Source organism: Hibiscus syriacus, unplaced genomic scaffold (assembly GCF_006381635.1).
Source record: "Hibiscus syriacus cultivar Baekdansim isolate YM2019G1 unplaced genomic scaffold, ASM638163v2 tig00000778_pilon, whole genome shotgun sequence".
Taxonomy (NCBI): Eukaryota; Viridiplantae; Streptophyta; class Magnoliopsida; order Malvales; family Malvaceae; genus Hibiscus; species Hibiscus syriacus.
In genome coordinates this window covers 201857-323752 of record NW_024061825.1, presented here as the reverse complement: position 1 = coordinate 323752, position 121896 = coordinate 201857, and the positions used below count along the sequence as shown (strand labels likewise).

The 121896-nt window shown below is 35.4% G+C and overlaps 10 protein-coding genes, 1 long non-coding RNA gene and 7 pseudogenes across 17 annotated transcripts; 11 read left to right on the top strand and 7 right to left on the bottom strand.

Moving 5' to 3' along the window:
* The first annotated feature begins 1770 nt into the window (after positions 1 to 1770).
* LOC120113746 (prosaposin-like) lies at positions 1771 to 4783 on the top strand. Of its 2 annotated transcripts, none has more exons than XM_039134804.1 (6): positions 1771 to 1849; positions 2908 to 3018; positions 3535 to 3722; positions 3827 to 4024; positions 4256 to 4315; positions 4554 to 4783. In XM_039134804.1, exons 2-6 carry the CDS (start codon positions 2913 to 2915, stop codon positions 4683 to 4685), a joined length of 684 nt encoding a protein of 227 aa, XP_038990735.1. In that variant the 5' UTR covers positions 1771 to 1849; positions 2908 to 2912; the 3' UTR covers positions 4686 to 4783. The 2 variants fall into 2 exon arrangements, with proteins under 2 accessions (XP_038990735.1, XP_038990729.1); XM_039134798.1 differs by having other exon boundaries at positions 1788 to 1853; positions 2906 to 3018.
* Positions 4784 to 6058: 1275 nt separating this feature from the next.
* LOC120113762 lies at positions 6059 to 11080 on the top strand. 5 transcript variants are annotated; one of them, XR_005515337.1, is made up of 12 exons: positions 6059 to 6134; positions 6745 to 6808; positions 6888 to 6947; positions 7030 to 7381; positions 7489 to 7543; positions 8126 to 8184; positions 9801 to 9864; positions 9937 to 9996; positions 10241 to 10266; positions 10397 to 10470; positions 10599 to 10683; positions 10774 to 11080. XR_005515337.1 is itself a non-coding variant. In XM_039134819.1 (10 exons), exons 3-10 carry the CDS (start codon positions 7124 to 7126, stop codon positions 10781 to 10783), a joined length of 606 nt encoding a protein of 201 aa, XP_038990750.1. In that variant the 5' UTR covers positions 6592 to 6808; positions 6888 to 6947; positions 7030 to 7123; the 3' UTR covers positions 10784 to 11080. The 5 variants fall into 5 exon arrangements, 2 of the variants coding, with proteins under 2 accessions (XP_038990750.1, XP_038990742.1); XM_039134819.1 differs by lacking the exons at positions 6059 to 6134; positions 10599 to 10683 and having other exon boundaries at positions 6592 to 6808; XM_039134811.1 differs by lacking the exon at positions 6059 to 6134 and having other exon boundaries at positions 6592 to 6808; positions 10599 to 11080.
* Positions 11081 to 15021: 3941 nt separating this feature from the next.
* Positions 15022 to 17171, top strand: LOC120113708 (U-box domain-containing protein 16-like). The gene has a single exon (XM_039134770.1). It carries the CDS (start codon positions 15086 to 15088, stop codon positions 17141 to 17143), a length of 2058 nt encoding a protein of 685 aa, XP_038990701.1. The 5' UTR covers positions 15022 to 15085; the 3' UTR covers positions 17144 to 17171.
* Positions 17172 to 19979: 2808 nt separating this feature from the next.
* LOC120113719 (transcription repressor OFP1-like) lies at positions 19980 to 21113 on the top strand. The gene has a single exon (XM_039134776.1). It carries the CDS (start codon positions 20142 to 20144, stop codon positions 21048 to 21050), a length of 909 nt encoding a protein of 302 aa, XP_038990707.1. The 5' UTR covers positions 19980 to 20141; the 3' UTR covers positions 21051 to 21113.
* A 5298-nt stretch (positions 21114 to 26411) lies between these two features.
* Positions 26412 to 28769, bottom strand: LOC120113651 (annotated as a pseudogene).
* A 2493-nt stretch (positions 28770 to 31262) lies between these two features.
* LOC120113701 lies at positions 31263 to 32576 on the bottom strand. The gene is made up of 3 exons (XR_005515333.1): positions 32052 to 32576; positions 31456 to 31860; positions 31263 to 31366 (listed from the first exon to the last, which is right to left on the bottom strand). It is a non-coding gene; the product is annotated as an uncharacterized LOC120113701 (long non-coding RNA).
* A 6041-nt stretch (positions 32577 to 38617) lies between these two features.
* Positions 38618 to 41633, top strand: LOC120113680 (annotated as a pseudogene).
* Positions 41634 to 43878: 2245 nt separating this feature from the next.
* LOC120113662 (MACPF domain-containing protein CAD1-like) lies at positions 43879 to 52474 on the top strand. Of its 2 annotated transcripts, none has more exons than XM_039134745.1 (8): positions 43879 to 44522; positions 44804 to 45042; positions 45117 to 45312; positions 45395 to 45472; positions 45950 to 46133; positions 46246 to 46409; positions 46856 to 47630; positions 52464 to 52474. In XM_039134745.1, exons 1-7 carry the CDS (start codon positions 44259 to 44261, stop codon positions 47486 to 47488), a joined length of 1758 nt encoding a protein of 585 aa, XP_038990676.1. In that variant the 5' UTR covers positions 43879 to 44258; the 3' UTR covers positions 47489 to 47630; positions 52464 to 52474. The 2 variants fall into 2 exon arrangements, with proteins under 2 accessions (XP_038990676.1, XP_038990671.1); XM_039134740.1 differs by having other exon boundaries at positions 45117 to 45315.
* LOC120218492 (RING-H2 finger protein ATL74-like) lies at positions 49212 to 49786 on the top strand. Its single transcript, XM_039215407.1, has one exon. It carries the CDS (start codon positions 49271 to 49273, stop codon positions 49784 to 49786), a length of 516 nt encoding a protein of 171 aa, XP_039071338.1. The 5' UTR covers positions 49212 to 49270.
* On the top strand, positions 50438 to 51227 carry LOC120113690. Its single transcript, XM_039134761.1, has 2 exons — positions 50438 to 50778; positions 50856 to 51227. The coding sequence occupies exons 1-2, from the start codon at positions 50452 to 50454 to the stop codon at positions 51198 to 51200; spliced, it is 672 nt and encodes a 223-aa protein (XP_038990692.1). The 5' UTR covers positions 50438 to 50451; the 3' UTR covers positions 51201 to 51227.
* LOC120113641 lies at positions 51991 to 56988 on the bottom strand (annotated as a pseudogene).
* A 4830-nt stretch (positions 56989 to 61818) lies between these two features.
* LOC120219291 lies at positions 61819 to 66065 on the bottom strand (annotated as a pseudogene).
* A 1037-nt stretch (positions 66066 to 67102) lies between these two features.
* LOC120113630 lies at positions 67103 to 70486 on the top strand. The gene is made up of 4 exons (XM_039134719.1): positions 67103 to 67338; positions 67464 to 67956; positions 69426 to 69550; positions 69775 to 70486. Exons 1-4 carry the CDS (start codon positions 67195 to 67197, stop codon positions 70219 to 70221), a joined length of 1209 nt encoding a protein of 402 aa, XP_038990650.1. The 5' UTR covers positions 67103 to 67194; the 3' UTR covers positions 70222 to 70486.
* An 833-nt stretch (positions 70487 to 71319) lies between these two features.
* On the top strand, positions 71320 to 73510 carry LOC120113619 (protein FATTY ACID EXPORT 3, chloroplastic-like). Its single transcript, XM_039134714.1, has 7 exons — positions 71320 to 71604; positions 71747 to 72137; positions 72238 to 72405; positions 72506 to 72552; positions 72656 to 72693; positions 72952 to 73044; positions 73433 to 73510. The coding sequence occupies exons 1-6, from the start codon at positions 71359 to 71361 to the stop codon at positions 73028 to 73030; spliced, it is 969 nt and encodes a 322-aa protein (XP_038990645.1). The 5' UTR covers positions 71320 to 71358; the 3' UTR covers positions 73031 to 73044; positions 73433 to 73510.
* A 15817-nt stretch (positions 73511 to 89327) lies between these two features.
* On the bottom strand, positions 89328 to 95178 carry LOC120113609 (annotated as a pseudogene).
* A 14022-nt stretch (positions 95179 to 109200) lies between these two features.
* LOC120218482 lies at positions 109201 to 110268 on the top strand (annotated as a pseudogene).
* A 307-nt stretch (positions 110269 to 110575) lies between these two features.
* LOC120219280 (high mobility group B protein 6-like) lies at positions 110576 to 111247 on the bottom strand. Its single transcript, XM_039216110.1, has 2 exons — positions 110815 to 111247; positions 110576 to 110740 (listed from the first exon to the last, which is right to left on the bottom strand). Exons 1-2 carry the CDS (start codon positions 111202 to 111204, stop codon positions 110675 to 110677), a joined length of 456 nt encoding a protein of 151 aa, XP_039072041.1. The 5' UTR covers positions 111205 to 111247; the 3' UTR covers positions 110576 to 110674.
* A 6727-nt stretch (positions 111248 to 117974) lies between these two features.
* On the bottom strand, positions 117975 to 119296 carry LOC120113599 (annotated as a pseudogene).
* Positions 119297 to 121896: the final 2600 nt, after the last annotated feature.

Genomic DNA, 121896 nt, shown 5'->3' with positions numbered 1-121896 from the left:
AATTTTATTTATTATTATTTCCAATCTTACAATTAGATTCTTACTTTTATATTTCTCTTAAACTTTATATTATTTTATTATAAATCTAATATTTTTAATAAATTATCAATTTTATTTAAATTAATTTTCAATAAAATTGATAATTTAAATACTAAACGTGTATTTTATCCAAATTATTTGATAAATTATTCATATAAAAAAATATTGTCACGATATTGTTACAAGATATACTATTTGTATGAATATCTTAATTATCTATATCTTTCAAAAATTATTTAAAAATAAAATCCAATAATTCAAATAAATTATTGAACTTAATTAATATTTTAAAATAATATTTTAAAGATAATAATGATAAACATGAAATAGTATACTAAAAAATACGAGAGAAAAAAACAATATATCCACAACCACAAGTTTTAACTAACACTAATCCAAATGTGATAAATCAATGATTGATTGTTTGATTGGTGTTATTCATTTTGTTATTATATTTAATTTAATAAAAAATTAAAAGTTAAAAATTAAAAGAATCATAATAATAAAATATCTAAATTAATATAATTGAGGGAAAAAAATAATCCTGCCAATTATTCTCAAATTTGTGTCCTGTATCAATTCAATGTTTTAGGGTAAATTAGCGTTTAGTACGTAAATTATTAGTTTTATTCCGTTTTAGTATCTAAACTTTTGAATTTTTTCAAATTCATACCCAACGTTTAGTTTTGTTTCATTTTAGTACTCTGCCGTTAAAATCTTAACTCGTTTAGTAACTAAACTATCAGTTTTGGCATATTTTAGTTCCTAAACTTCAAAAAAAATTCAAAACTTAATATTAAATTTTGAACATAGACACTACTAAAATGAAACATAAATTATACTTTAGCTATGATTTTTAAAAAAATAAAAGTTTAGATACTAAAACAGACCAAAATTTATAGTTTAAGTACTAAATGCATAATTTACCCAAGTTTTTTGTAGTTTGTTTCGTTATCAAAAATTTTAAGGTTATATTATATCATTTCTCATTGAACTTTCGAATTGTTTCTGTTTTAGTTGCTTTGAATTATTTTTTTATTATTTTGGTATGACATGGAATTTTTATTATTATTTAATATACAAATAATTTAAAATAAATAATAAAATAATAATAATAAATGTCATGTCATATCAAAATAATAATAAAATAATTCAAAGTGATTAACACAAGAATAATTTGGAAAGTTCAATAAGGAAATTGGACAAACTTAGCTATCAATTTTGGTAAATTAGCGTATATCAATTTTGGTCCGTTTTAGTGTCAAAATTTTTAATTTTTTTTAAAATCATACCTAACGTTTAATTTTGTTTCATTTTAGTATCTGTCGTTAAAAACTTAATGTGTTTAATACCTATAAGAACTAAACTTTCAATTTTTTTTGAAATTTAACGTTAAATTTTAAACAGAGGTACTAAAATAAAACAAAAACTAAAGTTTATGTATTATTTAAAAAAAATAAAAGTTTAAGTACTAAAATAAAATAAAACTGATAGTATAGGTATGAAACACGTAATTTACCTATGTTTTATGTAGTTTGTTACGTTATCCGAATTTTTTAAACAATAAAAATGATCGAAGCCGGACATAAATCTAACAATCATAAAATTCTAAACTGATGAATTTTAATCCAACGGTAAGGAGACAGTCGTGACAAAGGATTTCAACAACAGAAGACTGTTATCGACCGCAGAGTAACGAAACCTAGAGCACGGATATGTTTTAAGAAAGGCCAACGACCAATTCCAAGGGGAATAAACATCCGTATCTCTTCTCCATCTCCGTCTCCGCTTTGACCTTCCTCCCCCCCAGGTAACGAAACCCCCCCTTGCTTCCATTAATTCTCTGTTTTTCTATCCATTTCTCATATATTTTACGCTATGTTAATCTGGGTTTGTTTCATAATTGGTTTCTCTTGATTCTTTTTTTGTTAATTTTGTGCTGAAATCTTTGATGGGTTTTCTTCTTTTTCTTTGTTTCTGTTCGTCATGTTTCTGGTTTTGTTTATTCATCTGAAGGCTCTCGGAATATGGATTTATTATAAGCTTTTATGTATTGGCGTAGAAATATTCTGCTTTTCAACTAGTTTCATTTTGATATTAGTGTCGATAATATGAATCTGGAACTATAAAATTCAATTCTTGATTTCGGAACATAGACCTATTAAGGATTTAAACCCAAAATTTGAAGGGGGACAAGGCATCGTTTTATCAATACTCAAAGCAATAGGGACCTAAATTGCTATTTGACCAAAATTGTTTGAAGCTTACAGCTAGTAATTGAAGGTAGGGCTGTAAACGAGCCGAGTCGAGCTCGAGTATTGCTGACCGACTCGAAAGCTCTGAAATGGAGCTCAACTCGAACTTGAAATCATGAACTGAAATAAAGAAAAATCTTAAACTTAACTTAATTGAAGCCTCAAACTCGAACAAGAACCTTAAATACATCGAAAACATTCTACTGCAATTTTTTTTTTAAAAATGTAACACATTATTAATAATTTATTTTTTAAAAAATAAAATTTCAATATATTATATTTTCGAGTTGCACACGAGCTTTTCGAGTCGAATATCAAGTAACTCTCTCAGCTCGTTAAGAACTCGAGTCGAGTATTTATCGAGTTTTGACCGAGTTGATATCAAGTAGCTTGCAGTCTGTCTCGTCTTATTTACAGCCCTAATTGAAGGTCAAATTAGTTTGTGTATTTGGATATATCTCCTTTTCAATTATGGACACGCCTGTTGAGTGATTTGGGTGTTAGTTTAAGGACTCATCTCTTTGGTTATGTTGATACGAAAGGTTTTGACTTTGCTTTTAACATGCTTCCTTTTGGTTATGGGATTCTCAAGCTATTTAATGAATAATTCCAGGCATTATGGATGCGAGATTCGGGCTCTTGCTCCTCTTTGTGTTGGGTGCTAGCTGGGCATGTAATGCTAGACATCTAGAAGTTGTCGAGGTAGTAATCTCCGATGCATCAGGTAATTCACTTGGACTTTTCTTTTCCATATATTTGCTGCAGAGGGGGAGGGGAGGGGAGGGGGAGGTGATACGAGAAATACTCTGTTTATAGGGTAATAATTGCCGAAGCTGAACTAAAGTCTGCTGATGAATATGTTCTAAGGTCCTTAAGTTGGTTGCAAATGTGTTTAATGAAATGAATGATTAATAATTCGAAGTTGAATTCCAAACTTGGTATGGGAATTAAGATGGAGCCTGCTATTGGATAGCTATTGGGATTCATTCGGGTTAGGTTTTAGGAGGGTTCCACGGTCCTTTTGGTTTTGTAAAGACGGTGCTCACACACAGTGTCCAAGTCATCAGGGTTGGCTCGGGTTTTGCACCTTAAATTTGAAATAACTATTGAATGCTGAATGCGGTGCCTGATTCCTTTCTCCATTGAAATTAGTTTGCAAATTATTCAACTTTTTGAATTAAGATTGTTCAATGAAAGTGAGAAAATAATCAAAGTGCAATGCCTCGGAACTCTGGTTCAGTTGTGCAGATAAACCAGGGACCAGATGAGGAAGTAATAGAAAAGGTTGCTCGGAACGACAAGGTGTGCACCTTGTGTGAGGAATTTACTGTCGAGGCAGTTGAATACCTTTCGCAGAACAAGACCCAGACCGAGATATTTGAAATGCTTCACACGAGTTGCTCACGTATACCAACTTTTAAGAAGCAGGTAAAAGCATGAAATATTTTGAATTTCTTTTTCAACCGATATTCATTATTCCCCCCCCCCCACCCAAGTTCAAAAATAATAAATATCTGGTTTATATTACACAGTGCATTACGCTCGTGGACTACTATTCTTCTCTCTTCTTCTTGGAAATATCTTCTATTCAACCTCAAGATTTCTGCACAAAATTCAACCTTTGTCAAAAAGTCGCACTTATATCTTCACGAATCCGCGAAAATAGCTGTGGCATGTGCCACCATACTGTTTCTGAAGTACTAAATAAGCTGCAAGATCCCGAGACAAAGGTTTGCTTTACTCCCGTATTTCTTAAAACTACATGTGTGTCTACAAGGTTTGATCTTTACAAATAAGTTTATATGGACATACTTGGGACTAATTCACACACAGGTGCATGCATAATTTTTATCGACAAAGTTTGCATTTAAAGTTTTGTACAGAAAATATACGCTTCGAATAGAAACTTTAGCTTGGTTGAATGATAATTTTAATCTCCTCCTTTGGTTCAATGGTTCCAGTTGGATATAATTCAGCTCCTTTTGAAGGGATGCAACTCGATGCAGAACTACGTGCAAAAGGTGAGTGAAATTAAAGAATTTACTGGCAACTTTTTAAGCTCGAGTTTTTATGCATTTTTATATTCATTTTATCAAAGGATACACACTTCTCTCAATTATAGATTTATTTACAGTATAAATCTCTCAACGTTCAGAATTCGACTTATCGTGTTTTTGCTTGTTAACCGGTTTGGTTCCTCTTTTCCCATGGACATGTTGAACTCCTAACCAAGGATCATGTGTTTTTGTTTGTTGCCAGTGTAAGCGGATGGTTTTCGAGTACGGGCCTCTGATCCTTGTGAATGCAGAGCACTTTCTGCAAACAACTGATGTTTGCACCATAGTTCATGCCTGTGATGGAGGAAAGCAAGCATTAACGGCAGATTCTTAGTAGTTGAATCATCTGTAATTCCAGGAGGATCTGCTCTTGTAATATATATATATATATATATATATTTGCAATTGTGTGTATAAGAATTACAATATTGAGAATGTTTTTAAGATGTTTAGTTGGTGGAATTTGATTGATTACAGTTCCATGGTTCACTGATGCTGTTGGATCATTCTTGGCTTAGGACTGCAAGAAACAAAGATGATAACTTTTACTATTTATAAGGAGATGCTGTAAATTACACAATCAAATTTACCAATAACAAAAAAATGAAGATACAATAAATTAAAGGGTAAAATACATAAATGATTCCCCAACTATAAATTGTTGCTTTTGATAAATCTAAGGTTAATATAAGATAATATTTGTTTAAAGACTCTTAATCATATAATAATGAACGTTCATATTTTTAATATTTACGGTACTTAAACTCGCGACCTTAAAAGTTAACTATTAAGATCGTTGAGTTCGTACTAATAAAGTATATATATATATATATATATATATATATATATAATAGGGGGTAAATATAAGATTATACTTATGTAAAGATAACTACTATCATACATTCGTAACATTCTTGATGTTTGAACCATAATCACATAGCAATAATTCCTTTAACACTAATATAGCTCGGTTCGTGTAAAAAAATATATTGCTTGACGTTAGTGGTGACGTTATGTCAATGAACTAAAAGTTAATGATACACCAAACGTTCTTAAAACGACAACTTGTTTTCGACTTTGAAAGACCAGTAAGAGAAGTCTGGGACAAACGACAGACAAAAAAAAAAATCCTTTACCACGTGGCATAATTCAATTATTTATTGACACGTGTACGTTCACGAGTGGTCTTTGACGCTTGCCTAGCACGATAAGTGACAGCTCGTCCCTTTGCAACTTGCAACAGTTTCCCGAGGAAGGTGGCACCTAGCAACGATAAATGACAGTTCGTCCCTTTGCTATTTGCAACAGTTTCCCGATGAAGGGTGAAGAATTGGTAATCCATGGCGAGGAGATGAAGGGTGAAGAATTGCTAAACAGGACGGTGAAATTAAGTATGACGCCTGTATTGTGGCCTGTTGGGATTTGTTCATGTTGGGTTGAACTTTTGGAGGCTTTTGGAAAGAAGAAGAAGAAGAACTAACGATAATTAAATGTCTAGTCAGAAAAAACTAAAAGGACGTAACGATAATGACTTTACGAAAAAGTCTAATAACTGTATTGTATTTTTTAAAAGTTGGGTGACTAAATTCAAGCGTTCTAAAATGTGGGTACTATTATTATACATTACCTTAAAAAAAAATAAAAATATTATATAATTTAATTTAAAATAGATTACTTTCCTTGCGACAAACTCTATATTGGGAACGAAACCTTTACCTGTTATATCTCTCTCCGATTTTGGTTGTTTTAGTCGTCGACCGTAGCCACTGTTGCCAGCCATCCGGTAAAGATTTGTCTGTCGTCTCTATCTTTGTTTTATTCAAAAACATTATTCCTTCGTTAACGGCGATGATCTCCTCTGAATTTCAACGAAATCGATAATGAAAATTTTCAAACCCTAGCATAACATTATTCCCCAAATCAAATTGTTGTTCTGTACATGCCTTCGAATCTGTGCAATCATCACTGCCCATCCCTCGTAACTTAGAACCCTAAATAACTTTCGAATAAAAAACCTTCGTTCAAGCCATCAGCGAAAATCAATGTTCTAAGCCTCTCAGTGTCAAAGCTCTGCTGTGAAGAAAACAAGTTTCAATGGAGAATAAAAAGGATTCGAGAACTAGGGTTTTCAAAACAACTATTAAGGTCCGAAGGGAGGTAAATTAAGATAGATATTAGGACTAAAACAGATCCGAGGGAGTAAAAGCAGTGAAATCGGTGGCGTTGAAATCCATTGATGAGAAAGAGTGGAGGCGTCTGTTAGCCTTTCAATATGTTTTTGTAGTTAGTATTTAGAAATTCATATGAATTGTATTGTCAACTATATTTCCTCTGTTTGTTGCCTGGTTTGCTCAATTTTGAATCATAAATTTTCGTTTGACATGTGAATTCAGATGAGTCACACAATAGGACATACTCAGAGTGAGGAAGATATGTCGGAAAATGCAGAGAAAATTAGTATTCAACGAGCTTCTCTCTTTTTTCCTTTTTCGCTTTTGAATGATAAGTAATGGATGTTTCTCACATATGACTGCAGCTGATTCAGACATGACTGCGAAACCTGAAGAAACTGTTATGGGGGGTGAAGAAAAGAAAGGTAATACTGTAATTCTATGTTTTTCTCTTTTTCCTAACATTTGTGCTCTCGTTGAGAGACTAAGCTATGGTGAATGATACAGAGGCCATTAAAAGTCTGCATGAGACTTTGCTCGTCACGAACATTTGCTGGGTTCTCTGCTAGTGCATGCCGAAGAGCAGAAACAAGTGTACGAAATGATCCACCGGACTCTTCAAGATGTGCAATGTCAACTAGCAGTTATATCATCACAGTTAGGATTGACGTCCAAAGCACAACCTGAAATCTATGAATCGGGGAAAGTGAAAATCAAGCTAGACGATTCAGGCACAAAGCTCCACCGGGTGTTTGACAAAATGTCAACATCAGTTAACACTAAAACTTCTGATCAACTGGTTCAGAAAAATGAGGGACTTGATTCTTCAGTTCGTCAACCCAATGATTACGGGCTCTCTATCCTTGGCGAGGAGATGAAGGGTGAAGAATTGGTAATCCTGGTGAGGAGATGAAGGGTGAAGAATTGGTAGTCCATGGCGAGGAGATGAAGGGTGAAGAATTGGTAATCCATGGCGAGGAGATGAAGGGTGAAGAATTGCTAAACAGGACGGTGAAATTAGGTATGACGACTGTATTTGATGATAGCTTTCACATTGAACAATGATCAAACACTTGCCAGACACATCACCAGGAACACGAAATCAGTTATTTAATGATTGAAAAAAATTATAAGGGTGCAATGGACAAGCCAAGTGATGTTTTATATGTTATATGTTTTAAGGATGAAATTGCTTCCGGAACTACAGATAAGTGTTATTTAGGAATTGTTCATGCTTGCACTAATCGGCATGGGAAATCAATGCTTATAAATTTAATGAGTTTATGGAAGTGGAAGACCCTCGTGGCCTTAGGGTTGTTGCTAATGGGCAAGATATTGCTCATTTCAAGGGGATTATGAGAGTTGTGGTGATAGATGCATCTCTAAATATGTTGATAAGAAAGAGCCAAAGACAGATGAATTTATGCATTGAGTTTATTGCTTTATAAGGAAAAGGAGCTGTAACAGAATGGACATTGCAAATTGTTAATTAAAATACTTCTCTTCTCCAACTCCTCTTGCTTCTCTATCTTTCTGTATTTTCTTCTTTCTTTGAAATTGCAGACCTGTTCCTAACAATATGTTTCTCACATATGACGTGCAGCTGATTCAGACATGACTGCGAAACCTGAAGAAACTGTTATGCGGGGGAAGAAAAGGAAGGTAATCTTGGAATTCTATTCTTTTCTATTTTCCTCTTCAATGCTTCTGAGTTTCACTTTCTCACTTAGCTATTTTGAATTTTATGGGAGTGTTCAATCTAGTTTTATTTATGGAAACCAGAAGAAACTGTCGATGGGAATTCAGTTGATTGGTATGCTGTTTTGTGGAAATAATTTATTCGAAATCTAAAACATTAACAATAATAGCTACAACAGTAAAGAGACAAACAACTAGCTCATGCCAAACCAGGATCAAATGGCAATGCAAATATCATTAGACAAAAATTAGACCGACAAGCTGATAAAGTAAATTATGTTTTAAGTTCAATACCTGATAAGATGGCCCAAAAGCTATCACGGTCATCTTAACCTGATCTTCCCTCAGCCGATTCTTCATAAGCTCATCCTGCTTCACCTCAACAATTTCTGTTGGTATCTCATTCCTCCCTCTCATTCCCTCAACTTCACCCCAAGTTCAGCCATCCCTGAGGGCTCCGGCATAGTTGTTGCTGACCCATCAACCCAATTATTCTCATATTGTACATTGTAATTCACATAACTCCCATAAGTAGTAGTAGCAACATCAGTGCTCCCACTATTCGGATCAACACCCAATTGGTAGTTGCTATAATCAGCATAATTTACATGATAGTTCCCAGGATTTGGATCAATATTCAACTCATCATTTGCATAATTACCATAATCCATAGGGTTTTCGGCATTTGCATCAGTACTCTTATCATTTTGAATATCTGGATGAATATTATCAACACTTGCCTCGCTTCTGTCTTCAAAATTGGATGTGGCTACTTGGGTGGTTTCAACAATGGTGTATTTTTTATTATTTTTCACTGATGATGTGGCATTACTTTATTGACACATCATACTTTCGTAATTGAAATGACAGTGGTTAACTGTTGAGTTATTGTTATGTTATAAAATAATAATATTAGTGTTTGTTTGTAATTTTTAAAAATTCAATTGCGAAAATAGAAACTAATTAAAACTTTAGTGACCTTTGACGTAACCTGCCCTAAATATATTGATCTCCCTTGTTAGTGCAACCGGTGCAGATTTTTTACGTTACCCAAGGATTCTCCCTCAGTAACGAAAACCTTTCCCTGTTATTATTATTCTCCTCTGTGTTTGGTTGTTTCAGTTGCCGACCGTAGCCACATTCTTTTGTGAATGGCGATCCGAAAATCCTAAATAATTCCAATTAAAGACTCCTTATTTGATTCGCTCAAGCAATTAAATCCTAAGCGAAAAATAATGTTCTAAGTCTCCTCGGATCATAAGCAAACAAGTTTAAGTGGAGAAAAGAAAGGATTCGAGAAGCTAGAGTTTTTAAAACAACTATTAAGGTCCGAAGAAGGGAGGTAAATTAAGATAGAGAGATTGGAGTAAACAGATCTGAGGGAGTAAAAGCAGTGAAAACGGTGGTGTTAATGAAATCTATTGATGAGAAAGAGTGGGAGGTGCCTGTTGGCCTTTCAATATGTTTTTGTAGTTGGTATTTAGAAATTCATATGGATTTTATTGTCCACTATTTTTCCTCTGTTTGTTGCCTGGTTGCTCAATTTTGAATCATAAATTTTCATTTGCATGTGAATTCAGATGAGTCACACAATCCAAAATACTCAGATTGACGAAGATATGTCAGAAAATGCAGAGAAAATTGGTATTCAATGACCCTCTTTATTTTTTTCCTTTTTTTCTTTTGAATGATATGTTTCTCACATATGACGTGCAGCTGATTCAGACATGACTGCGAAACCTGAAGAAACTGTTATGGGGAATGAAGAAAAGGAAGGTAATCGTGGATTCTATGATTTTTTTATTTTCCTCTTCAATGCTTGTGTTTCACTTTCTCACTTAGCTATTTATGGGAGTCTGTTCCATTTGTTTTGATTTTATGGAATTTGGGAATCCACATATACTATTATTTGGTTGTGGTGGATTTTATTCCGCAAAAGACTTAACAGGCATGCCTTAAAAGTGTGGTTGTCTTTGATTTTAACTTGTTTGCTACTCATTGAATACTTTATGTGTTGCAGGCGGCAAAGACGAGGGGGCAAGAAAGGTTGGTTTTACATTTACTCCTTTGGTTTGTGGTTGATGGTTTTCATATAATGAATTGCATGATTTTCGAAGAGGATTATAAATGGTTGACTTTACTATTTCTTATGTGGTGACTGAATGTGGAATTGCAGTGGTACGATGTAAAATTTTTTCCTGGTTTAAATTTTGACAAACAGTCGAGCTTGCTGATACGCGAACTTCCTGAGTAAGCATGGCTCTTCCACTTTCATTTGATTCGGTTTGATTAGTATATGTATGTTTAACTGGTACATTGAATTGGATTAGATTAAATATTGAAAATTGCTATTTTTTTCCCCATTTTTTCATCAACAGTAAAGAGCTATTTTTTATTTAAACGGTCGAAATCATCGTATAGTGTTAGTTTACATGACGGAGGAAGAAGCTGATAAAGTTGAAGGTCCGTTTACTAAATTTTAACTAATAAATATATGTGTTTATCTATGGTTCTTCTAGGAAATTAATGCATACGTTTATTTTATTTTTCCAGGGCTGTCTGAAGTTGAATATGTGGAGACAATGCGTTCGGAGCATGGTTTTATATGGTCGGACTCAGAGCCAGAAGATGAATATGGATATGGATATACTCCGTGTTAAACATCTTTGGAGCCCACCTGGTCCAGAAGCTGCTTCTACTTGTGGATTTGTTTTTTGAGTTTTTTTAATTTCAGCACAACTAAGAGATTTTGTTGTAGATAGTTAGACATAAGGGAATCAAACACCATTGAACGTTTAAACTCTTGACATTGTTTTGATCGGGTTTTTTTTTTTTGTATTATTGTTTGCACAAAGCTGAATTTGGAGTAGTTTTGTATGTGATATCTATTTCGATTCTAGGTATAACAACCCTAACTATGACGAACTCAATTACTGGTAAAGAAACAAGCACTTTTGCTCATAATTCTGGGTGTTAGCTATATGTTATTATTTTTATCCGATAAGGGTGGATAGAATATCTTCTACTTTTAAATTAAAAACTTTTGTGATAAATTCGATATAAAATCATTGTTCCATGACTTATTTGATATTTTAACAGTAGTTTAAGGGTAAAATTGAATATTAACCTTTTTACTAATATCGTCACATCATCAATTTGACGGAGATAACGGTGAAGTGATTGTTTTATTACAAATCGATAATATTAATGATTAATTTGTTATTTTTGAACTTTAATAAGAAAAATAAAAACGTACTCAAACATTAGTGATCATTGGTGTAGTTTACTCTTTCTTTTACGTATATCTAGATTTATATATGTTAGTGCCCATTGGGTATACAAGAGCCCAAATGAATATGCTTTGAATTTTTTTAGTGGAATATAGGTCATGTTTTTACCAAAAAATTTTTGTTGTCCTTCATTTCTAAGGCTTCACTTTGATTAATCTGGATCGACTCGGATCGTATATTCGATTTTGGTGGGTCAGTCTCCTAATGGAAATGTTCTACACGCATAAATACTCAAAACCTGAGATTTTGCTTAAGCGATATCAAGTTGTTTACCACTTGAATCAACCATGTTGCTTAAACGATATTTCTTCAAATATTCAGACTGAGTTATCAATTTTTGGAGTAGATTATAATATAATTATAATTATAATTATATTTAAATTTAAATTTGTATGTTTGGTAAGGAAGAGATTGAGGACATATAAATGAATTTTTTTATAAAATAAAAATAATATTTCCCTCCAATAACAATGGTGGTTGAGAACTTGTTGATACCATTCCCCTAAATAAGCAGTTGGGATGCCATTGTCACTATATGTTCCAATGCATTCCATCATTTATTCCAACACATACATCATTCCCCCACCCCCAACAAACACACACACTCGACCCTTAAAAGTCCAAAATTTTATTTTTTTTAAAAAATAATGAGTATTTAATCTTGTTTTCTTTTTTTACTTAATTCATTAAATCAAATTTAATTATTTTTCCAAAATAATGGGATACATTCGACCCTTATAAGAGCTTAATGCATCCGTCCCTAAACGTACAATACTTTTCGTACATATTTAATAAATTATAAATTTATAAATATATAAATATTTAACATCCATTCGAGTTTAACATGAGACTTAATTCATTTCCTAAGGTTTTAAATTTATATTTAAAAGACAACAAATCATAATAATTTTGGTAAATAACATGTGGTTTGACACAAGATTATTCATTACATGAATGGGTTTTTTGTAGTGAATAGAAACAAACACCTTAACACACTAACATTGAAGAAGTAAGTCTCGAGTTCGAGTTATTGTATATCGCTTAAATAAGTGGTAAGTAGTTTGATATCGTTTAAACAAATCTCGAATTCAAACTCTTGTATATATAGAAAATTCCACTGAAAGACTCACCTACTAAAGTCAAATATATTATATTATTTATTAAACTTTAATAATTTTGAGTTTTGACTGTTTTAATAAATTCCAATGACGGCGTGCTGTTGAACACCCCGCCGTAACTTGAATTAGTCATCGAATTTTAATATGGATATCGATTTTAATACTAAATTTTTAAATATTTTAATTTTAGTTATTTTACTATCTTATTAATCAAAATTAGGGTTTTATTCCCATATCTTGGTGAGTTTGGTGAGGGTGGGCACATTTCTATTCTAAAATCTAATTTTTTTTTCGATTAGTTACTTATTTTATTGATGGCGCTAATTCTGAAATTTTTTCGTGTCCATCCTGAAATATAAGTATTCTTGGATTAGTTACTTATTTTACGGAAAATGCCCACCCTAAAATTTTATCAGTACTCGTCTCATTCATAAATTTTATGTTGGTAACATATGTGTGTTCACCCTACAAAATATTTTTGGGTCCATCACTGGTTTTATTTATTTTTAGTTATCATCAAAAATAGTTTTTCTCTTATATGTTTTTAGTTACTTTAGACATTTTATGAATATGTCACACGGGTCATATAATATATTAGATCGATTTTTTTTTTAAATCATAAAATAATTTTAAAGAAATAAAAAATTCTCAATTTGTTAGATGAGAAAATATGAATTTTTCAAACTTGCTAGGACTGTTTTTGTAGTTTTTTTTATTAAAAAATTAGCAAATATTATGTCTTTTTTTATATAAGTATCATGTCGAACTTCTATAATAAGAAATGGGTTTGGATAATGTACACCGTTATTGAAAATTCAGAGATTAAAATGAACTAAAAAGTTCTTCAGATACTTGATTGATAATCATATATAACTTTAGGGGCCAATATATATTTTAACCTTTTTTATTGAAGTGACCGGCCGAATGGATAACTGATAAATCGAGTTGATGATCTGTAAAATCAGATGAGGGAGCCGGCAATGTGTTGGAAAAGTGGACCTCAACAATGTGATGAACTTTTCCTTCCTATGCAAATAATTCTGGTTTAATTCTAATTTTAGTCACTCTACTATATCAGTATTTGGGATTTAATCCTTATATAATTGAAATAATTTTATCATTTTACTTTTATAATATTATTACTTATTGGCATGTTCAAATTATATACCGTTAGTTTTTCTCTCTCTCATTAAAGTGAAATATATATATATATATTATATTGTTATTTGATCCCAAACGATGTTTGACTTTATTTGACCCGAGCTTATTACTATTGATTTATCGAATAATATTGATTTTGGGTAATATATTTTTTCGGACATTCTTTTCCCCTTTTTTAGAATTAGAATATTTTTTAACGAGGTTCATCTTTTTATTAAAAAAAATACCTTTTGTTTTTTTAAGAAAAATCGATGACACCACTTTAAAGAATTACATGTGATGTCAATGCACACATAATAATAAGAAATTATAAAAATAGAGGACTAAGTTATGTCAAACTAAAAAATTCTAAGAGTTCAACATATTAAAATAATTAAAGTAAAAAATTAAACAAAAATATTAATACTTAAGATAATTCTAAAAAATAATTTATAATATATTAATTCAAATCTATTATCTTCTAATTTGTAATAATTTATAAATCAGTTTAGTGTTTAAGATAATTCTAAAAACTCACGTTGTCACTATAATTTAGACCTGCTAATAACATTATAAAAGTTGAGGATCAAATTATATTGAAAGTAGAGGATTAAATATCAATTCTAATCACAATAAAGGGACTAAAACCATAATTAGACAAATAATATTATTGGTGAAATTCATACCTGGTAAACAGCCCGCCGAATCCGAACCATCATTATCTCTTTCTTTTTTTCATTTGGCCACCGCCTCAACGACGCACCAAAGGCTACAGCTAAGCCATCAACACATAAAAGTTTAGTCAAAAACCAACCCCTCCCCTCATCTAAAATACATTTTATTGTTTTTTCATTTTAAGATTTCGTCTTAATTAATTCGAATTGATTCATGTCGTACACTTGATTTTAGTAGTTAAGTCTCTTGACATGAGTTTTTTGCATACTTAATGATTCAAACTCGAGATTTTATTTAAACAATATCAAATTGTTTATTACTTGAACTAACCTTTATTGATCGATGGACTAAATCAGTATAGAGTCACATATTAGTTAATTACGCATTTTATAATCTTTCCATTAATATTAAATTTATTAATTAATTTATAAAAGTTTAATAATAATTAATAATATTTGATATAATGGTTATTTTAATTGCAATTGAAGATAGGCCAAACTCTATCTTGTTGGCAACCTTTTCTTTTCGTAATCAACTACTGCAATTCCTTCTTCAAAAAAACTATACAATTGAGTCTTTTCCTTTGTTGCAGAAATCATTCGAGAATTTGCTTTCCTTTTTGGGTATTGTTATTGTCCTTCCATGGCAGTTTCTCCTCAAGTTTTCCCGCCGAGAAAGCGGCGGCCGTCGGCGGGCTCCTTCATATCTCCGAAACTCGCGGATATGAACCTGGTACAATCTCTGCTTTCTTTGTCTCAAGAAATCTCTTCTCTTAAACCTCTTCAGTGTCTCCTAAAACGAAACTCCCTTTCAGTTATTAACAAAACCAAGCTTCTCTCCATCTTATTCGAGGAGCTGGTTCGAAACCCGGTTTCGAATTTCTTCTCCCCTTCGACCCTCTTGTGCTTCGAAGAAATGTATATAGTTTTGCAGAGGGTTAAAACCCTGATCGAGGATTGTTCAAATGGAAGCAAGATGTGGCTGCTGATGCAAATCCGAGTTTTGTCAAATAGTTTCCATGAACTCACCCTCGAATTATCCACTCTCCTCGATATTTTCCCTTTCAAAGAAGTTGAGCTGAGTCAAGACGTTGAAGAACTCGTGGGTTTGGTGAGAAAACAGTGTTCCCAATCGAAGCCGTTAGTAGATCCCAGAGACGAATTTCTCCTGCTGGAAGTTTTGGCCATGTTGGATCGGATCGAAAAAGAGATCGTCCCCGATCCTTTCCAGCTAAAAAAAGTCGTCGAGGATTTAGGATTGCGTGATAATTCCAGCTGCAGAGAAGAAATCGAGAGTCTACAAGAAGAAATCCAGAACCAAAACGACGAGAAATCCAAATCGGATATCGTTTCTTTGATCGGCCTCGTTCGTTACGCCAATTGCGTTCTGTTTGGATCTTCGACGGCACGTCAATCGGATCATCGCCGGCGAAAATCAATGTCGGATTTAACTATCCCGGCGGATTTCCGGTGTCCGATTAGCCTCGAGTTGATGCGGGACCCGGTGGTCGTGGCGACGGGACAGACGTACGATCGGGAATCGATTAATCAGTGGATTGATTCTGGACATTCCACGTGTCCTAAAACAGGTCAGAACCTGGCCCACAGTAACCTCATCTCTAACCGCTCTTTGAGAAATCTTATAGCTATGTGGTGCCGCGAACAAGGAATTCCGTTTGAAGCCGTAGGAAGTAACGAGAAAGTTAACGGCGTTAAAGCTACTAAAGCCGCCTTTGAAGCTACGAAAATGACGGTTTCCTTTTTAGTCAACAAGCTCTCGGGATCTCAGTCAATGGAGGCGGCCAACGGCGTTATTTACGAGCTTCGCGCTTTGTCTAAAACCGACTCCGATAGCCGGGCCTGCATCGCCGAAGCCGGAGCGATTCCGACCCTCGTCAGATATTTAGGTTCGGACGTTGGCTCTCACCACCCAAACCTCCAAGTCAACGCCGTCACTACAATCCTTAATATTTCCATCTTAGAAGCAAACAAGACGAGGATCATGGAGACTGACGGAGCTTTAAACGGCGTCATCGAGGTGCTACGTTCGGGTGCTACCTGGGAGGCCAAAGGCAACGCTGCGGCGACAATATTCAGCCTATCTGGCGTTCACGCGTACAAGAAAAGTTTAGGCAGGAAGACACGTGTCATCAAGGGATTGGTCAATTTAGCTAAAGATGGACCTACGAACTCCCAAAGGGATGCACTCGTGGCAATTTTGAATTTAGCGGGAGACAGGGAGACCGTTGGGAGGTTAGTCGAAGGAGGGGTGATCGAAATGGTGAGCGGAGTCATCGACGAGCTACCGGAGGAGGTGGTGACGATACTCGAAGCAGTGGTGAGGAGAGGCGGATTGGCGGCAATTGCGGCGGCCGTCTATGCCATTAAAAAACTAGCTGTTATACTCAGGGAAGGGTCAGATAATTCAAGGGAAAGCGCGGCTGCTGTTTTGGTTATGATTTGTCGAAAAGGGGGATCAGAGGTTGTGGCGGAGTTGGCGACGATTCCGGGGATCGAAAGGATTTTATGGGAAGTGATGGGGAACGGAACCATGAGAGGGAGACGGAAGGCGGCATCGCTGCTACGGATTCTTCGGAGATGGGCCGCCGGTTTGGACTTGGATACAAATAATGTTGTGGATAGTTCGAGCATGATGACCGTGACTGTTAATAATACTTCCATACCAGTATTGCCAGCATAATTGGATATAACTTCTTTTTTTCTTTCAAATTTACTGTCATTTTGTTAACGTGGAACTGAGATTTGTAAATCTTCCTTATATTTCTTCTGCAAGTTGTGTAACATCTCAATGAAAAAGATCATTCTTTTATAATTTATGAAACTCAAGTTTACAGATGAACTCGATTAAAGTACATAGTAATATTTGTTCAATCATTAGATATTGAACGTTCACATCTTTAATATTTATAGTGTTAAAACTCGAGCTTTCAAAAAATAAAAATATTTTTTTATTATTATCGAGATTTTGTGTATATCATTGAGATTCATTTTAATCACGGATAGTTAAGCGTAATATTTGGGTTTCAATAATCCCAAAAAACATGTGAAAACATTCTAGCAAAACTACAGGTAGCATTAAAGCGTTGTGAACTGACTAAAAGACAAGCACCACCATGAATGTATTCCTTGTCCTGTATCGAAGACTCCGACAAGGCAACATTAACTACAAAGTATTTCGGGGACGACGACAAATCAGCCGGTCCCCTACTCTTAATTGATAGGTGTTTGGACGCATTATTGATACGTTCCTTCGAGCGAGAACCCTTTTTCCCCCGAGAGACCATTTGACCAAAACCTCAACCTGCACAGAGTGAAACCCAGATAAGGCCATGAATGCTTGATAATGATCTGCGAGGCCGAGGCCAAACCCAATCACTACTTGGTAGAGAATTCATGTGCGTCCATCGGGTGCTTTTCTGTTTCGTTGTGACTCTGGGCGCTGTCCTTTTCTTAAGGAGTTAAGGTTGCCTTTGTCTTAAGGACAGTGAATTTACCTTAGTTTAAAGCTAAAACAGGCATTATTTAGGGTTTCTTTCCCTTGGTCTGAAGGTTTTAATATAATGATGATCTCAATCATTGAAGGCTTATAAACTTGATTTATTTAGGTAAAAAAATCATCAAAGGTCCTTGTATTTTTTTGAAATAACTAATGCGGCCCTTCAACTCAGAGAAAAAACCAATATGACCCTTTTGACCAATATTTTTGAGTTATCAATTCACGATATTGATGTGACGGTCTATCTATCATGTTTGAGTTTGAGGGCGACATTAAAAAAAATTCGATGATCATATTGGGTTTTTTAAAAAGTATAAAAACCTCATATGCTTTTTTGCTTTAATAATATAAAAGTAAAAATTAAATTAGGTTAAATTAAAGTATAAGGATTACATTTCGAATTTTAATTTTGATAAAAGACATTAATCGTAATTACATCTTTTCCCTGTCTTTTTTGTTGTTTCATTTTCCCTTTTAAAAGTCGATTGCTCGACGGCAAAAGGCCAAAGTTGTAGTGAATGACGGGCAAGAAAAAGAGAGGGGAAGTTTCGTGGGGTCAAATCTAAGGGCCAGTAAGTGAGCCACGTCGATAGAATTGAAAGAAAAATCACGCAAGACCACTCATTTTATCCTACTAAGGATTCTAAAGTATTGTCATTTCTTTGGTCTAATTCTGCTGCCGCTCCTTGTAAATTTAACCCCTTCACTTTTAGTTTCAAGAATTTAATCCTTGTAAATCACAAAATATTTAGCTAATTATATCAATTTCTACTATACTCGACAACAATTATACTCCAACTAATATCAACAAGAAGGCTTTATATCATAGTTTTGCCACTACATCCTTTCTTCAATCCACCCTATTTCTTATAAGGGTAAATTACACCAATCATTAGTTAACTTTATTCTCTCTCTTATTTATTCGTTGTACTTTAAATCCGTTCAATTTTCTCACTGAATTTAATACAATTAGATTTTTTTTTATTCACCCAGCCGTTAAATATTTAATGGCGTTAAAACGACTTCGTTTTAGAAAAACAAAATTTTCACCAAAACGACGTCGTTTTGCATTTATATAACAGCCCATTTATAACGTCGTTTAGTGAGAAAACGGTTGAGTGATCAAAAATGTTAATTGTGTCAAATTCAGTGAGGAAATTGAATGGATTTAAAGTACAATGAGTAAAATAAGAGAGAGTAAAGTTCAATGGTCTATTTTAAAATGAATGCAAACGCAAGAACCAAACGACTTTGGTAGTAAAAGAATTGTTTTTATTTTTTAAGGTCCCATAATCGAGCACTATAAATATCATGGGTGTGAGTGTAAACATATACTGCTTGATATTTATCCCAGATTAATAAACATGTATATATTACATTAAACATTATTCTCAAATCCAAAACATTAAAAAAATAACAATTTTTAACCTCAAATTTTCATAAAATTTAGGGAAAGTTACACCTTTATGTTAAAAAGTGAACAAAATAGTAAAGCAAAAGTCATTTACTCCAAGAGTATAATGATGAAGACCTAGCATTTCAATCTTAAACTCGTGATATAAACCATATTATTAGATCCAGTAGTAAAATAGATTACATCTTTATAAAGGAACTTAAAGTAAAATATTCTTTTAACAGCTATAACTAAATTTTATTAATAACCAAAAAAATTAAAATTATATCGCATCAAAATATTCATATAAAAGTCATTCAGGATGACGACCAACATCGAAATCCAACTATCTTCATAGAAATTCATTGTCTCTCAGATATTAAAAGTGAAGAATAATTCTTTTATTAATCTGAGATAAATACAAGATAAAATCTATTCAAAGATAATTTTTAACTTTTTAACATTAAACATTCGTATTTTTTAAATTCATGATGCCCGAACACAAAGTTTTAAATAATAACATTAGTTCTTATCGCTTTCGTAAAAGAATATTATAATAATAGCCAACTCTCACCTGGCCCATTGATATTATTCATTTTTCCTTTATGCCAACTTTTTTTTTGCTTCCATTTGTGGACCCAATCTTAATTTGTAGTCACACTTTTCTGTTTTTATACACCTTCCCTTCTCTTCTCTTCTTCTTCATCAGTCAGTCAATCCCATTTCTCAAGAACACACTGATCCAAGTGTGTTCATCCATTATCTTCAAAAGAAAACCCAGATTTCTGAATGGGGAATTACAGGTTCAAGTTATCAGATATGATCCCCAATACCTGGTTTTACAAGCTCAAAGACATGCGCAGACCCAGAAACACTCATCTTTCCGACGAAAGAACGCCGTCAAAATCGAAGCAGCACGATCTTAGTCCCAGAAAATCTTATTATTTCTCCAGGGAGCTTGCTCCCTTCGACGGATTTTACGTTTCGCCTGAGCCGCCGCCCAGAAAATCTTGCAAGAAACGATATCATTCCAGGAGAAGGAACTTCAGGTCGTCGTCGTCGCCGCAGCCTCCGTCCACGGTGATAACTTCCTCCGTTTCCACCGGTTGTAGCTGCCGTAAGACGGTGTGGAGTAAGGCTGATTCTCCGCCGGATTACTCGGCTTCTTCCTCGTCCTTGTCGTCTTCTGACGACAGCTCCCCGTTGGAATCATCCGACGCCGATGTTAAGAAAATCAACGAGATGCCCGGGATCGAGCTCCCTCCGATCGTAACGAAACCGGCTAAGTTCAACGACATGATAAAAGACATCAAGAAGAAACACAACACCGGTCCCGTAAAGAAATTCAGTGTCAATTCTTCCGGTGTCAGGCTTCGAACACACTCTCCGAGAATCGGGAACAGGAGGTTTAACCAGGGTCATGGTCGGAAAAGCATGTCGTCGACTAGTTCGGGCTCGAGCTCGAAGAGGAGTACCCTTTCGGAGAGTTTGGCGGTGGTGAAATCGTCGTTTGATCCCCAGAGGGATTTCAGGGAATCGATGGTGGAGATGATTCTGGAGAACAACATTAGGACATCAAAGGAGTTGGAGGATCTGCTTGCCTGTTATCTCTCTCTCAATTCTGATGAATACCATGAACTTATCATCATGGTCTTCAAGCAAATCTGGTTCGATTTGAATGATGTCCGGTTCAAGTAATTTTCATCTCAAAACACTAATCAAATCTTATTATGTTCATACATATATATCTTCTTTCCTTTCTTTGTTGCCATTACAACTTTCCGAGGATTCAAATTTCTAATAAAATTATTTAATCCGCAACTACCCTATTTCGTTTATAGCAGAGAATATATAGGCTGTTGGTGAGCATGATCCGGTTAAAATTTGATAAAAGTTTTGATTTGGGTTCACTCTTGAATCAATTAAAATTTAATTTGATTTGATAACTTTACGAACAACTCGGTAATTTTTTTATATATAACCTTTTGATAATTATCTTAAAAATTTATTCCATTAAAAAATTTATTAATACATTAATAGATAATAAAAAGATAATAATTGTTAATCTATTAATTTTTTAATAAACAAAAAAAATTAAATTATTAATATTTTACTATATTCAAAAATCAAACTTTATTTATTATTTTAATATATATATAGTATTATTTTGGATTTTAGACTTTGAAATATCTTTTGATATTTTTTGATTAAATTTATTAATTTAAGTTCATATTAAACTATATATAGTATTAGTAGATTTTACATATAGTTAAGAAGATAAGGTAAAAGTTTTGGTGAACTTTACAAGCAACGAGGTAAGCAACGGACATCGAGTTTAACAGGCAACAAGTATTTTTAGTTAGCACAAGTTAAATAAAATTTTAACGAGTTTAACAAACAACGAATCGAGTCGAGCAATAAAACCTTTTAACGAGCACAAGTCATGCACCACCCAACTCGCTATCGTAGGCACCCTTAAACGTAATTACAGAGTTATACACGATTAATTTTTAGAATAATATTAATTATAAAATTAAATAAAATCCATCAAACGGTTTTAATGATTTAAGAATATTAATTTTATTTAAGATGTTAGATTCAATAGTTATGTATATATGTTATACAAAACATATACTGAGATTTGAGTATGATTGGATCACAATGCGAAGGGGTCCCTACATGAATGTTGAATGGTACAGTTTGCTGACAGATTTGCCTCAATCAAAGTTTGGTCACCAAAAGAAGATGGTCTTTTAAAGGACAGGGGTTGTGCTTTAAATATTTGGTGCAGGCAAGGCATGGCAGCTTTCCCACACCCAGAGAGACATTTAGCAGTAAATGTTTCAAACATGTAAAATTCAAGATGTCTTAAATTCAAATTCATGTACTACTGTGCTAATGCTTCAAGGCTTTTGTTTCCGGTTGGTGGTTGGTCGGAGTTGGATGACATTGGGGCATACCACTTTACTTAAAGTTGAAATTTTGTTAAAGTTACTTCGATCGTCACAAAAGCAAACATTTTTCGTTGAAATTCGTGATTTTATTTTATATTTCTATGTATTATACGTAATTATTATTGTACAAATTATAATATACAAATAGACAAAGTACATGAATAGTTTCATGATTATAGAATATCGTTTTATTAAGTCCATCGACTATTAAAGTTATAAAACAATCTTTTGACTATAGAGTGTTAGCTTTGTTGAGTTACTCGACTATTAAAAGTTACAAAAATATCACCCGACTATTCATTATGTTCCAAACTCGTCAGAGAAAGTTGGCAGTTGTCTAAGTTGAACGTTAACATGATGACTGAGATGTGATATTTGTTTGAGATTATGAGATCATGTTTTATCATATCACAATCAACAAGTAATGTTCAACTTAGATTATTGTTAATTATTAACGGAAAATGATGAGTTTGGAATATAGTGAATAGTTGGGTGACCAATTTGTAACTTTTGATAGTCGAAGGACTCAACAAAGCAACACTCTATGGCTGAAGGATCATTTTGTAACTTTTAATAGTCGAGAGACTTAATAAAGTAGTACTCTATAGTCAAGGTACCATTCATGTACTTTTATCTTATTTAAATTAGGGCAAATTACACATTTAGTATCTAAACTATCAATTTTGATCAATTTTAATACCTAAACTTTCGATTATTCAAATTCATATCTAATGTTTAGTTTTTATTTTAGTACCTTGGTGTTTAAAACTTAACGAGTGATTGCATGTGATACCTTTTTTATGGGCAAATTACATCATGCACCACTCAACTATAATTTCACTCCAATTTTAGTCATTAAAGTTTAAATTTTTAAAATTTAATTACTAATTAAATTTCAACTTACTCCTAGTTTAAACACTCTAACTTTCAAAAAAAATTTATATTTTTAATTTTATATTAACAAAATAATAAAAAATTAAACATCACAAAGATTATTAATAAAATAAATTAGAGTGATTAAAATATAAGCAATTCAAAAGTTTAATAGTTAAATTAAAAAAATTTAAACTTTAGTACTAAAATAGGAGTGAGAAGATAGTTGAGTGATGAATGATGTAATTTACCCATAAAAAATGTAACGTTAAGTTCTTAACCATGAGAAACTAAAATAAAACAGAAACTAAATTATATATGATTTAAAAAAAATAAAAGTTTAGATACAAAAAAGACTAAAATTGATAGTTTAGATAATAAACGTGTAATTTACCCTTTAAATTATCTATAACATTTTAATTTTAAAATCAAAGATAACTGCTTAAGTACATTTAAACTAATGTTTTTTTATTTACAATAATAAACTATTCAAAAAAATATAACAATAATAATGATAACCGAGTTAATATTCGATAGGCTCCTTATTAAAAAAAGAAGAAGAAAAAATCAGTAGGCTCCAACAAATATAATTAAGAGAGAATTCAACGAGCTAATGATATCTCGAAGCTTGTTGTTTTACCTACCATATGATATAAAAATAAAATAATTTAGATTTTGATAATAAGATACCAATCGACCGACCTCAATGATAAAAAAAATTATTATTATTCTTTGAGATTTCGGATTTAAATATCGAAAATGTCAAAGATGTAAGCGTTTAATACTAAATAATTAAAAATTATTTTTAAATAAATATTGCATTATACTATCCTATTAATAATAAAAAAAAGATTTTTGTAATAGGATTTATTCCGTTCATCCTCCCTAATTTTGCGGTTCCTAATACTTTTTATCCTTTCCAGCTGTTGGTTTTTTTTTTTTTTTTTTTTTGCATTATAGGCTTTTTGACTTTAATCACTTTCTCAATCCATTATTATTAGGATAAAATACATAAATAATTTTTTGATTATAAAAAACTATTTTATTGAGTTACTTTACTATTAAAAATTATAAAATGATTATCTAATTATAGAAAAATATTTTGTTTTATACATCGACTATTAAAAGTTACGAAATGATCATCCAATTATTCATTATGTTTCAAATTCGTCATTTTTGTTAAAATTTTAACATTAATATGAGTTATACGCTAACTTGTTGACTGAGATATGATAAAATATGATCTCATAATCAGGGGCAGAATTACGAATTTATTACAGGGGCTAAAATATTTTTTATTTTCCATAAAAAAGTTTTTTAATTGAGGAGGCATGGTAATTTTTTTTTCTTTCAAAAATTATATATTTTCAATATTAATTAATACTTAAAAAATAATTGGCCAGACTAATCTCGAATGACTATCACCTCTCAGTCAATATATTAACGTTCAACTCATACGATCGTTAATTTTTTATAGAAAAAAATGAACTTGAAACATGATGAATAATCAAATGATTATTTTATATTTTTAATAGTCAAGGACTCAATTATATTAAAAAAGGATAAATTATATTGGAAAAGAATAAAAAAAAAGTGCACGAGTGGGGGACAAAAATCTTAGGGAATCCAAGCTGAGAGAGGTTTGTCTTTCCTCCATATTGGACACTGCATATCTTCCAACACAAACGACGATCCAATTAACAACAAAAAAACTACCAAATTTAGGACTCTACTTCCCTTTTCCACGCTTACATACAAGGGTACGTACGAGTTTGGTTAGGTCGGGTTTTCGATCGATTCAACCTAAATATTATATTTATTTATCTGTCTTTGGATTCAAAGTTATTTCAGATATTTTAGAAGTCCTGAGCGAAAATTCAAAAATATACCTTTACAAAATGAAAGTATACTCTGAGCAATTAATTTTATATTATATGAATAAATCATAGAAAATGATTATATTTTGTGAAAATATATTATTTTTATTAAGAAAACACCTTAAACTTAAATACAACTAAAAGAGAATAAATATTAAAAAATTAAATATATATATGATACATAGTTTGATTTTGAATAATAAATAAATAAAAAGAATTGTATATTATTTTATTATTAGATTGAGAATGAAGAAGACTAAAAATTAAAGAATATTCGATAAATTGAAGAGTAAAATTTGAAAAAAAGGAGAAAAATAAGATTAAATTTAATTTAAAACTGAATGAGTAAATAAGAGAAATGGAAAAAGAGAGTCAAAACTAAACATATAATGAAATTATAAAAATAAGGGGCCTAATAATAAATATAAAAAATAATTATATTTAATTCAAAACTGAATGAATTAATAAGATAAATGAAAAAGATGATCAAAAACTAAAAATTTTATAAAATTATAAAATAAAAGATCCTAATTATAAATATAAAAAATTAGGAACATTAATTATAAATACAAAAAAATTTGGGTGCCTGAGCGGTTGTTCAGGGTGTTCCTCTTAGAGCCGGCCTGCTTGGATTGATTCGAATTTTATTTAATATGAACTTGACCTATTTTTAAGATGGAAATTTGTAATTGCATCCGACTTAACACACACATAAAAACAACATTCTAGTTGGACGTGGTAACATGTTCAATGCCTCTAAAATAAGTTTTTAAATTTAAGGATAAATTACATATTTAATACTTAAATTATATGTTTTAATCCGTTTTAGTACTCAACTTTTAATGTTTTCAAATCATACATAAGGTTTAGTTTTTGTTTCATTTAAGTATACCCGTTCAAAAATTTAACGTTAAATTTTGAATTTTTTTTTGAAAGATTAGGTAATAAAATGAATCAAAATTGATAGTTTAGGTATTAAACGCATTAAGTTTTTACAGGTATTAATAATATTCGATCCAGATTAATCAATCGATTGAATTTTAATAATAAAACAGATTTTTGTTGTTGTTTATTTTCTCAAATCACGTTACTCGAATTTGAGACGTTACGTAGATACATCATGTTATTTACTGCTCGGCTACTTGTTACTACTTGAATACATTGGAAAACAAACACTCGATAATATTTAACACAGATCTATGGAAAAGAATCTTAACAAACTGAATCCTAGATTTAAATTGTGGTTGCGATCACTAGGTTTATCACGAGTACGGACATAGAGAGCATTATTATAGATATTGTAGTCATATAATAATGGTTGCGGAGGACATCTTTATAACAGACGCTGTCGTAGTCGTGAATCGCTATTTAAATTGCTATTTTCGTGATGATGTTGAAATCCTTGGATTCAGGCTGCTACTTGAACCCTCTGTGGGATCCTGGAATCCAATGTTCTCGACGTCTCCAACGGTCTTGAACAACCGCCTTTTATTTACCTCTGTCACTACGTAGCGGTGCAGCAACTGGCTACGTATGTCGACGAGTGAACGGATCCTTGTTAGCTTTCGCTGGTCATTTAAGTTTGAAGATCTCAGTGAATGAAGTTGCGGGTCGCATTGTTTGTAGTTGTAAGAACTTGTACTCTCTGATGGAAAAAATCTTGTTGATTTCAGGGTCTCCAGGATACCGGGATGCTTGCCTCGTCGGAGACTCGAATCAAACTCGTCTTCGTAGCTCATGCTAGAGTATTGGACCGAGTTCATGGAGCAACTTGAGCTTGCAACATCATTAATGCTGGATACACCGCAACCAGATGTTACGTTTTTCCCATGTCGAGTTCGTGTTTCGTATGACGAAAAGAATCCCGGGAGGGAGATCTGAGACGAAGAACAGGATGATGCAGCGTAGAACGGATGGCGGATTTCGTTACTATCATCATTGTGGTCGTCATCGTTATCCTCGTCTTTGTGTTTGAAGGTGTGCTGATGATGGACTTGAGAGGATCCCCAGTCCTTCCAAGTTGGGATAATGGAAGAGATCTCCTCATCTATCATATCAGCAATCTCCAGTGGCTCCCAGTCGTTGATCTACAATTCTTTCACCATCTCCAAGGCAACGTCGATTGCCGAGTCGTTTACAATGTCGAACGGAAAGTAGATGTTCCGAGCATGACCTATAACACCGGAAAATCCATTATATTCGCAGGCTGTTAACCGAAATCGAACCTAGTGAAAGGGATCTGGATTAGTCCAATTTATACCTTCCTTCACTGTAATCTGTACTTTGAGAAAAATTGTGTCACCTGCAGGGTCCATTGTGCCAGTTATCGACATATTTGTAGTCCTTATCGGGTGAGCCAGCATTGCAGGAACTAGCTCTGCAACCGATGGCATCAAATTCCCATTGCCAGAGGCTAAAAACGGATCTAGCAAGAGGTCGCAAGCAGACAATCTCTTCGAAACGTGGTCGAGACACTTCCCGATGAACCTCATAGCTTCCTCATCTTGGATACTGTATAATGCCTCTGGCAACTTTCCCTGGAGAGTTAAGAAAATGAAATAGATTAGTTTGATGGTTAGCGTTACCGAAATTAACGAACCGAAAGTAACTCACCGAAGTCACTTTCATGTAGATTTGAGCCGGATTCGAGCACTCGCTATACGGATACTCCGAAGTAATCATTTCTAATACGCACATGCCAAAGGAGTATACATCTACAAGCTCATTGTAATCCTCCTCGTACAGATCCGGTGCCATGAACTCCGGTGTACCTAGCATGGTATACAAATGTGCTGACATTTAGCATACAGAGAGGTATACATATATATATGGACAGAGTGGCCCTATTCTATGAAATTTGAGTGGATGCTGCAAATTGAGAGCATACCTATAACACTATGAGCATGTCGTGAGCCGCAAAGAATTGCGGCCAATCCGAGATCGCCGATCGTAACTTGTCCAAGGTGACCATTGACAAAGATGTTATCACATTTGAGATCTCTATGAATCACTGGAGGATCATGACCATGGAGATAAACCAGACCGCCTAGGATTTGGCGAGACCAGTTCTTAACTGCTTGAATATCGACACACTGGTGCCTCTGCCTGTACCTGTATGCATAGTTGCATATTAAAAATCGGCATTACAAATAACGCTTCGTAAATGTTTGATTGACGGTTAAAGCGGTTTACTCTCGAAGGGTGCCGGAGGTGAACATCTCGGTCACAAAGTTAAAAATTCTTCGGTCGATATCGATCCAGGACGTGTAGAATTGCATGATGGAACCGTGGTTGAGGTTCTTGAGGAGGTGGATCTCCGAATAGAGCCGCTGCAATTTGTCCGGCGAATGGAAGATATCGGCGAGCTTAACTTGATTCCATGCCACCTCCATTCCAAGGACCTCATCAAATGCTTTATACACTGTCTTCATTGTTCCTTTACCCAGAATCTCTCTGAACTGCGTACAGCAACAGATTCAGCCATTTTCTAGGGAAAATTAATGGAGCCAATACTTATACATACTACAGAAATCTGAGAGATTAACATAAAAAACTATTCTCTGCAAATTTTCTGGGGAAAATGAAAAGGAAACGTACACGTCCATATCGACCCGAAGGATCGGTCTCAACGTATCCAAGCTGAGATTGAACGCCAACAACACATCCCCCAATACGTGTTTTAAACGTTGTCATGAGCAAAAACAGCAGAGACCCTTAAAAGTTGTAGGGCTTTGTGTAATAACTATATCTTTCAAAACACTAAATTAACGATTTACCTACGAGTATATACTTAATTCAAAGATCAAGAATAGAAGGTCCAGGTGTTTATACGATCCGAGGCTTTCCATCGTGATTTTCATACGAAAAAACACCAAACAACAACCAAAAGAGTCTCGAGTAATCGACGCTGAGAATAATCCAAGCCATTTCCACAACTTCGCTCGAGAAATCGTAGTAATTCCTGGAAACCATTTAGCTTAGTTTCAGAAAAACAAAGATCTCTTTTTGCTAATCGAAACGAAATGAAATCTGGGTTGGTCTCTGTTTCCTGTGTGGAGCAGAATCAAGAGTCAATTTCCGGGTTGAGATCGGGAGCTTTGGCAAGAGAGTAGAGTTCTAGACTTGAAGAACCTATGGCTACGCTTCGACAGCACCATTTGCGGAGATATCGAAAGCAATCTCAATGGATAAACTTTGGATTCAGATGTTCTTTTTTATACTGTTGGAGATAGATTCAAAGAGGTTTGCTTTCTGGGGTTGTAAATCAACACATGAAACTGTGTCAATCTATGGAAAGATGGGATTTTGAAGGTGCCCTTTCCTGGCAATTAACACAAAGAATTGACAATCTCCAATAAACAATCAATCAGACCAAATGAATTGATTTGAGAGGATAGAATTAAATGTCAAAAATCAGGGTTCTATTAATTAACTATGGCTGGCAGCTGGGTGAGTGAGATAAGCAGTGTTATTCAATACGATAGAGATAATGGTAAATAAACAATACTACATAAATTTACATAATTTTTTTAAATTAAAAATAAATTAGGGACGTAAATATAAATCTAATATATTAACGGTGCACGAACTAAATTACCTTAGTAATTAAGAGGATTGTTGTTGTTCTTAGAGGTCGTACGTTCGAGCTTCAACGACTGCAAGCGTGATTAAACGTTCACCATCAAATGATTAAGAGTACTTAGAACATATATTATTTTGTAATCACCTTAACTTAATAAAAAAAATAATATATTGATGGTAAATTTAGAGGGTATAAACTCGATTCAATTCTATTTGAACACAAGTTTTTGGGTAAACTACGTATTTAGTACTTCAACTATATTTTTTGGTCAGTTTTAATACCTAAACTTTTATTTTTTTTTTCAAAATCATATCTAATGTTTACTTTTTATTTCATTTTAGTACACGTCGTTAAAAACTTAACGCATTTAGTACCTAAACTATCAGTTTTGGTTTGTTTTAGTACCTAAACTTTTAATTTTTTTCAAAACTTAACATTGAATTTTGAACGGGTACTAAAATGAAATAAAAATTAAACATTAGTTATGATTATGAAAAATGAAAGTATTAAAACAGATCAAAATTGATAGTTTAGATACTAAATGCATAATCTACCCTAATTATTTTCAAGAATATTTTTTTTCTTCATAATTTTACTTATAAGATTGATATTTTTTAATAATGTATCAAATGACCATAAATATAACATTTCCAATATAATACAATTAATTCTAATTTCTACTTATGATCGTATGTAAATCCCATAAAAAGAAATTGTGAAAACTAAGCGTTAATAGTGGGAGAGTGTAAGAAAAGATAACCTAATTTAAGACTAATGAAAGACACAATCGAAAATATTATAAAATTTATAACATTTTAGATTAGACGTAACATAAAATGTTAACTTTTTCTTAATATTTTTCGATTGAAAACCCTTTTTTGTAATATTTTCGATTAACAACTGAAAATATTATATTCTTTGTAACATTTTTAATTCAACTGAAAATGTTATAAAGATAACATTTTAGATTTCAATCAAATAAACCAAAGACGCCAAAAGAACTCAAAGCAAGCATTCAACTTGGAAATCTAAACTTAATTCCATAAAATTATTTAAAAATAATATTTAGTATATCCTATTGTGTATTTTGGATTATATAATAATAATTTGGAGGAATAAATGGGTGAATGAATCAAGCAACGTTTTTGAGTGAAGAGTTGACAAAGAGGAGAGGATGTGTTTGATTAAATAATAGTATTTGTAAGACTTTATGAAGCCCACCACCACCTTTTTCAAGGATTATTTAATTAACTAAAATCTAGTAAGTTCACGTGTAGGGGTTGACCAACACATATATATCAAATTATTCAATCGGCCCCCAGATTACCACCTGATCAGCCAGAGCTGAATTTAAAGGACAACCGGAGAAGAAACTACAAAAAGAGAGACCATTTTGCAGTAAGAGTTACATGAAGAATCAGCAGTTGACAATATCTGTGTGTCTATACTTTGTTTTCGCCAAAAAAACAAGTGGCTGAGATGTCAAAACCTGAGCAAAACAACAAGGGCATCATTCCATAATCCTATACATCAATAACTCACTGTAAAAAAAGTACATGAAATAGCTTTGGAATGGCTATCAAATAGCCACGTGCACACAAGCTGCCCCACTTTGTTACCATTTACTGTCTATAAATTAAGATCCATCCTTTTCTCTGTGCTGTTTTCAAATGGATAAAGGTGGGAAATCTTCTTCGTTTTTTATATTGGAATGACTGTAAAAGTATCCTGCTTGTGATAAGCGGAAAGAGAAAAATGTCAGAATACGGCATACCCTACTGCGTATAAATTTCCGATGAAATAATGAAGTCTCGAACCTGTCTTGATCCATGCTCGCAGTTGAGCTTAGTCTTTGATTTCCTAATTGTTGCCAACAAGAAGTCGAGTTTAGAGCATAAGGAGAACCTGGATTATGCTGCTGGCTACTTTCTGTAGAGGCTGGCACCAAGGGTAAGGCCCCAATTGACCCAAATTCTACAAGCCTATCTGGCTGATGCAATGAGTCGTTGGCTTTAGGGATAATACTTTTTCAGATCAAGACTGAGTTCAGAAGACCCGGATTTTCCAAAACCCTGATTCACAGTCTGTATTTGTGCCAGCTCAGGGCTCCATCTCTCTGGTGAATTTGGCTCTGGGGGTGTAACGGCGTGGCCATTGTTGTGAGATCTTGCTGGTGCTGGGTTCCTTCCCCATGGTGTCAAGGACCTATCCTTGTAAGACTTCTGCAAAATGATTTAAGCATGAAAAAACACATTGAGACAGCAAGGCTAAACCATAATTTAACAAGAAATAATGATAATAATAAAACCAACAACAAAATAACACCATGATGCTGCACGTTTGCCCCAGATTAAATATCATATTCTCATCACAAGTTTTAGAAATCCAATCCAAAGGATTAGAATGAGTATACCTGCTGGGATTGGGGAAGTATGTCCCTGTTCCTCGAGGCTTTGGCATATCTTCCATTCCAAAGCCAGAACCATGTAAAACTGGTGGGTTCATAGGGTAGTAGGCTTTTCGTGGGACAACACCGTTACCATTCATTGGGGAAATTCCATTTGGCCTAAATTGCACCGAATTGTGTACTACATGCCATGAGTTCTTGCTCTGAAACTGAGAAACCAAAGGTGAAGAAATTGGAGGAACAGATGCACTAAGGACACAATCATAGCAACACCGGCCATAACTCAAACTGCGCATGTTTGCAACAATATCCCCACAAAAATCAGACAATGAGCTCAAACCTTCCTGACTTCCAGCAATACTATAGGAAGCTAGATCACCAGAAAGTCCAGGATATAGATCCTCAGATGACCAAGCAGAATTTTTAGATCAATGGATGGTTTTTCCGTCCAACAGGGGACTGAACCCCTTGACTAGCAACCAAATGATTCATACTGTGATCACCAAGTACATTAGCACCCATATCCTCACTGCTTGCTGGAAGAATACCAGAACATTCATTCTTTACAATAAAAATGATATAGCTAATTAGCCACCCCCATAACCATGCCAGCTCTCCCAGTATAATAAAAATATAACTATAAACATAGAAAACTATAGAATAACAGACATCTTAAGTCCATATCATAGATTGGGCAACATTAGAAAATGAAATCGGGAAGGGGAAAGAAGTATTGTCATCTATTTAATGCACATGAAACACAGAGAGAGGGAGATGTCACTGCCAATAACTAGGGAAAGTAAACAGAAGCCTATTTATTGATGATGCTATATGGAATCCAGACATTAGGGAAATTATCAGGTAAGTTTTCCTACTTGACATGGTAAAGTTTCAAAGATCTTAGAAGAATATATTCAGCTCTAAAGTTTCTCAATCAATGCAAAGGATGCATCTTTTTGTCCTAAACACAAGAAAGGCACCAAAAGATCCAAATCCAAGAAACATAAGGACGTGTCTGCATCGGAACATTTCCAATACATACTGGCAGCCAAACAATGCAGATCCTCCTTCTTTCTATTTCCAGATGAACTAAGTTGTATGAAAGCAGCTTTCATTCACACCCAAATTTTAATGATGCAACCTACCTGCTCAAGAAAGCACAGGGTACATAGCCCTCCTAACTGATTGAATGAGATATCCACCACAATGTTCTGCACTAATCACTTTACAAGCTTAACCAGCCACCAGAGAGGCCAAATTTTAAGATGACCAACTACGTATGAGAAAAATGATTTCTGAATCCTAAATTGTTACAAAAAAATCATCTTAAATAACACTCATGAAGAGCGAGGATGTCATATAATGGAAGCATGCATAATATTCACTCACATCCACTATTCATTCTCATCAAATCTGGGAAGGCAAAAAACAAATGCAATAGAATACTTGCCATGTAAAAGAAGAAGACAACATATTTTCATAAGGCCAGTGATAATTTTTCGTACTCATTGCGAAGAAATTTCTTTACCAGAAAGAGGGATTAAGTTGATTGGATATTCTAGCTTACCCACACCTTGCTTCGTCAATATGTTGTTTGTGACTCCCAGAGTCAGGTCGTTAAAGTTCAGGGTTTTTTTTTGCTACTATTGTGGTCTGGTCACTGGTGCTTTCTATAATATTACAATGACCAAGGTTGGGCTGCTGATTGACTACACTCCCTTATACCTCTTTTATTTGTTTTTAAAGGAATATCTACTTTTCTAATTCTGTAGTAATTATTTTTGCCCTTTTGCAATACGAAAAAAGATTGAAATCCTTAATCCATCAAAACAGAAAAGCATAACAATCTCTCAATCCAATAGCAATATCGGAGAAAGTAAGGTTTAAACTGCATAAAAAACTGGCAAAGATGAGATCAAAAATTGTATAGTGCACTCAATTAGACCTTCCCTTTAGCTGTTCCATAACAGTTAAAAGTAAACCATGCTAGGGGGTGTATCTCCAATTAGTTAGTATAAAAAACAATAAAGAAAGAAAGAAAGGAGAAAAAGGAATGCAAGAACAACCCACAAAACAGTTGCTAACTTAGAGGCTTCAGCAAGATCAGTTAGCAAAGACAAAATTGTTTTTGTACCATAGTCCATATTTTGACGAATAAAACCAGCCCGATGAGCAGCAACAAAGAATCTTTTTTTGGAGGAAAATAATTACTTGAGGACAAAATCCACAAAATACAATAATTATAGTATAAATGGTTGTGAAAAATATCACAATGCACAAAAAAGACTGAACTCTAAGCTTAGAAACTAAAAATAGTATCAAAATATCAAAGACTAATGAACTTTATAAAAGTTTATGGTTGCACATGTCCATTATGTACTTACTATGGGAGCTGTTTTTCCTTTATTTACAGGATTTCACTATTAGGTGTGTAAAATCTTTGGTTAGAGAATGGAAATCACGAGTTATTTTGCTTTTCCTTAAATAACATCCATCAAAATGAAGAAGATAAAAATGTTAATGCATCAAAGACATTTCCTTCTCAGTTTTCGAGCAATAATGCAGCTAAAATAAATGCTCAAGACGTGGAAACACAATGTGATGCAGGGGGATCCGAGACAGATGATGCTGAGCTGTCAGATTGCACATTGATGGCGCTGAGATACCATAAGTTGGCAGATCAGCGCAAAGGCGAGAGTTGATTGTGATATGTTCCTCATTGGGGCCGTTTTGAGTGCGTTTCAGTCTTTTGGACATAACTTTGGCTACGGGTGTTGGAATCGCGCATAAGACCCCAATTCGGAAAGCCCCTTTCGACGCGCACGCTGTCCACATCGAGCATGGCTCCATGTGGCCTTTTTTCGACCACAAATTCTGCCGTTTTCCCCTCCGAATCACTAGTTTTATTTATTTTTACTATTTATGGTAATATTTCACTTGTCAGTTAGGAAGTCAATTTAAATCCGATTTGGGCCGGATTTTTTGCAGATTGTTTATTTTATTTCGAATTTCAATTTAGAGTGATTTTCGGGATTTTGCTATTTTTGGTAAAATTCGAATAAACATGATTTTTGGCTATAACAGTCCGGCTTGTGGACTGATTTTGACATTGTTTGATTTTATAATATTTCGTTAAACCCTAGAGACTTGTTTTCTCTGGTTTTGGGTGAATTTTCTCTTGTGAATCATCTGTTGGAACCAGCCTACAGGTTAATCGCTATCCTGTCCGGCGTCACAATGAAATTAGATGTAAATGTCAACAGAAGGAATAAAGAATAAAATGAACCTGAAGTTTACAGGTTAGTCCCTTACGCATCAGAAAAAACATAATTTTACCCCTCCTATTCTCGTATCACAAAGATCTATAAGAATATATCAGTTAAAGTCAAAAACCTCAGCCCGAATCAATTGGACGTCCTTCACCACAAACTTTATGTTCTTCTCTTTCAAGGACGGAACAGACGTCATTGGCTAGAAGTTTAGGCCACCAAAGACCGTTAAATCGATATCCCCATCAGGAAGATAGGTCTTCAAGGGAACAGACCCAAATGGAAATACCTGTAAATGTAATAAATACAAGATATTACACGAGACATATGTCACAACAGATATTATAGAAATAAAATGTATACATTACTGATATTTCTGAAATAAAACGTATACATTTCTCCGACATTAACAGCCAGCTCTACCTTATCTTGTTTCATTTTTTCTGGGACTTCATTTATTATGGGTGTACTACCAGAAATTGACTGCGTAATCTTAGAATTCAATGCGTATTCCCGAATAGTCTCATTTTCAATCATTCTACCATTTATTTTACCAAGTTCAACATTAGCCAGATCAGTAAACATTTGTATGTTTCAAAGAAACAACAGTATGTTATTGGTAACAGGTAGTTTTGTTGGTTGCTTGATTTAATAAATATCTTGTATCAGAATTTAGAAATTCTATGGCTCCAAACTTGAGTATTCTCTTATTTATTACCCATGTTTAACATTTAGGTAGTATACTGTCACCCATTATCCATATGGTCACAACTGAAATAAAATAGGTTCATTTCAGCTGCAAACATTAAATGAAAATTTTTGAAACTGATTTTAACAGTCACTGGTAATTGTTTTTGAAGTGCATTGCTAACTTGAAGTTTAAAACATCCATTGACCACCTGAGGTAAATGAACCGAGTTTGATCGATCACAGATGTCGAATACACAAAGCACCCCACGAATAGTGCCAAACTCATATATAACAACCAACAGACGAGACATTAACTACACATGGCATTCATAAAAGTATAATATTAATATGACAGAAGCCTCATCCATGTGATAGAGAGAGTATGCATTTCCACTGAGGTCTATTTCTACAACAACTACCAGTCGTTATCGAAAGTTTTCACTTGGGAATGAAAGAGGTTTAACCATAACAAACACCACAGCTTCTAAATTCTAAAGTAATGATACCAACGAAGCTTCAGTTTGCCAGAAACCACATTACCTTTAAACTGAACTAAGCGTTCTTGAAGGAAGAAAATCAACATCAAACAACAATCATTCTCAGTCATAATTTTATCAACAAATCCTAATCCTTTTTTCTCTTAGGTAGCTCAAAACTACACAATAATTAAGTTTAAGCTATACTCCATTCTAAAAATCGTGTACCGATAAATATATCAAACACGGTATTAATATCCAGTCTCCACCTAGATTACTAACTTTGCGAAGTTAACATTCTATGACAGAAATAATAATAATAATGATATTAGCATAATGTTAAGCTATTTAACAGCTTAATTAATGTTCAAATAACCACTTAAGAAGACAAAGATGGAACGATGCAACCGAGCTCCATGGAAGCGGCAAGTGGAGGTGTATTTCGGGATGAGAATGGTAAGTGGATCGTTGGATATAGCAGGAGAATCAGCAAATGCACTGCCCTCCAAAACGAATTATGGGTTGTTGCAGATGGTCTTGAACTTGCTTGGCAACATAGCTTCCGACATATTGTGATCAACACCGATAATATTCAAGTGGTCCGCAATCTCAACTCTCTTCCCCAGTCGTTTGAGCCTACGCTTCTTAGGAGAATCCATGCTTTTCTCAACCGGTCCTGGAGCGTTAGAATCAGTCACACTCCGAGGGAAGTTAATCGGCTTGCTGACTGCCTTGCTCGCATGCGATATTGCCGAAGCATGGAGATTTCCACGCTCACTCAACACCCTCAGGAAGCTCATCACGTTTTTAATTCAAACATGGATAATATGCTAGATAGATCTACCCACTAATTTGTTGGCTATCTTTGTTACCAAAAAAAAAAGACATAATAGACATTTACGAGCTCATTGTAGACTTGTTCGGAGAAATGCCGCTGCAATTTGCCCGACGAACGGAATATACAACGAGCTTAACTCAATTCCATGCCACCTCTGTTCCAAGGAACTCATCAAATGCATTGTACCCGTCTTCATTGCTCCTTTACCCATAATCTCTCTGAACTGCATACAGATTCACATACACAGATTTTGATGAAACCATTAGTTGAATATATACAACACAAATTGCATGATCTAAGATATTAACATCAAAAACCTCTCTCTAAATTTTCTCGGGAAAATGAAATAATCTTTCAACGTATCGACCTGAAGGATCGGTTTCAACGAATCCAGGCTGAGATTTAACAACATCAACACATCTTCCAATACGTGTCTTCAAAGAGAAACAGCAGACACCCTCAAAAGTTGTGGGACTTTGCGTAATAATTCCATCTTCAGAACGACAAGTATACGACTATATATATAAGATTTAAGAACAAGGCAGATGGAATAGAATGTGTTATATGATCCCAGATTTTCCTTTGAGAGGGTCTATTTTTGCGGTAAAAGCTACATCAACAATCAGTCAGCAATTGACAATATCTGTGTCTAAACTTTTGTTTTTTTGCCAAAAACCAGAGGCCAAGATATCAAAACCTGAGGGAAAAAACAAAGGGAAAAACCAAGCCATAATTCCATAAGAATACATGAATAACTCACTAAGACAATTAAGGGGGAAAATTAGTCGAAATGTACATATACATCTTCGAACCACACAAAACTAATCAAATTCCATACATGGCTTTGGAATAGCTATCAAACAGTCATATTCAAACAAGCCGAGGCACCAGGCCAACTTCGTTAGCATTTACTGTCACTCTATTCTTCCATGCTTTTCAACTGTATAAATTCAGATCGATCATTCTCTCTTCGCTGTTTTCAAATGGATAAAGGCGGGAAATCTTCTTTGTTTTTTAAACGGAATGATTGTACAAGTATCCTGCGTGTTAGAAGTGGAAAGAAAAAAAAGGTCAGAGTCGGAGTATAGCATACATCGAATTTACCCTGATACAAATAAATTTCAGATTAAACAAGGAATTCTTGAACCTGCCCTGATCCATGCTCGCTGCTGATTTTAGCCTTTGATTTCCTAATTGTTGCCAGCTAGCAGTCATGTTTTGAGCATCAGGAGAACCTTGTTTGATAATTCTCGGAACAGACACAAAAAAGGAAAAAAATTCTCGGAATACTATCTTCATCGGAATATTTGATTGATAATAGTTTTCTAGAGCGACAAACAAATCTCAGCTCAAATCTTTTGTTTTTCATTTTAATCGTTTATTCTTTCTTTGATGACTTGAAATTCTCTGTTTTATGTGAAAGCTTAAGCTTCACCGGAGAGATTTCGTTTTCGCGTGGGCTGTAAGCTGCTTTTGCATCACCTTGTTTTTCCTTTGTTAGTTGTTTTTGAATTTTCGGAGACGAGAATTGGAGCTGAAGCGAAATTCAAAGCAAATATATATAGAGAGAGATGGATACAAAATCGTTGCGGAATTTAAAATCGTTGCGAGATTCGGTGGTTTGAAAGGCGATGTTGGAAACTGAATTTTTAATTTGATTGGAACGAGGAAATCGGGAATGATTTAGAAATTTAAAATTGTAAAAGAGTTGCAACTATGAGTTGCATCGAAGAAGAAACGAGAAGCGTAGTCGTTTCAAATGGGTTGACAACGAGTGCTCAGGAGTTGACAATTAATCAAAATTTGCTAATTGACTCGAAATTGTTATTTATCGGCTCCAAAATCGGTGAAGGAGCTCATGGCAAAGTATACGAAGGAAGGTCAGTCTCAATCACTCTGTAAATTAATAATATTTTTTTTATTAATTTACTCAGAATTATTTTCTCAGACGCCAAAATAAACAGAGGAAAAAAATCATGATTGACGGTAGTTTAGTGGTAAATATTTTTATTGTAATCCGAACTTTTTTGTAGTTAATTATCCCCCCCCCAACCCACGAAAAATAATAATAATAATAACAAGCTTAATTTGTTGTTTTAGATAGAAAATGTATTTTATGTTCTTATGCGAATGTAACAGTAAAAAAATATAAGAACATTGCTTTCCTTTGTGATAATTATTATAGTTTCCGTCAGAAAATTTTGGAGGGAAGACAGAAATGCTGGAGATGGTATTTTAATTTGTAGAGTTTTCAAGTGAAACAATGTGATGGAATAAATTGTACCAGTTTTGGTTGTTCAATAAGGGTACTGTCCTAGTTTCATAAGGATGAGTGAGTCTAAATTTTTTTTTTCAGGTATGGTGATCGGATTGTCGCCATTAAAGTCCTTCACCGTGGGAGTACTGCTGAGGAAAGAGATGCCCTCGAGGGTCGTTTTACTCGGGAGGTTAACTTGATGTCTCGAGTGAAACATGAGAATCTTGTCAAGGTGATTATTCGGGAAAAAAGAGAGAAAAGAAATGCAATATGCAGACTTTCCATTGATGGAATCTGTTGTATATTTGTTTCTCAACTTGACAGTTCTTTGGAGCTTGTAAGGACCCGCTGATGGCTATGGTAACCGAGCTATTACCTGGAATGTCCCTCCGCAAGTATTTACTTAGCATCCATCCAAAAATTTTAGACCTTCCTGTGGCTTTGAATTTTGCACTGGACATTGCTCGTGCATGGATTGTCTACACGCCAACGGGATTATACACAGAGATCTTAAGCCTGGTATTTCTTGAATATTTTTTCTCAGTTATGTTAAATGCTCCTTTATTGAAAAGGTTGTTAGCTGGCCTGTATGATTCAAACCCGTTCAATGATTCCTTATGGAAGCATCTGGATCATCTCTTTCTCCCTCTCATGCATATGCATGTGTGCATGAATTCTTCACAGTTGTTAAATAATCTTCACACTGTGCATGAGTGGCTTAGATGATTTTCTTTTTGAACTATTTGCTGGTTCAGTGATCTCTTTTTTTAGTGTCTGTTTCCTGTGTTTTGTTTGAACAATATTATTCCTGATTTTATATAGGAAATAGTATGAAAATTTGAAAACCGGAGCACTTGAAGGTGCAATCACAGGCATTTCACTGGCTGATGCCTATCTGAGTGAATCACAGCCTCGAGCTGAGTGTGACTTGCAATTTACTCTTTGGTGTAATACATTGGTTCACGGTTCCGTATGTATTTATTGATTCCTTTTGCTAATTGCAAATGTATACGGAAATTTATCAATGCAGACAACTTGTTGCTTACAGCAAACCAGAAGAACGTGAAACTTGCAGATTTTGGTCTTGCTAGGGAAGAATCTGTGACTGAAATGATGACTGCAGAGACCGGGACTTATCGCTGGATGGCCTCCGAGGTTTGTACGATTGTGCCACTACTGTATTAACAAAAGAGAGATTTTTTTTCCTTAGTGAAGATTGAAACTTACACTTTTGTTTAATTATTTGAGTGACGTTAGTTATGGAAATCATCACGTTTTAATCAAAAAGAGAAGTTTTAATGCTGATATTCACACACATTTATTTATATGTTTATATTTTAATACTTCAATTGCGATTGCCTTTAACTACAGACAGAATGACCTACTCTTTATGCCCAAAAAATGACTATTATTGCCGTTTGCTTTAGAGATTACTTGGCAATCCCCCTTTTGGTAATTTGTTGATTAGCATGTACAAATGGTTTGTGATTTTGGTTGTAGTTGTATAGCACCGTGACATTGCGCCAGGGGGAGAAAAAGCATTACAATAACAAGGTTGATGTCTACAGCTTTGGAATTGTCTTGTGGGAATTATTGACCAATCGCATGCCATTTGAAGGCATGTCCAATTTGCAGGCTGCTTATGCCGCTGCTTTTAAGGTGCAAGTCTTTTAGTGAACATAATTACGCATCATAGATGTTTAAACTAACTGATAACTAACTAGGTTGGTGCTATATGACTGCAGCAAGAACGACCCATCCTTCCGAAGGATATAACCCCTGATTTGGCATTTATAATACAGTCATGTTGGGTTGAGGACCCTAATATGAGGTCCAGCTTCAGTCAGATAGTCCGTATGCTGAATGCTTTTCTCTCCACACTTACACCTCCTCCGTCATCAATACCCGAATCAGACACCAGCGAGAAAGCAGGAACAAGTAACGGAACCATAACCGAGTTATCCGTTCGTGCGAAAGGGAAATTTGCTTTCCTACACCAATTGTTCGCTGCGAAGAGGACAAGGAACTCATAACTGGTGGTAATTTTTTTGGCAAAAAGTTTCTTTTCATTCCAACTCAAGAAAGTTTTTAATTGGACCTCCTCGTAGTAAGGATTTTAGTGATGATTTTCTCGTGAAGGAATTGTAGGAAGTTGGCAAAATAAAAGAATAACGGAGCACCATTTACATTGTCTAGTCGACCTCGTTGGTTTCGAATTTTCCCACTTCATATTAAATGTTTCCCCTTCAGCAGGAAAATGGTTATTACAGTGCAACTTTAACAACTTGCTTTTAGCTTGGGTTGTAGTTCAAGTGACTGGCTAAGAGCTTGTTTCCTAAAGAGATGTTATGTATGCATTTCATGTGATACATTTATAGATTCCACCGATGCTCAGTTTCGTGCTTTAGGCATTGTTAACGAAGCCGGAGATGCAGTGAATGGATAGGTTTGTGCTTTTCATACCATGCAGTCGACTCCAATGATGATACATGAGGAGCAAAAGTAGCTTCCTTGGTATGATGCTAAATGTTTCTTTTTGTCCGCCTTTGCTCGTCCAACTTGCCATTGCAGCTTTGATCCTCGGCGTCTTGTACTTGGGAAGCGTTGTGGATTGATGTTGTTATGGGTTGCATTTTTGTGCGTTACCATCACCATTATCCATTTGAGTTGGAGCCGAAGGTGTTAAAGCTAGGAAGAACACCTCCTGGGAAAAAAACAAAGAGAACAGAAATGGAGTGGTAGAAAACAGAATGTAGGCTAAAGACTATGCTTAGCCCTTGGTCAAAAGACCTGTTAATATAGCCACGCCGATTGCCTCCTTCATGGATTAACACTGATAGTTTAACCCAACAAAGGACAGCTGGCTTAACCGCCTAACAAATTACCAGAAACAGTTAGCAAAACCAACAGCTAATGGCTCCAGCTGACAACCCTTCCACCTGGCAATGCTCAATTCTTAACTGAAGGCATTGACATGCATTTGGACGGTGAGATTCAAATACTAAATCCGCTTATGTATTTTAATTATTTTTTCAATTGTGTTTTATTTCATGTTATATATTATTCAATAATAATAACAACAACAATAAAAATAATAATTCATCCAAACAACAACAATAAAACCCTATTCCCATATACAATGGGGGTAAGGGGGAGGTAGGGTAGTAGGCTGCCCCAACACCAGGTTGAAAGCAGCTTCCGTGGAAGACTTCCGGCAGTCAGAAAATTAAAAATAAAGATAGAATGCAATGCATGTATAGTTAAATAAATAAATACATAGTTGAACAGTGTTAATAATGTAGTATTCAAAAATGCGCGTCTGTAAATGGGAAGTAATCCCTGCAAATAAATCCCTGCATAAGAATCCCTGCAATAGACAGAAACGTAAGAACCGACAAAATTTAAAGAGGAAACATGAAGAAAATGATACACAGAAGTCAACGATAGCAAGTTACGAGAAGGAATAAATAAAATGGGTTAAAACCTAAACAAAGGCAACACTACTCCGCTACCCTAGTTCTAAGCCTCCATAATTTCCATTGACAGAAACGTATAAAAAGTATAAGTCATGTAAATTACTACAAAGACATTAAAAGAAGACAGATATGATACACCTTACGGATGTGACCCGCACTACTCGGCTACCCTGGTCTTAAGTCTCCATAATTTCCTATTAGAGGTCATGTCTTCGGTAAAGTCTGAATCATTCAAATCAAATTTTAAATGAGTTTTGTGAAAAATCAATTTTATGTAAAGAGAGAAGTAAAATGCGAACATTTTGACATCTATCTTATAGTAAATGACGAATAGTGAGAGACAACGATTGACTACAAGCGACAATAAAAAAAATCTAATGTCGAAAGTGTAAATCTTTTAAAAGTTCAATATTAATCTATACACCTCTAAATTTCAAAAAGATTTATTCACATTATTACACTGTTACAATTTAACGACCCCTAAATATAAATGAAAACAGAATCAAAATTTAATGTTATTACTAGAACAATTAAAAGTTTAATAATATAAATAATTTAAAGATTAATGATAATGATGTAATTGTACTTTTTTTATTGGTTGAATAATTTTCGAAGAGAATATTTTATGTTAGGTTGAGTATAAAATTTAGTCTTCGAGAGTCTAGATCGTGTCATCTCCCACGCCCTAAATATGAAGGTTGTTGAAATAATAATTTCATTTCGAGACTGGGTCCAAAACTAAGTGGACGGTTGAGATTTTCTGCCACGATTTCCGTGTCGTGTATTTAAGCAAAATTAATTCTTTTCTGGACATGGAGAGTCAATGGCTTTTGAATTTTGAGCCAACATATTCCACAGTGAACCACACAGCCTCTTTTTCCAAGAGAAACCATCGGATTAAATCGTGATCTTTCAGATCTTCCTCCAGATTAAAAGTTGAACCCTTGATTCTCTCATCGCCGTATCTCTAATGAATCTTCTCCCTCGGGTCAACTCCAGATTTTCTCTCAAAGAACTACACGAAAATCTCCGTGCTTTGGTTTGCTGCGCCTTTTGATTATCTTCACAGCTCATTCGATCTCTTCGGATTTCAGTGGAATAGGGAAATTGGGTTTTCTTTTTTCAGCCGAGCTTATTCGGTGTTCTTGGCATGATTCTGATCGAGGAAAAAGTTGGTGTTTGAAGTGGGAACTCTGGTGATGAAAAAATGGGGGAAAATGGAAATGCAGCTGCTCAGCACACTGCAATCAACGCAGTTCAGGCATTAGGGAGAGGATTTGATGTCAACTTCGACACGAGGCTGTTATACTGTAAAGGTGTTGCGGGTTCTAGGATTGTCGAAATCGACGAGGAACACGTTAGGGATGTCTACTTGGACGATCAACTTGTTCTGCACAATATTTCCAGAGATATCAAGAACTCCCAGGAGCCTATTGGACGTCATAGTTCTGGGGTTTGTAATTTTCATGAGGTAAAATAATGTTGTGATTTTCTGGGTTTAGCTCAAAGTAAAAGTTTGGAGATTTCTTACGAGGTTGTAGTCTGTAAGAATTGATATTTGTCATTTGTGTTGATTGTTGGCCTAGAGTAGTTAAATAGTTTCTTACACGGTATGTCCTATGGAAGTATACATGTAATGTTTGATTGTTGGTGTTTGATTACAATGATTTGCTATGACTTGATTTCTTTCAAAATGATTTGTATTGAGTTTAACAATTTCTAATTTACTTTTTTCTTAACTACCAACTGCAGATGGTGGAGTATTTTAATAAAAAAACTAATGTGTCTGGTAGTTTTCCGCTTGGTAGTTTCAATTCTGCATTTAGCTTTACCGGTTCGATGAATATTGATTTCGCGGCCACGAAGATGCTCTCTGTAGATGGATTTTACATTCCACTTGCCAAGTTTGAGCTTACAATGTCCCAGTTGGTGTTGCAAGAAAAGGTTAAACAAGCCGTCCCAATATCTTGGGATCCATTATCCTCGGCAAGGTATGCACTATTTGTTGGTTAATGTAAAATTCTTATAATATAGGTTCAAGTCCTAATTTTGCTCTATTTTACAGTTTCATCGAAACTTTCGGGACACACGTCATCACTTCTGTAACTATTGGTGGTAAAGATGAGATATACGTCAAACAACATCACTCTTCACCCTTATCTACCATGGAGATTAAAAACTATGTGCAGGATATTGGAAACCAGAGATTCTCTGACAATGAAATTCATAGAAGTTCAGGTCAAATCAAATTGAAGGATAAGGCTAGTTCCACACTGTTTCTATCATATTTTTATCATCCTTCATCGTCCATTGCTGTCTTGATATAATTTCTAAACTTTACAGGGTGTTGATCCTGGATTATTCAACAGTCAAGGGATATACCCTCAACCTTCCAACGCGCCATATCTTAATGGAAAAGAGGTATTTAGATGGCTTGTCGGTTTTATTAGTGAAAACTGGAAATCAATTTGCTTATGAATATTTGATATCTTTGGGGTGCTATTCTGTTACAGTTTACTGTTTGATCAGATAATGCAGCCACCCCATGCAGTGGAATTAAGCTTTATTTTGGTGGTGGTTCTTGTGATTATTCCTACTGTTCCTCTTAGTTTTTTGTATGGCAATGATGTAAAGTAATGACATCATCGATCACGATTGAGTGTACAGGAGAGGCTAACATGCATAGTTTATTGCTTTTAGTTGCCAAAAGATATTCAAGTATATCTTGCTTTAGGATTAGGTTTGGTGGTTCAATTTTTGTATGGTTTGAAAGTGGATATGGCAGATTGCCTCTGGTTTCCAAAAGATGTTATTTACATGATTTACCTGGAACTCATTCTTTTTTGTATATCATTTACTCTTAGCCAATTCCAGATGTGTGACTAGATGTTTTTGCAGGATGTTACGGTCATTTTCCGGAGGAGGGGAGGAGATGATCTGGAACAAAATCACACTCAATGGGTAAAAACCGTCCGCTCCTCTCCTGATGTCATTGAAATGACTTTCTATCCTATTACTGCTCTGCTTGACGGAGTAGCTGGAAAGGAGCATCTGGCTCGTGCCATGAGTCTTTATCTTGAATGTAATACAACCAAATCTTTGTGGTTTATCAGATGCAATTTGTTCTTTCTCATTCGTTATGTTGCCAACGATTCTTTTTTACTAACCTAAATATTCGGTCTGATTCTCTGCAGACAAGCCTCCGATTGAAGAACTGAGATGTTTTTTGGAGTTCCAGATTCCTAGGATATGGGCTCCTGTAAAGGACAAGATTCCCGGCCACCAAAGGAAGGAACCCGTTTGCCCATCTTTGCAATTCAGCATGATGGGGCAAAAACTTTACGTCAGCCAAGAGCAGGTATATGTTTATCCAACATGTCTTAATTGTTAAATATCAAGCTCTTTCACTTGTTGGTGAGACTAGTTCGTAAGAATCACAACTGGCTTAAGATCACAATTAATTAAGGCTTCTTGATATTTTTGTGCTGTGTGTCTTTGCGTATATGTTATAGAATAGTGAGACTAGTTCTCAGTCCCCGCGTATGGCTCATTGTCACGTAACGTTTAATAATGAAAGGCACCTTCTTGATGTCTATCGCTACAAGAAACTTTACCAGCTTTAATAGCCGTTGTTTTTGCTCCCGAGTGTTGAGTTGAGCTTTATCTAGCTTGATAACAATCGCACATCTTCTACGTGCATTCTAAGAGCCATAACTATGGTATGTAATATAACTAAAATGCAAAATGGAAGTAAATTGTTATAAAAATATTTTGCGTTTAATCTAGGCTTATTGTAAATTGCAGGTCTCAGTTGGACGTAAACCCGTAACAGGCTTGCGATTACGACTAGAAGGAACCAAGCAAAACCGTCTTAGCATTCATCTTCAACACTTGGCTTCTCTTCCAAAGATCCTTCTTCCGCACTGGGAAACCCATGTTGCAATTGGTGCTCCCAAGTGGCAGGGACCGGAGGAGCAAGATAGCAGATGGTTTGAACCTGTGAAATGGAAGAATTTTTCTCATGTCAGTACTGCACCAATCGAAAACCCCGAGACCTTTATAGGTGATCTCTCTGGTGTCTACACTGTCACTGGGGCACAACTTGGGGTCTGGAATTTTGGGTCTAGAAACGTCTTGTACATGAGGCTCTTGTATTCTAGGCTTCCGGGTTGCACGATAAGAAGATCTTTGTGGGACCATTGTCCAAATGACAAATCAAAGAAAGTTGCTGCTAATATGAGTGCTACCAACTCCGGCGACTCAAGCTCCGGCTCACAAGAAAATGTGGTAAATAAGTTAGCAAAATTTGTTGATACGTCTGAGATGAGCAAGGGGCCACAAGATCCTCCGGGTCACTGGTTGGTCACCGGTGGAAAGCTTGGTGTCGAGAAAGGCAAAATTGTGTTGCGAGTGAAGTACTCCTTGCTGAATTATTGAATCTCTTGGCACCAGCTTCAATGTTTTTCCATTTTGCATGTTCGTATGTGTTAATTGTGCTTGTAAAGAATTGTGCTGTGATGAATCTGGTTTGAGTGGGTTAGGACATGTATGCAAAAGATGGAGTTTCTTCCTGTTGCAAGTGCTTTGAATTTTGTAGGGGGGAAAACCCTTTGAAGTTGTCTCATTTTATCTACATGAGGAAACGTTCTTGTACAAATCACCCCTTTTGCGGCTACTGATGTCAACAAATTTTGTCTAGAATGAAGCAGCTTTGAACGATTGTCCAATCTGCGAACCATGAGACACTGCATCGTAGTCGGCTGTAGTCCTACCGTTTCTGGCAGTGACTTCGAAGTAGAGGCTTTGGGTATATTCCTTATTGCTTGCAGAATCATACCTGAAAATGCTCAAAGTTATAAATTAGAGCAAGTTGGAATATATTTTATGTTTTCAGGGGTGAAGTATAGCATCCAAGTTGCAGGTTGTTTTAATGAAATTTCGCTTCCATTAACGAAAAGGATAAATATCAGTTCACTTTTATTTATTTATTATAAAGTTCAAAAGGGCAGGATATATTATTACAAGATGTGCCAATCAAAATAGTTTTCTTGTTATGTTGATGTCAAAAGTGGGATGTAAAACCGAATGAAAACATGGCAGCTACCTGCACCAAGCTTATCAAACAGCTGGTTTGCTACGTACCCATATTCTCTTTTAGGCTTTTCACACTGCATGCTCTGGTAGCCAAACTAAACCATCACTCAAGATCTTACCTTTTTAAAGATATTTCTTTTACACATTTAATATCTGATCATTGGGGAATTAATTAGGGCGAAATTAGAGGTGTTTAATGAGTTAGCACTATGTCAAAACTAGGTAAAAGCTCCACTTAAGTTGACTCGGCTCATGGCCTTAACGAGTTGGGTCGAGAAAAGTCCAACTCGACTTGGTAAGTTCGCGAGTAGCTCGTTAATTTTTTATATAATTATCTTAAAAATTTATTTCATTTAAAAAGTGTTAATTTATTAATAAATAATAAAAAAAATGATAAATTGTTAATCTATTAATTCTGTAATAAACAACAAAAATTACTAAATCATTAATTAATATTTTACAACACTAAAAAATAAATAAACGGCCTTCGTGGTAAAATAATTGTTATTATTTTTGAGGACTAGGGTTTGAGGGTTCAATGTTAAAAGATTGAAAGTTATTTTTGAACAAATATTATCTTATATTAATTCCGGATTAATTAAAATTTTAACTAGCAACTAATCAAATTGAGTAATAAAATTTTCTTAACGCTGCCCAGCTCGCTACCTCTAGGTGAAAACACTAGAAACAGGTTCATATAAATAAAGCATTCCATGTCCCCTTCTTTACTCACTGCACAACTAGGGTTTAGACTTAAGAGCTATGATGAGGGGGAGAATTTTGAGACTCTGGCAAGACTTGAGACATCTCCGTTTTAAAACCTCGGTAACACTTTTGCTTAAATAGTTGGTATTGGGACATAATTAGGAGAGAGAATCCCGCGGGTGAAAGCGGTCCCCGGTTCGGATACCAAGCCACCACCTATAGGCAGTCCTGTGTTTTTGCCTTATCCTATAGGCAAAGGAGATGCTTTTTCTATGTTCCTGTCTACTTGGAATCTTCAACCCAGAACAACTTCCAAACTCCTTTGTGTTGCAAAACATGAACACCAAACTATTCCCTTTAGGGTTTTGACAACACTTGTTCTTGTTTTTGTCTCAAAGTTTCAAGCGGTGAGCTTCAACTATGTTACCATCAACTGTGAATATGAATTACCGGCGGCTGCTTGAGACAGAACTGGGTCCGGCAAGTGGGAACAAAACCCACTACGATTCTCACACGCGCGACATGAATCTCGACAAAAACCAGGCGGTTATAATGGCAGCTCTTTTATGCACCGTGATGTGCGCCTTGGGGTTGAACGCCATAGTCCGATGCGTGCTACGTTGCATGCGCCGCGAGAGTCCGGAACAAGCCGCGACTCGCCTCGCGATGACCGGACTCGAAAAACGCGATCTGCAAGGAATCCCGGTGGCCGTTTACGGAACGGACGGGAGCTTTACGTCCACTGAATGCCCCATTTGCCTTGCAGAGTTCCTCGACGGGGAGAAGGTACGAAAACTGCCAAAATGTAAGCATGGGTTCCATGTGAGGTGCATAGACAAATGGCTGCTGTCACACTCGTCGTGCCCCAATTGTCGCCATTCCTTACTTCAACATAAGACACCAAATAAGGATGTACTTGTTCAAGAGGGATGCTGATGTATACAATGGGGGTTGTTGTTTGAGTTTGGAGAGCTTTAGGGACCAAATTGCAAATGCTGTATGCTCCCCTTTTTCTTTCTTCCTTCGTAAGTTTGAGGTTACTACATCAAAGTAAAAGTGTTCAAGCAATTTGCAATTTGCAAGTTTCAAGTTTCTTTTTCAATCTTTTGGTGTTAATCTCTTAGTAAAAGTGTGGTCCATCTTTCAACTTGCAGTCTTTAAAGGTCTTGGACTTAATAATTAATTTCTTTATGTATTTTTGCATTAATTTTAATTTGTCTCGTATTTTCTCATCAATTTATCCCTCGGAGTTGTTTAATTTTATCATCCAATACCTTACACCTAGCTTAAAACCCTAAACCCTTAAGTCTAAAACCCTAAACCCTTAAGTTCAAAACCCTAAACAATAGAAAGATATTTTAAACATTGATGAAATTAAATAATTTCGAGGACTAAATTGATGAAAAAATATTATAGAGACGAAAATGATAAATTAAATCTACTACTGATAATGATCCTTAGGCTTAAGAAATCAAAGTTGAATGATTAAATGTACAATTTACCTAAAAGTAAAAACGAGTAACAGATCCTGAACGGCTATTTTGTGATGATAGTTAAAAAACCACATACCAACAGCTCTTAGTTTTGTTTCACTGAGATGGATGCAGTCTCGAACTAAAAAAATGCAACATTCCTGGAAATTAAACATCCAAGCCAGAACCAAGATCTTCAATTTCAAGCTCAAAGCCACCCGAATCTTACCCGCCGGCGGCTTCCACCGCTTCTCCCTCCTCCTGAGGCTCCACAACTTCATCCTCAAACTCCGGCTGAAATCGGGCTCATCAGTTTCAATCTCCACACAACAAAAACGAACCTTCAAATCCACATTTCTCGGTCTCCTCGACAAACTCCGACTTCGCCGTGCAAACAGAGCGTTAACAATCCGAAACCCAGATCTTAAATCTCTTCTGAATCCCTTCGCTAACAAGGTATTGGGTAATTCGTACTTCTTTTTGTTTTTTCTTTTGCGTCGAAACAGCTTTGATCTTCGTTTATTTTGCCGTAGGATTCGAACGGCGGCGGTTCTTTTGTGATTGCGATTATTGCTTTGTTGCTGCAATCGAATCGTCATGGAATTATAACTCTCGCTTCGCTTGTTTTGTTGTACTGGATTCTGTATTTCGAGAAGCATTTAAGGGGGGAAACGAGAAGCTTTTGGATGGTCTTGATTGCCGGAGCAGCTGGTTCTTGGGTTGCTTTCAATTTAGGCAAAGGTTACGTTTCGAACTATGCGTGGAATTGGATTGAGTGGAGCTATGGATACACTGTTTTTTCTGGGTTTTTGTATGCAGCTTTGAAGGTGATCTTCGCTCTCGTCAAAACCATCTTCTATTTTTCAAAGCTCAAATGAAAATATTGGCCTTAGATTTGTAGAATTTTTTTTATGTAATTACTGATCTTGATTGATGTAACTCAACATTATTGTGTTCATTTAAAAATGTTTAAATTTATGGAGGATCAACAATGAATTATGTATTTTAGAGAGTAAACATCATTTAAAAATAGGATAAACTACACTTGTATAATTACACAATTGGTCTTTGTTACTTATATTTTCTTTTATTTTGATCCTAATTTTAATAAATTAAAATAAATTTAACTATCGAATCAATAGGTGTCATATATCTTTAGTGACAAGTGTCATCATTTGATTAGAGAATTAAATTTATTTTAATTTAATATATTTATTTTTTTCAATCAGAGGGTCACACGTGACAAATATTTGTACCTTTATACTCAATAAGAATCAGCTGCAATTTCTGGAAAACAGATATCAAGATCACCTAGTAACGGCTTAACGGGATGGTTACTCCGGCAAACAGGTTAAGTTTCTCACCATAATTGCCACCAAGAAACAAGCTATCAGTTTCTCCGGTGAGACCGCCTGCTTTGGCATTGACCCTTCCACCCCAAGTTTGTTCCTCCTCTCATTACAGGAACTTGAAATGCAACATGCTCAGCAGCAAGCCTTAGAAGGACTAGTCTGCAAGGATTTTGATTGTTTATAAAAATTATTCATTTATTCATATGTATGTAAAGAGTGCAAATATGATCTGAAAATGGATTTATTATTTTCTTCTAATCCAGATTGCTTATAGTAAATAATAGATATTTGGTTTCGGATTCGGGTTTTATGAATGGAAAAATAATGTCTGGAGAAATTATAGCACATAGGAACTGGAATGTCATTAAGGATCATTCTCATTTTCACCGTTTTCTTCATCCCCGGTATCATGTTCTTTTGTGGCAGAAGGGGAACATGTATCACCTTGTGGCTCACCTGCATTAACGATCTGTGGCGGAGCATGTGATGTTGAGATCGCTTGCTGATCAGATACCAAGCTTGTAAGACCATTCTCCTTGAGGTAAGCTTCCAACCGGAGGCCTGCAACTCTAAGAAGATTCGTCATGCTCATGCGGGTGGAACCTAATTGCCAATTGTCATCATGACCAGGGTCGCAGTTCAAGTCTATCTGTCCCTCGTTGGCTTCAACCGATTTCGGGACTAGGCTGTTGCTCCGGCTCTTGGATTCTAACTCACTAGCTGACCTTGCTTCTTTCTCAAAAGGATGGCGTAGTGATGGTACATGTTTAGAGCTCCTGTCGACTTCAGCTTCTTCTCTGGATCACATGCTTGCTGATTCCTTAGAGCAATCTCCGCTTCACGCTCCGACTGCCGCTTCTTCTTGCGCATCATGAGGGTTTTAAAACGACGTTTTACCGTCATGCACACAGTGCACGTGCACGTTGGCTTGTGTTTTCCCTTCCCACTTGGAGGCTGGATGCACACAATGCAAGAGCAACCGGGACGATGCCTCGGGTGTTTAGTTGTGGTCGCCACTGTCATAGTGCCGGAATCAGCTACATTATCTCCAAGGATTGCAGCATTGGCTAAAGTGTTCAAACCAGGTGATGACTGATTCTCCTGGGTTTGCCTATGAAATGCTACCATTCTCCTTTTTTTGAAATCTGTATATAAAATATAGCTTAAATGTAGCCTATGGAATAAGCATGTGATATCAAGATATAAATTTACATATATTTATAGTCTTGAAGAAATCAATATGCACAAGCACTGTGTTACATATATAGTCTTCAAGTTAAAATATTCTTAGAATGTACCTCTGTCCAATCTAAGAAGATTTTCTAGCTCCCTTGGGGTGAGTTCATCTGGTGCGGAACATGAAGACCTGGCAAAAAAATTGCAAAGAAAATAAAAAAAAAAACTTTCGGAACTCGTTAAAGATAACAAATAGGATTACAAGGGAACAACGGTTCCGAAAATGCCGACCTGCTTTGGTCCCATTTGTTGTCTGCACATTTCCACTTAGGTGGAAGAAGAGCATCAACAGGCAGCCTTCTCCATTTATAACAACTATCACACTGGGTCCATTGCTCTTGTCCCCTGAGGATCATTCTTACAATTCAAGACTAAGTAGATATACCCTAGTAACCCGACCATAAACTTGAGATATAAATCGATCCTTTCAAGTGCAGAAACAAAAATGTAGACAGAAATGCATATGCTCACCCTGTTGAACGGACGGCAAAGATGCTCCTCTTCCCGAAAACTGGAGGTTCCTGTGTTCATAAAATCCTACATAAGCATATTCCCACCTTATGTCTACCACATGGTTAATTAGAAAGATCAGTTAATGGTGCAATTGATGACTGCATTCTTCCAGGAAATGTACTCACATCATATTCTTCAAAATCATGATCCTCAATCGTCACAATACTTGGCTTGATACCTGGGGGAGGGTGGAGCAAATCCTGAGCCTCTTCCCAAGTAAGTTTCAGCTCCAAAGCATCCTGACCGTCAGTTAGCAACCTCTTGCTTTTGGACCCGATATTCCAACTTCTTTTTTCTCTCGGCAGTTAACATCGGTGATAGTAATAAGTCCTCCCTTGTCCTATCCTCATTACTTCCAACTGAACTCAAATGTTTGGACAGTCCATTAAGGCGGGTATCTGTGCTTCCCTTCAATGACTGAAGAAGGCCAGAGTAACCTCTAATCATGGGCAGATTCTTGAAAACACCCGAAAAGGAACTTTCATTTGATAGAGTTCCATTAGGAATGGCAGACGGTATGGTTTCCTGTATATTTGATGGTATATATATCAATATTATATGATCAAATTTGGTAAAATGGAAGGTGACTGTTACATTACCTGAGCTGCTGCAGTGTTTGTTGCTTTACGAAACCCCATAACAAGCTTTCCTTCTGGATCCTTACGGCTAAATGTGACTGTGCAAGAGAACCATAAGTGAAGTTACTCAATGAGAGCTAAAAACAAAATATTTGGATTGCTCCTTCCATGATAAGGTTCAGAGTGGTACCAGTATCTCCAGCTTGCAACTGCATGGACTGTATGCAAGGAGTCACACCCTCCAAAACATACATCCTGCTGTTATTATTAGGCCAGAATCTGAACTGAAACACCCATTCCTTTCCCTTCACATCTTGAATCCTGAGGGAAAGACCCTCTGGTTGAGATATGGGTGGAAAAAAAGCCTGCAAATTCATTCTTTGTTATAACATACACACAACAGGGCAATGTAACGGTTGTATCGTAAAGGTTTTCAAGGTCACAGTGGCACCGCAACAGTAATTTAAAAACATAGTTAGTTCTAGGAAGCAAATCATGATATAACGTCTGCAATATCAGTTGCAACTGTAGCATTATAGAATAGAAACTAACTTCAGCACATGCTTTTGGCAGTACCAAACGACCGATCCGTCCAGCATCACTTGCACTCAAAACCTTTTCAAACAGTGGAACAACGGTGGAATTTGAACTGGAAAATTACATGGTTAAGGATTGGGTCAACAGATAGAAATGGAAAAAAAATTGTAGTCTAGCATTTTAACTCATGGTCGGGCACATAACAATAATGACACAATGGAGGATACTCTCCAGAAATTTGTTGCAATTCTTGGTTGGTTATCCTAGGCCAATAGCGAGGAAGCAACTGATTTCGTCCACGTCCCTCTGCTGGGGGCCTAGCCACTCGTATCTGGGGTACCATTCCTGCATTCAACTCCAAACCAGTTGCAAGGACCGATGTCGGGGGCTTGGGAAGAAGATGGCCAGATTTGGATGCCTGTTGCAAGACTGAAGACATCTTGCCCCTTTCATCTACGACTAAACTAGGAAGGCATTTTGGTTCCCAATGAGCCACCCAAAAATACTCAAGTTCGTTTGGGGCAGTGACTCATAAATATTAACGTTACAAGTGGTAGGCTTCACAGCTTGAACCGATCCATCAGATCCTTGATCAATATTTGACAAGGATGTGCTTCCACTTTCTCTAGCAGGAGGCAAATTTTTCTCTTGTTTCATTTGCCCAAAAGACCGACTTGAGTCATCATTGTGAAGCTGAAGCAACCGTCTCAGCCCTCTGCTTTCTGCATTGTTGCTCAACTGCATAAACTGTAGGATTTCAGTACTTGCACCACTTAATTGGTTGTCTGCAGAGGTTGAGTGCAATTGACCAGCTTCACCCTTCACTATACCAAATTCATTAGGCTTTTCATCTTCAATCATCTGTATACACATGCTTCAAAAGCATTATAAATACTTCAACTTTTACATGCAAAGGCCTACAGATCAAGAATCAATTACCGATCATCAAACAGTAAGAGACTGAACCATAGAACTAATATAACAAAGACAATTTTAGAATATAACGGCAATTATAGTGATTGCACAATAAAAGAGACCAATATTTTACGTGGGAAACCCTTTCGGGAAAAACCACTGGCAGAAGAGGAGAAAATTCACTAATGTAGAAAGAAGAAAGAAGAAGAATACAAGAGGAATCTCCATGGATAACCTGTGAGAAGACCAATTCCAAACTCTAATTTGATCTTCGAAAGAATACATAGCCTGTTTCTTTAGGAGAGGAAGGAAAGAGAAACAAAACTTGAAAAAAATATTGTAACAAAAAAGGATTGCATCCCATGGCGATAACAACCAAATAGAATTGAGATGGGGTAATATGAGTATTTTAGGGGTATACATACCCCCATAAAAATGGTCCTCATTATCCTAAACCCTACAGCAGCATCTTTTTCACAGTATTTGGCATGAGATTATAATGCAGGGCTATAATTTGATATTCTAACATGGAATAGAATGAACAAGTTGATCTTACACGGTTAAATCCAGACTTTGTAGCACAGCTTACACAGTTGATACCTCCACTATCAAGAAGCTCAAACAACTCCTTGAAGCAATACATCCACAATGGAGACGCTGCCAACACCAAAAGCATTGAGATTAAGGCATTAAGCACCATAGTGTCTACAGGGACAAGGCAACAAACTAACAATTTGGGGTCACCCCACCTTGCCACATGAAGTGCACTCCCTCCACCCAGAATCCTTTGAGTGGAACACATCACAGAATATCGATTGTTCATATGAAGACCTACAGCGAGAGAAAAACATAGATGATTGTTTCGAACAATGGCAGTCTTAAAATAGCAACATCTGGCCAAAAACCTTGGCCTTGTTTGGATTCCTCTGTTGTATTTAGCTACTTTTAACCATTGAAGAAAACAAAATTCATCAAAATATCAGTAGTTTCAATAACTGTTCCATTACCCGCACTGATCGCAGAGATTAGCAAAATCTCCAGACCGCAGAGTCCAGCCTTTTCTCCACTCAATCGACGTGGACGCGCTGCAGAGTACATTCATGCAGCTCTTTGAAGCCATACTCCAAACTTAATTCCTACAAAAATTCCATAATACAATCTATGTTTATATATGTATCTCGAAAACAGCGAAAAATCCTCTAAAGAAAGCCAATCAGTGAGCTAAAAGCAAAACAGAACAGAGTCGAAATTGGTCAAACAAGGATACTCATTAATTTAAAAAGAAACTGAAATAAAAAATATAACTTCTTGAAGAAGATAAGAGAGATCTGCTACTTGGGCGGCGTTAAATATCGTCGCGAAAGGCAAACATGCTAAATTCGCTTTTGTTTTACTCTTGCGTCTCTAAGACTTGGAGATGACGATGCTGCCTTAAAAATATATCCGCCGACAGAATCGAGAAAACGAGGAGTTTCTTCCGGCGACGGTAGAGTTAAATCGGCGACGACAAGAGGTCAGATAACAGCAAACGAATCATGTGCATGCAAAAGCAAAAGAGAGAAGAAGAAAAGAAATAGAGAGAGAAGAGTTTGGTACTTTTCAAAGATAAAAATGCATGCACGATGATACTTCAAGACTCGGCCAACTCCCACTATTTTCATTTCTTTTATCTTCCGCGTTTAGTTTACGAAATATAAAATTATTGTAAGATTATTGAGAATATTATATTTTATGTTTAATTGATTTAATAGAAATGTAAGATTATCGTATTTGGTTAAAAAATAAAAAATTATTAAAATGTATATTTGACTAAATTGTCTTTATTATATATTTATTTTTTAACAAGTTAAAAAATATTTATATATTTTATTTAAAAAAATTAAATTCATAATATTTATATATTTTTTTATAAAATTAAAAATATAAAAAAGTTTAATGAAAAGGTAAAATTTTATTTTAACTTCTGAACTTCATATAAAATTTTAATTATATATATTTTTTTGTAAATGTAAAATAGTTTAAAGATAAATTTGTAATTTAACCTTCGTATAATTTTTATTATTCAATGATAGAAGAATGATATTTTTGAAGAAAAAAAATTTAAGTACATTTTAGTCTAAAACGCTGATAATCCAACAATACCTAAGAAAAGGGAGATAATGATATTTCTGGTAATATACCCAAAAAATTTACTATTGGTAATAAAATATTACCGAGAATGAGATTCTCGACCAACCAAATATGAGAATGTGGATTTCATTCCCATGAGAATATCACATTTATTGATCCAAACACCCCCTTATGGTTTAAATAAAATATTATATTAAACCATCGTTTTTACATTAATTTTAATTATGCACCTCTTTATCCTTAATTTTTGCAATATTATAATTTATAACATTGTTTATTCAATATATGATAACTACGACCACTGTTAATTATATTTAGAACTGAATAAAATCATTTTTTAATATTTATTATTTTAGAATATTCACTACCACTTATAATTTCTTATTTTTAAAATTTATTAAATAATTTACTTATGTAAATCTATGAATAAATTTAATTTCTTATTTTTATAATAATTTAATTCTTTTTTTTTAAGAAGCCGTTAATTTTATTAAAATATAAAATATTTAAATTACAATAAAGATTTACAATTACAAACCGTAAGAACACTTTCCAAAACACAAGAAAATTAACCACTTAAGATCGCAAAAAGATCATATCTGACTACATCAACAACAAACCACGAAAGATATTGAAGTTATTGAAAGAACATCGACAAATCGCAAATCAGAATTGAGCGACTTGAAAATACTATCCACAAACGTAAATCGTGAATCCAAATTTAATTCGAGAGTCCAAACCAGGGAAGATCAACATAATAACAAATAAGCGATATTTTAATCAATTGTGACGATATCAATTCAATTCTAAAAAAAATAAACAGAAACAACGGCCAAACGACCAAAAAATGTGCTGTAAAAAAAAACGTACCATGAAATAAGAAGAAGACGTGACATAAAAATATGATTATAAAATTAAAAAAAACAATAAAATAAAGATACATTAATAGAAAAAATGATGAATACTTACGAACGACAATCAACACTAAAATTGATATGCCATTAATTAATATGATATTATTCAATCAGTATCGGTATTGTGGTAAGGTATATTGCACTATTAAAGAGAGAATTAAATTCAAAATTTAAAAGTAATATTATTAAGAAACGATTATAAATTTTAATTATAAATCATAAAATAATCTTAAAATTAAAAAAAAAATTTAAAGTAACTCTTTTATTTTATAAAATATAAAACAAAATCGATTTATATTACGATCGAAGAACGTAATTTCCTTGTCCGCGAAGCGTATAAAAGTATACGGCGTGTGGACACCGCCGTCAAGTGCGCCACTTGTCATGCAATAGTATCGAATTCAAAATCCATGGCGTAGCCTTGCTTATACCCCTTTATTACTGGCAAACCACGAGTAATTATTGTTTCCGTTGGACAAAATAGTCTTTTCAATCGTCCACGCCGTCCAACGGGAATTTAGCGTGCGTAGACCTCAACTGTCAACGATCATTACACCGTTGAACCTCTTTTTCACGTTTTATTTATGACGTCATGTTATCGACGTGCTGATGTTAGGTGACCTTGGATGTCCGCTTAACTACCGCGCTGAAAGAGAAAGGCCAACGCACGCGCTGAAGAACCGGAAAGCTCTCCTGCACCATGAGTGACTGCACGCGTGGAGGTGCGCGTAGAATGGAAATGAAACAATGAACTGGTGGCTCGTGGCCTAAACACACGCCTGGAAATGTGGGGCTAATGAGTATCGATAATGATAGATTATTATGTGAATTATAAAAGGTAAATTACGCTAATGGTCACTAATATTTGGCTTAGTGTTAGTTTTCACTATTGATATTTGAAATGGAAATGAAACAGTGAACTGGTAGCTCATGGCCTAAACACAGTAAGGAAATGTCAGGCTAATGAGTATTGATAGTGATAGATTATTATGTGAATTATAAAGGGTAAACTACATCAATGGTCACTAATGTTTGGCTAAGTGTTAGTTCACCATTGATGTTTGAAATGGAAATGAAATATTGAACCAGTGGCTCGTGGCCTAAACACACGTCAGGGAATGTCGGGCTAATGAGTATCGATGATGATAAATTATTATGTGAATTATAACAGGTAAATTACACCAATGATCACAAATGTTTGGCTAAGGGTAAACTACGTCAATAGTCACGTTATCATTTGTTACAAAATGGTCACTAACATTATCGTTTGTTATAAAATGATCACTCCACGTTAACAGGCGCTAACAAATCATTACTACAATAACAAAATGCTGACGTGGCACGTTAAACCAGCTGACTCAACATGTTTGACCGACCACTTGACTCTTCTTCTTCTTTTTCTTCTTCTTCTTGTTGTTGTTGTTGTTGGAATTTTTCAATAAAAAGAACTTGTTCAAGTAGGCATTGTTCCATTCAATGGTTACAAATACAAATTATTTTAGGTTTCCATTTAGTTTGTTACTTAAATCTTCTGTTTATCTTATGTTATTATTCATTGCAGATGGACACTTTATTAGCGGTAGAACACTTGAGATGCATCGAATGGCTTAACACAAAGAAGCCCAACTTTGTCTTGTATATGAATTATGGGAGTGCAGCAGTGATGTCAAATCATCATCTAAAAGAAATTGCTTAGGGAATTACAAACAGTAAGTACCCATTTTTATGGATAGTTAGACCTGATGTCGCAATGGGTGAATTGACTGTTTTGCCAACAGAATTCATGGAGGAAATAAAGGGAAGAGGCTTCATCACATGTTGGTGTCCCAACAACAATTATCGATATGTATGCAAAACATGGGGCACTGCCATGGAAATCAACCTAGACGTAAAGCGTGACGATGTGGAGAGTCTTGTTAGAGAGATGATGGAAGAAGATGATGGGCAAAGGCAAAGGAAAAGGCAAAAGGCAAAAGGCCTTGAAATGGAAGAAGAAAGCTGAAGCTTCCATTAGTAATGGAGTATCTTCCCTTACCAACTTTGATAGAAAGAAGAAGAAGAAGAAGAAGAAGAAGAAGAAGAAGAAGAAGAAGAAGAAGAAGAAGAAGAAGAAGAAGAAGAAGAAGAAGAAGAAGAGAGTCAGTTAGTTTAATGTGTCACGTCAGCATTCTGTTACTGTAGTAACGATTTGTTAACGGTTGTTAATGTCGAGTAACCATTTTGTAACAAACGGTAACGTTAGTGATCATTTTGTAACAAACGATTACGTGAGTGATCATTTTGTAACAAACGATTACATGAGTGACCGATTTGTGCTTTTTCAAACATCAGTGGTGAAAACAACACTTACCCAAAAATTATTGACCATTGGCGTAGTTTACCCAATTATAAATTACATCACTAAACTTTATTATCAGTTTTATTTTGGTCCCAAATAGGGATGTAAAAAAGTCGAGTCAAGCTCAAGTATAGTTGAACTCGACTCAAAAACTCTGAAATGGAGCTTGATTTGACTAAAAAACTCACGGATTTAAAATTTTCAAGCTCGACTTGAACTTAAAAGCATGAACTGAAGCTCGTAAAAGCTCAAAATGAAAAAAAAATCTTAAACTTAATTCGATTGAATCCTCAAACTCAAACTTGAACCTTAAATACATGAAAACCTTATATTGCATTTAAAAATATCAACACATAAATGTTTATATTATTAATAATTTATTTAAAAAATAAAATCTTAATATATTATATTTTCGAGTTGCGAGCTTTTTGAGTCAATTATTAAGTAGCTTGTTTCGGCTTGTTAAGAACTCGAGTTGAGTCCATTCAAATAGAGTATTTTCGAGCTTTGACAGAATCGATCTCGAGTAACTCATGATCTGTCTAGTCTCATTAACAGCCCTAGTCATTAACGATTAAAAATTCTTTATTTACTCACTTAACATTTGATCTTGCTTACTCTATCGTTAAATACTTGACAATATTATGGATGGACATTTTTCTTTTAAAATTTATAAAACGCCCCTAAATTTTATTCTTTTCTTTTATATAAAAACCTTTAGTTTCTTCAATGATGAAGCATCTTAAGTTGTATATCCTATTTCTAAATTGATCGAGTGATATATATTGTAGATTAGAGTTGTTTGAGATTTTATGAATTTTTTATTTGAGGTTGAGTTCCATGAGTTTTTAATTTCAAAACGTAACGTTAGGTATGGGATGACAAAAACAAAAAAAAAAACTAGGTAAAGGTTGGTGACCAAATAAGTAGTTTGCCCAAAATATAATTGCTTTAAAGAGATCACCTAGAATCGGAGCATGATATATAGGGGGTAAGAGAAAAATTCAATCTTGTAAACGTAAATGATAAAACGAAGATGACATTTTTTATTTGGGAACGATCCGAACAACTGTGCCCATCATCTTGGCGGGATCCTATGTGGGACTACCCCCCGCTTCAAAGCAGCAACGTTGACATTACAAGCACCAAACAACAATCCCTGTTGATTGAGCTCCTTAACCAACATGTCATAGGATGTTCTGCTTGGGATTTTACCATTTTCAGACATGGTAACCAACACCACCAATGCCTCGCCGATCTTCCCCTCTATAAACAGTGCTTGAATCACATTTTTGAACGTTATCGTCCTCGGAATGTGCCCCATTTCGATCATTTGCTCCAAATGGTACACAACCTCCCCCATTCTCCTTCCCATACAAAGTGTTCGAATCACAAAGCTATAACTAGTATGGTCAATCACAGTAACTCGTTCCCGCATTTTCTCGAACACTTTGTTGGTATCTTGAACCAAATCTTTCTCTTCCCATGACTTCATGCTTAAACCTCTAAGCAAACTGCTTATCATCTTCCCTTCCACTTCAAAACCGATTCCTACCATTTCCTTATAAACTTTCAGTGATGCCCTTACTTTTCCCTATTTCAAAAGCCCATTCAGAAAGGTGGTGTAACTAATGTTATCAGAAAGGTGGTGTAACTAATGCTATCAGGCAAGCAATTTTTATCCTTCATGAACTTTAACACTCTAAAACCATGGCGTGGCCTTCCTTCTTTAGTGTAGCCGATGAAAATAGTGTTGAAAGTGATCGCATTTGGTTCTAACACCAAAATCAGAGCCCGGTTGAGCAATTCCATTGCCTCGTCTGATCTACCCACTTTACAAAAACATCCATAACTGCAGTGTTAGAAATCAAACTCAACATCAAAAGATTTTGAAAATTCAAAGGCGGTAGAATGGTGACATGAAACGTGGCAGCAACAAAGAATTAACAAATATAGAAATAAGCAAAGTTGAAAAGTTTTTGGTAGTATGCACATGCTTAATTATTAAGAATATTAAGTTGGTCCCATAAAAAGGATAAGTTTGCAGCAAATATGTTCACCACGTCAAGTAAGTATTAAGGCTTCAATAATGGAGAGAAATTGAGAAGCATCCAGAGCAAAAGTAGGCGGTTTATTAACTATTATAAATACATGAAATGTATGAGATGTAATAAAAGAGAAGGAATATGAGGAAAAACTTAGAAAAGCAATGACGAAAAATAGCTTAGAAAAGCTATTAGAGAAAGAGGGTGAAGTTTAGCAAAGCTATAAGATGTTTGTAAACTAGTCGCAGCTAGTGTTGTAGTGTTGTAGTTTTATTATATTGGGCAAAGTTGTTGTAACGTATTTTGTCTCTTATAAATAATAATTCGAGTGTTATAAATTCTGAGTGCCCATCTATGCTTCCAACAAGTGGTATCTAGAGCATGGTTCGAGTTTAACGTAGTGGAAAAAATGGCCAACATGATTCAACCTTAAATCCCGAGATTGACAAAAACGAATTGTGACAATTGAAGCATTCAAATGAAGGCATTACTAGGCTCCCAAGATTGTTGGGATATCATCAAGGATGGTTACATCGAGCCTGAAAATGCAGCAGCAGAAGCAGCCTTAGCCAATGAAGAAAAGAAGGTATTGAAGAAATCCTGGAAAAAAAGATAAAAGAGCATTGTTCTTTATTTTTCAAGGAGTAGACGAATCTACCTTTGAAAATGTGGGAGATTTTGCAAAAATCTCTACAAGGTGTAGAAAAAACAAAGAAGAATACATAGCCGCAACAACGTGTACTTGCCAAGAAATGAAGAATCAATTGGAGATGACAAGTGGATAAAAGATTGGAATGGAAAGTCAAGTTTGAGGGGCAGTGTTAGAAATCAAACTCAACTTGGCATCAAAAGACTTTGAAAAGTCAAAGGTGGTAGAATGGTGACATGAAATGTGGCAGCAACAAAGAATTAACAAATATAGAAATAAACAAAGTTGAAAAGTTTTTGGCAGTATGCACATGCTTAATTATTAAGCATATTAAGGTGGTCCCATAAAAAGGGATAAGTTTGCAGCAAATATGTTCACCATGTCAAGCAAGTATTAAGGCTCCAATAGTAGAGAGAAATTGAGAAGCATCCAGAGCAAAAGTAGGCGGTTTATTAACCATTATAAATACATGAAATGTATGAGATGTAATAAAAGAGAAGGAATATGAGGAAAAGCTTAGAAAAACAAGGACGAAAAATAGCTTAGAAAAGCTATTAGAGAAAGAGGGTGAAGCTTAGTAAAGCTATAAGGTGTTTGTAAACTAGTCGCAGCTAGTGTTATAGTGTTGTAGTTTTATCATATTGGGCAAAGTCGTTGTAACGTATTTTATCTCGCATCAATAATAATTCGAGTGTTATAAATTCTGAGTGCCCATCTACGCTTCCAACAAGTGGTATCTAGAGCTTGGTTCGAGTTTAACGTGGTGGAGAAAATGACCAACATGATTCAACCTCAAATCCCAAGATTGACAAAAACTAATTATGACAATCGGAGCATTCAAATGAATGTGTTACTAGGCTCCCAAGATTGTTGGGATATCGTCAAGGATGGTTACACCGAGCCTGAAAATGCAGCAGTAGAAGCAGCCTTGGCCAATGAAGAAAAGAAGGTATTGAAGAAATCCCGAAAAAAGATAAAATAGCATTGTTCTTTATTTTTCAAGGAGTAGACGAATCTACCTTTGAAAAAATTTCTGATGTGAAGACCGCAAAACAACTGTGGGAGATTTTGCAAAAATCTCTACAAGGTGTAGAAAAAACAAAGAAGAATACATAACCGTAGCAGCGTGTACTTGCCAAGAAATGAAGAATCAATTGGAGATGACAAGTGGAGAAAAGATTAGAATGGAAGTTTGAGGGGGAGTGATAGAAATCAAACTCAACTTGGCATCAAAAGACTTTGAAAAGTCAAAGGCGGTAGAATGATGACATGAAACGTGGCAACAATAAAGAATTAACAAATATAGAAATAAACAAAGTTGAAAAGTTTTTGGCAGTATGCACATGCTTAATTATTAAGCATATTAAGGTGGTCCTATAAAAAGGGATAACTTTGCAGTAAATATGTTCACCACGTCAAGCAAGTATTAAGGCTCCAATAATGGAGAGAAATTGAGAAGCATCCAGAGAAAAAGTAGGTGGTTTATTAACTATTATAAATACATGAAATGTATGAGATGTAATAAAAGAGAAGGAATATGAGGAAAAACTTAGAAAAGCAAGGACAAAAAATAGCTTAGAAAAGCTATTAGAGAAAGAGGGTGAAGCTTAGCAAAGCTATAAGGTGTTTGTAAACTAGTCGCAACTAGTGTTGTAGTTTTATCATATTGGGCAAATTCGTTGTAACGTATTTTGTCTCGTATCAATAATAATTCGAGTGTTATAAATTCTGAGTGGCCATCTACGCTTCCAACATATAGTGTATGAATAAATGTCGAGTCTTGTTGATTCTTTTTTCTCCATGATCATCAACATTTCATGACCCTGCTCGATTCTCCCCACGTAACACAATCCCTTCAACAAGCAATTGTATGTTTGAACAGTTGATTTGCACCCAATTCCACTCATCACTTCAAAAACCTCGAAAAGCATTCCCTAGTGTGCCTCTTTTGCATAATGAATGAATGAGAATTGTAAATGCTGTAACATTTGGATTATACCCATTTTCCATCATGTGGTGTAGAACTCGTTGAGCTTTGTCGACGTCGTTTTTCTTGCAGCAGCATCTGATGATGATGGAAAATGTCGAACAATCCGGTGATAAATCCAGACCAGACAATGATGATACGTTAGAGAAAAGTTCCATGGCTAGATCGGGCTCGTTTGCTGCAAACAACGCCATCAACAGGCCATTGAAATCTGATAAGGTTCAATTGCTCGCATCCTTCTCCATCATGCTGAGAATTTCACTCGTGTCTTTGAAGGGTATTGCTTTGATTTTTTCCAGGAAATTTACAGCTCGAATTCCGGCGGTTCCCTCGTCTAGATGCAAGGCCGACGATGCTACAACGCTTGGAGTTTTGGAAGGCGCGAAAACCATGGCAAGAACATGAAGCTTGCGACGATGGATTCTTTTGGGATTGCTGAAAATGGAAAGGATTATGAAACAGAGGAGATTGGATTTTAAATGAACAAGACATGTCGGGGTATAATTTGCAGAGAATGCGAGGGAGATATTGAAGATAAAATCAGTTGAGTGGCAGTCAACAGGTAACTTAAAATGGTACTTCTTAAAAGGTCTAATTTTTCCTCCGGTCCCTTTATTTTACATTTTTTTAAAATTTGATTCGCTAGGGTACTGTCGTTAAAGGGTCTAGTAAAAAATTATTGATATCCAATCTATTATTCAACTAATTCAAATTGGGTATTACAGAGGCAACGACTATCCTCCCAACCTAATTTGCTCAATTTACAATGTTGAGATTCGAACTATTGATATTGCTTAAAGAATCTAGTATCTCATTCTACTATAACAATCATTTGTTGGGTTTTTCCATATTGTTTTTATTAATTTAGGGTAAATACAATATAATATATGTTCAAAGATAACTCTCAATATTTCGACATTAAACGCTCACAGCCCTAAAATCTATAATACTCAAACCCAAATCATAGACCTGAAACTCAAGAGTCTCCACCCAATCCTCACCTAACCTAAATTTCAACATAAATTAAAAATATAATTCGATGTAACAAAAAGAAAATCTAACTTACCAAAAAATTTAATAAAAACATGTAAATCTTATATAATTATATTATAAAATAAGAAAATTATATTGTAATAAATTTATATAGATCGAATTTTCAAAAATGATATTCTCGTTTTTTTAAAAAAAAACTATTTTTTACTTTTTCTTAGGCTGTTAACTTTTTTGGATAAACTGCATATTAGTATTTAAATTATCATTTTTATTTTGTTTTTATACTTAAATTTTATTTTTTAAAATCATACTTAACATTTAGTTTATGTTTCATTTTAGTATCCGTCATTAAAGATTTAATAGTGATATTGACATTTCATTATAAGATAATTTCATTACATCAACAGTTATGTTAATTTTTTAACTACTAAACTAAATATTAGACATGGTTTTGAAGAAAAACTAAAATTTGGATACTAAAAAGGAACAAAAGTGATAGTTCAGGGACTAAATATATAGTTTACCTTTTGTTTTTATGATGTGTTTATTCAAGGTAGCTCCTCGCGGGAATCTCATCTCCGCCGGCTAAAATACTTTCTTTTTTTGGCCAATTTCCAGATCTTAATCTTCGAAACAAACAAAAGGAAAAGAAAATTTATTATTATTGCTGTTGTTTTGTAGGGTGATGGATAGAAATGCGATTACGGCATCGATTTTATTATTTTTAATGATCTCCGATGTAGCTTCTTCGTCGTTTTGGAAGCTTCGGTACTTAGCTGATGAATCTCCATCAGAGAACGACACCATTGCTGCTGCTGCAAGTACGCCTGTAAATGTCTCTTTCATTCTTCCAACCTATCTGTCTCTATCATTTGTTATTTTATTCACTGGTTTCGTTATTTTTTTATTCGTCTTAAGAATAACCAAAAAGAATATTCATTGTTGGGATTTCAGAGCTCTTTGTTGCCGATTCCTTTAAAGGGTCCGGGCGACAAGAAATTGGATCTAAAACGGGATAATTCGACGAAATCAGATCCGAAATCGTCCAAAAGAATGGATTCCATGACATCACTTCCAGTTGACAAGAAAGATATGAAACCACTGGGTAAACCGGCGAAGGTGAATTCATCTACTCAAAAGGAAATAGCTAGTGGAAACAATTCAATTTTAACTTTAACTTCAACTCCGAAGGGTGATAAAACAATAGAGGAAAATGAGGGGAAGAAAAAGAACGTAGATAGTGGAAAGAATTCAAATAGTACGAACACTCAGAAGGGAAGTTATACAAAGGAGGATAAGGAAATAAAAAAGAAGAAGAAGAAGCCGACGATGAAAAATGCAGATGAAAATAATTCCAATTCAGTGATTGCTAAACCATGTGACGGCATAGTTACTAGATGTGAAGACCAAAGCTCATTGACTGCCTGCATTAAGGGTTTTGGAACTGGTAATTAATATTACTCTTTGTTATTATTGTTTGAATTGGTTGTTAGTATGCTTGTGTGGAATTTGAATGAATAAGAAGTGATTCACTGCTTTGATAGAGCTTAAATGAACAGATGTTGGTGATGTTTTGCCATAATGACATGGTTATAGAAGTGAGATTGAGTATGCATTGAATGCCTAGTTGAGTAACCAGGCTTGTTTCATTTTCCAAATGGTTGAAGAAGTAGAGTTATGAACTGTTATTAACAACTGGAAAAAGAAAACTTTTTGGTAAATGTGTTATCCATGGACATATTATTAAATCTGCATATGGCTAGGCCATGCATGCACAAGTTGTTGAATCTGATCCTGAAGTGCTGCTATCACATGTCTCTTAAGTTTGGATTGATCAAGTTTGAACTTTTCTTGTAGTCAATTGGGTGAATGCTTAGTATTAAGTCAACTGCCGGAATATACATAGATTCTCAACTGAAGTAATTATGTCTGTAATACCAATATAATTTCCTGGTATTGTTTTGTTCTTTTTTAAAACCTATAGTCCATCTGTTAAAGTATATTTCCATCCTCCCTCTAACCTGACAATCCATGTATGTTTTTTGTATCCTCTTTTTCATGTTAACTGTGTAAATATGAACACTACAGAATCAGGAAACATTTCATGTTTATTACTCTAATTTTATGTTTATGAGACACATTGTGTTTAATGTCATGTCCAAAATTGTCAGGTCTAACTCCATCTGTGTTTTTCTTTTTTAAAATTTTGACACGTCATGTGACGATGTTCATTATTTTTATGTCATTGTTGGCACAATAAGGAAAATTTATGCTAGCAGTGAAACTTTGGTTCATTCGTGTTACTTAACCTTGTTCCATCCAGATAGTTATAATCAATGAAAGCAATAAAGTGGTAGCCTGGTTGGTGCTTGGCTGACAAATTTGGAATAGTATACTTTGTGGTATCATTTTTACCACATTGAAGGAAATAAGTGTAGGTGCTTAGTTGACAAAATTGGAATGATATCTCGTCTTGTTACTCAGACCCTTCATTTTTCATGAATTACCCATGTCCAACACTTGTGCCCAACACTTGGATAATGGGGTGTGACCTCCAAGGGTCCCCTCTAAATATATAGAAAAACTTAGAAAAATCTAGCCATAACCTTGTCGGATACATACTTGTGTCTGATACTTGCACCCAACTCCGAGTAGTGAGAGAGACTAGTGGTATCCTTTTCACCAGTATTGATGAAGATAATAAGAGCTGCTCCTTATGTAGCATATACCGTATTGTGTGGTTAACCAGCTTGGTACCCGTTCCTTTCTCTTTCCTAATGGTAAGTAATCAGGAATGGTAAACATGTTTATATTTACATGTTGATTGATGGCAATAGATAATCCATATAGTAGCATAGTGATTCTTACATTTCCTGATTGATTAGTTATTAATTTAACTTCCTTTTTCCTTTCCAGGGTCCAAAGAGCTGACTGTTCTGGTCCATAATAGTGGAGAGGAAATTTTGAATGTCAATCTTGATGGCCCTTATGGGGGATCTTTTCCCAAGAGACTTAGAATACCAAAACATGGCTCTCAAAAGGTATCCCCTCCCTCCCTTTTGTACAAAATAGGCTAGATGAGAGCACTTAACAGGACCTTTTTGGGGTTGAATGTTAAACTCTATTGCGCTGTGTTCATTAGGCATGAAGATACAAACTTGGACACTGAAAAATGTTCCAAAAAGTTTTGATGCTTAATACTTGTATCCCTTGCCATGTACAGATCTGTGTCCAGAAGTAATGTGTATTTGCTTGTTTGTTTCAGATTAATATCCCTACAACTGTAGACGAACCCAGTTCGATAGTGTTAACTGCTGGAAATGGAAATTGTATACTTCCTCTGGACCCTAATGTATCCAACACACTCTTTTTCTCAAAGCTCCCATCGTACGACAAGTTGTTGACCCCAGTAAATGGTGCATACTTCTTGATTGTAGCAGTGGCAATACTGGGAGGATCATGGGGTTGTTGCATATACAGGAAGAGGAGGCAGCATGACCACGGTATACCTTACCAAGAGCTAGAAATGGGAATGCCTGAATCCATGGCAGCTACCGTCGTAGAAACAACTGAAGGTTGGGACCAAGTTTGGGATGATGATTGGGATGAAGACAATGCGGTGAGATCACCGTTGGGACGAAATGTAACCACTAGTATATCAGCCAATTGCCGGATTGCTAGGTCTTCAAGCAGAGATGACTGGGACGATTAGCTTTTTTTCCTTTTACCGGAGAAAGTGAATCGCTTGAATCGGAAGAGACGAGAAAAGGGATTTGAGATGATACGAGGAACTGGAAACAATTGATTCAAGCAGTTGACATGTTAAGTTTAACGGTCACCATGTGTGATAGGAAAATCCTCCAAAGGATCCTCAAGTATGTTCTCTGCCTTTTTCACCTTAGGCGATGGTATATATATATCGTTTCATTTGTTCTTAACTTGAACAAGCGTATTATCATTCCCCCCCCCCCACCCCTAATCTTAATATATAGGTCGCTAGATCGGTTGTCTTTTGATGCCGAAATTTTGAGAATTAATTTGTATATTAATTTAAAATAACTTAGTTCTTTTAATTTTTTATTCTATATTGTATATAATCTTTTTGAGTAAATGAATATAGGTTAGTATCTGTTCAAACATTCTCAATCATTTGATATTGAACACTCATTCCCAAATATACGCGGTGTTCGAACTTAAGACCTCAAGAGATATTATTATTTAATTATATATCAACTCAATTAATAACCTATATACATATAAACAATATATAAAATTATTGAACAATGTTTTAGGGTTAATTTAATGACATTTTGATATTTGGTCTTCTCTAACAATTATTTGATGGGATTAATTATAAAGTATGTTTTTTATTATTTAAAATTTTAAATAAAACATAAATTACTGAAATTTGAACGTAAAAACATTATAATTAAGACAACGAGGTGAAATAATTTTTTAATAGTCTAGAGTGACTAAAATGTAGTATATGTTTAGAATTTTTTTAATTATCGGCAACATACAAGCACAACTTCTTGAATCCAGAAGCTCTAAGAAAACGATACTCTCTAACCACTAAGATCCCTGGATAATATCAAATTATCACATCAATGCTTAAACAATCTAGTGATAAAAAACTAATATTGAAAATTTAGTGTTAAAATTGAAGGTTTTTAAAATTGAAGGTCAAGATTGATGTACAGACTAATTAAGTGACTAATGGGACAGTTTACCCAAAATTATTTCTCGTGCATTTCGCCCAATCCTTGGTTACCTTTTTCCTTTTGTTTAATCAAAATGTTTTTGGCTTACTGTGAAAAAAAGTAAAGAAAAATTTTGGTGATACTGGAAAATGTTATCAATCAAAAGCCCTAACCCTAGCTCCGCCGTGGAGCCATTGAAGAGACTGAGCACTTGTGCTTCTGCTTCTGCTTCTCCAGTGACACTCTGTTTGCCGCCTTCCCTACGGCTCAGACCGCCTTCTAACAGAGTCTCTCTCGCCGCTCCCAATGGATTCGCCGTTGGTTTTCGTTCATTCCATTCACGGCTTCACTTCAATCACTCCGTCGTCGCTTTCGCAGCTTCCCACGAGGAATCAGTGAGTTCTGATTCAAATAAAATGATTTCTACTTCCTTTGAACTTACAAATTTTCTTTTTTTTTTTACTTTGTGATTATTGAAAATGGTATTAAGAAAATGTCCCTTTCTTCCTAATTTTATTTGTTTATTTATGGGTTTAGAAGCATTCAGAACTAGAAGTAGAGAAAGAAAAGGATGGAGTGGGGAGCGAAGAAGAATCAAATGAAGCATGGAAGCAAGCTTTAGAGACATTTAAAGAACAAGCTTTGAAGATGCAAAGCGTATCCATGGAAGCTTACGAAATTCACTCCAAGAAAGCTTTGATTACTCTGAAAGAAACTTCTGAGCAGCTCAAGATTCAAGCTGAAAAGGCCAGAAACGATTTGACTGAAATAGTCAAAGAAATGGGCGAAGAAGGCAAAGAGTACCTCTCAACGGCAGCCGAGAATTCCCCTCCTGAGGTCAAAGAAATGGTTGAAACATTCTCTTCCTCCACGGACGACTTCAACGACGTTTCCAAACTTCTCGACTTTCACGTTGGAATACCTTACGGTATGCTACTTGCATTGGAATTTTTCAAATTTATTTTTATATGATTTATGTTCCATTAATTCAACCGTGGAAATATCTTTTGCGTGTTTGCATTTGGCAGGTTTTGTTCTTTCAGTTGGGGGATTCCTTTCTTTCATGGTGACAGGGAGCATTCCTGCCATTAGGTTTGGTATCATTCTAGGTGGAGCTCTTTTGGCGTTAAGTGTATTAAGCTTAAAATCACATCAAAGAGGAGAGTCTTCTCCTATTGCCACCAAAGGGCAAGCAGGTTGCTACGTTTTTCTTAATTCACAAGACATTTTTACATCCTTAAACTATACGCGACTACTATTACTAATGTTGTATTAATGGGATTATGGTGTCTGCAGCGATCTCATCTCTATTATTCTTGAGGGAGTTGATCTTGCTGGTCCGGGTGGGGCTTCTGTCTCTGTGTATATAGCCTTGTTTTTACCTTATTGTCAACCGATAATTCTTTATTGTAGTGTTTACCTTTGTTCTTATTCTTTTGTTTGCAGATATCAAATCTGTGTACCTTTCTGACAACCTTAATCAGGTCCATATAATTCCTTTCATGTTTTAAGATTTTTGTTGCTTGTATTTGGAAATTAAAGGGTGATTCTAACTTCTCTATGGCTAAGGTTGTTTATGTTGATGACGATAAGTTTTCAACCCTTGCTTTTTCTAAAACATTTGCTGCATGTCTTAATGTTTATTAGCACAAAGTCGTGTGAGATATATTAGAGCTTGAGCTTGTGAAGGCACTTTAATTGCAGTAAATAGAAGTTGTCTGACAACTTGATTTCATATGCAGCGGTGCGGTGGTGGCATTTTATATTTTTAAGCTTCTATCAAAGGACAAACCAAGTTTGGAATCTGGGACTGAAAATTGATGAGCTCTTTTGAGGTTAGTTTATTTTGATGAGCGTGTTCTTCACTCTCTGTGTTTTTTCCCTCAAAATGTGTACGTGTACTAATCGTCTATTCCATCCGTGGACATTGCCCTCTGTTATTGTGGGAAATGTTGGTGGTTTGCCTCATTACTTCTATCATAAAAGTTCGAATATGCTGCATATAGAGTTGGATTTGAGTATTGGGGCAACCAATATGTGCCTATTCATAGTTGTTTTTACATGAAAGCGTAGGTCTGTGAGGCATACTCTCCTCTCCATGCATCCAACCACCCTCTGTTTCTATGAATAGATGTTGTGTACTTCCATTTCTGATTCCAGTTTTGAAATATTGGAGTTTTCTTTTACATTTTCTGACGAGTTTTTAATCTTCAACTGTCCCAGGGAAGAAAAACAAGAATAAATACTGCATGATCCTTGGCTTCGAAGGAAGTAGAATCGATAGCCAAGGGAACCAAAGTAGAACCTCTTGATGCTGTCGAAGGATGTCGGATTGCAGCATCTTAAGTTTTCGTGTGACTTAGGTTTGTTTGTTTTGAGTTGTGAATCCAGTAGGATAATCCAAGGATGAATATGAGAGGTAGAGTGTATTGACGATGATGATGATGATTATGATGTTGTTTTCTTCATGCCATATTCTTAGCTTTGAATAATAGTAATTCCCATTTCTTTCCTTTTAATATGGTGTGAAAACTATTCAAGAAAGTATGAAAAGGTGAAAAAAATATTGGTTTCACAACGTTATTGATTGGTGGTAACAGCAAATCCTGCAGCAACCAATCCAATAGTGAGCTTACCTGCAATAGAAGATTGTGGGAAACAGATAATGGATTATAAGAGGTGTCGGTTAAGCAAAAATATTTGTTTAGACCTATATAATATTTTTTTTTGTAAAATAAATTACATGAAATAATCAATATACTCTATAAATACGTTTGTCACATCTATTAATCGCCTACAAGATTCAACACAATGGCTGCGTCAGATTTGTCCTATAGCCAGGACTTCTATTCAGGGGGCGCAGTCTGAATTTATAAATGCTCGGGGGGCTAAAGTGCAATTTTTAAGGGACTACAAGACAAGTTTTCCATGGTGAAATACCAGGAAACTATGCGTAATATTGTGCGTGTGTATTCATGCACTAGAAGCGGCAAAGAAATTGTCAATGACCCTTTTATTTTGAATTCAAAGAGCTGTGTTAAATATATACATTCAAAGGTGCCAAAGAAAGAAAACAGAAGAGGAATGATATGTTATTTTTTGTCATAATAACATCGGAAAACCTTATAAGTATACGAATAAAGATAAACGGATGTAACATTTTATGTTAGGGATGCGAAGTTTTAAAAAAATATGATCGATAAAAGATATAAAAACAATACTTAAAATTATGATTTTTTGGGCAGATGCAGCCTCCCCCATTAGTGTATGGGTTGATTCATATGGATATATGAGTAGCTGTGATAGCGAAAGGGTGGGCTATTGGTTCAATTCTTTCACTTTCAATATCAAACTGGTGTTGTCACTCTCTTGGGATTCTTCCTTTTCCTTTGCATCACCCAACACGCCATGGATGATGCCATTGCCAATGGGATCCTTCTCATACCTTTAAAAAAATAAATGTATCCGACATATTATAGAACGATTATATGTATGAAGATTTACGATATCGAATACATTTATTTTTTTAAAAGAATATATTAATTCAATATGCCATATATCACTCTCATGCTGTTCTTGTATTTGGTTGGGGGGGGGGGCGTAATAGAAAAGCATCATTCTTGTTTGGAATTATAATGATCCAACCTTGTTGTGTCCATATATGCATCTTTCTTAACAAGATGATGTCGAGAAATTATTGCGAAAGAAAACTGCATGCATGTGTGTGTGACTGTTTCTAGTCTTTACCATACAAATCTCACTTTGTCAGGAATATTTAATTGTCGTCCTCAAAGATTTTGTTTTTCCACTAAAAGGAAACTCTCATGATGCTGTCTGGTGATGATGGTTCATCTCCCCCTTGTTTTTCCACTACATATATATTTTCCATCTTCCATTTCACGTTCACTTTTCTTAACGCAATTCACCCAACAGTTCATAGAGTAAAATAGATTAATTTATATATAATAATATTACATTTACCGTTGAGTTAGTTCAAGTGGTAAGTAACTTGATATCATTTAAGCAAGGTCTCGGTTTCAAATCTTTGTATATGCAGAAAATCTTTACAGGAAAACTCATCTACTAAAGTTAAGTGTGTGATGCGAGTCGATCTGAATTGATTAGGACATAATCGGGAGGAAAAAATTCATATAAAATGCATACAAAACTTATTTTATACTAATATTAGAAACTGCATGCATGGGCATATTTATAGTTTTTTATGTTGGAATAAGTATAAGGTAAGTCAGTATCTGTTTAAAAATAATTTTTAACATTTCGACATCGAAGACTTACATCCCTAACATTTATGGTACTCGAACACAAGTCTACAAAGAATAACAAGCTACAGAAACCATTTAGTTCGTACGTAAATTTACCGTTGAATAGACACAAAATTAAAGATAATAAATCTGAGATACTCTCTATCCACTATATACATCTCCCAATATAATTCGTCACCAAACAGTGGCATCATAATCTTGTCAATATGGGTTAAATAAAATTCAGGTCATCTTGAATGATATATATATGACATGGAAAGGGAGTAAGAGCACTCTGCAGCTCTATTCTTATAATTATTTCAAGAAAAAGAAACGAAAACACAAGATGTATACATTAAGATTAACTAAAAGTACACTTAAAAAGATTCATCACCACCAGCAGTAAGCTACCCAATTCAAAACTCAAGGAAATCATCTAAATCTTGTACAGAATCGAGCACGCCGGAGAGGGCAGGCTGACATGACGCTCACTTCGGCAGATGAGAGATGGTGATGATGAGGATGGGATCCATTGTTGTAGGTGATATCACTCATGGGATTATAACCCTCTTGTTTTGCCGATGAGAAAAATGTGTAGTCTTGCTTTCTGTTGTTTGCGAAGCTGAGGATTATGGAGGAGGAGACGGGATCGTCGACGATGAAACGAGATGGGTCGGGCACTTAAGTATATTGTTTCATACTTTGGGGGATCATCTTCGATCTTCTGGACTTGCTTTAGTGCTTGGCAGCCTTGCTTGGTCTTGTGGGTGCATCTGTATTAGCTTCTGCATACATATTTCATGTATAACACGTTCAGATTTCAAGCATTGAAAATAATTGAAGAATTCTTGAAAACATGTTCCCCGACCGAAGCCCCGGTTCGGTTTCTTCGCGGACAATAATGTTGTTGAGCAAGAGGGAGAGGTCGACGGAGAAGAGGCCTTATAGTATGTAAAAGGGCAAGCTTAGCTGCATAGCAAATTCATGGAAGAGACAAGGAAGTCAGGGTTGAAAATTCCACGAATCCTCAACCTCCAATCCCCCACGCGCCCTCCCACATACTCGCCCTAATTATTAGGATGGAAATTTGTCTCCTTGTAATTTATGCTTGTCTAAACTAAATGAATAAAAATAGAGAAAATCGCCTCAGTGACCAAAAATGCCTTATAATATACGATTTTAACCAACTTTTTTTGGATTTGCCAAAATGACCAACAAAATCGCAACGCGAAATAAAAATCGCAACGCGATCCCCAGAATCGCAAATCAGTTTCCAAAATCGCAATGCGATAGTACAAATTCGCATTGCGATTTTCCAAAATCGCAACGCGAACACATAAATCGCAACGCGTATCCGTAAATCGCAACGTGTATCCGTAAATCGCAACGCGTATGGGTAAATCGCAATGCGTATCCGTATATCGCAACGCGTATCCGTAAATCGCAACGATAATCCGTAAATCGCAACGAGAATCTGTAAATCGCAACGATAATCCGTAAATCGCAACGAGAATCTGTAAATCACAACACTGAAATTTTGGGTATATAACACTGAAATCATAAACTAAATCCCTAAATCGCAACTCATTCCATCTCCATCTATCACTCTTTCCGGCGACATCCGTTCCTATATCCAACGACATCCTTCCCAATCCGGCAACAGGTTTTAGTTTCGCAGCTCGTCTGTTTAGTAAATTAATTTACAACCATGAAATCATCTAATGTTGATCATGTTTGGATAGATTTGTGTTTTGGAGGGTCATGGGATAATGTTCATGGTGTTTTACAATATATGCCTTTACCCATGAATCTTCAACTAAAATTGTCTTTACAAAAGTTAACTTATGAAACTCTAATGCTACGTGTTTCAAATAAATTGAATTTAGAGCCCCTAAGTGGATTTAGGCTATCTTATCAGAGAAATGGTAAAGTTTATTTGTTAACCGACAATGAAGATGTTGAACGATTCATTGCTTACATTAGTGTTTCACAAGATGATGTTACATTGTATGTTGTTGAACCTAGAAGTAGTATTGTTGGGTCAGTAGCGGGTAGTAATCAACTAAGTTTTTCTCAAAACCCACAACCTTTCTCTAATCCAAATCCCAATCAACTTTCAGCACCAAATTCCGGTTTTCGTATTGACCAGTTAGACGATGATGAGCCAACAGAAAAAATTGTGAGTACTAGTCAGTATTCGAAATTTGGTCTTGGTCAATATCCGGACTTTGATATTGGTCAATACACGGATTTTGATGATGTTTCAGAAGAAGAAACAGACCCTGCGTGTAATGATTTTGATATTGGTCAATACCCGAATTTTGATGATGAAACAGCCGTTGCCGAAGAATGTATTGTTGATGATAATGAGGAGGAAGTTACGACTGTGAATGAACATGTTGAACATCCATTCTGTAATTCATATAATCCTGAAGAAGAAAAAGAAAAAGTCCCCGAAGAAAAGAAAATGCCACGGGCGTATAACTGGAATATGCCAGAATTACTTCAGATACCGGAAGAAGAGTTGATAAAGAAAGCAGTTGATTGTTACACAAAAGTTATTCGTATCAAGAAAGATGATTGTTTTGATACAAAGGAAGACTTGAAGATAGCTTTGTATACGAAATGTGTGGAAGATGGCTATCAACTAAAAGTTAACAAATCAAGCAAAGATCGTTTCGAAACAAGGTGTATGATTGACAAAAACTGTACGTGGCGTATGATTGCAAAGAGAATAAAAGATTGCAAAATGTTTCAAGTTAGGACTTTTATTGATAAACATACATGTTCAAGAACCCAAGTTTTTCCTCACCATAGACAGGCAAACAAAAAGGTGTTGGGTGGTTTTCTGGCTGAGTTAATGTTTTTGAATGGCAGGGTATATCGGGGACATGAAATTATGACTGACATGAATGCTCGGTTCAAGATTAGTATATCATATTCTCAAGCTTGGAGAGCCAAATGTTATGCCTTGGAATTGTTGAGGGGGTCGCCAGAAGCATCGTTTGCCCAACTGCCGGCTTATTGTCACAATTTAAAGCTGAAAAATCCTGGGTCGGTAACTCATATCAAAACAAATAGAGATGGACGCTTTGAGTTGCTGTTTATCGCCATTGGTGCTACGGTTAGTAAATCAATATAATTTTGTTGACTCATTTTTGTTAGTTACATGCATTTCACATTTAAATGATATTTCTTGTGTATATTATTTTGTAGATTCGTTCGTTTATTACTTGCATGCGCCCAGTTATTATAGTTGACGGAGCACATTTGAAAGGTCGATACCTGGAGTAAACTTATTAGCAATAGCCATGGATGCTAACAATGGGATATTGCCAATAGCTTACGGGGTTGGCAAATCTGAAACCTCTGATTCATGGACATGGTTTATGGGGCATCTTAGGGATTGCATAGGTCCTATTAGCAATCTGACAATCATATCCGATAGGGCAAACTCAATTGACAACGCTGTTAGAAGGTGTTTCCCAGATGCTTTTCATGGACTTGTGGTGTTCATTTGTATAGAAATCTAAAATCAAGGTCTGCTGGTATAAAAAAGCACAAATGGACATACTGGAAGGCTGTAAAAGCTTATCGGGAAGTGGATTTCAATAAGCATATAAATTGTTTAAGACGTGTTTTGCCTCAGTGTGCTCAAACAGTAGAAGATGTCGGGTTTGAAAGATGGTCAAGAGTACATCAACTTGGAGCAAGATATGGTTTCATGACGTCTAATAGTGCAGAATCAATCAACGCTCTAAGTCGTCATTCCCGGAAATTACCCATTACTATGTTAATGGAGTTTTTTCGAGCCTCTATTCAACAGTGGTACTACAAGAAAAGAAACCATGCAGGTATTATTTCTTTGAATTCGTACTTATCATATTATATATTTTACTAAGTATTGTTTATTTAAATTTACAGGAACATTGGAACATCGTGTTACACCATGGACTGAAAAAAAGATAACGAAACGTGTTGTGAAGTCAACGTCATGGAGAGTTGAACCATGTTCAAACACTTTGTTTCAAGTACTGGATAATAACTTAAATGGGCTAGTCGATCTAAATGCAAAGACGTGTAGTTGTATGAAATGGCAAACATCTGGTTATCCGTGTGGCCATGTTATAAAAGTTGCTCTTCATTTAAACCAAGATGATTCAAGCGCATACGCTATGGATTGCTACACTACAGAAGTTTATCGACAGACTTATGCCGAGATTGTCTACCCTATTCCACATCCTTCTGAGTGGGACATACCAGATGACTTACAAACAGTTTTGCCACCAGCCATGGACAGAAGGCTACCTGGCCGACCAAAAAGTCACGATCGTATACCGTCTAAGGGTGAAGAGAAGAAGAGATCGACATGTAGTCGGTGCAAGGAAAGTGGTCATACAAGGTTGACATGTGGATCACCAGTGCCATCAAAATCATCTTTTCCTCTACCAAAATATGGATCCTCATCAAAATCTAAAGCTCATATGGTGTCAAGCAAAAGGCAATCATCTTTAAAATCCCAATCACAATTGGCTTCACCTTTTGGGACTGTTAACTTAGGTGATTTTTAAATGCAAACGTTGTATTATGTGGATTTTATGTGTGAACTTTTAACATTTTCAGTTGAATTAATGACTCAGGCCAACCATTTTGACTTAACCAACTCTTGTTATTCAGTTGTTATCACTATTAGGCATGCATTTGACTATCGCAACACGGAAATTACAATCGCAACGAGAGAATCGCAATGCGAAATGAAAATCCCAACATGAAAATAGCAATGCGGAAATGAAAATCGCAACGAGAGAATCGCAATGCGAAATGAAAATCGCAATGCAAAATGAAAATCGCAACGAGAGAATCGCAATGCGAAATGAAAATCGCAATGCGAAATGAAAATCGCAACGAGAGAATCGCAATGCGAAATTAAAATCGCATTGCGATTCTCTCGTTGCGATTTTCATTTCCGCATTGCGATTTTCATTTCGCATTGCGATTCTCTCGTTGCGATTTCATTTCGCATTGCGATTTTCATTTCGCATTGCGATAGTCATTTTTGCCTTCAACATAATGCAGATTGAAATCAACAAAATCAACCATTACATTTCAATCAATTAAACAAGCACAAATAAGAATTATGTTCGCATCAATTACACAAATCAACTTTTACAAATCATCTTTTACAAATCAATTAAACAATCAAAAAATAAGCAATAATTCTTATTTCCGATCATCTACTATTGAATCAACTTTTACAAATCAATTAAACAATCAAAAAACAATCAATTAAACTATTGAATCAACTTTTGCAGCCATACATCATTTTCACGCAGTTCACTTCTGAGATTAACCTGCAGAAACCAAACATTTGCTCAAACAACACTTTCTACACATCTAAAACCTACAAACAGCAAATTATTGAATTCTAGGTACTTAACCAAACATTTTCAAACCAAAAGTATATAAACTTACCAATTGTTTATGGACATTTTTATAACGCGGATGCAGGTAGGCAGCGTCTCGTATATATCGATTTAGCCATATAATGCCGAAACCACAAGCCTACTGCAGCTCTATCTCTATCGGTGGGAGGTAGATACTTGATGCTTCCCGTCGTCAAACGCTCCAACGCCAAGCATACGAGAGGACCACAATCTCCTCTGGCTCCGCTCGTTTGTTGTGGCGCGGTCTCGTCTCTAATAACTGTAATATTGAGCTTCTTTGGCTTCTTGTTTCCAGAACGAGTCCAATAATTGATCGCATCCAAGAATTTAGCCAAATGAGAGCTCTATCCCTTAATAACATCTCTTAAATCAGCCAATGATATGTAATTTATCATGCTGTCATACACTATTGTCTTAAGGGATGGGAGCTGAAGCTCGACGGGAATCCCATGTTTACGTTCCAAAACAGGGATAAACACCTGCAATCATAAGTAATAATTCATTCATTTGCGCACTTATTTCATAAAACCTTTAAACTCAATCTAAAATAAATACTAACCTTATCGACCTCCCACCATGCAGGATAAAGTTTAGCTTGTCCATTGTCCAAATCAAATGATTCATCTCGTGCATTCTTCAAGTGAACGGCGTTAAAAGACGTCGGCATAATTGTATATCGTATATTTTTATTTTTCTTAAGTTTTCTTATTATTAGAAGACGTGTCACCCACGCATCGATATGCTGTTTTACAAAAAAAGACATATATTAGTGACTTACATAAATTTAAAAAAAATTAATCAATTGAAATATAAGAAAAATATAAGACTTACCCCCCCATCGAAATAGCCATTGTCTTCGACCCCTAATAATACGCCCCACCAAGACCGATCAAGCAACAAATAGATATCATCGGTGAGCTTGCATATGTCAGTGAAACACCCCTGGCTCCGCTCATGTAGATAAAAATCAACAGCGGTCTTAGCCCAAAGGGTGTTATCCAGAATTGTGTCCGGTAGTTGTTCCCTCTCCTCTTCAGATACCGGTATGGTACTGGCCGGTAACTCATACGAGAGCCAACTTGAATCCATCATGTCCGGCACGTCAGAGGGTTTCTCAAGAAGCCTACATATGACGCCATGTGAATCGGGCTCTTGAATGGTGGGAGGGACCTCTTCAATGATGACAGTGGCCTCTTGAACGGTGGGAGGGGACTCTCGAGAAATGATAGGGGGGGCCTCTTCAACGATAGGAGTGGACTCTTGAGGGATGACAGGCGAGTCGGGCTTCTTCTTGCGGTGTCTTCGCACTATTGGGGTGTACGGAGACTTAATAGCACGTGCACGCTGTCTGATGCGTGAACTCCGTCGTGCAAGCATAACCGACGTAAAGCATCCACTCTATCGGGCCGCTAAATAATTAAATACAAAAATCAGTAAATAAACAGACATGATATTTAAACAGTGAAAACAAAGACAATATGTTTCAAACTTGCATTGTATTCACCCAAGTCATTATTCTATCATAGTTCACAAAATGCATCAGATAACAAAGAAAAATATGTTTCAAACTAATACCCTGAAGTTAGTATTTGTCTTTGTTTTGTCTATTGGTTGAAGTAATGCAATCCATTCAAGTTTCAATTTGCAGAAGAAGAAATAGTTTACTTTCGCAACACGAAACTTAAAGTCGCAACGCGAAATGATAATCGCAACGAGAAACCAAAATCGCAATGCGAAACCAAAATCGCAACGCGAAATGAAAATCGCAACGACAGAATCGCAATGCGAAATGAAAATCGCAATGAAAGAATCGCAACGCGAAATGAAAATCGCAATGCGATTTTGGTTTCGCGTTGCGATCTTGTCGTTGCGATTTTGGTTTCGCGTTGCGATTTTAAGTTTCGTGTTGCGAAAGTAAACTATTTCTTCTTCAAATTGAAACTTGAATGGATTGCATTACTTCAACCAAAAGACAAAACAAAGACAAATACTATTTCACAGTGTTAAAGAATACACAGTTTAGCAGAATTGGCAGCAACCGAACAAATTTACTTTCAACCAAAAGACAAAACAAAGACAAATACTATTTCACAGTGTTAAGAATACACAGTTTAGCAGAATTGGCAGCAACCGAACAAATTTACTTTCAACCAAAAGACAAAACAAAGACAAATACTATTTCACAGTGTTAAAGAATACACAGTTTAGCAGAATTGGCAGCAACCGAACAAATTTACTTTCAACCAAAAGACAAAACAAAGACAAATACTATTTCAGTGTTAAAGAATACACAGTTTAGCAGAATTGGCAGCAACCGAATAAATTTACTAAGCAATCTAAGTGAAATGGCTAATCTAAGTGAAATTACGAGTAAATTTATCATTAAGTTAAATATGGAAAATCTTAAACTTACCTCGTTGCGTAGAGTATGAACCTCATTCTGCAACGATACTATCATCTCCGTAGAGCGGCAACCTCACCACGTAAAGTTGACACCTCCACACGCCATGCACCATCGTTATCGCGTAGAGTACCGATCTCCTCACGCAAGGCATTGACCTCATCACGTAACTCCCTTGACTCATCCCGTGGAGGTGGAGGTGGAGAACAGGGAGATAGGAGTCGTGGCATCTTTGCCGGTCGCCTATCATGAGGTGATGGTGGAGAAGAGACTCGATGATGTGACGGGATAGGTGATGGCTCTCGTTCTAGAGGTGTATAGTCGGGTCGATCGGGTGATGGCTCTAGGTGAGGTGATGGCTCTCGAATTGGAGGAAGTGGATGCTGCTCATCATCCGTGCCATCAAAAAAACTCTGACTAGCTTGCCACCAATCAGTGGCAAGCTCTTCCTCCGTGGGTGTCAGTCTTTGTAATGGAATGTTGGCCTCCTAAAAATAAAAACTCAAACAAAGTTAAACGTCTACTATTAATAACTTGTTTATATATTATATGAAAGTATTTGTGTTAACTTACATTATTTATTGTCGCATATGGTATTAAGTCTTCCCAATCCAACAGAGTTTTCCTCTTCCAGGAAATAGCCCTGGGAATATCATTTGACGTTTTTATTGCATATGTACGCATGCTGGGGAAAGCCTCGAATATCCAAATCTACAAACAATATAATAACAAAATTAGTAATTGTTAAATAATTAATTATAATTTTAGAAACATTATATAGAAATTCTTACCTTAAAGGCCCAAACAAAGCCTGACAAAGTGTATTTCGACCCATCGCCACGCAAACTTTTGCGGTCATCAAAGGCAGTAGACAACTTAGTCCAGGTAGCTTTCCATATACGAACCCCACGGAAACAGATTCCATGCATTCAGGTCCTCTACCAATATTATTAGCTCCCGAGGAATAGGTTGTCTGGCCTCTCTGCCTAAAAAGCCGGCATACACAAGTAGTAGAAGGCATACTCGGACAACATCGACGTCATCCTCCGAGTGAAACCAGCTTTCTTTTAAACAATTTCTTCAGGTCGTCGACGTGTAGGTTCGGCTTCTCCATTGACTCATCCGGAAAAACCCGGGATAACCATGATGGGCGGGCGATATGACGAGTGTACCGGCCTACATCATCATGTCTGAATCGTAGACCAGTGATTAAGCAGAACTCCTTCCGCCCAAAACAAGTATACGCTGGTGGAAAATGAAACCATATCTCTTCCTCACCACGTTGTATACTGTCGGGTAGATTTGATGTCATGGTCTGAAGCTACAAATGGGTCAAATTAGCATCTCCACCCGGATGCTGTACTCTCAGCCATGGCCCGAAGCAGGTTTCCTCAAACAATTGTCTTTGAGCAGGTGAAAGCTTCGAAGCAATTGTAGTGGCTAGGCTAACTTTATTCCTTAATGTCAATGAAGCCGAAAAAAATTTCTACAAAAACAATAAACATACCAAGTTAGATATACCAAAAACTACACTGTGAAGATATACCAAAAACAATAAACATAAAAGTAGTAGTTATTCTTGAAACTAAAATTTGCAACACTGTTTTGTCTTTTGGTTGAAATGAAAATCGCAACGAGAGAATGACTGTCGCAACGAGAGAAATGAAAATCGCAACGAGAGAATCGCAACGCGAAATGAAAATCGCAACGAGAGAATCGCAACGCTAAATGAAAATCGCAATGCGATTTTGGTTTCGCGTTGCGATTCTCTCGTTACGATTTTCATTTCGCGTTGCGATTCTCTCGTTGCGATTTTCATTTCTCTCGTGCGACAGTCATTCTCTCGTTGCGATTTTCATTTATCTCGTTGCGACTCTTCTGCAAATTGAAACTTGAATGGATTGCATTACTTCAACCAAAAGACAGAACAAAGACAAAGACAAATACTAACTTGAAAATCGCAACGAGAGAATAGCAACGCGAAATGAAAATCGCAACGACAGAATCGTAACGCGAAATGAAATCTAAGTGAAATGGTTAATCTATTATTGAAATGACCAGTAAACTTATCATCAGTTCAATATGAAAAACCTACAATAATGCAAACATTTCAAAAAAAAAATAATTAAAAAAACTAACCCTCGGAGGTTGATTTTTCATTTCTGAATATTGTGAGGGATTTCTGACCGTGAATGGTTGTGAGGGATTTCGCCGGAGATGGGGACGGAAATCTTCGGAGATGGGGACGGATTTCTTCGCCGTAGAGAGTGAGAGATGGAGATGGGACTGAGTTGTGATTTTAGGTTTTAGGTTTGAGTTGCGATTACGGGATTTTGTCTTAATATTCGTTTTTGTAATTTGAAAATAAAATACGCGTAGCGATTATAATGGCGCTTTAAATATCGCGTTGCGATTTACGGATACGCGTTGCGATTTTATGTATTATCGTTGCGATTTACGGATACGCGTTGCGATATACGGATACGCATTGCGATTTACCCATACGCGTTGCGATTTACGGATACACGTTGCGATTTACGGATACGCGTTGCGATTTATGTGTTCGCGTTGCGATTTTCATATTTGCGTTGCGATTTTGGAAAATCGCAATGCGAATTTGTACTATCGCATTGCGATTTTCAAGAATCGCGTTGCTATTTTGGAAACTGATTTGCGATTCTGGGGATCGCGTTACGATTTTTATTTCGCGTTGCGATTTTGTTGGTCATTTTGGCAAATCCAAAAAAAGTTGGTTAAAATCGTATATTATAAGGCATTTTTGGTCACTGAGGCGATTTTCTCATAAAAATAACTAAATAGATTGTTTAATTATAAGATCAATCATTTTTATTCTGATTATTAAATTATTATGTTGATACCAAATAAATAAATATTTAAAAGACATATAACAAACGATGTTTTTTTAAAAAATTAATTGAATTATTGTAAATAAATATTATTTTATAATTATCTTGAATTATTAAAAAAATTGATTAAACCACTTATTTTTAACTTAATTAATCACTCAAACTAATTCTAACAACGTAGCAAGGTGAGAATGAAATTTTATTTAGGATAAACTATACATTTAGTATCTAAAAGTTGCTTTTGTTTTATTTTGGTATCCAAAATTTATTTTTTTTAAATCATACACAATATTCAGTTTAAGTTTTAATTTGGTACCCATTATCAGTGGCGGATTCAAAAGTATTTTTCAAGACGGACGCATATATATTAATAATAGAAACTTTTTTATAAGGTGGACACATAAATTTTAGGGTGACAATTAATATAAAAAATTCGAATTTTACGATATGCATGTACCTACCTTGAAAAATATATACATCCACTATTATTCACCGTTAAAGATATTAATAAAATTACTGACGTGATAATTTTTTTATTTTATGATGAAAAATATATTTATCATTTATTTTTTTAATAGAGAATAGAACATCGACGGATAGGGACCTCGAACGATGGTTTATAGTGATGGAATGGAGAGTATGTCATACTCACTTCGTCACCAACACTGCCCCCCTTTTTAATATTGCAAGTAAGAATTTTATATCAACAGGACAACAGTGCCCCTATTCCACTAGTTTCTTTTATTACTATTATTTTGTTTGGATATAATTGTTGTATCTGTGATGCCAATCCCATCTTGGATTAATAGAAGGATTCAAGCAATGAGATTTAAGAATTAGTGAATTACAAGTTTAACATTATACAATTTTAAAATAAAACACATCATAACAGTCAAATTTTATTCATAAGGAAAAAATCACATCACCAGTATAGAAAATAATATTTGTTTTTATACTATCATAAATAATCTTGAATTATAACAACCCGATTAAAATTAATTTAATTTTATAGCATGTTAACAAATAACGCATTAAGATGGTATCATGTCATAAATAATATAAGAATGTCACATGTCAATTAAAATTAATTTTTTAATTTTGAAAGAATTTAACACGTGTATTTCTGATTTAATTGTCATGTGTAATCAAATAAGGTAAGTACACAAAATGACACTTTTGGTATTAAAACAGCTATCTTTGAAAGGTAAGTATCGCATTGAAAATTTTGCTATAGTTAATGGATCGTTCGTGTTATTATCTCTTATGGAATATGAAAATGTGACAAAAGCTAGGTTGTTGAAGAGTCACCAATAAAATATAAAATTATACATAAACAACTTGGGAGTGGATAAACCTGCGGACGGAAACGATAGAGTGGGATTAGGCTTCATCCTTGCAACAAACAAATCCTTTGGAACCAAATTGACGAAGATGATTCTTAATTCAATTTGAATGGTTATAGATGCAAAAGTATGCATGATTTAAATCAAATGAATATGCACGAAACAAGCGACCTCAATGGTAAAAGAATTGATATTATTTAAGATTCCAGATTCGAATACTAATTGTCAAATGGTTAATATTAAATAGATAATATTATAAGTTGTACTTATCTTGTATTAATCAACTGAAGTCAAGTTAGCCGTGTGCATCCTTTGGCTTCCATTTTTTTTTATTAAACCATCTCTCCCAATCCAAATAGCTGGGAAGTAGAACGGTTGAGTGGAAATAAAATAGTATGAATAAAGTACAATCGAAGATTTGACTTTCAAGTCTTGAACAATTTGTCATGTTCATATGTCCCAATCTAGTACACATTCCTTTTATTTGTTTACGAGGGAGGACAGACACAATAGAAATTGACCTCCTCAAACGGAAACTAAATCTAGGCCCAATTTCCCTTTTTGTTTTGGCTCCCGTAGGTATCCACTATCTCTACAACTTCCTCCTTTTCCTCTTCCTGTTCCTATTTGAATGAGAAAGGCAGCATACCACCCCCTGACCAGGCCATCTTGTTTGGTGAATAGTTTTCTTGTTAAAATACAATAGCATTACCGTTACCATTAGTGTTAGCACATATGAATAACTCCCACTGGGATTGCTTTCAGGTCCAGTAACACCATGCATGTTTTTCTTCTCCACATCCTATACCATTTATCAACCTTTTTGTTCCAAATTACTACTCTTTATCCCTTTCAGTTCACCCATTTCACTGCTGATTCTTATCACCCTAACGAACACTCTCGATTGAGTTCTCTTCACTCGGAAAATTTCACCCGAATCTCGGAGATCACTATTGTCTGGGAAGGCAGCTTTCCCAGATCTGTTTTTCCTTCAGAAAACCCGACTGACAAAACTATAAAGTACCACAAGCGTGCTTTTCCATAGGATACCCAAACGGATTATTCTGCTTTGATTTCCATTCATGTTTCACAAGCTTTGCAACTCATCATCTGAGGAACCATTAAATTACATGCATCAACGAGATTCCATATAGTACCAGTATCAGTGTATTTTCACGCAGCTTGTAGTGGTTCTACACTAATGTGAAAATCAGGTGGAAAGAAACCCATGACATTACGCATTGTATTATTAGCATCAGAAACTATCAGATTCCAGACTTGACCAACGGTAGCCCACTCTGTCCAAGGTTGATACCCTTCACTCTCGAGTATGGACGAGTAGCTCTACCAAGCACTTTGTGTAATTTATTTGCCCAGAAACTAAAAGTACCACAATGACATCAATATATTAAGTTATACTTGATGCAAACCATGTACCGAAATGGCAAGCAAAGGACAGTAGGTCAAATATTTGGAAGGCCGCAAAAGTACACTATCAGCATATTTTTCATTAAATCTATGCAAATGCATTGAAAGAGTACAACATTACCACTAGCCCAAATTTTTAATTGGAATGGATCTGTAGTTTAGTATTCCCAAACATACTAATCAAACTTGGATAATATAAAGAATATTCAGAAAATCCAAATCAGCCAAGAAATATTCCCTTGAACCTTCTTTAAGTATAATTCTTCAAGATCTTAATGTAAATATCACAATAGAGAAATTTTCTTTATGATTCAGTAAGTGGATAGTCACATTCTGTCCATTAATTGTTAAAGTAGGGAATTGTGGGGAAACATTCACAGAAGAAGCATAAAAATTACCAATGCTGACTAATTCCATTAGTAACAGGTGTATGAAACTTGTAACACAAAGATCGGCATATGCACTTACCATAACTTACAATTGCATGCCACGGGACAGCCATACATCGGACAAGCTTGAGTAACTATTTCAAAACAGGGTGTAATGTACATGTTATCTGGAGTCTTCATTTAGCTATGACCTCAAATTAGGAATCACTTTTCTTAGTATCTCTGCTTCTCTGGCTATTTGGATATCTGAAGGCCAAAAAATCTGATGTATAACTTTTACAAGAAAGCGAGGAAGTAAAGCCACAATTATTATAAGCAAAATGGTGAGCCAATAGGTGGGTGACTTTGCCAGATGGTAGATTGTCCTGCCAAATAGTAAAAATAACATAAAATCAATCCAATAGAACTTTGGAATTAAAGATCAAGAAATCATACTCTGAGGTGAAACTAACCAGTAATTTGGGAAGATGGGTATAGAATCCAATACCACCATACAGGCATATGTGATAATTATCGATCCCCACACTGCAGCATGAATAATGAATACCCAACGACGAATGTCCATTGCCAAGTGTATATTAACAAGAATAACAACTGCTATAGTCCACAAACTGCCCATGCTCCATATATCAATTGAGCTCTCCTTATATGTGAAGAGGGGTATATAGAACAGAACAAGGCTCTGCCATAGTGTGTCAATCATTGTGATCCAGAAGAGTTGAAGATTATATGCCTCATGTCTATGCCCCACACCATAAAGTTTAGGATACTTTAGGAGTGTCTTATGACTTAAGTCCTTGTCAAGAACGCCAACAACAATGGTAGGGACAGATGTATATATAACAGAATAAAATACACTACTCCAATCTGTTAATGCAGAAGTGGTTGAAAAGGCTGTGCATAATATGTACCTACAACATAAAACAATGTACCGTGAAACCCTCATCCGTTAATTTCACATGTTACGAAAAAAGAAGAGAAAAATGGATTAATATTTCTTGATAGACAGATGTCAATATACTACATTGCTTTTTAATTGCCCATGAAAAGGCCCACAATTTGATTGACCACTTCTAGTTATCTCTGATAAAATGGTCAAATTTGATTAGACATATAGTTTGCTAACTAATATGTAGAAATAAAAAAATTGCAAACCCAAGGGGGAATTTCTTTTGAACTGTGGGGAAATTACCTAGAAAAATTCCCCTTTCTTTTAAGCAATGTGCGCATGAAGTTCAAAAAGCTCAGATTCACAACAAAAAATGGTACATACCAGAATAGCATCAACACAAAAACAGCATTGCGATAGAAGTTGTAAAGAACTAAGTAACCAACGCGCTGGTAATTCCAATGACCATGCACCAACAGTAATCTTTTCAGAAACCGGAACTGGCCCATGGCGAAATCTGATGCCATCACAGCCTGTCGTCCTTCCTGCCCACATATTCCAACACCAACATCCGCCATTTGGATCATTGAAACATCATTAGCTCCTGTCAAAATGTAACTATCAGAGAAGTATCAATGCTAGCTTGAAACATGTAAACTATAGAAGCTAATGAAGCCACTAGAGCAAAATCCAAACACAGCAAATAGTCAAAAAGACTTGCCATCACCAATAGCCAATGTCATGTCATCAGTGCGGCTTTTGATAAGATCCACAATTCCGGCTTTCTGCAGGGGTGCAACACGACAACAGAGCACTACCTTACAGGAAGTTGCAATATCGAAAAGCTGTTGAAAGGTGTAAAAAAAAAGGAAATATTCAGGAATGAGAAACAATGAGAGTAAATCCATATATAGAAGCAAGACTGAACCATCTTGAAACAACGCGCTACAGATACTATAAGCATCGAATCTATTTTACAAATAAAATTAGTCTTACCTCTGATTCTAAATCCTTCTCCAAATATAGACCAAACTGTTTCCGTCAATTATAAGTGCAAGGGGTGCACAAACATCTGGTTCTTCCTTTTCAGAACATTGCTGTAGCACATTGGAAGATTTTGCATCATCTGGTATCTCAAAATAACCATTTTCAGGGTTATTGCTCCTTTTTGAGTTTTCTTTTGTTCTATTTGCTGCTTGCACTCCATATCTGGTCTTTGCAACATTCAAAAGATTTCTGCATTCTTCCTCCGAATTACCATTTATGATTATTTGCTGCATATCTGCAGTCAAAAGTTTACATGAGAGTCCAATAGAAATTGCTGTTTCTTGTTTATCTCCAGTCAGAACCCAAACTTTTATTCCTGCTTGCCGAAGAGCCTCAATGGCTTCGGGTACACCATCTTGTAGCTTATCCTCAATTGCAGTAGCACCAAGTAAATTTAAGTTACATTCTACTAAAGCTGCTGTTTGACGTAGTTTTACAGCTCTGTCAATTAAAGAAGTGCTCGCATCTTCATATCGGCATTGCCACTGCTCAAGTTCTGCATCTGTAAGATCCCTTGCAGCAACTACAAGAGTGCGAAGGCCTTCTGATGAATACTCGGTCAAATGACTTTGAGTTAATTGTCTTATCTGATCACACTTCTCAGTGTCCCTATCTAAAATGCTGAACATTGTGGTATCAGCACCTTTCACTAACACCTTGATTGTGTTGTCTGGAAATCTTATAACAACTGACATTCTCTTGCGTACACTATCAAACTCATGCAAACCCAAAACATCTAACCTGAAACATTAAAGTTGTATTTTAACACAACAAATTACATAGAGAAAACTAAATGTGCACTACTTAACACTTGGCCTTTGGGCATGTTACTAGGGTTGGATCACTAGAAAATGATAAAATACGCATGCAGACAGAAGAACAAACTATAAAAAACACATACCTTAGTTTATCACCATTGACATCTATCGCAATATGTCCTGATGTTCGTTCATGGAGAGTATACCCATAAGCAGAGGCTGCAGAAACTAGTGCTTGCTCATCAGGAGATTCACCCTGATAATCAATAGCTTTCGCCTCTCCCATGAATCACTTCTTCCATGACTGGAAGAAGCACCCTGGGAAACAATTGGGATCACAGTATTACATGCAGCCAGAGTGAGGAAGAACAGATATGCAGCAATTCTTTCATCTCCAGCCAAGTCTTTATGCAACAAATTCATAAGTTCTGAATCAACAGAAATTTCAGACTTAAGCTTCCATCTGCTTGAAACAGCTGCATCTGCGAGGATCATATTAAAAATTGGAATTAATACCGCTTCTTAACAACAAAACGTACAGTATCAGAGCATAATAACTTAAAATGGAAAATTTCATAGATACCGAGCTTCATTATTCGTGAATAGGAGACTGGTGCAACAGTATAGAAAAACCAGTCAATCCAATCAAAGGCACAGCCAAACCTTTCTAACAACCTAACTAAGCATTTCATAACATGTTAAAATTGACTTGCCACCTGAAGGATACAGAGATTAAGAAAGCAACCAAAAAGGAATCTGGGTAGTCTATCAAATCGAGTTCAGCAAAAGTTGTGAAAAGACTTTGTTGATAAGTCCACTCAAGTTATCAAGGCAATAACCCAGCAAGCAGAAATAAGCAAATACATTTTAAATTAATCCAAACATAGCAGATTCAGTCCTGCACCTATATGGATGATAATGAACTGAAAATTGCCACAATTGCAAAATCAACAAGTGAAAAGAAAAACATAAATAGAGCTAACAAATCCTTACCAACACTAAATTATAAATTGTAGTATGTAGTAAGGACATCAAGTCCTCATTTACGTTATACCTTTGATGTTATTGTCCTGCAGTGAGTCATCTGTAAAATTGGAGTTTCTATAATCTTTCCCATAGACACTTGCTTTTCGAAATTCCATTTTGTTCTCAGTAAGTGTCCCTGTTTTGTCAGAAAATACATATCGTATTTGACCCAAGTCCTCATTTATGTTCAGCGATCGACATTGAAACCTTGAGCCAGAGTTGCTGCAATACATGTGTTTATCTTCAATCATGAAATAAGACTGTCCCAAGCGAACCAACTCCATAGTAATATAAAGAGAGATCGGTATCATTATCTGAAATACAATAATGGAGCTTAAAAAGGAGAAAAATGTTTCCATAGGGATCCCATAATATCTGTATGTTTTACCATTCTCCCTTCCGTTTCTTATGTATGTTTTTCTGTAATAAGGTAAGGTATCAAGTTCATCCTTGTGGCGATGGAGCCAAAGACCCATACCAACAGCAACAACAGAACACATAACAAGAAGGAAAATGGACAACCAGAGTGTTTCCCTGTTCATGTAGCTTTCCAATTTGCTTCGCTTTGAAGGGGAAACTGCACTATTCAGCATTGCTTTTGTTTCCTGCCCAGCATAAACCACCACACCTATTATCCAATCAGTGTTTTTCAGCTGACAACCACGCAAAACAATGTTTGATTGGCTGAGGGGAAATATATATCCATTGAAGTCCATATTGGCTGTGAACTCATAAATATTCCTATTAGGCTGCTCACATCTGATCAACCCCGATACATTACAACCTTCAAATATTGAAGAAGCTGTTTCCTGCCTGGCGTATCTTGTTTTCAGATTTGATTCACCATCCAAATTCATGGTCTGGATATAGGCAAGTCCACTAGGGTCACTTGTTCCTAACAAAACCATGTCACAAGGAATGGTCTCGTCAGCATGGATCTTGACAACCTCTCCAGCTCTTATTCTTTTCCATTTCTTCATTTGAAATTCCCCTGCCTGGAGAACTAATGCCTCCCGATTGTTTTCATTACGGTCAGACCGGTGTCTTCGCCAATCCTCATAACCATCTTTAATTGCTGTGACACAAAGCACAAACAAGAGTGGGAAAAGAGAGACGGTTCTCCCAAAGACTGCTAGAGGTGGAAGTTGATTGAGAGCAGCAATAGCTAGGAAATACAAATAAGCCACTCGATGAAACTGAATGAAAAGATTCTTGGGCAAGAAGGTGATAAGTGTATACTTGCTAGTCCGAATCTCATTCCCGGTAAACTCATACTTGTCATTAGTTTTCCTAGGATCATTAATGTAGATCAACCTTGGATTTTCTGCATATGGGAGATTATCATCAAAACTCGCACTTTTGTTGCGGATCCTCTGGGACTTACTCAAATTTTCTTGTGCCAGAGATGAACTCCCGGAAATACCAAAGCTTGTACACGAGTTACTGTTGTTATGCAGCTCCATGGAACCCCACGATACTTGGCGGGATATTCCAACGAGAACTACTTACAGGAACGACAGTCAGCAGAGTACTACTATTTTGGGGAAACAGCAAGGGGACGTGCAGGAGAGGTAAGAGGTCTCAAAGGATAACGTAGAGTAGCCCCCTACAGAGAGCAGTTTCTTCCTAATCCACTTCCTGGTGGTCTTCTAAATAAAGAAAATTGGCCTGAGATTCATCTTACAAGGAAGAAGAGAAAAACACATCGAAGCCGAGGCAACAAAAAGAAGGTAAACAGTGAGCAGAAGTACCTCAGTGATTCTCCACCACAGAGCAAGAATCGGATGAAGGCAGTAAAGGGTGCCCTGAAATCATAAATAGTATAAATCCTTCAATGCCACTGTCCCCATAGAAGAATGCTATTAGTACTAGTAGTAAAAAAGGCAACTACCTCGTCTTGTTCTTAGATTCTGGTCACAGGCGAAATCGAACAACATGAGGGCTAATTTGTAACAAGATTATATCTCGCTTTGCTAACTACAATCTCGTTTATTCTTCAAGTCAGGCATAAACACAGTATCTCAAAAGAAGGAACGAATGAAGAGAAGGCAAAGAGAGCAACGATCCCTCTGCAAATTGCTGATCCAATCGAAGACAGCAGATTCCAACCGTGTCCTACTTGGAAAAAGGAAAATAAAATGAAACAACGACAGATCTCTGCTAGAAACAACTCAACTCAGTTCCACGGACCTCCTCTAATCCATATAATGCCAAAACTAGAAACACTTTCTGACAAAACACATATAAAGAAGAAGGAAACCCTGAAAACTCCAAATGATGACTATGATAACACTTGTCGCATCTAATTATCAATTAACAGCTCCGAAAACCCTAGTTCACAATTAATAAGGAAAAAAAAGGGATTTATCGTATCGGGAAAAGCGCGAAGCACGAATCAATGCACTGAAAACGAAATCATAGTGAAATACAGAAATGGCAGGGAAAATATAAAAACAGGAAAAAAGTGGTGTTAAAAACCTGAGAGAAGAAGAGATCGGATCGAAGGAGAGAAGCAGAGCGATGGTGAAAGCTCAGTATGGCTAGAAAGTGCACGAAACACGAGGAAATCGGAAGAGACACGGATGGCTTAGCACCAATCTTGGCTAATTGGCAACCCTTTTTATTTCTCTTTTCTGGTTTCAAATGAACAAGGCGGATCGGAATCATGGATCTTGCTTGCTCTTTTTCTTCCCACCACCAAACAACAATCACTTTCATTATTCATTAGCCATTCGTAGCAATGACAGATCCCTTTTTCTTTTCTTTTCTTTTTACAAATTTTGTTACATTTACTTTTATTATATTTATTTTTTCTATTAGTTATTATAAATAATTAATTAACTACTAACTTACCACTTAAGAAACTAATGCACATATTTTATTTTCTTACCTTTTAAGTCTAAAATTATGTTGAAATTAATTAGTTTCTTGACACTTCCAAATTTCAAAAATCACAAATTATCTTTTTTTTTAATTTTATATTTTTTCTTGCCAAATCTTCCTAGAATTTAGGTATTATTATATCTTTGAAGGAGAAATTTTGGTATAATATTGTTTCTTATATTTTATGTAATATAAATGATTTTACAATATACACGTTTATTTAAATTGAATTAATTTTGAAATATATTGATAGAATTTTGTAAAAAAAAAATAATTAGAGTGAAATTAATATAGAATTGTTCGCACTCAACAAATGAGATTATTGTGGTTTAATTCTATTTAGGGTAAATTACGTAAATGACCACCCAACTATGGGTTTGGTCTTAAAATGACCATCATTTTAAATTTGTGCCTATGACCACTGAACTATTTAAATACTTTCAATATAACCACCTGTCGTTAACATCTAACGGGAGTATTTAAGTGACAGTTAACAAAATTGGTATAATTAGGGTAGGGTCCTTGTAAAGTTACGTATTCGTGGCGCTGGCACCCTGCTTTGTTTTCTTCAATTTTGGTCAATGCTTGTATATAATTTGTTTCCTTGGATTTTCATTTAAAGCAATTTGATTCTGGTTCTATTTTTAATTTGTCTAATACCTTAATTTAAGCATTAACTTTAAAATCTTTTATTCTAGCCATGTATTAAATTTATAGATTAAATAACCTAGATTTTAAAATTAATCGTTGAGTTGATTCTCAATGTTATGTTAACCAAAATTTAAAGTTATATGTTATATAACTTTTCAGTTTTAGGCAGAAAAATAAAACTAAAATAAATTAATTGCATTTGAACCCAATATCAATTAGTAACCAAGCAAAACCTTAACCAATAGGCTAAATCTAATACTTAGTAATCAATTAAAATATTTTTTATATATTATATATTATAGTTAATGATATAAATAAAAATAGACAAATGAGGACTTAAATCTAGGCTATTGAGAATATGATAACAATTAAATTGCTAAAAAATATAATATATTATTTTTAATTAATTTAAGAATTTAATATTTTTAAATTAAATTAAATTAAATTATTTTATATTTATTAATTAATGATTATATATGAAATTATATTTAAAATTAAATTAAAAATTTATTTAACATGCCTGAACTCACGAGTACAATTTAAAATCAAAAGATAAATTTATAATTTGAATCTTAAATATTTTTTCTTATGATTATAATTTGAACATTAACATATTTTTAGTGATTTCATATATCTAAGTATTATCATATTCTCAATTGGCCTAGATGTAAGTTCTCACTTATCCATTTTTATTTTTTTATCATTAACTATAATATATATATAATACTATAATTGATTCCTAAATATTAAGTTTAACTTATTGGTTAAGACTTGTTTGGTTACTAATTCATTTTGGATTCAAATTCAATCAAGTTATTTTAATGTTTTATATTTAAACTTGAACAAGTTATATAACATATGTATTATCTTAATAACAAATGAAAGAATTAGCTAAGTGGTTAAGGTATGTGAGTTGGATTCCCTTTGGTGTCGAAACTTATCTTCATTTATTTTCACTTCAATTCAAGAGGTGACACATGTTATCTTTTGATTTGATTAAAAATTTATTAAGTTAATTAAATTAAAATTTTATCTAATCAGATTGTGACATGTTATCTAATCAGATTATGACATGTGATATTTGATTGGAGAAATAAATTTATTAAATTAAATTGAATTTAAGACCTAATTAAAAATTAAGAATTAAAGTTAATCTTAGTGATCAAATTGATTAATTCTAAAATCTAGGGGATTTAATCTATAAATTTAATACATGACTAGAAGAAAAAAGATTTTAAAGTTAATTCTCAAATTAAGGCATTAGACAAATTAAAAACATAATCATGATCAAATTGCATTAAATGAAAATCCAAGGAAACAAATCATATACATGTAATGACCAAAATATAAGAAAACAAATCAGGGTTCCAGCGTCGTAAATACATAACTTTACAAGGACTCATGCCCTAATTATGCAAATGTTGTTAATTGCCACGTATATTATTCTGTTAAATGTTAACGACAAGTGACTATATTGAAACCATTTAAACAGTTCAGTGGTCATATCGATGTAAATTTAAAAATGGTGGTCATTTCGAGACTAATCAAAAATTGGGTGGTAATTTATGTAGTTTACTCTTATATTTATGTTTATGGATAAAAAAAATAATTCACTATAAACTTATGATTATAAATGAAATAAATAGGAAAGAGCACGACTCTAAGAAATTTTGATCATTCAATTTTATACGATCAATTTTTTTAAAAAAAAAAATATCAGGTTTAGGTCGGATTTTTTTAAGAATAACATTAGTTCAATTCAAGTTTAAGCTGAAAAGTCTTAGATCAATTCGAGAAAATAGTATAATTATCCCTTATATTTAGGGAGAATTGTAATAATACTCTTCTATATGTATTTTTTCAATTATATTTCTATTTTTATTGAATAAAAATAAAAGTTATGCATATATATATATTTATGTCGGATCATATGTAAATTTTTATCCAAAAATAATGTATGATTTCGAATTATGTAGAGCCTCCCTGTAACACACCCAACCCGTACCCGACCCGGATATGAGTCAGAGATATTACATTGACTTTTAAAACACAACTCTTAACAAATAATAGCAAAATATTTGAACTTATATTAAGAAAATACGATAATATACATATTGTAATATAAGTTTACCAAAATATTCAGAGCATACACAACTTAACCCTTTAATTACATGCCAACTGCCATTTACATAACAAAATGACCTACTGATTAAGTTGCTTCTGATCTGGTGGTTGCAGGAGTAATGTTGTCCAGCTATTTAACGAGTCCCGTCTACTTTCTTGGATCCTACGTGTGAAACACTCACACGCTAAGTCATCGACTTAGTGAGGCAATAATATAATAATAACAAGGAAATGTAATAAAAATGTCATAATGATATGGAATGAGATGAAAGCATGTACTTAATCAATGTAGTTTACATCACCAATATCCATACCTGTAAGCATATTACAGCTCGTATTAATAAGTTCATTGGCCCATGATACCATATTGAGAACCTAAGGTATGTGAGTATTGTGAGGTTGTGCACTATGATGTCACCACAGCTCGTATAATTGCACCGAAGTGCCACGTAGAATTGCACCGTAGTGCCATATAATAATGTCCATAAGGACCACATATTATTCCTTAAGAATCATATACATATACTAGGGATCAAGTATGTGTCTTACAAGACTTCACACATGTTCCACAGAATATATATATATCCCGAAGGACCACGTAGAATTGCACCGTAGTGCCATATAATAATGTCCATAAGGACCACATATTATTCCTTAAGAATCATATACATATACTAGGGATCAAGTATGTGTCTTACAAGACTTCACACATGTTCCACAGAATATATATATATCCCGAATGACCGCGTAGAATTGCACCGTAGTGCCATATAATAATGTACATAAGGACCACATATTATTCCTTAAGAATTATATACATATACTAGGGATCAAGTATGTGTCTTACAAGACTTCACACATGTTCCACAGAATATATATATATCCAGGCTATGCATATGCACTCACCTATATTTCCTTGCTTTTTCCTCGATCGATCCTACTTGTCGATTGTTCCAGAACTCGTTTAGGCTCGATATCTACATAGTAATTCATTGATACTTATCAGTATACTAATTAGTATATTCTAAACTATCATTTCTTAGGCTAAAAGAAAAGCCATTTTCATCTTTTAATAGAGGCATGCATCGATGCACTCCTGATGCATCGATGCACTGAGGGCATTCGATGTTCATTTTATTAGAAATGCATCGATGCACTGACGACATTCGATGTTTGTATTTAAATTAATGCATCGATGCACCTTCAACAAATTTCTGGGATTTATCATTGATGCATCGGTGCATAATGAATGTGCATCGATGCACATTGCCCAGAAATGTCATTTAAGCACGAAAATCTCTTCTTACTCTACTTGACACTTTATACTTCCCCCCTTTTACTATCCCTAACTTGCATACTCTTACTTAAACTAATTATTATCCATTAAATACTTCTAAAACTTAGAAATCTAATTCTCCATGTAGAATTTAAGAATATAACCCAAATTCCAACATGTTCTAATTTGAATTCTAACACCTCATACTTCTTAGTTAGCTTTATGACAAGTCAAATCTCACTTTCAATTCTTATTATGAACTCTACTGTAAGATTTCACTTTTCTACTTCCTTTCTTTAATTATTCATATACTCCTCATTTTATGGTTTTAAGATAATCTAAGCTTTCCTTAAGCTTAGTTATTATCTAAGGATCAATAAGCAACCTTAAATTCATCAAGAATTTGATTCACAAGAAAACTCACCTTTAGCTTGGCTTTACGAGGAGAAGAAGAAGAAGATGAGAGAAATGTCTAGAACTCTAATTTTTTTCCCAAATGTCATCCACGTGGGTTATAAGATAACCCCAAATAATATTAAATTCATTTACTTGATAAAAGACTAGTTTGCCCTCTTAACTTTTCCTTATATGCTAAATTATCCTTCTCCAAATATTTTAATCCAGTTCATGAACTTTCAATTTATCTAATTTGGTCACTGAAATTAAAATCTCACAATTTGATCACTAACCCGATATGATGGATGTTACAAATCTCCCCCCCTTAAGAAAATTCGTCCTCGAATTTTCATTGCACGAACAGATAGGGGTATTGATAACGCATATCTTCTTCACGCTCCCACGTTGCTTCCTTTACTTTGTGATTCCTCCAGTGAACTTTGACCAACAGAACTGATTTATTCCTCAACTGTTTAACTTCATAAGCCAATATTCTCACTGGTTGTTCTTCATATGTCAGATCCGATTGGACTTCTACTTGTTCTGGTGCAACGATGTGAGAGGGATCGAACCTATATCTTCGTAACATGGACACATGGAAGACGCTATGAATCTTCTCCATTTCCGGTGGCAAGGATAACTGATATGCCACGGGTCCTATTCTTTTAACAACTTCATATGGCCCAATGAATCTAGGACTTAACTTTCCTTTCCGACCAAACCGTAATACTTTCTTCCAGGGAGATACTTTAAGAAAAACTTTATCTCCAACTTCGAACTCAATCCCTTTTCTTTTAAGATCAGAATAGTACTTTTACCGATCAGATGCGACTTTGAGGTTATGCTAAATTTCCCGCACTTTCTCTTCCACATCTTGAATCAAATCTGGACCAATTACACTTCGATCTTTGAGCTCGTACCAGTTTAATGGAGTACGACATTTCCTCCCATATAACGCCTCATAGGGTGCCATTTTAATACTGGATTGATAACTATTGTTGTAAGCGAACTTTGCCAGTGGTAAATATTTCTCCCACGACCCTTTAAACTCAATAACACATGCTCGCAACATATCTTCCAATATTTGAATAGTTCTTTCTGATTGCCCATCCGTCTAAGGGTGAAAGGCCGTACTAAAGTTAAGGCGAGTTCCCAATGCTCCCTGCAAAGATTTCCAGAATCTCGAAGTGAATCGAGGGTCTCGGTCAGAAACTATAGAAACATGCACTCCATGCAATCTAATAATTTCTCTAATGTACAACTCCGCATATTTTTCCATAGAGAAATTAGTTCTGACGGGAATGAAATGAGCTGATTTGGTCAAACGATCAATGATGACCCAAATTGAATCTCTTTTGTTCGGAGTCAAGGGTAACCCCGAAACAAAATCCATCGTCACATTATCCCACTTCCATTGAGGAATGAAAAGGGGTTGTAATAATCCAGATGGAACTTGGTGCTCAGCTTTGACTTGTTGACATACTAAGCACTTAGACACAAATTCAGTGATGCTTCTTTTCATCCCTGACCACCAAAATCGATCCTTAATATCCATATACATCTTGGTTCCACCTGGGTGCATCGTCAATAGACTACAATGAGCCTCTGTCAATATTTCTTTCTTCAAATCTTCATTGTCGGGTATCACAATTCTTCCTTTGTAATACAAATTTCCATCTGACTTAACCTCAAAGTCTTTAATTTCTTCCTTCTTTATTTGCTCTATTCTTTTCAAACACATTTCATCTTTACATTGTAATTCTCTAATTCGATCCAACCATGTTGGTTTAAGTTTTAACTCTGCACATAGACCACCGTCTCCAGTTATAGATAATCTTGCATCCATAGCTCGTAAGGCTGCAAACGTTTTCCTGATTAAGGCATCGGATACTACATTAGCTTTTCCGGGATGATAGTCAATTATCACATCATAATCTTTCAGGAACTCTACCCATCTACGTTGCCTCAAATTTAGCTCTTTTTGAGTCATCAGATACTTCAGGCTCTTATGATCCGTATATAAGTAACAACGCTCTCCATAAAGATAATGACGCCAAATCTTGAGAGCAAACACTACAGCAACCATTTCTAAATCATGGGTGGGGTATTTCTTTTCATATGGTTTCAACTGTCTTGATGCATACGCTACCACTTTCCCTTCTTGCATTAACACACACCCTAACCCATTATAGGACGCGTCACTAAATACTACGAAATTCTTGCCAGTTTCAGGTTGAACTAATACAGGAGCTTCTGTCAAAATTTCCTTTAAAACTTCAAAACTTTCTTGACATTTAGGAGTCCAAACAAACGGTATGTTCTTTCTCATCAGCTTTGTTAGAGGCAGCACAATCATCGAAAAATTCTTAACGAATCTTTGATAATAACCGGCAAGTCCAAGGAAACTCCGAACTTCAGACATATTCTTAGGAACTTCCCAATCCATTATAGCTTTAATCTTTTGAGGGTCAACCCTAATCCCATCTGCGGAGATCACATGCCCCAAGAAAATTACTTCATTTAACCAGAACTCACATTTGGACAATTTGGCATACAACTTTTTATCTCTTAAAATTTGCAAGACGATCCTCAGATGTGTGCTATGCTCTTCATGGGATTTCGAGTACACCAGTATGTCATCAATAAAGACAACAACAAACTGGTCCAAGTAGTGCTAAAAAATCCTGTTCATAAGATCCATGAAAGCAGCAGGTGCATTCTTTACTCCAAATGGCATTACAATGAATTCATAGTGACCATATCTCGTTCTGAAAGCTGTCTTCGGAATGTCTTTCTCCTGAATCTTCAATTGGTGATAACCGGAACGTAAGTCAATCTTCGAGAATACCGAAGCTCCTTTTAACTGATCAAACAAATCGTCAATACGTGGAAGTGGATACTTATTCTTGATTGTCACCTTATTGAGCTGTCGATAATCAATGCAAAGACGCATTGATCCATCATTCTTTTTAACAAATAACACAGGAGCTCCCCAAGGCGATACACTTGGTCGGATAAATCCCTTCTCTAGCAACTCTTGTAATTGATTCTTTAACTCTTGCAGTTCTTTTGGAGTCATTCGATAAGGTGCCATTGCAATCGGAGCTGTTCCCGGCATTATTTCAATTTGGAACTCTACCTCTCTACTTGGAGGTAATCCTGACAATTCAGCAGGAAAAACATCAGGGAACTCTCATACTATTGGAATCTCCTCTAACCTTTTCTCTTGAGCTCTTGAATCTATCACATTTGCAAGAAAACTCTGACATCCTTGTAGCAGTAATTTCTTGGCAGACATCACTGATATTACATTTGCTAAAGGATTACACATTTCACTGATCACATTAACTTCTATTCCTTCTGGACTCTTCAGGGTTACCTTTTTCAATCTACAGTCGACATTCCCATAATAATGAAACAACCAATCCATTCCCAGAATCACTTCAAACTCGTCAAAGGGTAATTCCATCAGATTAGTATAGAATTCAATTCCCTGAATCTTTATGGGACACCCCTTACAAACCTTGTCCACCCGATTACTATGCCCTAACGGATTAGTTACTATCATCACATTACTCGTAGCTTCTATAGGAATTCTCAATTCTTTTACTAATTTACTGGTAATATAAGAATAGTTAGAACCCGGATCAATCAGCACCAATACTAATTTATCATACAGTTGAAAAGTACCTGCAATGATATCAGGATCATCACGGTCATCACTTGTCTTTAAATTGTATACCCGAGCAGTGGATCGAACTTCCGGTTGCATAGAGGATTCAGACTGGTTCCTTCCTCTACCTCTTCCTCGTCCTCTCTGTGAGGTAGAACTAACTCTCTCAGATGGTGCAGGCTCACCAACCAATATCGGGCAATCCCGAATAAAATGTCCAGCATCTCCACAACGAAAACAAGCTGCATAAACCATCCGAAATAACCCAGAATGATTCTTCCCACAATGCTGACACTGTCTCCCTCGACTCTGAGTGAATCTCCCAGTACCCGATCCCACTGATTGTGTCTGTCTAGGTCTCACCTGACTTGCTCCTCTTGCTGAGGATGCAACTGATTCGGATCTAGTTTGCGATCGAAATCCTGAGTCTCTTCCTCTTTTTGGTGGTGCTGAACTAGAAGAAGTAGTCGTCCTCTTTGATGTCTGAACTCTTGAGTCCCCAAATCTTTCATTCTGAGCCCTTTCAAGAGCTTTTGCACGATTGATCACCTCCTGGAACGAGGACAAGTTTAATACTATCAATATTTCTTTAAGTCTAGGGCGCAAGCCTTCCACGAACCATTCGCAAGCATCTTTTTCAGTAGGCACAAGCTCAGCTGCAAACCTGCTCAGCTTATTAAACTCACATTCGTACTCATATACAGAGCGGCTCATCTGCTTCAAATTCATAAACTCCTGCTTCATTTGTCGGATAAACTGATCTCCAATATACTTGTTTTTAAATTCTTCTAAAAACAAAGACCAAGTCAACTGGTCGATTGACATCCTCATGGTGACGTTCGTCCACCATATCCTCGCCTGACCCCTCAATAAAGATACAGCTCCATCTAATTTCTCCACTTCGGAACAGTGGAGACCATCTAACATGATTTTCAAATCATTCAACCAAAGATCCGCTGACACTGGACCTTCCTCAGCTTCTCCCTTAAATTCGAGAGCTCCTAAACCTCTCAACTCTTTTGCTACATTCATTCTTTGAGTTGGTGGAGCAGGAGGTTGAAGACGCGTCAAAATAGCGTCTAACGTTCTGAAGAACGTATCTTGATCTTGCACAGGCACTCCTTGAGATGCATGTTCTTCACCTTGCCTGACCAGGGCAGGTTAATTACTGCTTTCAGCATGCCTATCTTCTCCCGCTTCACTTCGGGAGCTATTATGTACGGACATCTAATAAGAATAAACACATTGTTCTATTAGCAAAACAACATACTCATATTATACCAGATCAGAAGTTCTCACTATTTGTTGGCATGTATTCCATTTAAAGACTCTATAGACTCTGGTTTATGCCTAGAATCGGCTAAACCATGGCTCTGATACCATTAAATGTAACACCCCCAACCCGTACCCGACCCGGATATGAGTCAGAGATATTACATTAACTTTTAAAACACAACTCTTAACAAATAATAGCAAAATATTTGAACTTATATTAAGAAAATACGATAATATACATATTGTAATATAAGTTTACCAAAATATTCAGAGCATACACAACTTAACCCTTTAATTACATGCCAACTGCCATTTACATAACAAAATGACCTACTGATTAAGTTGCTTCTGATCTGGTGGTTGCAGGAGTAATGTTGTCCAGCTATTTAATGAGTCCCGTCTACTTTCTTGGATCCTACGTGTGAAACACTCACACGCTAAGTCATCGACTTAGTGAGGCAATAATATAATAATAACAAGGAAATGTAATAAAAATGTCATAATGATATGGAATGAGACGAAAGCATGTACGTAATCAATGTAGTTTACATCACCAATATCCATACCTGTAAGCATATTACAGCTCGTATTAATAAGTTCATTGGCCCATGATACCATATTGAGAACCTAAGGTATGTGAGTATTGTGAGGTTGTGCACTATACTGTCACTACAGCTCGTATAATTGCACCGAAGTGCCACGTAGAATTGCACCGTAGTGCCATATAATAATGTCCATAAAGACCACATATTATTCCTTAAGAATCATATACATATACTAGGGATCAAGTATGTGTCTTACAAGACTTCACACATGTTCCACAGAATATATATATATCCCGAAGGACCGCGTAGAATTGCACCGTAGTGCCATATAATAATGTCCATAAGGACCACATATTATTCCTTAAGAATCATATACATATACTAGGGATCAAGTATGTGTCTTACAAGACTTCACACATGTTCCACAGAATATATATATATCCCGAATGACCGCGTAGAATTGCACCGTAGTGCCATATAATAATGTCCATAAGGACCACATATTATTCCTTAATAATTATATACATATACTAGGGATCAAGTATGTGTCTTACAAGACTTCACACATGTTCCATAGAATATATATATATCCAGGCTATGCATATGCACTCACCTATATTTCCTTGCTTTTTCCTCGATCGATCCTACTTGTCGATTGTTCCAGAACTCGTTTAGGCTCGATATCTACATAGTAATTCATTGATACTTATCAGTATACTAATTAGTATATTCTAAACTATCATTTCTTAGGCTAAAAGAAAAGTCATTTTCATCTTTTAATAGAGGCATGCATCGATGCACTCCTGATGCATCGATGCACTGAGGGCATTCGATGTTCATTTTATTAGAAATGCATCGATGCATTGACGACATTCGATGTTTGTATTTAAATTAATGCATCGATGCACTTCATATGCATCGATGCACCTTCAACAAATTTCTGGGATTTATCATTGATGCATCGGTGCATAATGAATGTGTATCGATGCACATTGCCCAGAAATGTCATTTAAGCACGAAAATCTCTTCTTACTCTACTTGACACTTTATACTTCCCCCCTTTTACTATCCCTAACTTGCATACTCGTACTTAAACTAATTATTATCCATTAAATACTTATAAAACTTAGAAATCTAATTCTCCATGTAGAATTTAAGAATCTAACCCAAATTCCAACATGTTCTAATTTGAATTCTAACACCTCATACTTCTTAGTTAGCTTTATGACAAGTCAAATCCCACTTTCAATTCTTATTATGAACTCTACTGCAAGATTTCACTTTTCTACTTCCTTTCTTTAATTCTTCATATACTCCTCATTTTATGGTTTTAAGATAATCTAAGCTTTCCTTAAGCTTAGTTATTATCTAAGGATCAATAAGCAACCTTAAATTCATCAAGAATTTGATTCACAAGAAAACTCACCTTTAGCTTGGCTTCACGGGGAGAAGAAGAAGAAGATGAGAGAAATGTCTAGAACTCTAATTTTTTTCTCCCAAATGCCATCCACGTGGGTTATAAGATAACCCCAAATAATATTAAATTCATTTACTTGATAAAAGACTAGTTTGCCCTCTTAACTTTTCCTTATATGCTAAATTATCCTTCTCCAAATATTTTAATCCAGTTCATGAACTTTCAATTTATCTAATTTGGTCACTGAAATTAAAATCTCACAATTTGATCACTAACCCGATATGAGGGATGTTACACTCCCTAAGTCTGTTTCGATTTGGATGATAGATGAATGGGCTAAATCTATGAGATAATGTGTTGGAATTATTTATTTCACGAGATAACGTTCTCCCAAGATTAATTGCTGAAGTAGGGAATTGCACAGTGTTGGCCGTAGGTCGCCATGCCTTCCGGGCGACCTACGACGTGGCAGCTTCAGATGTCCCATGCACAACCCAACCCATAGGTCGTCATGCACTCCCAGCGACCTCCTAGGTCGCCATGCACTCCGGGCGACCAAGGAGGTCGCCATGCACGCCCGGCGACCTTGTCTCCTTGCATGGCCATGTGATATTTCTGCACGTCTCGCTCTATGGATGCAACGCATGCATAAGGGAGCAGAGGGTTAAAGCTTGGTCGTCGGGCAGGAATCTCCCAGCTATGACATGCAGGGCGCGCTCTATGGATGCAACGCATGTATGGGGGAGCAGAGGGTTAAAGTTTGGTCGTCGGGCAGGAATCTCACAGCTATGACATGCAGGGCGTACAAGGGTTAAAAGCTTGGTCGCCGGGCATGCATGGCGACCTCCTTGGTCACCCGGAGTGCATGGCGACCTATGGGTTGGGTTGTGCATGTCCCATGCACACGACCATTCCCTCGTCGGAAGCTGCCACGTCGTAGGTCGCCCGGAAGGCATGGCGACCTACGGCCAACACTGTGCAATTCGCCCTACTTCAGCAATTAATCTTGGGAGAACGTTATCTCGTGAAATAAATAATTGCAACACATTATCTCGTAGATTTAGCCAGATGAATGATTATATATTTAGGTGAAGATAGGATATGTAAAAAAATTGATTTGGCGTGACTTATATCTATCTCTAGGTTTAAATACATGCACTTCGTTATATCTCATAAATCTTTTATGTTAAGAGATTGGATTTTTAGGATTTTAGAGAACACAAACTTACAAAATATTGAAGGGTAAAAATAAAACAATATTTTAAATATATGATAATTTAAAATTTTCAATGATACATTTGTCTCGTCTACCCCTTTAGTTAATCAATATATATATCGTAATAATTATTATGCAACTAAGTCAAACCATCAAATAATTTTTAACTATTTGAATTGTAATAAATTTAATTTAATTATGAATTGAATTTTAAATATGATTGATTGATTTTAATTACTACTATATATGTTCAAATTATTTATAGTTATATCTTAAAAATTATAACATCATATAATAAGTAACCTAAAAGTAATCTAAAATTTGAAACTCCACTCAATAGATTTAACTATAAGCACTCAAATTAATTTAAATAAATAATTTGAAATGACATGAACCTAAATTAAAATTTAAAACAATCTAAATTAACACTATCATATTTAAACTAACCCAAACTCAACTAAAACTTGGGGTGCACGGTTGTGTTGAAAAAACTAGACTTGTGGCCCACGAAGACCTCGGCCCTTTATATTGAGAGACTTACGTATCAAGAAAAGGGCAGCAGTCTCCTCCTCCTAGTCGGTCTCGGTTTCTTTAGAAATTGCTCTACAAAAGCAAGCTCATCCACACCACATTCGTCCTGACCTTGCATTCTTCACTCTAGGGTTATTCTGAGATTGATTAATGGAGAGAGAGCTTCTGGATTTGTTTGAGGCCGCCAGTAAAGCCACTGATTTGGCCGCCTCCAATGCCAACGGCCCCGAAGTCTCGAGATGCATTGAAGCCTTGAACCTGCTCAGGGCTTTTCCCGTCACCTATGACCTTCTTCTTTCTACTCAGGTTTGTTACTTTTCCCTGTATTAATTTTATATTTTTGCCGTTTCTTAAATAAATTCCGATGAACGATTAACTTCATGTGTGGATTCTACCTTTCTGATGAGTTAATCGTTATTAGTGCTGCCTGCTTTTTTGAATTGATGGGATCCATCACGTTCTGTTTATTCTTACTGTTTCATTTTACAAAGGTTGGGAAAAGGCTTCGACTACTCCCGAAGCATCCTAGGGAGAGGATCAATACCGTGGCTTCCAAGTTGCTTGAGTTGTGGAAAAAACTTGTTCTTGAAGAAATTGCCATGAGAAAGAAAAATGGCACCTTCCCCATTCACAAAACGTCTAAAGCCATTCCCACTAAGCCCATCAAGCTCGAGGAAAAGAAAGCAACTACAATGGCTGACAAGAACAAGATTAATATTGAGCAGAGATCAAATGCAAAGAGTGGTCCGAAGCTGAATCCATTGATCAAAACTTACGATCCTTATCGTAACCAAATCCGGATGATATTTTTAGAGGCGTTTTCTAAAGTTGCTGGTGAGACCGATGATGAAGAGGTGTTGGATCGAGTGAATGGTTGTGATCCCATCCAGGCAGCGATAAGCGTAGAAACTGCAATGTTTATGAAGTTGGGTAAAACATATGGCACACAGCAGCACAAGTACAGTGAAATAATGTCCAACATGACGGATCCAAATAATCCAGAGCTAAGGAGGAAGGTTCTTCTGGGAGAAATTATGCCAGGAAAGCTCATTAGTATGACCCCTGTGTTTCGGTCCTTGTTGTCAACGGACGACCACTTACTATCAAATGCAGACAGGAAGAAGAAGAAGAAGAAGTGCAGATGAACCTATCGATCCTATGCAACAGCCATTGCAAATTCTGTTTTCATTCATTTCTGCATGTGATGCAAATATGTAACCATTGACTATTATCTAGCTCATTTTCATTATATTTTTTTGCTATTTGATGCATTTTTTCATTATATTTTTGCCATTCGTTGTTGTAATCACATTGGGTGAAGAAAATGACTGAGAGAACAAGATTTATAGTGAAAGAGGAGCATCCCGGTCATGTGTATTGACAGCAAGATGATTTACTACTATAATGAGATATTGTTATAGCATTTCCCTTGAAAATGACAATGAAGATAACAAAAAGGTCTTGAATCCTTATTTTTCTCTAATAATTTGAGAAGCATTGGACGGGGCTGAACTCTGCCATGGGTTTTCATCATCTCTAATTTCCTGAACAAGATTTGAAAAAAAAAAAAGAAATAAAGAGAAAGAAATGAAACGTGGATCTGCAGTTTCACTAATAACAACACTTACCAGCGAATGAAGCTGGTTAATGTTCCAACCACCCCGTTGCTTTTCCCTGAGTGAGATATCCTCTGTTTCAAAACATGGAAATAGCAAGAATGAAGTGTTGTTCAACATGCTTGAGAAAATGGTTGAATGAATTTACCATGCAATAGGATTTGAGCTCTTTGAGTCTGAAGAGCCTATCAACTTGGATCTCGAGGTGTCTCTGAATCTGCCCTCTCTCTTCAATCTCCTTCATCTGCAAAAGCAACACGGCGTCTTTCTCTTCCAACAACTTCTCCGTCTTCTCCTTGTCCAATCTAAGCCGTTCCATCTTCTCCCTGAAGGCATTGAGCTCCTCCGCCAACGACACCGTCTCCATATTCACAGCGGCGGTGGGATATTGATGGTTCAGGTTCCGCTCGTCGGAATTGAACATCTTGGGATTCGACACCAGCACTCTGTCAGTGGCAGCAGCTTTATTAGTGGTAGCAGTATTGCCGAATGGGTGGAGAGGCCTGCGTCGGCTGAGATGAAAACGAGCCGTCGCCATTGCTAGAAGTATGGGATTTTGATTTGACAAGAGAAACAACAAATTGCCGACGCAGGCAAGCCAATAGATAAAAGAGAGATTAGAGACGTTGATAAAATTGACACTGACTGAATTCGAATACGGACAATCATAGATTCAAATTACGGTCGCGGTTTAAGATGTAATAGATGCTATCAAGATCACAATAGATATTACGGACGTGAATTTTTTTTAAATTTCACACATTTTATTATAAAATATAGTAATTATAATTATAAAAAATCACTTTTAATCATTTTTAGAGTGTTTTATAAACTTATAGATTTTTATTAATGCATAAACACAATTTTTACCATCATTAATTATTTTTGTATTTATTTATAAATTTCTTAAAAATATTACATTAACTCATAACAATCAATTATACAAGAAAATTAATAGTTTATGTATTAAACACGTAATTTATTTATTATATTTTAAGGCATAAATCAAGTATTGATCTTAATATTTTTAGTTTAATTTTCTTTTAAGATCTTTTTATTTTAAAATTAATGAAATTAAAATCGAATTTCCTTGGTTATTAGAATTTAATTATTTTTAAGATTATATATTTTGTTCTTAAAAAGAATTGTCGGATTATATTAGAAAAAGACTAAACTAAAACAAATAAAGTCATCCAGCTGTAACCCATTACATCCTGCACTTGTCAACAAAATAAAATAAGAAATTAAAATTTATCCAGTAGTTTCACATTCTTGCTTCTTTCGAAATGTGTCATTGAAAAACTTACAATAAAGCTTTAAAATTTTTGTTGAGCTTGAAGTGCTCTGAACCTCCATCTTATACATAAAGATTCTGTAATCGACGTCTATCCTTCTCCACTTGTTTCGTCGGTATATCTGGAATTTCCTCAACCCAAAACAAATCTTCTTCTTCATCCCTTTTTTCTAATGCGAGCATGGTGATGTTTGGTGTTGTAACGGGAATTAACGGAAAAAACGGTCCGTTATAGCCGCGATCGATCGTTACCCGTTAAATTGTGACCATTATCAGTCGTTACCCGTTAAATTGTGACCGTTATCGGTCGTTATGGGTGTGATTCCGTTTCACACCGTGATTTCGGCTGATATCGGTAACGGGGGCTGCCGATACCGTGATATAACAGCTGTTACACCGTTACACGACCGTTTTTTGAATCACTGCTGACAATTAACAAACTAACGACTACCATTTTCCTCTTCATTTGCAGAAAAAATACATTTTTATTGTACTCTCAATTGTCGAAACTTGTTTTTTACTAACTCGAACCGATCCAAATCACACTTAATAAGAATATTTTGCATAAATAAGACTTTTAACTCGAGATTTATTTAGGCGATATTAAATTATTTACGATCACTTTTATTTTGAATATAGTAGGTGGACGTGATTATAGGACATGAAATCTCAGAAAAAAAGAAGAAAATTAAATTCGGGTAATACAATATACGAAGGATTGAAGGAATTATTATTTTTGTGTTAGGTGGATGGTAATAAAGGGAGTGAACAAAAGAACAGGGGAGTTGGTGAGATTCAGAGCTAGAAATTAAAATGGACACGAAGACAAAAACCATGATGCTGAGATTCTCACTATGTTATCTCGGCCCTTGGGTTTTGAAAATTTTAAGTACGTTGGTTCTACACAGTCGTAATACTCGTAAATTTTAATTATATATTTAAGTTTATATTTATTAAAATGTTATTATTTCTTATTCAAGATAAAATTTTGGGTCTGTTACTCAATTTATTCTCATCACAACTACGTATATAAATCACATCGTTATATATAATAATTTCATCCAATTCGAAATTCAATCTGTTTTTACTTGGATTTAAAATGATTTTATCCAATCCGAAACTGTAACACACTGAAAAATTCCCAAATTAAAAACCCTAGAATTTGGGAAATTTTGACCTAAATTCCTAAATTAAAATCAATTACCAAATTGTAAAATTGAAAGGATTGAAGCAGTGTTTTCAAAACCCTATAATGTTCAATGGCTTTATTTGTATTTAACCCATTTTTCTTTAAACTAAACTCTTCCTCCCCGATTATTCTCTGCACTGCTCCCCCTTTATTTTCTAAAACAAAACCCTTGCGTCGAAACCTTGTAGCAGCGCCGCTCCTCTCCCTCACCTCTGATTTCTTGTCCGGTCTCGTAGGTAAGGTCGTCAATCTTCGTTCATGTACCTCGGCATCTCCCCATCGCCATCGTCGTCTTTGAACGGCATTGGTTTGTGAAACCCGTGAGCCTTGGCTCGCTCTTGTCGCCATAAGGGTCTCGCGTGGGTCGTGTATGGCCGTGGTAGGGTCGAGCGCTCGTCGGGGAAGATTCAAATGGCCTGGGTCGTGGCTGAACGGCGTTCTTTGGTATTGAAAAGCTTCTGTTGGTTGCTGCCCTCTTCCGTCGACGTTGTCGCTTGTCATTTAAGGTCATGGCAGGGCTGACCTTGGTATCCTCGATCCATGGGGACTACTGTCGGTGTACTCTTGTCGCTGACGGTCCTATTTTATTTTACTGACAGACAATTATATTTGAATCAGAATTTGTTGTCGGGTCCCGTTCCAGATTGAAAATAATTTTAAATAGCCGTAAATTATTATTTCGTAAATTGGGATTTCTGATTTGGAACTTAAATTTGGATGTTGTAAATTTTGCAGAAAACTCTGAACAGGGAACTGAGTTACCTCCTTCGCCACTATTGTCTGTGAACTTTGAACCGACCCGTATTACTCGTGTTGAGCGCGAGTGATAGTTAATTTAGACATTTGAATTTTTCAGATTAGTTAGATTAGATTATTTATTATATTAATCTGTAGGAACTTATTCAGTTCGAATCGTTGCTCGCGTTGATCTTGTTAGGCGCTACAACCAATGTTAGCTATTTTTGTCTAGGTGTGTCTCTATGTGATGCTAAATTTTGTATGTGATAATTGTTTGATTGTCTGAATTTGAATGGAAGCATGATTATTTTGTGATATTGTTGAATTAATTATTATTTCGGATAACATATTGATTGAAAGTTGATTTCGAGCATGGTGATTATGTGACTTGATGTATTAGTTAGAATTTAGAAAATTATGTTATGTGACATGTGATATTTATCATATTCGGATTATACTTTGTGTTCGGACTTTGTAATCATGTAATTGCGTTCTATTTCAGATCGGATTAAATTCGAATATATATATAATATTCGAGTATGCGTTATTCTGAAATGCGTTATTTGGATCGGATCGGATATCGAATATGCTTGCCATTTGCATGTCATACTGAGTTTGGATTGATAGGGGAAGTTCAATGTTTTTCACTCGACGGGGTGAATTTCACTTCGGATTCATTAGCATGCCTTTGTGGTGGACCCACTTTGGATGGTGTTAGTAGTTAAAATGGTTCCGGGGAACCTACTCTTCAAATGACGTAAGGTGTTTGAGTGCACATTCATTATATATTTAGTCAGACTGTGAATATTTGATTGAATCAGATTGTGAACATTTTTGTTGAATCGGATTGTATGTTGATTTGTGATATTCTGTTTGTGATTGATGCACTTTAGAGGCACACTAAGCTTTATAGCTTACACCCCAATAGTTTCTCTCTTTCAGATAATCGGATTAGGAAAAACGATACTTGGAGTTGTAATATTACCCATATTTTATTTTATTAAGTATGACATTTTTACTTGAGTTTTTTATTGCACATTTAATTAATATTTATATTAGACATTATTTGTTATGTTGAACTATTTTGGGACATTAAATATAAATTTTGTTTTGGAGATTGAGACGTGAATTTTGATTTTGATAAATATTTGATTTATGTTTTAATTATTATTTATATATTTTGGTTACTTTAAGTGTTTGAAATCTATAAATGCATACGGTAGTTTTAAATGTATTTTAAATAAGGTTTGGGTACGATTTTGGGAAATTTAGTTAATGAGCTTTTTTTGATTCAACCTAATTCTTTTAGGTCGGGTTTAGGGGTTACAGAAACTCAATCATTTTTGAGATAAAATTAGTATTTGACTTGACCTAACACACACATGCACATATATATTTAGTGATGAATTCAGAAAAATTTTGTAGAACGGGCTAGTATAAACATATTAAAAAGTTTATCTAAAAAATTCATATATATATTTTGATCACCTACTAGTAACTTTTTTAATTATTTTTTAATTATATCATGATATTATCTTATAATGATATATTAACAACATTGCTAAGTTTTTAAAGATGAGAGACAAAAAAATAATCAAAATGCAACATTAAGCGTGATTTAAAATAAATAATAGTTGTGTGACTAAAATAAAAACTAAATAATAATGGGTGACTTTATGAAATTTACCCTTTTTTGAACATAGGTACCATGCCTAACTACGCCCCTGTAAATTTTAATTTTATTTGATGAAATAGAGATATAATTGATTTTTAAAAAAAAAGACGGGCACGAGGGTGTAAATTGAATTATAACGTGTCTTGTTCAAATATTTTGTACATTTATTCTCCTGGTCGACCTAGGGTCGAGACCTAATGTTATAGGAGCCTGATTTGAGCAGGCCTGTAAATCAATCTAACAAAACACAAATAAAGTAAATTCATCTTCGTATAATTTTAATCGAACATTTTTATTTGTATTCGTTTTTAAGGAATATAGTTTGTTTGTATTCTTTCGTTAAATTGATAAACGAATACAAACGTACATAAACGAATAAAAATAAAATTAATTAAGTTTATATTTGAGAATAGTTTTATTCTCTCCAAATAATTTTAGGATTTATATTTTATTTAATTGATTTGAGTGTTTTTATTTGGGTTTAAAATTAATTTGATTTTAAAATATTAATTGTGTTAAGGTTAAAATTATTAGGTCTTAATATTTTAAATGGGTTTGTGGATTAGACTAAATATAAACGAATAAACGTAAATAAACATAAATAAACGAATGTAAACGAACGGATTACCAAACGTTCGTGAACATAAATGAACGATCACATTCATTTATTTAATTAAACGAAAATAAAATCTTGTTCATATTCATAGTTTAATAAATAAACAAATATAAATGAAATGTTCGTCGAACAATATCTCGAATTTGTTGTTTCTCGATTCTTTGGGGGGACTAACTATCTGGTTTCTAATTTAATCATCTGATTATGAATAAAAATTGCTGTGAGGCCATGTTTGTCCTTGTACATGATGGGTGGCTGTTAAAGTTATCACCTTTCTACTGATTGGGAAGGGCATGTTTTTTATTAACATCCACACAAATCAAATCCTTCTAAGCCGATAAAACTAGGCAACACTCGTGGAAAAAGACCAGCCTCTGCCCCTTGTGTGACGCTTTAATGTTCGGCTGTGCCTAAACACAGACAGAGATCGAGAATTAACCACTATGGCTTCCTTGCTCTGTCCAACTTCAGCTACGCTTCAGCAGAATCATAGGATACTTTGCTTCTCTCCTCTCAAGTCCATTTCCCGAGTTAACAATTTTTCCTTCACAAAGCGTCTCGAAGGTACACCGGGAAGATGCAACGCGCTCTTCGGCAGCATCCCAGATGATTTGTTGGAGCAGTCTTTGTCTCAATTTCCCACCATCAAATCCGAGTTCACCGGTGAACTAACGGATGTGCAGTAGTGGGGTTTCATTGTTTTTGCAGGGCTTACATGGATTTACTTGACTGCTAGGCCCGGTGTTCTTGTAGGCGCCATCGATGCTTACCTTCACAGTGCTGAGACGTGCTGAGTTCCTAGGAAGTTTTGTTGCTGATCAAAACAATTCACAGTTCATCAAGGGTGGGAAGTGGCTTGTTTGGAAATACTATATATAGCCAGTTTTAAACATGAAAATTTCATCTACTTAGACTGAATGATATTGGGGATGGTTTTATGCAGAAAAGTTGTATTATCTGTATGATGTATCTTACTGGTTAATTCATCCCGAAACTTGTACTATACCTTAGGTTAACGTGTCTTTATCAATCTATATGCATGCAGATTATTGAACAATCATCAGTTCATGTAAGGATTCTTCTTCTTCTTCTCGGCTTGGCACTAATTGTTTAAGAATGTCCATGTGACAGGGAGATCGAACGCTTGCCGATTACTTGAAATATGGCAGTTTCCCTTTAAACATAGAGTCTGTCATGTTTGGACGTGTACTGCAAGGAGTGGAATCTGTTAAACGGAATGCATTGATCATCAAGCAAATAATGCGCCAGATTATTACTTGAAAGGCCTTTCTTTTACCACAAGACTACTCAATGTGTTCTCCTAAGCCGCAATTCTTAAAACTTGCATTGCTTGTGATCAGAATGTACATATGATTTTGAAATTTGTATTCTTGAAGCAATATTAACTAAACCATTATCAAAGTTTTTTTTATTTGGTCAAAACATCACTTGCCCCTTATTTTGTGGTGATCTTGGTTATGTTCCATATCTGAAGCTACACCTGAGGTTAGGGGTTCAATCTACAGTCGCCATTTGCCCTATGTCATATGCCATAGCCATAAAAAAAGGTCCATAAAGCAAAGCTTTTATGATTAAACCTAGGAGTTAAAGTTCAATTTCTCTGTGATACAAGTTCAAACTTTTGAAACAACATTGTTCTAAGGTATGATATGTTTTGGACTGCATATACACAATGCTTCATATGGCTTTAATAGAATGGCAACAAAAGCCACCTTTCTAATTACAATAACCCTACCTTGCTTTGCAAGACGTTCAATTTCCAGCAATAAGCCGTGTAGAACTGAAGCACTTCAACATTAAACGAAACAAGGGTTTTGACAACCACTTCAACATTGATCAAAACAAAGGTTTCACACAAGTTACAAAGCGTGCAAAGTATAAAAGAATGTCCATATCCTCCCACATTCAAAACATTAACAAAATGACAAGTTCCATTAGGAAAATACCATCTCCCTTCCCATAAGAAGAACATCAATTTGTTTCACACATTTGACAACATACTAAAGAGGTATTACACAATAACCACTGTCATCCCATGGCGTGCTTTTGGGTCCAGCTGCGTGCAGTGGATTCGTGCTTGGCCCGATCAGTCTTGAACATGTGAGCAATCTCCGGAACAAGTGGGTCATCAGGGTTTGGATCAGTCAGCAAAGAGCAGAACCTGTTTTGCACTAGTGTTAGTTTATCGACAATAGTTATACATTGTACTATTTTAACCATTATATTAACAGGAGCAAGGACAAACCTTGGAAATGGTTAGTGCAGGGCTCCATTGTTCTTTTAGGATATCAAGACAAATGCTCCCATTGTTGTTGATGTTTGGATGGAAGACCTTGGTCCTAAATGCAACCTATACAACAGAACATCATTGTCCATGAAAAGGGTGTGTATCACTCCAACAATCTTCAATGCTAGAGTAAAATATCACGGGTGAAGTAAATTACCTTAGGAGGCTTGAAAGGGTAGTCCGGAGGAAAATGAATCGTAACTAAAAATACACCTCCCGCGTAAGGGCTATCGGAGGGGCCCATGATTGTTGCTTGCCAATGAAACATGTCTTCAGCTACAGGACCTATTACGAAAAAAGCAAGCATCCAAAGGTTACCTAAATGCCATCCATTGATGCCCAAGTCTAAGTTCAGATAATAGTAATAAGCAATCCAAATCAGATCAAGTAATTCTAGTGTAGGGACTGAAAAGCTTGCCGATTGCATCAAAACCGAGTTGGAAGGCAGAAAGACCACATGAAGGTCAAAGCCTAAGGAAGGGATTTGGCCATTTTTTATGATAAAAAGCTTCACTTTCAGCAATAAGCAGCCAGAACGTATAAGGGAAAACGAGCTAAAGCATATACAAGGAGTCAAGTATGGAGCTTTGGGGTTTTAATCGATTTTATTCATAAGCTAAAACTAAGCACGCAGTCGAAAACAATGAAAAGGTAGGGTAAGCAACATAAACAATGAGATCAGAGGATGTTATTGGTGGTAAAGATGCATTGAAGTTAGGAGGTAGAAGATGAAATGTTACCAGCACTGCAAGAAGTGGGTGGATCTTTCTGTAAATCCTCGAGTTCCTTCTAAATCCGTTTTGAAGCCATGATGATCCAACAGCAATAGAACAGAGGATAAGACGAGTTCTTTCTACCTGGAGAGAAAAAGAACATGAAACCCAGAAAATTAAAACAAAGCTAAAAAGATACAAAGGAAGAACACGTTAGAAAAGAATAAAGCTTAGAATTCAAGGATCAAACTTCGAAGGCAGAGAGATCCCTCTCCTATTCTCCACCCACAAATCCCTTGACTTTGCACTCGAAGCTTCAAACTCGGACACAAAAAGAGACAGAGAGAGACTTTGTAATTAGGTTTTCCCAAGCTTTTATTCTTCCACGCATGTCACAATATAACGGTCATGTCCCCACTCAAACTCAATAATTCAGACAACGAAGTTATTACTTTATGATTATGGCTTAAATATATGTTTGCCCCCTGAATCTGTACTTTTCTTTCATATCAATCCTTAATTTGTTTCAACCCTCGAAATTGAATTCCGTTGACCGAATTAATTTTTTTAATGTTTACCATACGATGAAATGATAATTTGGTATTGTATCTTAAACCTAAATAATTTTAGAAAATAAAAATTCAAAGGAAATAAAGAAAAAGATGAAAATTTATAAGAAACAAATTGAGAAAATCTCATGCAAATCATGTTATTTAATAAAAAAATCCTTAATTTTTTTAATCTAGTACTCTTTAATGATTAATCCATGAAATAATATTCATTTACTAATTGAACTAATCATGTAAAATAAAATACGTTATGTCAGTCGTGTTAATGATTAGCATATAATTTGCAGGCATTCACAGGTGCTATGTTGGGTTCTTTGTTACATGTCGTTTAGAAACAAACTGTTAAAAAGAAGACTAATAGGTCAAATAGAAATAGAATACAAGTTTTATGGGGCCACAAATGGGTAGGTACACCAAGGACAACCATGTATTGAGCCTATTGACAGGGTAGAATAAGCTTGTCATCTTTTCAAGCATTTCAATGTTTGTGGTAGGGAATGGGGGTAGGACATGCATTCCCCAGTTCAAGCATTTTAATGTCTATAGGTAGCATGTTATTTTTTCGCATATATGTAGGGGTTGGATAGCCAGCAGAGTTTGGGCTAATCCACAGGTAAAAGTATATGTCTTGTGAACACATCGAGGGCCGCCCCTATGGCCTAGTCGATGGTGAGGGTGAGTTTTTTGTAACCCGATTTTATTTTCCATTAATAAAATATTTTTCCCTTCAGAGAAGCCCGAGGTCGACCATGTGCATCTTCTATGCCCCACGATCTCAATTCTTGGTTGAAGAACCTTGTTGTTGTGAAGATCTAATCTGATACGTGTTTGTGTTTGAATAGACACACGAGATTAAGGGTAACTTGGTAGGGAAACGTCACTTTTGAGTGTCGCACGGATGAACAACCGAACCAACTAGGCTAAGCCCTTGACACTTGGTATCAGAGCATAGAGGTGTGTGATCTTTTGATTAAAAGTACGGATGTGCTCGTTTTGTTAATTAAAGCATGATGATGTTTGTTTCCTGTTTGATGCACAACGGTGCACAGTTGTCGAATTAAGCACATATGTGCTTAGTTGTTGATTACAACATCGAGATGTTCAATCGTTTTTCAAAGCACAAAGGTGTTCAATCATCCTAAAGAACATAGGTTCTAGATCCTATATTGAAACATAGAGGTGCTCGATCATTAAAAACACATATGTGTCAGATTCTAGACTGAAGCACAGAGGTACTCAGTCATTTTTAACTGCACAAAGGTGTCAGTTTTTTGATTGAAGCACGGAGGTACTCAATCATTATAAAGCACAGAGGTGTTAGATTCTATACTGAAGCACAGAGGTGCCCAATCATTTTTAACTGCACATAGGTGTCAGTTTGTCTATTGAAGAACATAGGTGCTTAATCATTATAAAGCACAGAGGTGCCAGATTCTATACTGAAGCACAGAGGTGCTCAGTTATTTTTAACTACACAGAGGTGTCAGTTTCTCGGTTGTAGCACAAAGGTGCTATGAATTCAACACAATGGTGTTTTTTTTATTTAGGCACGGTGGTGCTTATTTATGTTGCAAGCATAGAGGTACCGACGAAAAAAAAGGAATGGCCAGTACGCGTAAGGGTAAATCAACAAGCTCTAACATAAGTGAGGAGAAAGAAGTTGTAGCGCTGATCATACAGGAGACGAGTTCTGTGGATTAGAAAAAGTTAGATGAGATTGAAGCCGCGCTAGCGGCCCTTAGAGCTCATATGATCTCTGGTGATCGAATGAGGAAAGTCGAAGAGACTCAAGAGGAATTGGTTGAGACTGTGACTAAATTGGGGAACGTGGCAATAGATGTCATAGGTGTCATACAACTTAGGTATGATGAGCTGAAGGCCCAAGATAATGTGCTTCAAACGACTGTAGCAAGTTTGATTGTAAACCTGGTGCATATGAGCTAAGATCCCTAATCCCTAATATTTTGATGAGACGAGGGATGCTAAAGAGCTTGAGAATTTTCTATTCACCATAGAGCAGTATTTTCTGGCAATGTGCACCGAGTCTGAGGAAGATAAGGTGGTGACGACTTTGATGTATCTAGAAGGTCACGCTAAGTTATAGTGGCGGTCTAAGTTCAAAAATGGA

Bases quoted from the DNA above. Each gene is read 5' to 3' on its own strand.
- LOC120113746 (XM_039134804.1), top strand. From the start codon at position 2,913: ATGGATGCGAGATTCGGGCTCTTGCTCCTCTTTGTGTTGGGTGCTAGC. The intron at 3,019-3,534 runs GTAATTCACTTG...ACTCTGGTTCAG, and splicing joins AGTAATCTCCGATGCATCAG to TTGTGCAGATAAACCAGGGA. The intron at 3,723-3,826 runs GTAAAAGCATGA...TATATTACACAG, and splicing joins TACCAACTTTTAAGAAGCAG to TGCATTACGCTCGTGGACTA.
- LOC120113762 (XM_039134811.1), top strand. From the start codon at position 7,124: ATGATCCACCGGACTCTTCAAGATGTGCAATGTCAACTAGCAGTTATA. The intron at 9,865-9,936 runs GTATTCAATGAC...TATGACGTGCAG, and splicing joins AGAAAATGCAGAGAAAATTG to CTGATTCAGACATGACTGCG. The intron at 10,267-10,396 runs GTTGGTTTTACA...GTGGAATTGCAG, and splicing joins AAGACGAGGGGGCAAGAAAG to TGGTACGATGTAAAATTTTT.
- LOC120113708 (XM_039134770.1), top strand. From the start codon at position 15,086: ATGGCAGTTTCTCCTCAAGTTTTCCCGCCGAGAAAGCGGCGGCCGTCG.
- LOC120113719 (XM_039134776.1), top strand. From the start codon at position 20,142: ATGGGGAATTACAGGTTCAAGTTATCAGATATGATCCCCAATACCTGG.
- LOC120113662 (XM_039134740.1), top strand. From the start codon at position 44,259: ATGGGGGAAAATGGAAATGCAGCTGCTCAGCACACTGCAATCAACGCA. The intron at 45,043-45,116 runs GTATGCACTATT...TCTATTTTACAG, and splicing joins GATCCATTATCCTCGGCAAG to TTTCATCGAAACTTTCGGGA. The intron at 46,134-46,245 runs GTAATACAACCA...GATTCTCTGCAG, and splicing joins CATGAGTCTTTATCTTGAAT to ACAAGCCTCCGATTGAAGAA.
- LOC120218492 (XM_039215407.1), top strand. From the start codon at position 49,271: ATGTTACCATCAACTGTGAATATGAATTACCGGCGGCTGCTTGAGACA.
- LOC120113690 (XM_039134761.1), top strand. From the start codon at position 50,452: ATGCAGTCTCGAACTAAAAAAATGCAACATTCCTGGAAATTAAACATC. The intron at 50,779-50,855 runs GTATTGGGTAAT...ATTTTGCCGTAG, and splicing joins TGAATCCCTTCGCTAACAAG to GATTCGAACGGCGGCGGTTC.
- LOC120113630 (XM_039134719.1), top strand. From the start codon at position 67,195: ATGGATAGAAATGCGATTACGGCATCGATTTTATTATTTTTAATGATC. The intron at 67,339-67,463 runs GTAAATGTCTCT...TTGGGATTTCAG, and splicing joins CTGCTGCTGCAAGTACGCCT to AGCTCTTTGTTGCCGATTCC. The intron at 69,551-69,774 runs GTATCCCCTCCC...TGTTTGTTTCAG, and splicing joins CAAAACATGGCTCTCAAAAG to ATTAATATCCCTACAACTGT.
- LOC120113619 (XM_039134714.1), top strand. From the start codon at position 71,359: ATGTTATCAATCAAAAGCCCTAACCCTAGCTCCGCCGTGGAGCCATTG. The intron at 72,406-72,505 runs GTTGCTACGTTT...TGGTGTCTGCAG, and splicing joins TGCCACCAAAGGGCAAGCAG to CGATCTCATCTCTATTATTC. The intron at 72,694-72,951 runs GTCCATATAATT...TTTCATATGCAG, and splicing joins TTTCTGACAACCTTAATCAG to CGGTGCGGTGGTGGCATTTT.
- LOC120219280 (XM_039216110.1), bottom strand. From the start codon at position 111,204: ATGGCGACGGCTCGTTTTCATCTCAGCCGACGCAGGCCTCTCCACCCA. The intron at 110,741-110,814 runs GTAAATTCATTC...GTTTTGAAACAG, and splicing joins AGCTCAAATCCTATTGCATG to AGGATATCTCACTCAGGGAA.